Raw genomic sequence first — 142235 nt, 5'->3', positions numbered from 1 at the left:
CTCTAGGCTTCCCCCTTCCATGCAGGTGAGCACACAGTGCCCCAGTTACCTGGGGTATAACCTTTCCTCTCAATCTTGGCTGTAATGGAAACTGGGCCTCGATTGCAGTACCAGGCCCGGGCCATCTTCTCTTTCACACCTGCCTGAGGTGCCTGTGAAAGGACAAATTCAAAATAAACGAGATTCTTCATAGGGAGGCTGCACCTGCCAAACGTCTGCAAGGGCTTGGGTGGGCACCCTCTCCTTGTACTTGTTGGGGTCACAGCCTGGGTGCTAGGTCCGAGGAAACTGGCCCTACAGGCAATGAGCTTACATTCAATGGAGAGGACAAGCTCTTCCAATGCCCAAAGACTTGGCACAGAGTAGGTTCTGGCTTTCCCATGAGGAGTAAGGCCTGGAGTTGGGATTTCAATGGCATCAAAGGGTGGAGATTTCTCCTACCAGATGCAGGGTAGCACAGATTCTAGCCATAGAAAGCTGTCAGGGGCATCGATGGGTGAGGGGAATTGCCCAGAGTCAGTATGGGTCAGGGATAAGGGCCGAGCCCAGGCCCTCTTGGTCACTCCTTTTTACCCATACTCCCATACTACCCATACTCCACATAGAGCATGTTGCCTTGGGACTTTCCAGAAGTCCTCTGAAAATCTTTCCCAAAGCCCTGTTCTGCCACTCTCCCTAGCTCAGTTTTAATGAAGATTTCCTCCCAGATCAGACATTCTAGGTGCATCCCATAAGGCAGAGACAGAATCACTCTTTCTGGCAGGTGAGGAAACTGAGGCTAAAGAAGCTCAGTGTCATTCAGGGAGTTTCCTCTATTTCCTCCCAGTCCTTCCCCTTAAAGACCTCCCCTTACATAGTTGGCTTAGTGTGGGGGACTTGGTAGAGCCAAGGATAAGAGCTAGGAATGGGGAGACGCATTAGACTAGCCCCCAAAGCTGGCACTGGGAGAGCTGGATGCTCCATAGCCTCTCAGAGGGTGAGGAGGGGGGTCTAGCATCAGGGACATAAGTGCTTGGATGGGATTCCTCTAGGGTGTCCCTGCCACTTGCCCACTGACATACCAGCAGGGCAGGAGTATTGATGTCGATGGGCTCAATGACGGTGAACTCTTTTTTGGCCCGCTTGGCTGTGCCCCAGGGTCTATGGAGTTTAGCTTTCACACAGTATCGAACACTCCCATGCTTCCCTTCAAATGAGGTCACCAAAGTCCTGGCAGGCAAAGAGAGGCAGGTAAGAATCTGGGGGTGGAAGTGGGAAAGAGCTTATAGGAAATTCCCGGACTCTGATCTACACCTGGCCAAGCATGAATGTACATGTGGGCTCTTGGGAAGGGGGGAGATTGGGGGAGCAGGAAAGCAGAGAGGAGATGGGGAGAGGATACAGAATGAAAGATGGGAGAAGGCAGCTAGGGAGACCGAGGGGGGCTGCGAGTGTACAGAGAAAGGCAGGGACAGTGAAAAGGGGAGTGAAGGGATGGAGAAGAAAGAGGCAGACCGGGAGACAGAAAGAGGGGAACATGGGAGAATATTAGGTGGTACCACCCAGAGGCCCAGGGTATTTTTAGTACCCACAGGGCAGGTCAGAGCGTTAGTCCCCGGGTCCCATCAAGAGGTGCCCAGCTCAGACACTTACGTGGGCAACTGGAAGCTGAAGGGAAACTCGTGCCTCCCGGGCTGTAAGGTAGTAGTGTCCCCAGAGTCTGCAAGGCAGAAGAAATGGGGGGTGCGGTGAGGTTTGTGATGGGGGCAGGGCGGGGGAATGAAGAGCAGGCTGAGACCTTATTAGGACCAACTCTTCCCCAGACAACAAAACTGGCCAGGGAGTGGTCGGCTCAGACTGGCAGGATCATCTTCGTTCCCACTTGAGGGGGGGGAAGAGTACAGAAGGGGAGCTGGCAGGGGGCAGGCTGTTCGAAGTGACCACACGGCCGCCGCACCAGTGCTCTTAAGACACTGCACACCCCACCCCCCACAACATCCCCGAGGTTCCGGGCACCGGGGCGGGTGGGGGGCCGTACCTGGGGCCAGTAGCGTGTCGCGGTGGTTCACCAGCTCCACCTGCTCACTGTAGCTCTGTGTGTAGGCAGTGCTGGAGCCGGCGCTACGGGATTCGGTCCAGTGCACCCGGGCGCAGCCTAGGGCGCGGAGGTGCAGGGATCCCACCCGCGCCGCGGCGGCCAGCTCCAACAGCACCATTCCGGACACGGCCTGGCCACCGCTGAAGGCGGGCTCGGGCTCGGGCCCGTCTAGTAAGACGGCGAAACGCTTCACTTTGTCGAAAATCATCACGGCGATAAACGATCAACAAGAAAGGGGCGGAGGCGAGACTCCAGGAAAAGAGGCCGAACAGAGGAGAGCGTCCCACTAAAGGCTCTTCTACCCAAGAGCGCCCGCAGCAGCTTTTATAGGCCATGGGGAGGGCTGAAAAGAGGTCTCCGACCAATCGCCATGCCATACAGCGAGCCCCTGAGGAAGCGCAGCCAATGGCGCGACGGAGGAGGCGTGGCTAACGGCGGGGCGCGGCGCCGAAGAAAAACAAACACGTGGGAGACCCATACGCTCCCACTGCCGGAGGTAGTAGGCTGTTACAGCAAATCCGCCTTCCTGAACTGTTGGGCGGGGCTCCGAGACCGCCTGGTTCTGGTTCTGAGAGGGACTCGTCTGTCCCCTCATCCAGGACCTCTGGTCTCCAGTAGCCTCCCCACCCCGATCTACGTATACCCAAACCACGGAAAGGTTCTTTGCGCCCAGCCTGCCCCTCCTTTGGCTCTAGGGAGCGCTGCCCGGGCAAAGTCCGGCAGGTTGATCCCGGGAGCCCGGGGCTGGAATTACCGTCTCACCTAAGGCGTGCATCCCTCGCCCCAGCCCCAGTCCAAGAATAACGATGCCAACATACTGCTCTACAGCCCTTTAGGACACGTCTCAACGGCCTTGAACCTCGTGTCCATCCTGAGACTGGGCTCTTTCCCCATTTTACGGAAGGAAAGCCGAAACTCGGAGGTGCTCAAGGAAGCATATGGTTTCTAGACACACAGTAATAAAGGGTTGGAAGAAGAATTTGAACCCAGGACTTCTGACCATTCTGCCCCCCAAACCCTAACACTTCTAATTCAATGCCCTCTTATAGGGAAAAGGAGTCCGGGGAAGAATTAAACAAGGTCACGCAGGGAAGGACACGGCGACATTGGAACCCAGAAGTCCCGAATCTCGAGTCTCGGGACTTTTATGGCACTTTTCAGTTCAGGGCCCCAAGCTAAACGCCTTGCAAACCTCGGGGCTGAACTTCTTTGCCCCATTTAATAAACTAATAGGGGTGGGCGGAGGTGGAAAGCGCTTCAAACAAAAGACAAAAGGCTTTAGACAAGCTATTTTCCATCCCGGAGGATCAGTTTACCCATCTATAGCAATAGATTGAACAGTGGTCCCCTACTTCCTCCTAGCTCTACATAGATTGTGGTGTTCGGGCTCTGCCCGTCTGTGATGAGTCCTCTCGGCTATGCCGCTCTCTGATTCTCTGGGTGCTAACAGAGGTCCAGGAGTCCTCCTTCCGCTCTGACATTCTCTGTTCTAAGGAAGGATTGGCACATCTCACTCAGCTAGGGGATCTGCCATCGCTACTGGTCCGACACCAAGTTTTCCCTGGCCCGGAGCTGAGCGGGTGGGAGATGGAACAGTTGGGCAGGGTTGGGAATTTCCCCACAGCCTAGAGCAGGAAAGGAAATGGTCAGAGACTCCTCCAAACTCCCCCCCCCCAAAAAAAAGCCACGGAGGAGCTGGTTGGTTTATTAACAAAGTGACTTTAGCCACACTTTGCCCAGCTAGCCCCCCCCCCCATTCCTCTTAAGCCCCTTCATCCCCTCCCCACCCCCCTAGGTCCAAGAACTCCCAGAAACCTGCCCATCCTAAAGCCGGGTTTCTACCTGCGGGAAATGGGAGTTTTCCTGGGCCTGGGGGTGGACAGAGGAGGCAGAGATCTTAACAGAGTTATCCAAACATGTCCCTCCCCCCTTGATAAAGAGGAGATCTATGGGGATTTTCCCTCCTCCCTAAGGACCGGGGATTCCTCACTGGAAAGGAAAAAAGGCAGCCTGGTTTGGCACGGGGAACTTCCAATCCCAGCTCTGTTACTTATTACCTTGTGACATTGGGCAAGCAAGTCCTTTTCCTTTCTGGAGTCTGTTTCCTTAGCTGTCAAATGACAGGGCTGGGCTAGATAGGCTAAGAACACCTCTGGCCAGCTTCCTTAGGCTGCTCCTAGAGAAACAGTATCTAGCGTACTAAGCACAGAGATAAAGAAATAACTAACTAACTGTTTATTTATGCTAAGGAAAGGGAATTGGGAAGATCTGAGCCACACTATGGGGCAGGGAGAGCCAGGGCTGGGATTCTCTCTCTCTCACAGAGTCTGAGAAGGAAGAGACCTTGGAGGCAATCTAGTCTCATCCCTACCAGAACAAGAACCATCTTTCCAGCCTCCTCCACGCAAGGCCTTCTGGGAGGGGGAATCTGCCAGTGCCTTAGCGAAGAAAGCACACACTTCACTCTTAGAGGCAGTTGGACCTTAGGTAAATCACTTAAGGAGCCTGAGCCCCAGTTTCCCTATCTGTAAAATCAGGGAGATGGAGCTGAAGACCTTAGAAGTCCCTTCTTTCCAGCTCTTCATCAATGAGCCTGCAAGTCTTTCTGGACCTTCTTCATTTCATTTTTTTCCCTAAACTCTTATCTTCTGTCTTTTTTTTTTAACCCTCACCTTCCACTTTAGAATCAATACTACCTGTGGTTTCAAGACAGAAGAGCAGTAAGGGCTAGACAATAGGGGTCAAGTGACTTGCCCTAGGTCACGCAACTGAGATGTGTGTCTGAGTCCATATTTGAACCCAGGACCTCCCCGTCTCTCAATCCATTGAGCTACGCAGATGCCCTCTGTCTTAGAATCAAGACAAGTATCAGTTCCAAGGCAGAAAGGTAGTAAGGGCTAGGCAACTAGGGTTTAATGAGCTAGGAAGTGTCTAAATCTAAATTTGAACCCAGGTCCTTGGGACTCTAGATCTGGCACTCTAACCACTGAGCCGTCTGTCTAGCTGCCCTCATGGGTTTTGTTTTGTGAGATTAAAATTAATATCTGATCACCCCAAGTATTATATTTTATAAGATTTATTAATAATCACAAAGTAGAGGAAAATAAAAGAACAAAAGTAAAAGCCTGAGTAAAGCAAGTTTTCCCAGTCAGGACTGGGAGAAAAGAGAGGGGCAGGGTCACACACAAACTTTTGTCTCCAGAAAGTAAGGACATACCCTGAGAAAGGAAGTGGGATGCTGGGGGAGAGAGTCCTGGGGTTCAACTTCTAATTAGGCAATTTTAATGCCAAGGGTTAGCCTAAAGGACTCAGACCTCTCTGGTGTTCTTTGCTGTCTGTGTCTGGAGTTCCAGGCTTTCATAGAATCCTGGAACTTGAGAGTGGGAAGGGAGCTCAGCGGTCAGCTCATCCATCCCATGCCCAGAAGGAAGTCGTGCTGTAAAATACTGGACAAGCTGCTGTCCAGGCTCAGCTTGAAATCCTCTCTGGGCCAGTCATTCCTCTGGGGCTGGGGGGCAGCCCTAACTGTTAGGACATTTCACTGAGCCATCAAGTCCAATTTGGTCTCTCTGGGACTCCCACCCACTGCGGCCAGAGAACAAAACTACTTTCTCTTCCCCAGCACGGGTGGGAGTGGGTGCTTCTGTTCCCTGTCCTTCTCCCCAACATCAGGCTGTCTGGGAGCAGGGAAGGGGGGAAGGAGGGGACGGCATTGCCAGGGACACAGATGGAGGTCCCGGGTGTGAGGCCAGAGGGCAGGGAGGCTCCCATCCCCAGGGAGTGGGGGCCCCAGCTGCTAGATCAGCCCAAGCAAGGCCAGCACTGGAGATGCAGACTTCCACCCACCCATCTAGCAGAGCAGGGAGCAGAATGTTCCCATCTTTCTAGAAGACTGGCACAGCGTTGTTTAAAGCTGGGACCCAGGACGAAACTCCTGACCTTGGGGTCCCCACCCATTATGAGTGGGGGGGCGTTTGTGCATAGGAGGAATGACCTAATGTACTTGTGAGAATGAGTGTGTAAGAGGAGGAAAAGAATGAGGAAAAGTGAGCGGAAGGAGAGGACTATGGGTACGGAATTCTGCACACCCCGGTAGATAGCTCCTCTCTTTCTCCTGCCTCTTCTCTGCCTCCTGGCTTCCTTCAAATTCTAGCTAAAAGTTCACCTTATCCAGTTTCCCCCCCAATGGAGTGCCTTCCCTCAGCTGATTAAAAAGCCCTCCTGTATCTTCTGTCTGAGAATGCACATGAGGACCAGCTCTAAGGCAGAAGAGTGGTAAGGGCTAGGCAATGGGGGTCAAGTGACCTGCCAGGGTCACACAGCTGAGAAGTGTCTGAGGCCACATTCGAACCCAGGACCTCCTGACTCCAGTCTGGCTCTCTATCCACAGTGTTACCTAGTGTCCCAACGGCTAATTATTTACGGTTTCTCCTGCATGGAAGTTGACTGTACATAGAGAGTCATTTGCATCTTGTCTCCCCCATTAGACTGGGAGCTCCTTGAGGGCAGGGATTTGTCTTCTGGCTCTTTGCACCCCTAGAGCTTGGCACACAGTAGGCGCTTCATGAATGTTGACTGACAAATTGATGATCAGTTCTGGGAAGGGGAGGGAGGGGATCTTCCCTCTGGAGCAGAGGGAACACTTCTGTGGAAAATTGTAATGACGTGTAATTGGGAAAATAAAATCTCTTTACCCCAAACCCTAAAATTCTAAAAATGACAAAATTACAAAGAAATGCTGATGGGGGAAGGGTGCCCTGCGTTTTATTTTCATTCTTTCTCACAATGGCTGGTTGGGCGAGAGGCGAACGGATTTGGAAATCAAGATGATGTAAACGTGTGTGTACGTGCGTGTGTACAGAAAGACTAAAGACTGGGCATGAGAGGGAGGGAGAGAGAGAGAGAGAGAGAGAGAGAGAGAGAGAGAGAGAGAGAGAGAGAGAGAGAGAAGCTGAAAGGGTGGCTTGGAGTCATCAGAGGGCTCTGAGTTCAAAATCCCAGCTCTGGCAATGACTTCCTGTATGGTTTCAGCCCTGTCAGCAGGCTTGGCTTTGAGTAAGCACTTCTGCTCTCTGGGCTTCATTTCCTCATTTTGGGGGAGATAGCCTGGAGGTAAAGAGCCAGGCCTGGAGTCAGGGGACCTCCTTACTAGGATTTTGCCACCCATAACCTATGTGACAAATTCTCTGGCAACTTACTTTTCCTCTCTGCTGCACCTCAGTTATCTCATCTGTAAATTGGGAGGACTAAGTTAGATGGTCTTTGAGGTCCTTAGGCTAAGACCCACCTTTTATTATCCCTCACCTTCCATCTTAGAATCAATACTATGAATTGGGTCTAAGGCAGAAGAGTGGTAAGGGCTAGGCAATGGGGGTCAAATGACTTACCCAGGGTCATCCAGCTAGGAAGTATAGCTAAATTTGAACCCAGGACCTCCTGTGCCTAGGCCTGGCTCTCAATCCATTGAGACACACAGCTTTCAAAGAGCTGGAGTAAAGAAGACCTGAGTTTAAATGAGACACTAGCTGTGTGACTCTGGGCAAGTCACTTCACCTCTTTTGCCTCAGTTTCCTTCTCTGTAAGATGGAGATAATATAGTACTTCCCCCTTCAGGGGAGACCATATTTGCGGAGTACGTGGCACCTAGGAGGTGCTCTAGAAATGTTAGCTATAATAATGACGACAACGACAACGTTGAGGACGTCTCCCCTCTGAAGGGCTCTCTCTTGGGCTGGCAGTCTGGCATCTCTTTCTTCCAGAGGACCTGGAGGCTCCAAGCTAAGCTCCCTCCGAGATCTGAAGGCAGATGCTCCCTCCAAAGTTTGTCCAAAGAGGTCTCCCCCAGTAGCCTTTCCTCCTCGGGCATCCCTGCCCTCTGCGCCAGGAGGGGTCCAGGCACCAGTTTGGTGGGCTGTCTGGTGAGTGACCTGCCAGTCCCAGTGGCCCCTCTCTCCTCTGCCTCTCCTCAGGAAGCCGGCTGGAGGGTGGGCAGTGTTTAGGCTCAGCTGATCTCTTCCCCCAGAGCCAGAGCCAGAGCCAGCTCCTGCTGTGGGGGTGGCAGAGGGCCATGTCCTCTCCTGGAGGCTGGGGCCAGGCTTGACGGAGCAGGGGCCGGGGTGAGGGTGAGATCACACTGTACTTTCAGGGAACATGCGTGAAGGAGCTTCAAGTAATAAACATGCCCCAGGTCCAAGAGAGGCGGGGACCCCACTAGGACCTCCTTCCCAGGGGTTCTAGGAACGGCTAAGACTTCTCCCCCAGAGAGGATGGAGAAGGGGCAGCAGACTCGAATCTAGCTCCGACCTTCTCCCCCACCAGGGGCTCTCCTCATTCTACCAGCCTGTCTCTCTGTAGTGCCAGCAGTGCTGCGTTCTCATCACCCACAAAGCTAGCTTTCTTTCTCTGGACCTCAGCTTCCTTCTCTGTAAAATGGGCGAGGGGAGCACTCTCTGAATGCAATGATTTCTCTGGCCAGGGGTGAAGATTAGGGAGGGCTGGCCCCGACCAAGGGCCAAGGAAGGAAGGAGGCCGGGCCGGCATCTCCTGGGGGCGCTGGCCTGGGAGGGGCGGGTCCACTCTCAGAAAGGCGCCCAGAGCTCGCGCCCTGTTTCTGCGTTCTTGACTCCTGCCTGCCTGCCTGCCTGCCCGCCTGAGCTCTGGCCAGGCATCCCGGAGGTGCGGAAAAGTACAGCCCGGGCCGGTCCCTTCCCGACCCCACCCTTCCTCACACCGGGACACCTAGTCACAAGTTCAGGGCTGGCTCCTGCCCAGGACACTGAGGTCAGACGCGGACCTCCGCCGGCCGCCCTCCCCGACACCTGGAATAGATAGATTGTGCGTCTGCAGCGCCATCTAGTGGGCGAACAAGGAAGGGGCTGCGGGAAGCCCCCAGGATGGACTACAAAGTATACAGAGTTAATGAGCAATAGGCAAAGTGAATACAAAATAACCTGCTTAGTATGGACCGCTGCGCGGAACCTGGGGAATTCCGGGCAGCGTTTTAGGAAAGAAAGTGTCCCCCTCCTGGGAGCCGAGAAAACTCTCATCAGGCGAAGCCCCAGGGAGGAATCTAGTTCCCTGAAGGGGAAAGAAAGGCCCAAAGGGAAGGGGGTAATCAGGGAGGAGGTCTTCCTGGAGGAGGTAGAAATAGCACTGAGCTCCAATTTAAAGCGGAGTTTCTCAACTAGTGTGTGTGTGTGGGGGGGGGGGAGTGGGGGCTCAAGAGTGTGTTGGATCCCACTGGCAGTCTCAGAGGCCTCAGAAAGCCTCAGGATTCCTCTTCTAAATAATCTTGGCAACTGCATTAAAAAAAAATGAGTCCCCTGATTCAAAGGATGGTTAGGAATTCAATGGGAGAAGAGAGGAGTCACAGAATAGTGAAAGTGGAAGGGCTCTTAGAACCCAGAGTGTCAGAGCTGGAAGAGACCTTAGAACAGAGAATGTCAGATCTGGGAGGGAGCTTAGAACAGAGAATGTCAAAGCTTGGAAGGAGCTTAGAACAGGGAATGTCAGAGCTGGGAGGGAGCTTAGAACAGAGAATGTCAGAGCTGGGAGGGAGCTTAGAACAGGGAATGTCAGAGCTGGGAGGGAGCTTAGAACAGAGAATGTCAGAGCTGGGAGAGAGCTTAGAAGAATGTCAGAGCTGGGAGAGAGCTTAGAACAGAGTGTCAGAGTTGGGAGAGAGCTTAGAACAGAGAATGTCAGAGCTGGGAAGGATCTTAGAACAGAGAATGTCAGAGCTTGGAAGGAGCTTAGAACAGGGAATGTCAGAGCTGGGAGAGAGCTTAGAACAGAGAATGTCAGAGCTGGGAGGAATCTTAGAACAGATTGTCAGAGCTGGGAGGGATCTTAGAACAGAATGTCAGAGCTGGGAGGGCCCTTAGAACAGAGGATGTCAGAGATGGGAGAGACTTTAGATCACAGAGTGTCAGGGCTGGGAGGGCTCTTAAGGACACAGAATGTCTATGGAACCTCAGAAGCCCTCCATGCAGACATGCCCAAGAGGTTGCCCTAGGCCCCTTTCTTCCCTCTTCTCTTCCTAGATAATCTTTGTAGCTGAGCCCCAGGTCTCCCTGACCTCTCCAGCCGTTTCCACCTGGATGTCCTAGCATCCCAAAGCTGTAGCCTCAGGTGCCCAGCCAGTTATCCTTCCCCTCCATCTGCTCCCCTGTCACCAGTTCCCAGGACCTGGCTGATCTCCTTATCTGGAGCCCTCAGCAGCCTGCACTGGGTGACTTCCGGGAAGGAGGAGCTCAAGCCAGCTCCAGGCAGCTCATTTCCTTTCTGGGCAGAAAGGGCTCTTCTGTACCCCTTCCAGGGGTGCTTTGAGCTCTGCTGGCTGCGGTTGAGCAGGACAAGCGTGACATTTGTTCTCTCCATAGGAGAACCCTTCGGATGCTTCGGACCAGAGCTCATACTTCTTTGGCTAAACATGGGCTATTCCTCTAGCTGCACCCAGGGTCATTATGAGGATCAAATGAAATATTTGTAAACCGCTTAGCACAGTGCCCAGCACATAGTAGGTGCTTGTTTCCTTCCTCCCTTCCCCCTCCCAGGCTCATTGTGAGTCTTGTGAATAGGGAAGGGAATGAGCATTTGTGAAGCACCAACTATGCACTGTGTTCTTCGCAACTATCTCTTTTTGTATAAATGGAGATTTCGAGCCTTTGGACTCCATCCCCCAGAAGTCCCTTAGGCTCAGAATCTCCATTTATATAATTTGATTAATTCTCCCAACACAGGGGAGGTAGGTGCTATCATTAGCCCCATTTCACACTTGAGGAAACTGAGGCAAACAGGGTTAAGTGGCTTGCTTGTGCAGGGTCACACAGATAGTACCTTTCTAAGGCTAGATTTGAACTCAGGTCTTCCTGACTCCACAGTGTCATCTAGTCACCTTAATGAATATCCAGCAAACATTGTCTATAGTCTTCCAAATATTTAAGGGGGTTAGGGGGAATGGAATTGATCTGTGAGGCTGCCTCTAGTTCTGTCTACATACATTATGTTGCCTCTGCTCTGCATATAGGAGGTGCTTAATGAACACCTGATGAATGAACAAACAGACCTGCATCCCTCGAGGGGGAAGGAGCATCCCTGCGGGGACCTTTGAAGTGGAGCTGCCAGATCCCTGCCCTGGATACTCCATCCCTGGCCCACGCCTGGTCTGCTAGCTCCGGATAGGGCTGATAGGACAATGTTGAGAGCCACCCAGGTCAAGTTGCCCAGAGCTTCCTCCACAAAGGGTCCTCACCAGACCCAGCTGGTTTTAAAATGCTCTTGATGGGCAGCTGGGTGGCTCAGTGGCTAGAGCACCAAGTCTAGAGATAGGAGGACCCAGGTTCAAATCTGACCTCAGACACTTCCTAGCTGTGTGACCCTGGGCAAGTCACTTAACCCCCATTACCCTTACCCTTACCACTCTCCTGCCTTGGAACCAATAAACAGTATTGATCCCAAGACAGAAGGTAACAGTTTAAAAAGAAAAGAAAAAAGAGAAAAGGAAAGCAAAGACAAGAAAAGAAAAGCACCCCAGGAATTCTGTCCTTTCCCCCTGCCTGGGACTTCTCTGTCCTAAAAGCTTTGCCAGTTGTTTCCCACCTGCCTGGAACATTTGCTTCCATCCTTCCGAATTACAGGCAGTATAGAGGCGAGAAATTCCAGGCTGGAAGGGACATCAGGGGTCATCTACTTCAACCCTTTCATTTTACAGATGAGGAAACTGAAGCTAGACAGGGGAAGCTAACTCCTCAAGGTCTTACTGTAAGAAGTAGGGACAAGATTTGAACCCAGGTCTTCTGGTTCAGCATTCTTCCCTTGTGATGCTTCCTTCAGAAAGACTCTGGGAGAACAAACCTTGGGAGCTGGGATGGGGTAGGTGGGGCTGAAGGACCATGGAGACCCTCCACTTGAAAGCTTTCATTGTATGAGAGGGGAAGGGACTTGTCCAAGATCATACAGCCAGTCAGTTCACTGGCTTCCCCTGTCTATTTTATGAATCCAACCTCTTGCCTTTTCAGCAGGCAGGTCCCAAGCTGGCACAAACTCTGGGGTAAATATTTACCCATGGGCCAAAGCGCTCTATCTTCACACCTGGATGCCTGAGGCCTTTTCAGTTTGCTTTCCTGTGTGTAAATGGGTCCTGGGTGTACCAGCAGCCTCCCCATTATAGAAGGGCTTGGATGGGAGGGACACATGGAATGAGGAGGACAAGGCCTTCAACAGGGTTGAGGGAGTCGGTGTAGGGACAGTAGGACAGTCAGGATTAGGGCCAGAGGAGGTCCAGGATCATAGACTGACACTAGAAGGCACCTTAAGGGCTAGTTGGTCCAACTCCCTCATTTAATTTTATTTTTTAATTTTATTATTTATTCATTTTATATTTTATTTTAAGAACCCTCAGTTTCTGCCTTAGTAACAACTCTAAGATAAAAAGACAAGGGCTAGGCAAACTGGGTTAAGTGACTTGTCCAGGATCATACTGCTAGGAAGTGTCTGAGGTCAGATTTGAACCCAGGGCTTTCCCACTCCAGCAGGACTGACTGAGCCACTTAGATGCCCTCATTCCCTCATTTTACATAGGAGGAAACTGAGGCCTAGATCAGTTAAGGGACTAGTCCACATATAGAGCCAGGCCCTTTAGATTCTAAATCTAGATACTCTCTCCATTGCACCACATTGCCTTCCTTCTAACTGTAATCATTAGACTGGAAGCTCCTTAGGGACTGGAACTATCTTTTCTTTGTAGTCCAGCTCTTAGCACCATGCCTGGCACATCAAAAGTTTATAACAAATACTTAGAGATTCATTGTGGCAGCTGGCATTGTGACAGCACACAATTCTTTTCCTACTCTGACCTCAGTCTCCCTGTCTGTTGTAGAGCAGATGAAATCCTGGGTTTGGGATCAGAAGATCTGAATCTGCCAGTTTAGTTACATGACTTTGGAAAAGTAATTTTAAAGTCTCTGGTTCTCAGTTGGCTCATCTGCAAAAGAAGCAGGCTAGGGAGCAGCTAGATGACTCACAGGATGGAGTGCCAAGCCTAGGCTCAAATCTGAATTCAGCCACTTCCTAGCTGTGTGACCTTGGTCAAGTCACTTAACCCCCATTGCCTATCCCTTACTGCTCTTCTGTCTTGGAACCAATACTGTATTAATTCTAAGATACAAGGCAAGAGTTTAACAAATATAAATAAGTAAAATGTAACTATCTCTATTTTATTACATGTTTATTTATTTTGTTAAATGTTTCCCAGTTACTTTTAAATCTGGTTCTGGAGGGTTGTGGGCCTGTAGGCTGTGTGTTTACTACCCTGTTCGATGCCATAAATTATCCTGCATGTACTTATCTGTTTACATGTAAGCTCCTGGAGGACAGGGATCAGTTCATTTCCTTTCATCTTGGGATTCCCAGCATTTAACTGGTACAAATGTTTATAGGACCAGATTGGGGGCTCACTGCTTTTCTAAGTTTATCTCCAAGCCCTTCTCACCTTCATCCTTTCCTTTTCTCCTGGTCCTTCCCTTCTGCCTACAAATAACCCTAAGCTCCTCCTCCTCCAACAACAACCACAACAACCACCACCACCACAACCACAACAACCACTTTACTTGAACCAGTCCTAATACTCTCTAAGGCTATTGGGCCTTTTTACTCCTTTTCTGGCCAAAATCTTAGACAGTCATCTCATACTTACTCTTCCTAGCTGTGTGCCCTTGGGCAAGCCACTTAACCCTGTTTATCTCAGTTTCCCTCATCTGTCAAATGAGTTGAGAAAGGAACCTCTGCTCCCTGCTGGTCCTCCTCCTACTTGTCCTTTTCAGCTACCTCTAAGTCACTCTAACTGGAAATAGCATAGAATAAGAGAGGCTGGAAGGGGCAGTTGGGTGGCTCAGTGGACTGAGAGCCAGGCCTAGAGACAGGAGGTCCTGGGTTCAAATCTGATCTCAGACACTTCTCAGCTATGTGACCCTGGGCAAGTCACTTGACCCCCATTGCCTAGCGCTTACTGCTCTTCTGCCTTGGAACAGATACACAGTATGATTCTAAGGCAGAAGGTGAGGGCTTTAATAATAATACCAACAGGGAATGCTGGCTGACTCCCAAATCTAATGCTGATCTCTTCCCTCAGCTTCAGTTCTGGCTAACAGCTACCTGCTGCTCATTTCTATCTGGATATCCCATTAGCATATCAAACATACCATGTCTGAAATGAAATTTATTATCCTCCTTCCTAAACCTGTCCACTTCCCCAAACTGATATTTTTTGAGGCAGCCAAGAGGCTCAGTGGCTAGAGGGTTGAGCTTGGAATCAGGAAGACCTGAGTTCAAATCCAGTCTCAGGCACTTACTAGCTGTGTGACTCTGGCAAGTCACTTCACACTGTTTGCTTCTGTTTCCTCAACTGAAAATTGGGCACCTAGCTCCCAGGATTGTTGTAAAGATTAAATGAGATCGTTGTAAAGCTCTTAGTTCAGATCCTGGTATACAGGAGGTCCCTAATGAATGCTTATTCCTTGCCCCTTCCCCTCCCATTTCCTTTGTGGTCCTTGTTCAGTCTGACTCTTCCTGACCCCATTTGGGGTTTTCTGGGCAGAGATACCGGAGTGCTTGGCCATTTCCAGCACAATCTTCCCAGTTCTATAAATTCTGGCTGCCCAATAGCTGTCATTGGGATCTTCTCAACAGTCACAGCTCTTCTGCCATCATTTCTCAGGAGAAAGGGAGCAGCTAGCTCTACCAACTGCCCCAAAGAAGGCGGCCAGCCTCACCAGCCTCGCTGAAAGGCCAAGGCCCCTGAAGGAGGGCCAGGAGGCAGCCTGTGCCAAGCAGGACACTACCCCATGATCTCCATTCTCTTGGAGAGGATGCAGGACTCTGAGCCCAAGAACTTGGGGAACAGCAGAGCTCCCTCCCCCCAAACCATCATCATCATCAGCCCAATGTTTGCCCAGCCCCCACTGAGGTGGACACTGCTCATTGCAGAGCCCCCAAGAGCCAGCTTAGACAGAGAAGCCCCAAGACTGGCAGCACTCCCCAGACCACAAGTCCTGAAAGCCATCCAGGGAAGGATGATGGAGAAGGGAGCAGCCATTCCTAGCAAGGGCCACATAGTAGACACTTGATAAATAACAGTAAAAGCAAACTGAAAGGGAGGGTGGGCCAGCTGAGGTCTATTTCTCGGAAGAGAAGAGGAAGTGTATGAAACAAAACTAGGGAAACTGAGGCCCATTTTCAGAGGGCTGGCTTTCCTGCCCTGTACATAAAGTCAAACCACTACTACTACCACCTTGGCCATCAGCTCCCCCTGGGCCCTGATGGAGGCAGCCCAGGGCCCTGAGCCCAAGAACCTTGGCAAGAATGAGACTTCTAGCCCAGGGTCCAAGCCCCAGAAAAGAGAGATTTTTTGTCACCAAAGTTATCGATGCTTGTCCGATGGTTCGGCGTTGGAAACTGTTATGATTTCATCAGAGGAAATGACATTATAGTAGAAGCATCACCATCTCATTTGCTACTACACCCTGAGCATCATGGGACTTCTCCATTTGACTTGCAGCCCAAACTTTTCATATGTATCATCTCTGCCATTCAGATATGAAGGACACTGGTTTACTTTTCTATTTTTATTCCTGTAGCTTGGCAAAGCGCTTTCTACTTAATAAGCAATTAATGAATAAATACTTTATTCATTCACTCACAGAGCAACCTGGGTTGATGCCAGGCCACCTCACCAAGACTATACAGCAATAGTTTCCATGAGTCCTCTTGCCTCAGGTCTCTGGTCCACATAATAGCTGCCAATATGAGAAAGTAGGTACTAAATCTGACCTGTGTCACTCCCTGGCTCAACCATCTTCAGTGGCTCCCTACTACCCCTTTGTAAAAATATAAGAACGCTTGACTTTGACATTTAAAACCCTTTTCACACTGACTCAAGTCTACCTTTCCAGACTTGTTTCTTATTACTCCTTTTCCCCATACCCTAGGGTAAATGTTAGCTATTCTATTAATAGCTAATAATAGCTATTCAAAACTCCCAGAAAATTGGCTGCTTGCTGATTCCTCGACTCAGCATTCCGGGTTCAGACTAGATGCCTTAGGGCAGGCAATTCTCCATGCCTGAATGCACACATAGTAGACACTTGATAAATTACAGTAAAAGCACACTGAAAGGGAGGGTGAGCCAGCTGAGGCCCATTTCTAGGAAGGGAAGAGGAGGTGAATTTTCAGAAAAATGAAACAAACTAGGGAAACTGAGGCCCATTCTCAGAGATCTAGTTTCACAAACATGGGAGGATTAAGTCCATTTTGGGGGCCAAGAAGATGGAGACCTAGAACAGCCGTGCTTGCTTCCTCCAGCTAGGAGCCCTCAGTGTGGCTCGGGGCAGGGCTTACCTCGGGGAAGCAGCTGTCTTCGCCTTCGGAGGAAGCTCTGGTAGGCTGAGTAGTCGTGGTACACTGCGTTCACACCCACGCTGCGACTATCCAGCCAGTGCACGAAGGCGGCCCCCCTGGCGGCCACGTCCAGGCCCTTCACCCGCTGGGGTCGGCTCAGCTCCAGCACCAAGAGGCCTCTCAGCAGCTCCCCACCGTGATAGATGCCCGGCCTCAGCTCCAGCCGGAAGCTGCGGATTGCGCTGGGCCCCATGCCGAGGTGTCGTCGGAGGGCAGCCAGGGCGGGGAGCAGCGCCTCGCTGGCAGCCTGGCCTGGGAGCTGGGGGTGGGACGACTGCCGCTCTGGGCAGGGGCTGGGGGTGGGGGTGAGGTTGGAAGGGGGTTCCCTGTTCACGTCTGGGAGTCCTGAGCCCCAGGGGCAGGGAGGGATGGGGGAATGGAGGACCAACGGCTCCTCTGGGCCCTTGACTTGGCCTCTTGCTCAGCTTGGAGGGGCAGCCGCAGGGTGGCAGGGAGGTCCTGCTGGGAGGTTTGGGCTCCTGCTCTGGCTCTATAAGACGCCCGCAGCTCCCCTGCTAGAAGCAGAACTCTGCTGGGGCCCCTAAGTGGCCCGAGGCCACACCTTGTCGGCAAGCCCCGCCCAAGGGCATACACCCTCCCAGCCTCTGAGCCGGAAGGTTCCCACCCTCGGGGCTGGAAATTCCGCCCTGCTGGCCTTGGCCGTATGTGCCCTGAGGCTCTGGGAAGTGGGGATTCCCAGCTTTGGGAAAGGTGCCTTGTAACTGGCCAGGCCGTGGAAAATGAACTGCCAGGGAGAGCGTGTAGGCAGGAAGACCCACTTGGAGAACTGTCCAGGCAGGGGAAAGAGAGAAGAACACACTTGTTATAGCCCACGACGGGTTATGGCGTTCATCCATCCATCCATCCATCCATCCATCCATCCATCCATCCTTCCTTCCATTTATCTATGTCTAATTATCTACCTAGCTTCCTTACTTTCATTTTCTTCCTCTTTTCCACCCTCTTTTTCTCTCTCTCCTTTCCTTCCCTTCCTTTTCTTCCTTTTTTCTCTCTCCTTTCCCTTCCTTTCTCTCTCCTTTTTCTTTCTCTCCTTCCTTCCATTCCTTCTTTCTTCCTCCTCTTCTTTCTCTCCTTTCCTTTCTTGCTTTTTCTCTCTCCTTTCCCTTTCTTCCCTCCTTTTTCTCCTTCCTTTCTTTTTTTCTTCCTCTCCTTCCTTCCATTCCTTTTCTCTCTTCCTCCTTTCCTTTCTTCCTTTTTCTCCCTCCTTTCCCTTCCTTCCTCTCTCCTTTCCTTTTCTTTCCTTCCTTTTTTTCTTTCTTCCTCTCCTTCCATTCCTTCTTTCTCTCTTCCTTTTTCTTTCTCTACTTTCCTTTCTTCCTTGTTTTCTCTCCTTCCCCCTTTCCTTCCTCCCTTTCTTTTTCTCTTTCCTTCCTTGTTTTTTTCCCCTTTTTTCCTTCTCTCCTTTCCCTTTGTTTCCTTCTCTTCCTCCCAGTGTGAGGTCCTTGTCACTGGAGGTGTTTATAAACAAGAGACCCTTTGATCACTTGTCAACATGGAAATCTAGAGATCCCCAGTTTATTTAGTTTGAGTGTAGAAACCCCAGGTTTTGACCTTTTCACTGGAGAGGTTTCCCCCTGAGGGAAGGTCCCTTTTCACCAGACTTCCTGGTAGTTTGGGTGGGAATAGCTATTCCCACCCAATATAAAGCATCCCTTTTGTCCCAATGGTTTCTCCCCCTAGGCTAAGGTCCATTACCAAGGTGGCCCAGCCCTGGGTGTCCTTTTCTGTGTCTTTCCCTTTTGTGTCCTTTGTAGGGCCCCAGCCCCTCACTATTATTCCTGTCCGGAACTCCTTATTTTCCTTTCTCTCCATTGTAAAGTCAATCAACTGTCCCTCTAATCCTAAAGCCCCAGGTCACCTAGAGTGGTATATAGGTTCCCCAAGTTCTTTTGTTCCTCTGAGTCCATCCTGAGTCAGTGGCACTCCCAGGGGTCAGTGACCAGGGTGTCCAGACTCTGTGCAGTCATGGGAAGCAGCTCTGTTGTATGAGTAGCGCTAACCCCTTTTCCCTTGGTTAAAGAGTGATTTTGACCCTTTAATAGTTCTGCGTTTTTCCTAGTTGACACACTCAAGACTTGAGGGTGGGATGACAACAAGTATTAAATTTACACAGCGCCTCAGAATAGCTCCACCAGCAATTACAATGACCAAGTGGTCAGCTGAACAGATTCATTGAGGAGCAGGGAGATCAGAGACCTTGTTCTGGGTTCTGAGGTCCCTTCTACTCCGGACATTCTGTGTTCCAATGGGCCTCCCAGCTCTGACATTCTGTGTTCTAAGGGCTTTTCCAGTTATGCCTTTCCTTGCTCTAAGGCCTCTCTCAGCCCTGACATTCTGTATCCTAATGGTGCCCCCAGCTCTGACTTCCTGCCTTCTAAGTGTCCTCCCAGCTGACAGTTTGTGTTGTGAGGGTCCTTCTGGCTCTGACATTCTATGCTCAGTTTCCCTAGCAAGTCTTCACAGAATCCTTGTGGCCCAGACATAAGGTCAGTATCAGAGGATTCAGAGCTTGTTGACTGACCAGCTCCCAAAAGTTGTCATTGAAGGTGATGCCAACCTGGAGAGAGAGCTGGGAGCAACTTGATCAGGGCCATTTCCGTTCTTCTCGGGGCCTTGGATGGAGGTGCACATGGCCGGATCTGAAGAGAATAGCCAAGGGCTTCAAGTTTTCCAAAGCACTTCACCCACATTATTTCGTTTGAGCCTCACAACAACCCTGTGAGGTAGGTAGTACGGGTTCACAACTATGAAAACAGGCTTAAAAAGGGTACTTTGACTTGCCATGGTCACACAGCTATTGTCAGAAGCAGAGGGCAAACCCAGGCCTCCCTGATCCCGGGTCTACTGCTCTGGGCTTAGATAGTGGAGTTGGGGAAGATAGCCGCCTTGTTGAAGAAAGATCTCAAGTGACCAGAGCATTAAGCTACATCTAATTCAATTCAATAGATATTACCTTGGGTTAAAAAAAAAATTCAACTTCTCAAGTACAAGCTAAGGAAATTGTGGCTAGAGAAAAGTTTGCCTGAGAAAGATCTGGGGGTTTTAGTGGACCACAGGCTTTATACAAATAGTGTGACAGCAGTTAAAAAAAAAGCAAATGGGCAGCATGGAGTGTCATGTTCATAATGAAGGAGGTGATGGTCTTGTCTCTCCGCTTTGATCATATCATGTCTGGAATGCTGCATTCAGTTTGGGGTATCATTGTCATGGGCATTGTACCCCCAGAAATTCAGACAAACCATTATCAGGGAAATTCCTTTGCTCCCTTACACCCTCTGACTCCCAACCCAAAACATCTGATTTTGAGAGGATTATCCTCCTTTGATTGTCCCATGGATCCAAATCATGAGAACCACCCCCTGCCTTCAAGGAAAACTCTTCCCCAGCCCCTAGCCCCAGAGTTGTCTTCATTAAATATAAAAACCCCAGAACTGAGGCATTCTGGGAGCAACCTACTCATGCTGTCTTGCTTGCCAAAAATGCAACATTACTAATAAATCTCTCTTTACTTTTAAGCTAAATTTGGAGTCTTGCATTCTTGCAAAAGGTATCCTTCCTGAACCCCAGGGGTACACATCTACATCCCACAACATCATCTTTTAAGACTATGGAGCAAAATCAGGATAGTAAGGGCCATGGAGAACAGGCTATGCAATGATCAGATAAAGAAAATTGGGGATGTTTGTCCTGGGAAAGTGAAAACAAGTGGGTATATGATAGATGTCTTCAGGTCGGAACACTAGGGGCAGTTTTTGGTTCCATCTAGAAACTGTCTAATATTAAAGCTTAGAGTTCATCCCATGTTTGGACAGTTCTGATCATTGGGAAGTCATCCATTCCCCAGCCCCTACTCATACTTGTAGGAAACTTCCTCTTTGAGGGAGACTGGATGATCCTTTATTGGGGAAGTTGCAGAAGTGATTACTGGAACTGCATTGGTTGGACTAGATGACATCTGAGGTTCCCTTTGAGATTCTGATTCTATGTTCTAAAGTCCCTCCTGGACCTGGGATTATCTGCCCCAAGGTCCTTTTCCCCTCTTGGGTTCTGTGTTCTAGGATTCCTCTCAGCTTTGACCCATAGAATCTACAGTACACTATGGTCCTCAGCTATGATACCTAATGCTCCAAGGACCCTCTTGGGTTCTAATGGCCCTCTCTGACATTCTATGTTCTAAGATGTCCTCATTTTGTTATCCTGTGTTCTAAGGAATCTCTCAGTCCTAAACATTGTGTTCTAAAGGTTCTCCTAGCTGACACCCTATATTTTAAGGGTCCTCCCTGCTCTGACAGTCTGTGTTCTAAGGAGCCTCCCAGTCCTGATATCCTGTTCTAAGGAATCTCTCAGCCTTGACAGTCTGTGTTCTCAGGACCCTCTCAGCCCTGACCCTTCTCTATTCTAAGGACTCTCCCAGCTCTGGCATTCTGTTCTAAGGAGCCTCCCAGCTCTGATTGTCTGTGTTCCAAGGGTCATCCCAGCTCTGATGTTCCTTGTTCTATAGCCTTCTCTAAAAGTTCGTGTCTAAACCCATCTGGCTCAGGTCCTAGTAGGAGAGAAAATGACTGGCTGGATTGGCTTCTGAGGACCTGCTTGTAGCCTGAGGGGCCCAGGAATGAGGGCACAACATGTTTTTATTTCCAGTGGAAAGGAAAACAGGTCTTATCTGAGGTGCCCAGGCCTCCCTTTGACTTGTCAAGAGAAACTGTGGGCTCTGGGCTGATACAGGCTCAGACTTGTCTGGGGCCAGTGTGGTTGGTGTCTCTGATATCACCTCCTGGGGATTCTGACCCACGCCCCCTCCCTGAGCCCCCTGCAGCTGCAGAAGGCAAAATGGACAAGATTTAGAGCTAGCTCAGAAATGCCATCAGGGGCTCCTCAGCCTGGGGCCCGTGAATTTATTTCAGCTATTTCACCAGCTGTGTATGGGTCTCATGGGCTTCCTTTCTAACCCCGTATATTTCCTGTTCCTCATTTAAAAAGGGATCCCCAGGCTTTAGCTCATGGTCAAAGGGCTCCATGGCACAATAGAGGGTGGGAAGCTTTCAGGCAGCCCAACCCCTCATTTGGAAAGAAGGGCACTGAGGCTTGGGATGGCACCGTGATGGTGCCCAGACAAGAAAGTTCTGGAGCCAGGAGCCCCTCTCAGTAGTGACAGCACAGAGCTAAGGACTCCACGCCAACAAATGGATTCAAGACATTTATTAAGCACCTTCTGTGTGCCATACCTTCAACTTCTAAATGAGGGTTTAGGAAGGGAGGAGGTATTTGGATCTCCCTTTCCCACGTTTTTCAATTCTCCCCTTCTCTAGCCCTCTGACCACAAGTCTCGCTCTTTCCCTCCATCTGAATTCCAACAAGCATTTATTAAACCCCTATGGTGTGTAAGGATGCAGGAAGACAGGTGCCCCAATCCCTGCGCTCGGTGGGAGGAGATGGCAGGTAAGATGCACTGGAGACAAAGTGCCTTAGAAAATCAGAGGAGAAGAGCTCATGCTATGGGGGCCCGTGTGGGGAAACCAAGGCAGAATTCGGTCTGTGGACTCGAAGAGTGAGTTTTGGCTGGGGGCACAAACCCATTATTCCTAGAAGACTCAAGATAGGGGGCCACATCGCAGTCCCGTTGAGAGCCTGATGTCCCAGGTGGTTAATAGTTCCAGAATTCTCAGTCGGGCTTCAGACGCCCTCCTGCGGGCAACTCTGGAACTGCTGCCTATGAATATGGACTGTCAGGGATGCTGGGGCCCTAGAAATAAGCCAGTCGAATGCCCTGGTTTTATAGGTGGGTAAACTGAGACCTATGGAAGGTGAAGGGACCTAACAACGTTCCCTCCCTTGCCAGAGAGCCACTCCGTGACCTCTTGGCTGCCATGAGTGACTTTGTCAAGGTGTCATGGCCTGATGGCTCCCAGCACTCCCTCTTTTATTGTATGTAACTGGAAGCAAAAAGCCACCTGCCTTAGAGAGAACCCATTCGCCCTTTCCCACCACCCAACCCAGGCTCTAAGTGGCCCCTACTCAAAGGTACTTTCAGAACTCGATTCGACGATGTGCCTGGGCTCCAAATGAATGGAAAAGTCCCCTGGCCCTTGGCACAGTGTCTGGTAGACAGTAGACACTTAATAAATGCTTGTTGCCTTCACTTGACAAACGATACACATCCTCTAGGACAGCGAGTGATCCAGGGGGTCTGCAAGGTCAAAACTATTTTCATAATAATACTAATACTTTTAATTTCTAATACAGTAAATATCGATAGATATAACCCACTGAAACAAAAGCTCTTTAGGGAGTTCTCAGTAACGTTAAGAGTGCAAAGGGTCCTGAGACCCCAAAGTTTGAGAACTGGGGCTCTAAGGTATAGTTGAGGAGAACCGGCCACTCAAAGGAGGGTGGTTCCAGGTGGGCCGTCCCAGAACCACTCTGCGGCATTTGTGGCCGAGGCCTCGGTGTTTTGTGCTCCCAGGATGGGCCCCTGAGGACAAGCTGGACCATGCCCAAGGGGGCCCCAAGTCCCCACCACTCAAGGGTGGGCCTTCTCTGTTTGCTTTACTGAGAGGTAGGGCAAATTCCCACGTCGTGGTTCATATGCTGCCACATCCATTGTCTTCATCTAGAGTTTGAGCTGATTAAAAAGCAATGAGCTATGACCCTCCCAAGCACCATCGGAAACCCTTCAAAGGCCCTCCACAACATGGCGACACCTCGCCTTTCCAGGCTGATCTTCTGCCCAACTATCTCATCCGGCCTCCAGTGGGTGAGGAGGGGAGCATCCCTAAGCCAGGAATGAACCTGGCTCCTCTCTTGAAAAGCCCCAGTCCAGTAGCTCCTCCAGAAAGCTTCCCCTGCCCACTGCCATCTACAGAACATCTCTGCATCTCCATCACGCACTCTTGGGCTACTTATCTTCTGGACGGCCAGGGCAGACTCGCTCAGCTACCCTTCCTCCCTCCCCTGACTCCTGTGTGCCACGGACCCTTTGGGCAGCCCGGTGAAGCCCAGGGGCCCCTCGGCATCGTTTTTTTAATAACTGAAGGAACTTAGCCAAACTGAGGTGTCATTTTTCCTCTCTCCAAGTTCACGGACCCCTGAAATCTACCCGTGGGGCCACTGAAGAACCCTGGGTGTAACAGGAAGTTCTGCAGCCTGGATGCTTGGTGGTTGTTCAATGGATTGAAGATCAGTTACTCCAGGCAGGGACCCGGCCTCTGAGCCAGGGAAGAGGGGCCCAGAGGAGGGGATGGGATCCAGGCGGTCATCGGTGCCTCGTGGATCTCTAGCTAGCCATCCCTAGTGACAAAGGACAGCTTGGTGCTTCCTTCCTTCCCTTAGTCCCTACAAGGTCCAATGAGCCAGAGGAGGGTCGCCTGAAATGATGAACCAGAGAGGGGTCTGGGAGCCCGGGCCGGAGCTAATGGCAGTGAAACCTCCCCCACGCCACCCCTGGGCAGTTTGACCTCTGGCTAGCCAGCCTGGGTGGGTCAGAAAGGCATTAGGGGAGGAGGAAGAACTCTGAGGTGCCAGAGCTTTGCCTTTCAGTCCCTTTCTTCTCCTGACCGCCCCTCTGCCATCGACCACTCTGCTCTGGGCCAGGGCGGTCTCTCCCACGCCCTGCCTCACCCCCATGGAGATGGGACTCCAAGGAGGGGGAGCGAGGGCTCACCTCCTTTGCGAGTCCCACTGGATTGGAGCGGGCAAGCTCTTCCTCCACTGCCTCCTGGGCCATGGAAGGAGGGCTTGGGAAGAGAGTCCTCCTCTCTCAAGCCTTCCCCAACTCTCTAAGAAGGCGCCAGTCAGACCCAAAGTCGCCCCCTCAGAGCCTGACACCAGAAGCTGCCCGGCGGAAGGGGGCTCAGACTAACTCTTACACCGGCTCACGTTCGGGGCTTGGGAGAAGGAAGAGAGCTCGGCATCCGGAGCCCCCCAGTTTTCAAGGGGTGTCAGCGGCCGAGTCCCTGCCGCGAGGCTCCCTCCCCTCAGAGGGCGCACTGGGGTTCTGGAAGGGAAGGCAGGAGAGGCAGACTCGGGGAGCCGTCGCCCTCAGCCCTGGGGACCCCAGGGCAGGAGAAGAGGTGCCGCCAGGGGTCGGGGCCCCGGCTAAAGTAGGCTGAGCTCCACCACGGCGTCTTGAACTCCAAGAGAGATAACTGTACAGGGCTTTACAGAAAAAGCAAATGAGATCAGCCACACAATGGCTAAACATCGAAGGTCCGAGTTAAGTTCCCCTGCCCCAGCCACCCCAGGGTCACCCACTGTCCGGGGCCAGGGAGGCCAGGCGCCGGCGGGGGGGATCCCCAGGGCCCACGTCCCCAGCCACGGTCGGCACCTGGCGTATGGCTTGGGTGATGAGGCTGGGCAGAGCCTGGAGGGTGGCCCCCAGTGTATCCAGCTTGGTCTCCAGGGCTGTGATCCGCTTTTCCAGGTCCTCACTGCGCCCCTGGAGCTCAGCCACCATGTCGTACATGATGTTCTGGGTCTGAGGAGGACAGGCCAACGTTAGAGGGCCCGGCTCTGCGTCCCAGAATGCCCTTCTCCCCACGAGGAGGGGAGACTGGCCTGGAGGCCAAGTCCTGGGCCCAGACCTTGGCACAAATCTTGGCCTTCGTGGGGTCTCGGTTCCGCATTATTTTCTTATCCTTTAAGTATACCAGAAAGCCGGCTCTAAGGGCAAGGACCCTGCCCTGCTGCCAGGACCTGGCACAGGGCTTTGCCCACAGTCCTGGAGCTGGCTGGCACTGCAGAACTTGGAGAGAACCTCAGCGGGAAGCGTCCCCTGGCCCACCCCAAGCACAGGGATCTTCTCTAGGGACAGGATAAAGGCTTGCTGGGTGGGCTAGCTCAGCCTGTCCAGAAAACAAGGGTCTCCCCGCCTTCCCGCACGGGTCCTCCCACGGGGCCCTGCCCACCTTGGCAGTGCCAGCCTCACCTTAGCCAAGTCCACCATTGTGTTAGCCTGGTCACTCAACTTCCTCTGCTCCATCCTCACACTCCTCAGCCTATAGAGACAGGAGGTTGGGGGGGGAGAGGAATGAGGGGGTGAGACTCAGGGCCAGAGCTTGGGGTGGCCCCAGGGGCCTCGTCCCCTTCATGCAGGTTTTCCACCCCCAAGCCTTCCACCCAGCCCCAAGGGATATGCCCTGGACATGCAGCAGGAGGATGAGGTGGAAGGGGGCAGCCTGTAGAGCAATGGAGGGTTTCGGGGGGCTGTTTCCCCGGGCCCCTCATTTCCTCCACTCTTTCCGCTCCTAGTTGTGATCCACCTGGAGTCAGAAACGAAGCTGGCATCATGGTGCAGGGCATGGGGATAGAACGGTGAAGGAGTGCATGGCTTGCTGGTGGCTGCCCTCCCCTCCCTCCTCCCAGAGAGGTAGCACCTGGGAGGGACCCAAAGCCAGGCCAGTGGGGATGATGCCCAGATGTCTAAGGTGCAAGGTGATGGTGTCTGGCTATGCCACTGAGCCCCTTCTGTCCTGGACCAGCCCCAGGGTGCCCGGCCAGGGTTTGCTCCTTCCCCCAGGCCTGGGGCAAATGCCCTGGGCCTCATTGCAGACAGGCAGTGGCCTGTCCCTCACCACAGGAGGCCCATTTAGACCAGCTTGGTCTCTAGGCCCTACCCTTGGGGTGGGGGACTCTCCCTGGGGAGGGGGAAGAAGGGGCTGCCTGGTGGTTCTCATGGCCAAAGATGGGCTGAATTATGTCTTCCCCTGTCCCTCCCCTGATGCAGAACCATGCAGGTAGTGGTCAAGCAACTGACCCCCAAGGGGTGGGGGTGGGACTTACTTCTGAGCCCTGGTGGGACCAAGCAGAGCAAAGAAATCACAGTGTAGATTTTAATCAGCGCCTGCCCCAAGCATGGTGCCCATTAGCTCTGCCCACCTCCCCACCCTGACACCCACAGGGGACAGGCCCAAGCTGTGCTAGCCCTGGGGACCCTTTTCAAGAATCTATAATGCCTACCCAACCGGCTAGCATCCTTGGCCAGACAATGGCCTCACCACTTGGAGTCTTCAGAGGCCCACCTCTTCAGAGAACGAAGAGGGAATGGCTCTTGCCTTATCAGTGCAGAGCCCACCCCGCTGATCCCCCGGCACAGTTGGGGCTTTCACCCAATAAAGAAATACAGACAAAGGGCAGACGGTCAAGGCTTGGCAGACCATCTACATCCCCACGTCCTCAAAAACCCAACCTATCTGGGGCGCCAACCTCCGTGCTAGAACCTGGTGAAAAAGACAGACCCAGAGGTTGTAGGAACTCCAGAGTCCTTGCCACCCCTACCGTGGCAGAGGGGAGGCATCAGTCCCTGGGCCCCTCCTCCCAAGGCTCCAATGCCAAGCAATGGAGGGAGGCTGATGACTCGAGCCCTTATCATCTGGGGCTTTCAGGGCAAGCCTGGGGGAAGGGTCTTTCCTACCTTCTTAGTGGGGAGTGCCTCAGATTGGTCCCCTTCCCCATTCAAACAGAAGGACCCCAAACCCTGGGTCTTCTTCTCTCCTACCTGCTGGCACCTCCAGCTTCCTCACTTCACCTATTTTTGTCCTGTTCATCTTGCACACAGCCTGTGTTCAGTCTGGACTCCTGAGCCCTAGCCACTTCCTTGGTCCTTTCTCCCTCTGCCCAGCAGCCACCAGAGACCAAAGAACCCAGCTCTGCTTTCCAATCAGACCGAGCAAGATCTCGGCAGGGAGACAGGAGAGTCAGGAGACCCAAGTTCTATTCCCAGCTCCATCTCTGACTCATTGGCTGTGTGACCTTAGCCATTCTGAGAAAGCTGATCTTTCTCTCCACCCCAACTCCTGGCCTCCATGTGGGAGTCTTTGACATACATATTCATACTCTCTCAAAGACTAGGGCTTCCTGGTGCCTTGATCTGCTCAGCTTTCCTGCCCCATCATCTCCCTGCGCTCAGCTACACACCGGGACGGCCGGACCCTTGATCTTGCCCTCAGCCCCCTCTTCCTCTGCCTTACTCTGCCTCACTCTGTCCTTCACCCTCCCTGTGATCTCCACTCACTCCATCCCTTGGGATTTCCCAGGCCAGCCCCTTGCATGGACTCCACTGGCTTTCTTCCTGAGCTCTGTCCCCCGGTGAATCAGGTCCATTCTGGCCTATGCTCTCAGGCCAGTCCCTTGTTTCCAGGTCCCATTACCCATAAAACCATGGCTCACTTCCCCCATCAACTATCTTCCCTCCTATTCCCAGGTTGGAGCTGGAGAACTCAGCAAATGGAGGTGACCAGGTCCATTACAAATTTATGATACAAATCCGGAAGAGGGGAGGGAAAGAAAATGAAAAATGGAAACATGGAAAAATATTTTTAAAATAAAAAAAGGAAAAAAATTTGATACAAAATTTCAACCAGGTGCTCACTGTGTAAAAGCAATCCTTTTCACTTCCCTAACATAGTCCATCTCCTGCTTGCCACATTGACCATTCCAAACCTTTTCAGCCCTCCTCAACCATCCTCCACTATTCTCTCTCCACCCTCTTAGCTAAGAACCTCAATTCATACTTCACTGAAAAATGCCCAGAGCTCCCTCTTCTCCCGCCCCTACACTTCCCATCACTCACGTCTTCCTCAGCGATCTCTTCTTTTGCCCGTCTCACGTGAAGAGGTGACCTTTCTCTTTGCCAACCTCTCCATACATCCTTGAACCCGTCCCATTGTTTCTAGCAGATTGTCTCCTCTATATCCCCACTCTCCTTAGTCTTCCATCTCTCCCTGTATATTGGCTGCTTCTCTGTTACCTAAAAATCTGCCCCATCCTTAAAAAAAAAACAAAAACCAACCCTTCACTTGATCTTACCTTCCTAGCTGGCTAACATCCTCTTCCCCTTCTTGGCTAGACTCCTGGAGGAAGTCATCTACCCTTGGCGCCTCTCTCCTCTCTCATTCCACTCTACATTGTCTGCAATCTGGCTTCCAACCTCACCATTAGACTGAAAATTCCCTAAAATTGCCAATTATACCTTAATTGCCAAATCTAATGGTCTTTTCTCGGTTCTCATCTTTCTTGACCTCTCTAAGGCCTTTGACACTGTTAAGTCAACTACTTTGCCTGCATATTCTCATCTCTAGGATTTCAGGACACTGAAAACTCCAGGTTCTCCTACTATCCATCCAATGGCTCCTTCTCAGTTGTCCTTTACAGGATCTTCATCCGGGTTGTGCCCAGTGGTCATGGGGCTCTGTCCTGGGTCCTCTATTCTCCTTTCTACATATTAACTGGCTTAGTGACCTACCTTATCAGCTCCCATGGATTTCAGGATCATTTCTATGCAGATGGTTTCCAGATCTGACCAGTCCTAACTTCTCTGCTGTCCTTCAACTCCAACTCAAAACAGAACCTCCTATTTTTCCTAAGGAATCTTCTCCTTTTCCAAACTTCCTCATTCCTGTTGGGGGCCCCTCCATCCTACCAGTCACCAAGTCCACTTAGAGTCCTCCTCACTGACCCTCTCCAACCCACCCCCTACTCCTAGATTCCACATCTACCTTCACAAAATCTCTTGTCCCCACTCCATTCATGCAGTCACCATCTAGGCGCAGGCCCTGCTCACCTCAGGCCTAGATCACTAATAGAATCTGCTGGTAGGCCCTTCTGCCCATAGCAGATCTGACCGTGTCTCCCACCACATGTAACATCCTCCAGTTGAACCCTACTCACAGTAAACATCAAGGGTTCCCTGCTCCCTCTAGAACAAAATATAGAATCTCCTGGCTTTGTATACTCTTCCCAGGGTGGCCCTTTCCTCCCCATTGAATAGCTCACACACACCAGTCCAGCCACACTGGTCTCCTCACTGTTTCTTGTACAGGCCACTCCATCTCTTGACCCTATGTCTAGACCTCAGCCTCAGGGTTTCCTCAGCTTTCTTCAAGCCTCAGCTCAAATTCCACCTTCTGCTAGAGGTGTTTCCTGGTCCCTTCCTCAGCTGGGTGCTTTCCCTTTTTCCCTGCTCTGTCTATATCTCAAATACTCATACTTGTTAACATGTAGTCGCCCCCATTAGACTGTGAGCTCCCTGAGGGCAGGGCCTTCTTTGTGTCTCCAGCTCTTAGGACAGGGCCTGGCATTTAGTAAGTGACTGACTGAGAGCCAGATAAGTCTTAGAAAGCACCTTGTTAACTGAAAAGCTTTCTGTAAACATTTCCTTAAATATTTTTATCTATATATACATTCCTATTTATATTTTATATATATAAAATGTCCTCAAATTATTTCTATAAGCATTTCCTTTAATATTTTATCTATATATTTAATAAAAATATGTTCTAATTTACATATTATATATAAAATTTCCTCAAAATATTTTTATAAACAGTTCTTTAATATTTTTATCTACATACTTAATAAAAATATGTTCTTATTTGCATATTATATATGTAATTTCCTGAAATGTTTTAATCTATGTTTAATAAAAATATGTTCTAATTTACATATTATATATAAAATTTCCTCAAAATATTTTTATAAACAGTTCCTTAAATATTTTTATCTACATACTTAATAAAAATATGTTCTTATTTACATATCATATATGTAATTTCCTGAAACGTTTTTTTTTTTAAATAAAAAACCCTTACCTTCCGTCTTGGAGTCAATACTGTGTATTGGCTCCAAGGCAGAAGAGTGGTAAGGGCTAGGCAATGGGGGTCAAGTGACTTGCCCAGGGTCACACAGCTAGGAAGTGGCTGAAGCCAGATTTGAACCTAGGACCTCCCGTCTCTAGGACTGGTTCTCAATTGTAAACCTCAAAATTCCTTAGACTTATAAATGTTGGAAATTTCACCATTGGGATATTTCATACTTGGAAAATTTCTTACTGATAGTCTATTGGAATGGGAATCCCATTGGCATGGGAGGTTCCTTCTCTTCCCTTCTTAAGATTACTTTAGGACAGAAACCCTTTGCTGAACAATGGAAAGGACTTTGACCTATGCTTCAGCATAGAACAGGAATTTCTTTGAGTCTTGATTGATTTTAGAATTGATACAATGGAGATACTTGGAATAAATCTCCACCCTATTCAGTCCTAATAGGATTGAGTAAGGGCTGCAGCCTAGATCAAAATTTAATTATTCCAATCTCTACCCTACTCAAGTTAACAGGATTTAGAAAGGGCTGTAGCAAAGGATCAAAGATTTAATTATTTGAAAAATATGACCTTCAACAGACATGTGCAAAAGCCAGAAACCTCTGGGCAGTCCTGGGTTAAGCGAGAGCCTCCATTGACAGGGAAATTGATGAAGAGTGATTGGTAGATGTGAGGACTGAGGGGAGGCAACTTGGATGGTTTCCTTAAAGATAGGAGGGTCTGGAGACTCGAGGAGGGGGTTGAGAGTTTTTGGTCGGTGTGGTTCCTGGGCTCTGAGGAAGCTTGCTCTGAAGGAAGCTGAAGGTGGGGGCCTCTGAGACTGTTTCTCCATTTTGGACACGTGAGTAATAGGGACTGATCTCTTTTCTTTGCCCCAGCTATCTAAGGGCTTGGGCCTTTTGGCCCAGCCTAAACAGAAGGGGTATTTAAGCCCTATTCCCTTCTCTCCCCTTTCTCTCTCTATATATATCTCTAATTCCTTTCTTGCTCCTATTGTAATTAAACTCCAAAAAAGGCTGACGGCTGACTTGAGTTTTTCATTTAGGAATTACATAGCTGATTCCTTGTCGACCTTAAATTAATATATATCAGTCTTTTAAAGTGATTCCCTTGTAACACAATCCACTGAGCTACCCAGCTGCCCCCCTCCTGAAACGTTTTAATCTATATATTTAATAAAAATATGTTCTTATTTACATATTATATATAAAATTTCCTCAAAATATTTTTATAAACAGTTCTTTAATATTTTTATCTACATACTTAATAAAAATATGTTCTTATTTACATATTATATATATAATTTCCTAAAATGTTTTAATCTATATGTTTAATAAAAATATGTTCTTATTTACATACTATATACAAAATTTCCTCAAAATATTTTTATAAACAGTTCCTTAAATATTTTTATCTACATATTTAATAAAAATATGTTCTTATTTACATATTATATATGTAAAAATTCCTCAAAATTTTCTATAAATATTTCCTTAAAACCATACAGCACAGGGAATAAAATCCATCAAAATAACTTTTTAAAAAATTATAAAGTGTTTGTGCCACAAGGAGGCAGTACACAGCAGAGGAATGAGCCAGCTTTCTTGTAGACAGTCTCACTCGCTGAATGACCTTGGGCAAGTCCCAGACTGTCTAAAACTTAGTTCCCACTTGTATTCTCCATTTTCTGCTCACCCCCAGTAGGAGAAGGGGCATCTCCCAGGATCACCAGGGTCCTTCCTGGCCAGCCCTGGCTCTGCTCCCATGGACAGGGACTATCTCCTTGTTCCTCTATCAAAAATGCCTAGTACACAGCAGGTGCTTATTCATGCCTGCTGAATGAATGGAAGCATAGTTTGGCCTTGTCGTTAGGAGATCCAAGATCATGCTGCAGCTCCATCACTGGGCAGCTGACCCAACCAGCATTCACTAGACCTCCCAGTTTCCCCTTGTGTAAAATGGAGATGAGACGTGAGCTGCCTGAGTGGCAGGAGTTCTACATCGGACCCTCTCCTGAAGGAGGCCTTTGCTGGCACCCCCTTCTGCGAAATCCTCCTCTCTCGTCAGGTTTGCAGAGAGCACATAAATATGATGTCACTGGATCTCACAACCACTCTGAGAAGTAGGTTCGGTTCTAATTTCTATTTTACAAAAAAGGAAACTGAGGCAGAGGTGTCGAGTGACTTGCCCAGCACACAATCGGAGAGTGTCTAGGGCAGAATTTGAACATGGGCCTTCCTGACTCCAAATCTGAGGCTCTATCTACTGCACCCCCGAGCTGCCTGCTAACAATCTGATGTGACCATCCATGGATTCTGTATTCATTTTGTAGAGGTTCTGATTTAAATGTGTCTCCCCCATCAGAATGGAGGCTCCCCGAAGGCAGGGATAGAGCCATGGTCTTTCTTTGTGCCCTCGGTGCCTAATACGGTGCCCATAATGTCGGATAAAGGCATGACAGAGTTACCTGCAACGTGCAGGGACAGCGGATTGTCTTAGACTTTCCTGGGGCAAGTAAGAGGTTAAATGGCCCTTGCCCAGGGTCCCCCAGCCAGGATGAGGCAGGACTCCCAGTCTGTTTTTATTGCCCTGCTGGTCTGGGAGGGCTACACCGCATTCCTGCTTCGGGCCCACATCACCAGCCTGGCGTCAGCTGCCTCATTAAAAATACAGGAGCCGCACTCTCACATTCATCCTTGGAACACGCCGTCACAGCCCTCTCCCGGCACAGCTCCGTAGCTTGCAAAGCCCTTCCCTTGGAGCGGCCCCAGGAGGGCGGCATCATGAGCGCTATCTTCTCCATTTTCCAGATGAGCGAGCCGAGGCCCAGAGGCAGGAACTCGTCCTGGGTCACCCAGCGGGCCTCCATCACACTCATCTTCTGGAGCAAACGGACCCCCCCAACTATGGCTGAGGCCCTGATGTCTAGCATTAGTGGAACACGCGCTCACCAAACCACGGAAGGGGGAGCTCGGGGTCCTCTTAGCCCTTGCCCAGCTCGGACTGGACAGCCAGGCCAAGGCACCGGCTTGGCACCGCCCGCCCCCCTCCACTGCTCTGACCACTTCTCTGCAGGCCAGGGTTTGTGGGCGCCTCTCAGGCCCACCCCACTCTGACAACCCCGAACAGCTGGGAGTGCCTGGACCACATGTCTAACTGCTTCTGCGTGAAGTGACTCATGGTGCCAGGATGAGCTCGTTCTCTTCTGGTCCCCTATAGGGGCCAGAGGTGGCTCTGCACTGCCCATCCTCCAGGCTCCAAACCCCAGATCTCCCAGACTCATCCCTCCCTCTCTGTGGGCAGCCAAGCCTTATCACTCCCTCTTCCTTCCAAACATCTCTCCCATTCTTTTCTCTAAGCCGCCATTTTGACCGGAAGTCCCTCAACTCTCCCATTCTTTTCTATCTGGAAAGGCCCACAGCCTCATTCATCTCCTCTAGCTCGGATTACTGCCCCAGCCTTCTAGCCATTCCCTCCTTTGGCCTCTCTCCATCCCTCTTTCCAAAATGCAGCTCAAAATACCCTTCCATGGCTCCAAGGAGAAGGTCTCCACTCTCTAGCCTGCCATTCGAGGCCCTCTGCGGTCTGGTGTGGTCAAGGAAATGGCCCTGGCCTGGGAGCCAGAACAGATGGGCTCAGACTCAACACAACTCTGGCCACGTGACTTGCCCTTTCAGGGTCTCAGCCTTCCCTCTTCTGTACGATGAAGGGCTCAGGCTAGATGGTTTCTACGGCCCTTGGTGCCTCTTGTGGTACCACGAAGCCCTTTCCAACATGGCCCTAGACTGACTATGCATTACTCCCTCACACACACCAAGTCCCAACTCAACTGTCCTAGTTGTGGGAGGACGCTTCATCTCCCGTGCGTACCACCAAAGGCCTAGCATGCAGTAAATACCAGCGTGAAGCCAATGAACCTTTGCTCTGATCAATCAACGGACACTTCTCTACCCCCTCCTATGGAGCTTCTCCTATGGATGAGGCACCATATTGCTCAACACGGAGGTAAACAAATGTATGTCGGATTAATCTGAGTAATGTTCTTGGTCAGCAATTCAACTTCCCATGGCGGTAGAGTTCCCAACAGGAAAACATTGCCTGTTTTAAAGGTTCTGGGTCACCTGTTCCCGAGGGTTCAAGGCAGGAGAAACTAGGACCACAGAACGGCAGAGCTGGGAAGCCCCTTGGCCGAGCGGTCCCCGGCAGAGCAGGGGACCATATTTTTGTTCCTCCTCCTAGTAACCGAGGGACATACGGACGGACGGACGGATGGACAGAGGGCTGGGTGGTTTGTGTTTTCAGGAGGAAAGGACAGACCCGGTAACAGAAGCAGGGAAAGGTGTTGAACTTACTGATGGATGGCCTGAAGGAACTTACGCTGGTGTTTCCGAACTCTGGAGTAGTCGGGCTTCCTCACCAGCTTGGTGTGTTTGTAAATGAGCCACGTTTCCCTGAGTACGTTGGCGGCAGCATTTTTGACCTGGGCCGGGGGAGGCAGACAAAGGGACGGGTCAGCCAGGCACATGTCTGTGGTGCCCGTGTGCGTGGCTTCTCTCCCAGTCAGCCCTTCTTCCAGGAATCTGTAGGTCCAGAACCCTGCGCCCACTCCCCACGTCCCCTGACCCCCTAACGAGGGCGGGGAGGCCCATCCGGCAGCGCGTCTGTGCGCCTGGGACACCCCCACGGGCCAGAGCTTGGGCACTGGTAGACAGACAGGAAGAGCGGGCAGTGCCAGCGGGCAGGTGCCCAGGGAGGAGCACCCCAACACTCACCCGCTTGGTGAGCTGAGTGTCCATCATGAAGTTGTGAACGTGCTTCTCTGCCTTGGTGAGCTCCAGTTTCCGAGCCACGACAGCCACCACCAGGGCTGTGCAGCCAGCGCCCTGGGGAAGGGGGTTAGGGTGAGGCCCTAAAAGGGTGACCCCTTTTCTCTTCAGTCACTGCCCTGGCTTAGCCCCCCAGGCTCCAATCCTTCCTTCTGTTACCCTGTTAAATAGGGATGGGTGCGGGGTGGGGTGTGCTCCCTTAGAGGAGGCCTATGGGCACCAACATCTCCAGGACCCCAGGACTGAGGCCCCCCCAGATTTCCCTCAGGTAAGCAGGGTGCAGGCTCCTCCCAGGAGAAGCAGGGAAGGGGCAGGAGATGCCCTTCCCCAAAGCAGAGGCATCCCTTCTCCCCACCTAGGGTAGAGCCAACATTTCCTCCCACAGAGCCAGGGGGTGTCCAAAAACAGGGCCCCCTTACCATGATGCCCGTGAGGAGACACACGCCCTTCCCACAGTACGTGTGGGGCACCATATCCCCGTAGCCGATGGACAGGAACGTGATGGATATCAGCCACATGGCCCCCAGGAAGCTGCTGGTGACCTCCTGTTTATCGTGGTACCTGTAGGGAAGGGAAGGCTGACGTCAGGGCAGACCCGTGGCAGCTTCTTCCTGCCCTGCCAGCTGCCAAAACAGGAATTCCAGGCATGGGGTCTGCCCACTCTCCACAACCCCTGCCTGGAGGGGAGGAAGCTCTGACAAAGCCCAAAGCGGAGCAGCCTCAGACGGAGGGAGCTCCCAGGGGGGAGCTGGAAGGACTTCGGTCTGAGCTGGCCACAGCATTTCCCGGGGGTCAGAGCTCCCTCCCCACCCCCTGCCCACCCTGCTGCCTGCTGGGATGGGAGGGGGCTTTGACCACTCCCCCTCCCCAGCCCAGGAAGCAGAAAGAGACTGAAACACACAGCCAAGAGACAAACCGAGACACACAGACAGTCAGCCAGGGACGTTGTGGCGTGGCGGCAGCAGCAGGCATCAGAAGCTGCAGCAGGGGAGAGGAGATTCAGGCTGGACATGATTCCTGGTCAGTGGGGGCACTGCCAGGAATGACTGGAAACATGAGGGAGGTGGGGGGGATTACAGGGCTCAGTTAGTCTTGAGACTATTTGCAGTGTCCAACTATTCCCTCTACCCTCTGAGGAGACAGGGAGGGAGGGATTGATTATTACCCCCATTTTGTGGATGGGGAAACTGAGGCTCCTAGAGGGGCAAGGACTTGGCCATGTCATACAGTCAAAGGCAGAATTTGGCTCTCTCGATGCCTAGCCTACTTTGAGGGGGAAGGGTCCGGGAGAAAACCTGGGCTTTAATGATTTGGGGAAGGGGAGGAGGAGGCAGAGAACTGACCCAGGGATCTCAGAGTGATAAGGCTGGGGTAGGGAGGACATTCCCAGGATCTACCCTGGGTTCAAGCAGACCGTCTACTCTCGAACTCAAAGTTGGCCACAGGACCCCAGCGGGAATGGTGAGTGGTCCTGGCTTTCTTGAAAGTCCTTTCCTGTCTCCACCTCACACTGGCTCCTGTGAGCCAGACAGAGCAGATTCCCTCCGTGTCTCTGGCACCCCAATCCTGACGGCTCCACCCTGGCAGGTCCCCCCCAGTGGGGCTGGGAAGGAAGGCCAGGCCCCTGGAGCCTCAAGCACTAGCTGGCTGGGGTTGCTGGGCATGGTCTACACAGAAGGAACACCGAGTGCCAAGAAAGCCCCTGAGGAAGGGGACAGACACGGGGTCATGCGGGGCAGGGCGGGGGGCACGGGGCCAGAGGGACACAGAGGAGACAGGCAGCTCTAAGCAAGCCGGACTGAGAATTTAGGATTGGCCGCTTCTCCCCCTGCTCCCCAACATCCACTCATTTCCCAGGTTCCTTCCTCCTTCCCCAGGAGTCAGGGAGGCTGAGGCAGAAAGTGACCCTTGAAGGGAGCGGCTTGGAACCTCGGAACACGGGCAGCGAGGCCTGAGATCTCCGAGCTTGGCTCTGCTTTGGGCTGAAGAGGCAGCCTGGCCTTCGGACAAGGGCTCCAGCCTAGGGGCCTTCGGGCCCTTCCACCCCCAGAGGTCCGGGGGGTCTGGAGCTGGACACAGGGCCCTGCTGCCCTTCAACCCTGGGGCAGGGACGGACACCGCCCCAGGGAGCTCCGTGTGGAAGTGGTCCGTGCCGCTCTAACGGCTAGCAAGCTTTCCTTCTACGATGCCTCAGTTTCTCTGCAAATGCCACCTGCTAGGGCTGCCCTCTGAGGCCAAGCGGGACAAGGCCAGCAGGGCCTGGAGCTGCAGGGGAAGGAGAAAGGACTCTGGGAAGGTGATGGTGCCTGGACCCTCAGCTGAGCCTGCTCTTAGGCCCTCGGACACTCCTCGGACACCCTTCGAGGCCCAGCTAGAAGAGCCTCCAACTGTTCCCAGCCACACGTTTTGCTCCTGCACCCCGAGCTAGCTTAGGGTCTCTTGTCTTCAGATCTCTGACCTATTGCCGTCACGGGGCGCACAGAAGATGCTGCTCGGGAGCAGAAGGGGCAGAGAGAACTCCCTGACAGCCAGAGTTCTTCCATCAGGGGATGAGCTCCCCAGCCCTGGAGGTGTCCCAGCAGAGGGGATAGCTACTCGCAATGGAATTCTTGTCCTTGAAGATGGGCCGAGCTTCCTGGGAGACCTCTGTCCAGCTCTGTGGCTCTGGTATTCTAAGGCTGTAAAGACTCCTGTCCATGAATGCATTTTAAAGCAAGGCGGGTCCTTAAAAACGATCCACACTCAGCCCCTCGCTTTACAGAGGGGACCCCAAAAGACTTAAGGACCCGACCGAGCTAGGATTCAAATCTGGCCCTTCCACCTCGCAGCCTCACCAACCATTCCTCCCACGTAACTCTATCGTTCTGGTTTCCCCTCCCCGCTAGGCCTGACTTGGAGTTCTGTGGGGGGCTCTGGGACACTCTGGCCAGGAGGGTCGGAGCTCTGCCCCAGGACTAACGCCGTATGTCTGGCCAGGCCAGCGAGGGCCGGCACGAGGGCTCCCTGGCTCCCTTCTTCCTCTCGAGCTCAGGTTGCAGAAGGGATGCTGGGATGGAGATGGGGCTGCACGATGGGCCGGGCAGCAGGGTCCTGGACACGTCCCCCAGGGCGCCGGTTCCAACCTTTCAAGGTTCATATCCCCTGGCCTCCCTGCCTGCCCCCTCCTCCCTCGGCCCTCCCCCCTCCAGCCAGAGCAGCTAATCCTAAATTCTGACGGGCATGAGTCAGGGAGGGGAGGTGGCGAGCAGAACAGCTCTGTGCTAGGGAGGCGACTCACATTTTTTCCCTATCAGATGATGGAGCAAGGGGAGGGAAGAGGAGAGCTGGTTAAAAGAAGCACCTTCCTACCCTCGGGGAAGATGGAGAGGGGCGGGGAAGCCCGAGACCCACGCGGCCAAGGCTCCCTGCCCCGTGGAAGGCCTGGAGCTTTCAGCCACTCAGACCTGACTGAGCTGGGCTCCAGGGGGAGGACGGAGAGAAAAGAGGGTCCCTACCCGCAAGGGGCCCCTGGGGCTGCTTAGAAGGACGGTCAAGAGGAATGAGAAAGGGGAGGAAAGGAGAGGGAGCTCCTGGGCGTCAGAAGAGCTGGGTCTGGGGAAGGAGATCACGTCTATCCAGATTCCAGCAGGGACCTCGGGAGTCCCCAAAGAGGAGGTCCCTGAGAGTATTAAAGGGCAGCGAGGGGCTCACCCAAGAGGAGGGCTGGAGGGGAATCACGGAGGGCCCCAAGGAGCATAGTTAGAGAAGGGAAAACTAATGTCACGCACGGCATCTCCACGGTGCAGAGAAGAGGGCTGGGGCCATAGAGACCCGCTGCAGGATGGTAGAGTCGGGGGGTCACAGAGAACCCAGAGAGAAAAGGAAATAGGGCCTCCCTGAGAATGGAGGTGGGGGAGAAGAGCTTGAGGATCACAGAGGCCCCAGGGAAAGGAGTCAGAGCCCCATCAAGGACAAAAGGGCTAGAAAAAGAGCTGGGAGTCCAGAGGCCGTGTTTGAGGGGGGCTCTTGGGGAAGGGAGAGTGAGGGGTCATGCTAAGGGGTGGGGAAGAAGATCTGGGGAGCGAAGGTAGCATTAAGGACAGAAGGGGGAAAAGAGTTGGGGACTTTAGGTGGGTGGGGAAGGGCTGAAGTCAGACAGAAATTGGGGGTCACAGGGACTCTTGGGGGAGGGGAAGTCAGGGTTGCATGGAGAGAGGAGGTCCTGGAGATCCCTGGGTGGGTGGGGAAGAGCTGAGGTCAGAAGTCTGGTATGGTGGGGTTCATCCAGGGTCCCAGGGACCTCGGAAGGAAGAAAGAATTAAGGCCGCACTGACTTTGGAAAGGGAGAAACGTTGGGAGGCACAGAGGCGCTGGGCGCACCTCTCGCAGACTCGTACGGTCCAGGCAGCGATGATCCAGGAAGAGATGCTGAAGACGAGCAGAACCGTGCCGGGGCAGATGGTCATGAGGGTCTTCATGACAAAGCGGGTGTCGAAATGGATCTTGTTGAGGGCCCCGATGCTTCTGGACGAGGCGTCCGTGAAGAGCTTGCTGTGGAGCAGCATGACTCGGCCGATGAGGTAGAGGCGCAGGAACATGGGGATGGAGAGGATGACGTCCACGTCGGCATCCGCCACTGACGTGGTGTAGGTGAAGGCCAGGCGGGCCGTCCAGGTGAACAGGTACTGGCCGGGCACGGGATGCACCGCGCACACCGCCAGCTCCAGCGCGATGAAGAAGATCCGCTCATAGGTCATGGCGATGCGCCAGTCGTCAGCCCCATTGTCCACCATGAACAGCTGCAGAGGGAGGAAGAGAGAGACTCTGAGTGCTGTGGGGCAGACAGGGACCTGAGGCCTTGGCCACTACCAGATGCAGGTGGGGAGGTGGAGGAGAACAAGTATGTACAGAGGACCTACTATGTGCCAGGCACTGGAGATCTAAGTACAAAGAGTCATATAATAATAATAATACCTACTATGTGCCAGGCACTGGAGATCTAAGTACAAAGAGTTATATAATAATAATAATACCTACTATGTGCCAGGCACTGGAGATCTAAGTACAAAGAGTTATATAATAATAATAATAGTTAACATTTATATAATACCTACTATGTGCCAGGCCCTGGAGATATAAGTACAAAGAATTATGTATAATAATAACAGTTAACATTTATATAATACCTACTATGTGTCAGGCCCTAGAGATATAAGTACAAAGAATTATATAATAATAATAATAGTTAATATTTATATATCCCTATGTGCCAGGCACTGAAGATGTAAGTACAAAGAATAAAATAATATTACTTATCATGAACAAAGAATTATATAATAACAATAATAGTTAACATTTATATAATACCTACTATGTGCCAGGCACTGTGCTGGACACTGAACATATAAACACAAAGAGTAAAACAACAACAATAATAATAAACATTCATATAATACCTACTATGTGCCAGGCCCTAGAGGTAGAAGCACAAACAATATAATAATAATGTAGCATACCAGGCATGCTAATAATAGTCAACATGTATATAATACCTACTACTTGCCAGGCACTGGGCTAGATGCTGGAGATAGAAGTACAAAGTATAAAATAATAATAATAATAGTTAATATTTACCTAATACCTACTAAGTGCCAGGTGCTGTGCTAGGCTCTGGAGATGGAAGTACAAAAAATAAAATAATAATAATACTTAACATTTATATAATGCCTACTATGTGCTATGTGCTGTGCCAAGCCCTGGAGATATAAGTACAAAGAATGAAATAACAATATTTAACATTTGTATAATGCCTACTATGTGTTGGATGCTGTGCCAAGTCCTGGAAATATAAGTACAAAGAATGAAATAATAATAATACTTAACATTTATATAATACCTACTATATTCCAGGCACTGTGCTAGGCACTAGAGATATAAACACGAAGAATATCATAATAATTTAAGAGTTAACATTATCATAATACCCACCAGGTGGGAAGCACGTGCTGTAATTATGCCCATTTTACAGTGGAGGAAACTAAGGCAGAGGTTAAAGGACTTGACTAGAGTCTGGATTTAAAAATTCAGATCTTCCAGATTCCAAGCCCAGGACATTTTTATCCACATACCTTCTTGTTGTCTAGGTAAAGAAGGGTCCCTGAGACAAAAATGTCAGGGCCAAAAGAGCCTGTAAGGAACAGAAGGCTAGCAGAGCTGGGAAGGTGACCCAAACATCTGGGAAAATAGTTTGGAAAAAGATCATCAAACTAGTTTCCAAGTCAAACTGAACACTGACAAATCAATGGAAAGCAAGCAAGCAAGCAGCGAAGCTAGAAGCTGAGCACAACCAGGCGGGAATGACTATACTCCGGAGCAGACCAGACACAGTCTCTCCAGATGATGGTTTTGATGAATTGTCTTTGTCACCAGGGAGGGCTCATCCCGGCGGTGCTCTGGGAACTAACTGTGACAGGTGGACAAAAGGCATCAATAAAATGAACTGGGAAAAAAAACCCCCGACACAACATACACATCCTCTGACCCAGTGGGCTTCTCTCCTGGGCATACATCCCAAGGAAATCAAAGATGGCGGGAAAGGCCTACTTGCAAAAATTTCTCTAAGTAGCATCACTCTTTGTGGTCGTAAAGAATGGAAGCCACAGGAGTGCCCGTGGACTTGGGAATGGCTGAGCAAAGCCTGTGATGGGGGTACTGAGAAATGAGAAATACAAGAAATGATAAATATGAAGACTCCAGAGAAACATGGGAAGATTTAAGTGAAGGCTCCTGCCCCTGATTCCCACGTCTTTACTGAGCTTTGTTGGCTGTGTCCAATTCATCCTAAAAACAAGTACAGGAATACGATCGAGAGCGCGGCCCCATTTGTAGCCACAAAATGAGGTTGTGGTCTTCTCTAGATAACTTTGCCTGGAGAGAGAGTAAGTGAACCATTATTACGAGTCCACACTCATATAGATGTTTCTAATTGGGAAGAACAAAACGAGAACAATCTGACCAGAAAAGCAAGCCAAAATGTGAAAGGAAAGGAGAAGCTGAAGCTCAAATAACCCTTAAGGAAGTATCGCAGATTGAAAAAAGAAAGGGAGGAGAAGCAAGGATTTGGCTTTGATTCCTTTACGGCAGGAAATATTCCGCTTAGTTCACGTTATAAATCTACTGATATTGTGGATAAATTAAATGACTTAAATAGCTCAGTGCTAGAAGTGAAAAGTTTGCTCTCCAAGTCTGGAAGCCAAGAAAAATCAGAAAAAGGAAGAACAAATTTGGCTCAGTTAGAACCTTTGAACGGATTTCTGTGAGATAACCGGTTTGTAAGCAGTGGGGAAAGAAGACTTTCTCGTAGATGAGTTTGTTGCAAATTAAGAAAGGATGAACTAACCAAGAAGGAAAATAATTATACCAATTATTTGGGCAGGTTCTTTAGCAGGAAGGAAGATACTGACCTAGCAGAGGATGGTGAGTTTGGGGAAAGAGAAGGTGGGAAAGGTTTTCTTTTTTCTTAAACCCTCACCTTCTGTCTTTGAACCAATTCAAAGACAAAAGTGCTGCAGGGCTGGGCAATCCGGGTTAAGTGACTTGTTCATGGCCACATAGCTAGGAAATGACTTGGGCCAGAATTGAACCTAGGACCTCCCAACTTCAGGCCTGGTGCTCTATCCACTGAGCTGCTACCTAGCTACCCTGAGAAGAGCTTTCTTAACAAGAGTAGAGAGTTCTGCTAAAGTCTATAGGCATTCATGCCACGGTTTCATAGTCCAGTTGGTTCCCCACTTAAATCAATACAGGCCACATTTATGCCTTCTGCTTGGAATCTTCCCTCCTCTCAGATTCCCCACAAAACAGAGAGCAGCCTTCTGAAACAGCTAAACTAAAACTCGCAGTTCTTTTTCACAAAATGTGTTGTCTTTTTTTTATTACTAGTCTAAGTCATTTTTTCTTTAGTCAGATTAGTGTCATAGTATAGATTTCATTAGTTCATGGTTTTTAAAATCCAGAATTACTTTGGATACGTAAAATAGTTTTCATTTTAAACTGGCATCATGTTGTTTGCACACAAAATGAAAGGGGAGAGAAAAATAATGCAAGGCAGTAGGGGACAAAAGAAATGTACCAGGACAACTCAAAACATTCTTTGGGGATCTGATTTACATGGGGGAAAAACTTGCCTTGAAATTTACACAACAGAATTGTACCTAATTACCTGAAAAGAATTCTTTTTTTCTAATTAGTCAGCATTATATTAACTTCTTTTTTTTTTTAACCCTTACCTTCTGTTTTGGAATTGATCCTTAGTATAGATCCTAAGTGTGAAGATTGTATTTGGCTCTCTCCTAACAATGAAGGTATTTAGCTCTTCCTTGATTATGAAGATTAAATTGTAATTCCCTGTCTATTTTTAGATTTTAATCCCCAAAGTGTAAACACAGTACTTAAAGTTGAGTATGGCGATCTACCCATTTTGGATTTTAACCACAAAAGGTGTGAACATCCATTTCATACATTGAGTGGGAGGTCTGTGACCCACGTGTGAAAGAGTGGGCAGTCCTGGAGTGGAGTGTCAGCTGTGATTGGTAGATGTAAAATTTAGGGGAAGTGACACAAAAGAAAAAGGTTTTTAAAAGTGGAAACAGAGAAACAGAGGACAAACACTCAGACTTGGAGTGAAGACAGACTTGAAGGGAATCACTTGGAGTGAAGTCACTTGGAGTTGAGGCTGATAAAAGAATCTGCTGATTGAACTGACAACATGGTAAGTGTAAAGGCTGACTTCCTTCCTTGCCCTTCCTGGAGGACGCCTCCAGGAAAGGCCCATTGTCTTGAGACTCCTTTCCCCTGGCCGGGGCCTTAGAATTTCTACCTGGCTGAGAGGAAGTTGGAGCTCTCTCTCTTTCTCTCTCTCTTTCTCTCTGCCCCCCCCCTTTTCTCTCTTCCTTAATATCTTCTCTCTATTGTAAAAATAAACTCCCATAAATTACATTTTACTTTAGTAATTAATTTTGGGATTTAGAAATTAAATCCCTGATGACCAATTAAATATTCAGTCCAACCATAAAAAATAACATAAGGCAGAAGAGTAGTAATGGCTAAGCCATTGGGATTAAGTGACCTGCCCAGGGTCACAAAGCTATTTGCATGAATTTCTTAATCAGAATCAGTCACTGTTTATAAATGACCTGCTATGCATTCTAGATAGAGAAGTGTTGCTCCACTACATCGTAGTTATTGTAGCAAATCTGTATTTTTTTTATATTTAATCATAGAAAGTTAACTTTGTTTTTGAAGTTTAGTTGCAAACAATGCTTTTCCATTTAGCCCTGTGGTTTGTTGCCTGCTTAGCTAAATACTGTCAGACTTGTAACTGTACTTAAGTAACTTGTAACTGTAGTACTTGTAACTTAATTACTTGTAACTGTAAGGCTGTCCTTATACTCAGTTTATTTAAGTATTCATTTTAAGGAAAGCATCCACTGTGAGAGGAATTTGCTTTTTGGAGGTCCTTGATCTATATCTAAAGAAAAACTAGAAATTATGTCATTATAGAATGCTGCTGGGGGCGGGGCAGCTGGGTGGTTCAGTGGATGGAGAGGCAGGCCTAGAAATGGGAGGTTCTGGGTTTAAATTTGATCTCAGACATTGCCTTGCTGTGTGACCCTGGACAAGTCCCTTAACCCCCATTGCCTAGCCCTTACCACTCTTCTGCCTTGGAGCCAATACACAGAATTGATTTGAAGATGGAAGGTAAGGGTTTAAAAAAAAAAAGAAGAAGAGAAAAGGAAAGGCAAGGAAGGAAAGAAAGAAAAAGAAAAGAAAAGGGTACCCTAGGAATTCTGTCCTTTTCTCCTTACCCCCCATGGCCTAGCCCTCACTATTCTGCCCTGGAACCAATACATAGTATTGAAGGTAAGGGTTAACATAAAAATAAAAATAAAAAAAGGCTGCTAGAAAAAAATATTTTAAAATAAATCAATTAATTTAAAAAGTAAAGTACTGCTAAAAGTCTCAATTGCATTTATTTTTTTAATGGCAATATTAGATTTGTGGACATAATTAAGGCATGTCATTACTGTCAGTTAAAAGCTGTATATGGTAAGTTAATCTTTTATTTTTACTGAATGATCTGTTCTCCATCCCAAAGCAAGTGCTCATAAAATTGGGTTAAATGTAAAACAAAAAACAAAAACCACAGAATGTCAGCGCTGGGGGGCCCTTAGAGTACAAGATGTCAGACACAGAATGGCAGAGCTGGGAAGGCTTTAGAGACCATGGGGTCCACACGGCTCATTGGAGAGAAAGCCTTCATCTCCTTCCCTACCCCTGCCCCCCTGCCCTAATTACTTGTTTTTTCCTGAAGGACAGACTCTTCTAGAGGACAAGAATCGCCTCATTTTTGTCTTTATATGCACAGGGCTTTGTCCACAGTAAGCAAAGAATCTCTGTTGGCTGAGTGAATTGAATTGTACCCCTTTGGAAAACACAGAAGCCCCCTTCCCTTGGGTCAGCAGAGGCCTTTCTCCAAGGCTTCGGCCAGAAGAGGGGTGGGAGCCCATGGGCCAGGGCTTGGGGTGGGGGAGCACTTACTCACCTGGATCTCCCGGGCGTGGTACATGATGATGAGACCCAGCAGGATGACAGTGGAGAGGCTGATAAGGCATTTTAGTGTAAATGAATATGAAGACTCCTGGGAACAGAGAGAAATGAGTCCATGACAGTTTCAGGGTCTAGAGGGGTGGTCAGACCCTCCTGACATCAAAACATCAAAGGATTGTCCTTCAGACAGCACTGATTGATGTTAGTACCCTCATTTATGTATTATTTTTAAAAATTATTTAGTTAATTAATTTAGAATATTTTTCCATGGTTCTATGATTCATGTTCTTTCCCTCCCCTCCTTCCTCTCCCCTCCTTGAGCCGATGAGCAATTCCACTGGATAATACCCTTATTTTTAAAAGACCAAAGTCACACAGTGAATATTACAAGAGGCAGGATTCGAACCTAGAGCCTGACTCCAAATCCCATATTTTTTCCTAGATATAGGCCAAGCTCCCCAGCTTTTCCTTTGGGCAACAGGCTGGAGGGAGAACAGGGGAGGACAATGAGGAAAAAGGAGCAATTATTCATCAACAGGTCTGGAGCAGCAGGAAATTCTATCCTTGGGGCTTTGCACTTAGAAACTCATTCCATATTTGTGGAATGAATACCAGGAGATATACTGGTAAGAATTGTGAGTTGGGGGGGCAGCTGGGTAGCTCAGTGGATTGGGAGCCAGGCCTAGAGACAGGAAGTCCTAGGTTCAAATCTGGCCTCAGACACTTCCCAGCTGTGTGACCCTGGGCAAGTCACTTGACCCCCATTGCCTAGCCCTTACCACTCTTCTGCCTTGGAGCCAATACACAGTATTGACTCCAAGACGGAAGGTAAGGGGGTTTAAAAATAAAATAAAAAAAAGAATTGTGAGTTGGCAATCAGAGGCCTTTGGCCTCTCCTCTCAGGGTGGTTCTGTCCCTCATAGGCTAGGCCACCTCTCTGGATCTCCCCTTTCTTCAAGCCTCCTCAGTAGGTGATAATAAAGGACTTGGACACTTCTGGGGTTCGCCACTCTGTAACCAGGTGCTTTGATTACAACAAAGTGGCATTTTTATTTTTTAATTTATCTCTTTAACTAATTTAGAATAGTTTTTCACAGTTACTTGATTCATGTTCTTTCCCTCCCCTCTCCCAGAACCAACAATCAGTTCCACTGGGTTTTATACGTATCATTAGTGCAAGGGTAACCATCCCTTCTCTTTTTTCTTTTCTCATCTTTTTTTAAAACCCTTCTGTCTTGAAATCAATACTGTGTATTAGTTCCAAGGCAAAAGAGCGGTAAGGGCTAGGCAATGAGGTTACCCAGTTAGGAAGTGCCTGAGGCCAGATTTGAACCCAGGTCCTTCCCTCTCCCCCAGCCCTGACTCCTAATCCACTGAGCCACCCTGATATCCCTTCTTAAAGATAAAGACACTGCAGGCTTCGGAGAGGAAGACATTTGAGTGGAATCACATAGCTTGAAGCCTTAGAGTTGGAACTCCAATGAGGGTTTCCTAACTGAGGCTACAGGGCCCTGTGCAGCCCATACCACCCACATCTTCCAGGGTTAATTGAGGAAAAAGACTGGTGGGAAACGCAATAGATTAACAAAAGGCATCTCCTTTGCTGTCAATATTCTCATGTCCATTCTGCAAATGGGGAAATAAAATAACACATCCTCCTCCTGATGCCTGAGGGCTGCATCCCAGTCAGAGAAGCCATCTGAAGACCAGAGAGGGTAGGTGACTGGTCTGCAGTCACACATCCTGTAGGAAATCAGAGGACTGGGGCAAAGACCTAGATAATGTGAGAACTGGCTGAACAAACCTAAAGGAAAGCTTCTTTTCCCTCTTGATGTTGACCATCTAGAACCTTTCTTTCCCTTCTTCCTCTTCCTTAGCTCTTCCCTCTTAGGTTTTCCTGCTCCAGAGCCCAAAGGTTTACTGCCCTCCTTCCCTGTCTTTTGGCTCTTTTCTAGACACTCATTTATGGAGAAAAGGCTTCGGTAGGATAGCGTCCACCAAAGGCTCCTCCCTTGAGGACAAAGAAAAATAATGGCCAAGAGAAAAACTGGCCTCTCTCTCCTATCCTTAACTCAGAGACCAACTTAGAAGGAAGGTTACAGATCTAGAGCTGAGAAATACTGAAGGGTAGAGTCCTGTCCTCCCTTCTTCAATTGTGAAAACAGGCTCAAAAAGATGGTGACTTGCCCAAGGTCTCAGAGATAATAAAACATCAGACATGGGATTTGAACTCAAGTCCCCCAACTCCAAAACCAGCATGTTCTTTCCACTGCCACTCAGCAGCCCCTCATCCTCTAGCCCCAAAGTTCTTCATCTTTTATGCATCATGGAGCCCTCTGGCAGCTTTAGGAAGCCTGCAGACCTTTTCCTTCTCAGAATAAATTTTAAAATAATCCAGCCTTGCATAATGTAACCATTTTGGGGTCTGATATTTCATTTGGACTAACACAACTCACTCAAGTCATAGACTGAAAAGCATCATGCAATAAGACAAAAAAAATCAAAACTCTGTTTCTGTTAAAGGTCAGGGCTAATAAAGGGGCCAGTTTTTGGCCCAATCCAAGTTTAAGGATGTCCTGTCATTGGTCTATGGCCCTCCTGGGGGTTTGTGGGCCCCAGCTTTGGTGACATTCAAAGAGAAGGGATGGACGGACAACCAGGGCTCAGAGCCAGGAGCTGGAGGGAGGGGGGATAGGAGACAATACCAGAGGGGGAAACATCTGGGGAGCCTCCTGCTCTCCCCTCCCAGCCCGGCCCCTAGGAACTCTATCTCCCTGGAGACTGGCCAAAGGCTCCTGTTGGGAGGATCGGAGGGCAGGGGAGGGATTCTAGGAGAGAAAGTACTACCTTGGTGTAGACGCCCCAGGACAGTTCTGTCTCAGTCACCATAACCACTATGCCAAACATGCCAAAGATAAGGGCGTAGTCGCTGAGCCGTTTCCGCTTTTCAAAGAGGACCCGACGGCGCCCTAACCGGTAGCTGACATTCTGGGACTTCCTGGGGGTCCTCTGGGGAGTACGGATTCCCTCTTCTTCCTCCTCGTCCTCCTCTTCCACTCGGTCGTGCAGGCTGGCCGGAGACACCCGCACCTGCTCCCCTTTAGACACGACCACTTCCAGACTTGAGCTTCGACCCGGGCCCTCACCACCCAGGGCCTGCAAGGGCTGGCCCTCGGGCTCATGGACCGAGAAGCCAAGACCGCCTGGGGGTTGTCCCACACCCCCGTTGTACCTGTAGCTGTTCATGGCTCTCGGGACAAAGGGGTTGGGCTCGCTGCTTGCGGATCTTGAGATGGCATGGCTCGGCCTCCTGCTGTCGGGGCCAACCTGTGGGCAGCAAGGGGGAGGCTGTGAGTCAGGAGGGCCCCATCGATGATGCAAGGTATCAGTCATCGTCACCGGATGGCACAAGAGAGTCCATTTGTCTTGCACACCATAGAGGGGATTCCTAGTGGGGGGGAGGGGGTCTGTTCTGAGCTCCTGGTCAGCTCTAAAATACTACGGTCCTGTCTAATCCCTCCTTCTATGACTTTTGTAGGAATCTTGATGGAATGAAACTCTTTGATGCCAGTTTCTTTTTCTAGGGCTCTATAAGCATTACAAAGCATTTTCTTCAGAACAGCCCTGGGAGGGAGGTGGTCAAAGGACCATCATCTCCATTTAACAGATGTAAACACTGAGGATTAGGGGGGGGAAATATATATATATACATATATATATATATATGTATATATATATATATATAAATAAATATATATTTGCTAAGGGTGGGTCACATAATGGGTACAAGTCAGGATGTGAACGCTAAGGTTTCCTGGTCCCCCGTCCAATTCATTTTCCACAGATGCTTCGCTTCTAGCAGCTAGGAGAGCCAGTTGACAGTGGAATGGGATACCCCAGTGGGCAGAGACTTCCCCAACAATGGAAGTGGCCTAGTGGTCAGAGATGCTATTGTACAGTTTCCTACTCAGGCAGAAATGGAACTTTCTACACTTCGGAGCTCCTTGGAATCCTGTGAGTTCTAATTCTAAGATTCTAACTTCTCTCCACACAGGGACAAGAAGGAAGGACCGGAAGGGATCTAGGATTTAGAGCTGAATAAGGGATTCTGGAACTCATCTAAGCTGACACTCTCATTTTACATACAAGAAAACTGGACTCGTACAACATGCAAATTCCTTTTAAGCATGTTCCCCCAGCGTCTTTTGCTCCCTGATCAGGTTGGGCTCGTGCACAGGGAATGAGTCTCTGGTTCTTGAAATTCTGCACTCAGGCTGCTAAAAGAGAAGGCCTCGAGGAGCCAGAAGGTAGCCAGGTTAGGGGAGAACATTAGAAAACACCCAAACTTCAGCTCAGTACTCTGGCAATGTCTTTCAGGGTCTCTGAACCTTGGGATGCTCTTCTTAGGTTCCTGCTGCCCAAGGAAAGCCTCTTTATCTCCCCTGGCCTCAGTGGAGATGGATGGTTCAAACCAGGAATTACTTCCCTGTTCAGCACAGAACTTTCAGAACCAGCAGAGACCTTAGATATCCATTCTCCATTGGATACCTGAGGAACTAAGGCCAGATAGGAGTTCCTGGGATCATATGATCCTGATCACAGAGTTGAAAGGGAACTCTGGAGGCCCTTTAGCCCAGCCCCTTCATCCTGGTGTCCTTAGCTCCTGAGCCCTCTGGGTGACAGAGAGCCACAACAATCACCAGGTAACAAATAGCCATGAACAATACACAAGCCGAACCTATAAAAGCTTAGAGTTCTCAAGACAAAGCCGTCAAAACTGGTTAAGGTGAATCTGGGTGGCCTTCCTACAGGAGGGGGGTTTGGAACAGAGCTCTGCTGAGAGTCCCCAGCCTTGGATGGGCCAGAGGGAGGCCATCGGGGGTGGGCCAGGGAAGTGGTGGAAACTCAGGCTGCTAAAAGAGAAGGCCTCGAGGAGCCAGAAGGTAGCCAGGTTAGGGGAGAACATTAGAAAACACCCAAACTTCAGCTCAGTACTCTGGCAATGTCTTTCAGGGTCTCTGAACCTGAAGGTCAGGCCTGAACCTGAAGGGAGGCCATCGGGGGTGGGCCAGGGAAAGTCGTTGGAGAATAAGTCTTGGCATCATGGATGACTGCCTACTCCCAACATGGAAGGGATAAGATGCCTCTTACTCCAGGGCCTGACAATCGGAGGATAGGAAACCTTGGAAAACACCTACAAGGTAAGGGTAGCTTTCCACAGGCTGGAGTCAGGGGACGTGGGTTCCAGACCCCAGTCTGGGGCCACAGGCAATCGCTTCCCATTCTGCTTTTCAGTTTTCCCACCAGTAATTAGGGGATAACAAATTCATTACCACCTACCTTCCGGGGCTATTGTAGGAATCAAAAGAAAGAGAGTGGATTCTTCAGAATCACTTTGCAGAAGCACCTTGTAAACTATAAAGCCCGCCCGCCCGGTGCCTACATGAGAGACGATTACGGGCCTGCCCAGCTCCCACAGCCAAACAAAGGGCTAATTATTCCTTCACTCCCTAGTCTCAGAACGACCTGTTAAAAATACTCCCAAGGTGAACAGGCAGAGATGTTGTTTTGCCTGGAAAAGGAACCAAAAAGCCAGAGAACAGCTGGCAAGCCACGAGGAAAGAAGGACCACTTGTTACGAAGGATGAAACATGCTAGAACATCACAACTGGTAGAGATCAGGGAGACTCTCTGGTCCAAGCCCTTCATCTTACACATGGAGAAACTGAGGCTCAGGGAGCACAAGGGATCTGGTGCTCAAGGTCACACTGGGAGTTGGGCAGTGGCAAAAGCAAGGGGACTTGGTGAGGAAACAGCTTGATCCTCTTGATTCCTAATCCCACATTTACCATGGATCTGTTTTATTTATTCTTCACTTCATTCCATATTTTTTCTATGCCCCTTGGCTCACAGGTCCTTCTGGGTCTGGCCTAAGGGCCCTCTTAGCTCTGAAATCCCATGGTCTATTGGCCTTTGCTGGCTCTCTGCTGGGGAGTCTATGATTCTCTGTCACCCAGCAAATGCTGCGCCTTAAATCCACGCACAGGATAACTGTGGAATTCTCACCAGGGTTGTGGAGGTTGAAGGATATTAAAGGGGTTTAACCAGAAGGGAGGGGAGTGGGGTGGAGGGCTGGGAACAAATGACCTTCTAGAAATGTGTTGACGAGCTGCCATTTGGAAATCTGGCTCCTCGGCTGAGTGCCTCCGGACAGATACACAGTCTAGGGCCAACGGGAGCTCCTGCTGTGCTGTTTTTTGCCTTCTCCCCCTACCCCATTTGATCTGGTCCGAGTTCTAAAGAGTCCTGGTTGGTGGGGGGGCAATCTTAGGGAGCTGCCCAAGGTGATCATCACTCCACTGGGGTGACCAAAAGGTCCATCAGCAGATGTGTCCAGGATCCGAAGAAAGGCTTCAGGAAAGAAGCCCTCCTCCCTCATGCCTACTGGGTAAAAGGAGGCAGTCATGGTCACATCCCCTGATTCCTGTTAAGTAAGTCCTTTCTCCTCTCTGGGTTTCAGGTTCCTACTGAGTAAAATAAGGTGAGGAGGGTGAGGACAGGCTAAGGTTGGACTTGATGTCTGGGTTCCATGCAGAGCTGGCAGTCTAAGATTAGAGAGTAGAGGAAGCTGCCTCAGGTGGGACTGGGGGGAGATAAGAGAAGCCCCCCCCCCTCCCATATAGGTCCCTGCCTATATCATTTACCAGGCCCTGGGAAGTGCTAATATGGCTAGAGTTCCTAGGGACAACTAGTCATAGAACCTAGACTGTTGGAGTTGGGAGGGCCCTTAGAACACATCCTGAAAGCTGGGGAGAACATTAGAACAAAATATGACAGCTGGAAAGGACCTTGTGAGAGGTGGGAAGGACCTCAGAGTCCAGCTCCCTCATTGTACTTTCAAGAAGGAAGGGAAGGGGCTTGCTCAAGGTCAAACGTTGGACGGAGAGTCATGGAAGGGATCAGGTGGGAGTCCAAGTGCATGTCCCTCCCAAAGAATCAGAACAGAGAGGGCTCATCCAATGACTCAGAGGAGTGGCAGGGATAAAGACTAGCCTAGAGAAGGAGCTCTCCAAAGGAACTGGAAAAGATGGGGACGACAAGGGTCTGGGATCCTTTGAACTCTGCCCAGAAGTTTCCCCAGAGCCTCCCAATTTGGTGGCTCTAAAAGGAACTGATTTTTCCTGCTCCAACAAGATTCAGGTAGAACTGCCTTAGATCGACCCCAACATCCTACTCTCAATTTCAATATTTCCACCTCTTCTTGGGGAAGGGGGTTCAACTTTCCCAGAAGAAAACACCTGGCAAGAGTCCCCCTTAAGACCGACCCAAAACGCTCAGCTTTCTGCATCCCCTCCCATTGGGAAAGGGATTTCAACTTTCCCAGAAGAAAGCGCCAGGAGGACAGAGCACAGGCAAAATGGGGGCTCCCTTTCCACCAAGGCAGATGGACAGTACTAGTTGAAGGACAGAGGCAGCTTACCCAACCAGGGTCCTCCCCTTTCTTTCGGTTCACGGGCTCCATGCAAGGACCCTCCCCTCCCCTTGGGGCTGGATTCTTCACCAACCTGGGGTTCAGACTCTGACTCCCCTCTCCCTCCAGACAAAGGAGGAAGGTCTTTGCATTATGCAACGGCCCCGACTAATTGCCTGGTGCCTCTCTTAGCTCAAGCTAAGTGTCTCGGGCTTCGGGGCTCCTTCCCACATCTCCCCAGTGGCTACCCCATCAGCAGGGTGCAATTAGCGGAGGCTCTCCCGAGCCAGCCTGACGCCGCCACCGGGCGCCCTCCGTCTGTCTCTTTCCCGGTGCGGCATCAACACACGCACTCACCCCCGCCCCTGGTGCTGAGGTACTGGGGGGGCCCCTACCAGGCCCCGGGTGACTCCCTCCCGGGTTTCCTTCCTGGGAGACCCTGGACCCCTCCCCCCATCTTCCCGCCCAGATCTCAATCCAGCGTCCTGGCAGCGGGGCGACTGTCACCTCACCAGGCACAGGGCGGCCCCTGCCCTTCGAAGCCCCTTGCCCCCGGCTCCCGACTGTAGCCCCCCGCATCCCCATCGTGTTGCCTTCTCCAGGGGGTCCCCGGACCCTGGGTGTCCCGTCCCGTGCCAGCCGCCTACCTGCTGGAGTGGGGCTGGGCTCGGGCTCCAGGGGCCGCGGGCGGAGCAGCAGGAGGAGGAGGAGGGGGAGCGGGAGAAGTTTCCAAGGGGCGCTGGGGGCGGCGGAGGGGGCTGCAGGGGCGGCCGTGTCCTGGCCGCAGCCCCGGGTCCCGGCGGGCTCCCCCCCGGGGCCGCGGGCCGGGGCCGCGGCGGGGGCGGGCAGTGCCAATAGCCCGGCGGCGGGCCATGGCCCGGGGACTCCGGGGGGCAGCTGCGGGGCGGGCGCGGGCAGGGGGCTGCGGGGGGCGGCGGCGGCTGCTGGTGCATGCCCTGCCCTGGCCCGGCCGCCCCGCCCCGCGCCGGCAGCAGCCGCGCCGCCTCGCGCCGTCTCCACCTCCGCTGGGGGCTGCAGCCGCTGCAGCCGCTGCTGCCGCCCGCCCGACTGGGGCCCGCGCCCTCCCGGGGGCCAGGGACGTCCGTGCCGGCCCGCTGATTGGCGAGCTGGGCCGGGCGCGAGACCCTTGTGACGCTCTTGTCCCGCCTCTCAGGTTCCGCCCCCCGCTCCGCTTCGAAGCCCCGCCTCGAAGGCTCCGCCCCGCCTCCTTCCATCTCCGCTCCCCCTACGGGGTCCGAGGCTCGTGCAGAGTCGGGGAGCACAGGGCCCCGGGGAGCTCAGGGCAGCATCTCTAGCTGGTGCCATGCGCACCCGTCGCCCCCTTTGCAGGGAGCTCACCTGCTCTGCCACGAGAGTCCCTTTTCTCCCTGGAAGGAGATATGGGGTGCAGAAGGGTGGAGGGGGTCCCCATCCTGGAAGGGAAAGAAAGCCTGCCTCCAAGGGTATTCCGAGCTGTAAGGGACCTGCCTTTGGATGGCCGTTTCCTTCTTCTTTCTACGTGACCTTGGACCAGTCACACACCCCAGCCCAGCCTCAGGGTCCTCAGGTGTAAACCTAGCAGTGTAGACCTGCTGGTTTCTATGGGCCTTTGCAGCTCCAGCACCCTCATCCGGTCTGTGATACTGTTCTGAGGCTTCTTCCAGTTCTGACATACATCCTGTATGCTGAGTGTGTTATACAGCTCCTTCCAGCTCTGGCACCCCTTGTTCTAAGGTCCCTCCCAGCTCTGACATTTTTATAGCTTGGAGAGTTAGGGAAGGCATTTGGCCAAGTCACAGCACCAAAGGAATAGGTAGGACTAGAACTCGGGCCTCCCCTATTCCCACCCGGTATAGGGCTCTTTCCCATACACCAAAGCAGGCTCTGTGGGTATCCCTTCATCCATCAGCTTCCTTCTTGCTCCTGCCCTCTCTCACTGGCAGGTGCCAGTGCCAGGTTTAAGCGGGGAGGCTGAAGAGCTCTGGCTGAGGCCCTCTCTGATATAACCCTTCTCCCTTACCCAGTGGCCGAGAAGGGCCAGCAATTTGCCTCCACTCCTATGAGCTCCACGCTGGAGAGGCATGGTGGGCAGCTAGTCTGCCTCTCCTCCCTCACCAGTGGGCTGAGCTGTCAATCAGTACTGCTGGTGGCTGAACCCCAGACCTCTCTCTTAGGGTTTTCTTTCCTCAGATGAATGGTGGTTTGGGGGAGAACGGCCCCTCTATCTCACCTGTCCACAACCGGGCTATCTATGCTGGTGGCCCCTTGGCTGCCACTCTAGGGCGAGCTTTCTTCAAATCTCACAATGTTGGGTTCAAAAGCACCATTAGAACACAGAACAGAATGGCTGAGCTGGCAGGGCCCTTTGACTAAAGAGAATTTCTGAGGTGGAAGAGATCTTGGAAGATAGAACATAGAATTGGGAGAGTCTCAAACATGGAACATCAGAACAGAAATGGACCTTAGAACACAGAATATAGACTTGCTCCCACAGGACAAAACTAGGCAAAGCAGGGAGAGTTCCAGAGAAGCAGGTTTCAGTTGGATAGAAGGAAAAGTCCCTAACAGTGAGAGCTGTCCAAAAATGAAATAAATAGGCTGCCTTGGAAGGGAGGATTTCTCCCTTACTGGAAATTTTCAAGAGGCAGCTGAAGGAGTATTTGCCACAGACATAATAGAAAGAATTCCTAAACAGAGGCAGGTTGGGCTAGCTGACCTTTGAGGTCCCTTCCAAATCTGAGATTCTATGACTATAAGATGGTGTCAGAAGGGAACAGAGAATGCCAGAGCTGGGAGGGAGCTTAGAACAGAGAATGTCAGAGCTGGGAGGGAGCTTAGAACAGAGAATGTCAGAGCTGGGAGGGAGCTTAGAACAGAGAATGTCAGAGCTGGGAGGGAGCTTAGAACAGAGAATGTCAGAGCTGGGAGGGAGCTTAAAACAGAATGTCATCTGGGAGGGTCTTTAGAACAGAGAATGTCAGAGCTGGGAGGGAGCTTAGAACAGAGAATATCAGAGCTGGGAGAACCCTGAGGACAGAGGATGTCAGAGCTGGGAGGGAGCTTAGAACAGAGGATGTCAGAGCTGGGAGGGAGCTTAGAACAGAGGATGTCAGAGCTGGGAGGGAGCTTAGAACAGAGAATGTCAGAGCTGGGAGAGACCTTAGAACAGAGAATGTCAGAGCTGGGAGAGACCTTAGAACAGAGAATGTCAGAGCTTGGAGGGCCCTTAGAACAGGGAATGTCAGAGCTGGGAGAGATCTTAGAACAGAGAATGTCAGAGCTGGGAGAGTCCTTAGAACAGAGAATGTCAGAGCTGGGAAAAGATTTTAGAACACAGGATGTCAGAGCTTGGAGGGGGCACCTTAGAACATAATACCCTGCATCATAATAACTGCACAAAGCTGGCAGGAATGGCTAACACACTGGATTACAAACAATCTAAAAAGATCTTTCCTGGCTAGAATATGGAACTAATAAAGTTAATAAGATAAAATACAATAGGAATAAATGTCGCCTCACATCTAGGTTCAGAAATTGGACTTTACCGGTAGGAGATGAGGAAGGCATTGTTAGACAGTGGTTTGTCTGGGGAGAAAAAAAGACTTCAGTGCTTAGTGACCTACCAACAGGGTGAGAAGGCATCCAAACAAATTCTTGTGATCTTAGTGTGCCTTAGGAACGGCAGAGCTCCCAGGAGGGAAGAGGTGATGGTCCTGCTACACTGTGCGTGCCCTGGTCAGAACTCATCTGGAACAGCGAGACAAAGTGTGGCAGAATGGATGAGTGTCCGGCTTGGGGAAATCAAGGACGCCTCCAACGAGCTAATGCAAAACTCCATATAAATGTCAGTTGTTATTCGTGACTTCATCCACTCCCATGGATTCAATTAGCACCAGTAAAGATGACTCCCAAATCTCTGGGTACAGTTCTGAAGCTCGTCAGCAATTGAGTTCAAGGAACAGTTATTAAGTGCCTGCTTGGAGCCAGAGACTGTGCTGGGCATTGGGGAGACATAGACAGATTGGAGACATCCTCACCCTCATGGACCTTTCATCCGAATGACCGGGGAGACCACGGGAAAACAAATCAATGAACACTAAGGAATCTCCAAAGTGAAGGAGAAGCCGAGGCTGTGCTTGAAGGGAATCAGGGACTTTCCAGAGCAGAAATGAGGAGGACCTGCATTCCAGGGATGAGGGATGACTATACAAGGCCATCCAGGGGGGAGATGGGATATCACAGGGAGGAACAATTACAGGCTAGTCTGACTTTTGTTTTTTAATTCTTACCTAATGTCTGAGAATGGATATAAGTAATCAGTTCCAAAGCAAAAGAGCAATAAGGGCTACAGAACTGGGGTTCAGTGACTTGCCCAGCATCATACAGCTAGGAAGTGTCCGAGGTCAGATTTGAACCCAGGCTCTCCTGCCTCCAGGCCTACATTTCTATCCACTGAACTAACTAGCTGCCCTGCCAGTTTGACTTGAAAAGAGATGGCACAGAGGAGGAATATTATAAAACCAGACAGGAAAAGTAGGTGGGATGCACATTACAAAGGACTTTCAGTGCCAGATTGAAGAGTCTGTGTTTTGTCCCAGAGGCGAGAGGGATGCAATGGAGCTCTGTGAACAGGGGAGTATGTTAGACGAGGAGATCTATATTTTAGAAACATCAGTTTGGCAGCTGGGTAAAAGAGGGCTAGAGAAACATTAGAAGCAGGGAAAGTAATAAGAAGGCACTGAGTCTAGATGAGAGGTGATGAGGAGCTGAAATAGAGTCCATCAGGAAAGAAGGAGAAGAGATGGATGCTGGAGCTGGCAAGATTTGGCAAGCAAATGGATAAGGAGGATGAGGCGAAGAACAGTGGAAGATAATTAGAAAGTGCCAAGCCTTAGATGGGTTGAAACTGTAGTGGTGGCTTCAAGAGAAATAAAGAGGATTGAAGGATGGATGGGTTTGTGGGGAAATATAATAACGAGTTTTGTTTCAGACATGTTGAGTTTGATGGGACGTCTAGGTGGATAGTAGACTGGAGTTTGAGAGAGAGGTGAGGGCGGGATGTGGGAGTTTGCATGGAAACGAAACTCAAGTATACCCATGGGAACTGATGAGATCACCAAGGGAGAGAGATGAGGCCCCAGAATGGGGCCTTTCAGGACACCCACACTTAGTGAAATAGAGAAGGAAGATGACCTAGCAAAGTACAGTGAAGGTAAGTAATATCCCATAGGTAGGAGGAGAACCAAGACAGAGGTGGAGTCCCAGAAGCCAAGGGAGGAGACAGGCAGAAGGAGGTGGTTGACAGTGAGTGGCAAAGGCTACAGAGATGTCAAGTAGCATGAGGACTGAGAAAAGGTCAATGGTTTGAATAGTAAAGAAATTGATGGTGACTTTATTTTTTTCACTGTTCAAAACATATTTCTATGTTATTCATATTTGCAGTAGAGTGATCCTTCAACATCAAAACCCTAATCACATCCATATCTCACTACGTGATCAAGTATGCTTTTCTAATGCATTTCTGGTTCCACAGTTCTTTCTCTAGATGTGGATAGTGCTCTTTCTCCTAAGCTCCTCTGAATTGTCCTGGATCATTGCATTGCTGCTGGTAGAAAAGTCTATTACATTTGATTGTGCCACAGTGTATCAGTCTCTGTGTTCAATGTTCTCCCGGCTCTGCTCCTTTCACTCTGCATCACTTCCTGGAGGTCTTTCCAGTTCACATGGAATCCCTCCAGTTCCTTATTTCCTTTCAGCAAAATAGTATTCCATCACCAACACATATGATGGTGACTTTAAAGAGAGACTTTTCAGTCTAGTGGTAGCTTTGGAAATCAGATCTTAAGGGATTGAGAAGTGAGTGGCAGGTGAGGGAATCAAGATACTTAGTTCAGAAGACTTTTTCAGCTTATGTAAGAGAACAAATATCCTATAGGACAAGATCATGAGGGAATTGCAAGACCAAGTGGGTTTTTTTTAAGGATATGGGGAGATTTGGGCATATTTATGGCATCAAAGAAATCAGTGAATGAGGAGAGACTGGAAAGCTGAAAAAGAGAGGAAACGATCAAGGGACCAAATTCTTAGAGGAGACAGAAGGGAATGGGATTGAGGGCACAAGGAAAGTAGTTAGCCTTGGTAAGAAGGGTCACTCCTCCTTAGAGACTGGAGCACAGGAGGGAATGATGAATGATGAGATTTTGAGGTATGATCTAGATGAGGCAGCTGGTGGTGGATGGATGACTCCCCCTTCCCCCCAAGTAGAATAGCAGTTGGGGTCTCCTATGAGAGCTGAGGGGTCTGAGGACAGAAAACAAGGTCTGGAAGAGCTACTGTGGAAACTGTTATAGGTAGTCAGGGAAGAGTAAAAGCATTGTGTGCAACCTTAAAAGTCAAATTGACATCAGAGAACATAAATTTGTAGAGGACTCAATGAGCTGGATGACTTTCTTCAGCACTACTCACCCAAATATGTAGGAAGGGAAAAGGCAAATGGGAATGGTGGAGATGGAGCATTGTCTCTCAGTGATGACAACAACGGGCATGTCTACAGCTCTTTAAAGATTTCTAAGTACTTTATTATTGGAGCCCCCAAACAACTTTGCCTGCCTGCTTGGGCACTTCAGGCTCTGTTCATTATTCTCATGTTACAGATGGGGAAAGTGAGGCCGATGGACACAGAGCATCAGGGGGAGGGTTTGGACAAGAATGATTCCTGTTTTCTAGTGAGAGCAGAGCCCAGCTCTCTTTCCACCCTACCCTACTCTGCCTTTCTTACTGATGCCCCCCTACATTAGTAAAGCTTTCATTCCTGCCAGTGCCTTCTGTTCAGCACAAATGCCTCATAGGTGTTCCTGTCTCTACTCTGTCTCCCCTTTAGTGCCTCCTCGGGATCTCCCGTGGCCCGTTTGGACTCCTTTGCCTGGCACTCAAAGCTTTCCACAACCTGAGGCCAAGAGACCTTTTTGATCTTGCAATGCCTGCCCTCCATGAATGAGCCACTCGATTCCATGAACATTTTGGGCTGATTAGGCTACGGTTTGCCTGCCAAGTAAGCCACCGGCTTCCCTATCTCTGTGCTGTGGCTTATACTATCACATTTGTTCTTTATTCCAGGTCTGTCTTCTCCTTGTTCCATCCCACCCCAGCCCTTCCCCTTGAGATAACTGCGAGGATGGTTACACATGTGCAATCTGTATCCGATTGCTTACTGTCTCAGGGAGGGACAATCAGAAGGAGAGAGAGAATTTGGAACTCAAAACTTAAAAAAAATGTTTAAAAAATGGAGGAAATAAAAATTATTTTTTTAAAAAGAGAAATAACTGTGTGTAGAAACAATGGAAAGCTTGAAAGTACCACGTGCATGTCAGTAATTATATTTTTCTCATTATTTTGGTCCAGACTGATTATCTCATACCTGTAGGGGAGATGCTCAGTGTAGAAATATCCTTTTGTGATGAAAATTAGTGCCAAGCCTATACGTGATTCTGAGCAAGTCACAATTCTGCCTCAGTTTCCTCATCTATAAAATAAACTGGAGAAGGAAATGGCAAACCACTCCAGTATCTATGGCAAGAAAACCTCAATGGCTATCATGAAGAATTGGATGGGACTGAACAACAGAAACAACTAAAATACCTTTGGCACAGAGAATGCCCAGGTAACTTGCCCAGTATCACATAGATAATATCTGTGAGAGACAGGACTTGAATTCAGGTCTTTCTGACTTCAAGTCTGGCCCTCCCATTCACTACACCACACTGCTTCTTATCAGTTATTATTATTATTGGTAATAATAATAATAATAGCAGCTGCTAGTTAGCATAAAGGGTAAAGTACCAGGTTTGCAGTTGGGAGGATCTAGGCTCAGGTGCTTCCTAGCTGTGATTGCCCAGCCCTTGCCTTGTCTTAGAATTGATACCAAGACTAAAGGTAAGGGTTTAAAAGATAATAATATGAATAATAACTCTCATTGATATTAAGGTTTGCAAAGTTGCTATCTTCCCAACAATCCTGGATAGTAGGTACTATTATTGTCTTTATTTTACAGATGGGTAAATTGAGGCAGGCAGAGGTTAAGTGGTTTGCCCACGGTTTCACAGCTACTAAGTATCTGAAGCTGGAGAATAATGTTGTTGATGATGATGATGAATCCCTGTCCATCCTTTAAAGACCAACTCAAATGCCACCTCCTTCAGGAAGCCCTTCCTGGATGCCAATGACCTTCACACAAAGTTATGTCTTGAACACTCTTGACATGTAATGACCCTCCACTGGAGCTCAGGAACCTTGTTGGGTGTTGCCTAAACTTTGTATCTTGGATCCCCTTGTATGCCCACCCAGCTGAGGGTTTCTGCTTCAATGGGCTGGAACCTCCCTGATTGCCGGTCGACACCCCGTCCTGATCTGTAAAATGAGGGGTTTCTAAGGTCCCCCCCCCCCCCCCCCCCCCCCCCGGCAGTTCCGTGATTCATACTGTGGCTAACAAACCTGCAGGGAGGGAATTTAGTTCTGGTTTTGTTTCCTCTTGTTCATCTACCCTCAGAATGCCTGGGACCTCCTTTCTCTGCAATCGGAGGGTATAACCGGAGGGTATCCCGACTATTAACCCTTGATGGCTGGGTGGGGGACAGGCATTAGATGGCTGGGTGGAGGCCTCTCCTCGCCCCCATCTCCCCTCTCCCAGGCTGGCTGGGTAGCCCAGTGGTTGGCAGGGATGCCCCAGCACAAGGGGTTCCTGAGCCCCTGAATGGGGGACTTTTCTATCCCAATCCGACTCTCTCCTGGGCTGTCCCTTTCTCCTTTCCTCTCTCCTCCTTGTTCTAAAAATAGCACTGATGCTCTTCAGAGCCCTCCCCACTGCACTGGGCGAGCGTAGAAGAGCTGCAGTCATTGGAGAAGATTCTCCCCTTCCATCTTGACCGTGCAGCCCCCCCCCCCAAGGTGGGCTTCCTCCCTCCCAGCCCCTGCTCCCACTTCTCTGTCATCCTCCTCCCTCTCCCTTACTCCCACCTGGGGAGGTGAAGACAAAACAGCAGAAGGGAGGGAGGGAGGGAGATTTGGGAGGGCAATTTGTGAAAGAAAAATGAAAAGAAAGAAAGAAAGAAGAGAGAATGGGGCAGCATTTGTGGGAGCACACAAAGGGGTGTGTGTATGTGTGTGAGAGAGAACTCGGGGAACCATGAGAGAATGTGGGGGTGCCAGAGAGAGAGAGAAGAGAGAGAAGAGGGAGAGACAGAGGGGGGAGGAGAGGGGGAAGAGAGAGAGTGGGAGAGGGGGAAGAGAGAGAGTGGGAGAGGGGGAAGAGAGAGAGAGGAGGGAGAAGGGTATCAGTATGAAGATAAAGAGAATATGGGTGTGTCAGACAGTAAGAATATGAGGTAAGAGAGAACATGGAGCTATGTGTGAGAGAATGGGGGTATGTGAGGGTCAACATAAATGTGTAAGAGTATAAGAGTGTGCGTGTAAGAGAGAGAGTGAGTTTGTAAATGGGGGAGTGTCAGTGTGAGAGAGAAAGACAGAGAGGGAGGGAGAGGGGAGATGGAGGAGGGAGTGCAATGGTGTGTGTAAATGATAGAAAATAGGGCTGTGTGAGAGAGGGCATGGGGGTATGTGAGAGAAGGGGATGTGTGTGTGTGAAAAAGAACAATGGATATGTGAGACAGAATGAGGTAGAATGTAAGAGAGGGAACACAGGAGGATGCCACTGAGAGAACATGGGATAGGAGAGATCCATTCATGCTCTTTCTTTCACATATGCTTTTTTGTTCTTTCACACATATGTTCTCTTACGTTCATCTGTGTTCTGTCTCAGCACACATCTATGTTTTCTTTCTCCCTCTTTTCCTCCCTCCTCATCTCCTGTTTTCATTCTCACCTCTCTCTCCTGTCTGTTTTTTCTCTCCCTATCTCCTTCATCTGTCTTTCTCTTATCTCTCACACACCCTTGTGAGAAAGAATAAATGTGCATGTGTATGTTTGAGAGAGAGAGAGAAAGAGAGAGCAAAAGAGAGAACAAGAGGGGGAAAGAGAGTGGAGAGAGAAAGGTGTGGAAAAAGAGAAGGGGCAGGGGATAGGAAGAGGGAAAGGGAGAGCTAGAAAAAGAGGAGAACAAGGGGAATATGAGAAAGAAGTGGGCATCTGTATGAGAGAATATGGAGGTGTATAAGTGACAGTACACAGAGATTTCTGTGTGTGTGTGAGAGAGAGAATGAGTGTGTAAGAGAACACAAGTAGGCATGTGTGTGTGTCAAGAAAAAACGAGGGTGTTTAAGGAGAATATGAGAGTGTGAGAAAGAATATACAAGGGTAGGTGAAAGAGATAAGGGAAGTAACAAAAAAGAAACACAATTGTGTGTATGAGAGAACAAGACTTCGAGAGAACATGCTGGGAAAGAGATGGAAATCAGAGGGTGTAAAAGAGACAGCAGAATGGCATATGTGTGTGTGTGTGTGTGCGTGTGCACGTGAGAGAGACAGAGAGACAGAGAGAGAGAGAGCAGCACATGGGAGTGTGTGAGAAGATGCCAGTGAAAGAGAACACAGGGATGTGGGAGACAGAGAATACAAGGGTACTGAAGGAGAACATGAGGGTCGAGAGTGAGTGAGGGAGAGAGAGGGAGAGAGAGAGAGAAAGAGAGAGGGAGAGAGGGAGACAGAGAAAGGGAGAGAGAGAGAAACAGAGAGATGGAGGGAGAGAGAGACAGAGAGGGAAGGGAGGGAGGGAAAGAGAGACAGAGAGGAGAGAGAGAAACAGAGAGAGAGGGAGGGAGGGAAAGAGAGACAGAGAGGAGAGAGAGAAACAGAGAGAGAGAGGGAGGGAGGGAGAGAGAGAGAGAGAAGGAGGGAGAGAGAGAACAAACACGAGGCTGTGTGTAAGATGCCACCCGTGTGTATTTGAGTGGGTGCTGGGGAGAGCACCACATGAACAAAGCACAGCAGGCAGAAAGATGGGGAGAGGATGATGGGAGAGGGGCTGAGTTCTGTTCGGATTTCAATGCTGGCAAGGAAAGAGAGTAGGGAAAGATGCCAGGCACTCTGTGTGTTGGGATGCATGTGTGTTTGTGTGTGTGTGGAGGGCAGGTTCAAGAAAGAATGTGTGGTAAGAAGGTGACAGAGGGGTGTGTGTCTGTGTGTGCCACAAAGAGCAGGAGAGAGACAGAAGGGTCCTAGGAAGCAGCCAGTCCAGCTTTCCCATTTTGCAGCCCAAGAAAAACAGGCTAAGGGAGGGAAGGCACTTGTTCAAGGTCACAGAAATAGCAGTAGGATCCAGGTCTGCAGACTCCCAGCCCAGGGCGCTTCCCTTCCTCCCACTCCCCTCCTCCCTTCATCCTCCATATAGCCTCCCTCCCATCCCCACCCCACCCCCCTTTCTCTTGACAAGCTGGCTGTTGCCTTGGCTTCTACCAGCTTGGGGAGGGGCCTTTCTCCTGGAATCCCGATAGCTTCCACATCCTGGCTGATTGTGGCTTTATTTTCCTCACTGCCACCCCGCATAGTGCCCCCTCCCCCAATAACCCACCCCTAACACAGAACCACAGGACTCTCAGACCTCTGTCTGAAACAGACTCTATTTTATAACCTACCTGATCAGTGGTCATCCAGCCTTTGCTTGGAGATACCTAGTGACAGAGAACCCACTACCTCTGGAGGCAGCTTTCATTGTAGGAAGTTTTTTTTTTCTTAAATTAAACCCAAATCTACCCATTTGCAACTGACCCCATTCCTTCTGGCTCTGCCCTTTGGGGCCAAGCACCAGCCTGACGAACACTTGATGGCAGCTGTCAGGGCCCCCTTATCTCTCCTTTTCTTTAACTGATCCTTTGATAACAGGAACTCGAGGCTCTTCAGCACCCTCATTACCCTTCTCTGGTCAATCTCTATCCTGGTCTAATCACTTGCTAAAATTCGGCTCCTGCAATCTAAGAGATTCCCGTTGTGGTCTGACTAGGGAATGGGCAGTGGGACTAAGCGTCTCTCCCGTCCTGATCACTATTCCTCCACCCCACGTTTGGCATTGGCTTCTTGGGCTGCCGCCAAAGGCACCTTGAAGTCTATTAAAGACTCGGGCTTTTCAGATGAACTGCTGGGAGGGCTTAGCCTCTTCTATCCTGTAACGTTCCGGTTGATTCTTTGAACCCAAATGGAGGTCTTTACATTTGGTCCAGTCCCACCCATGACTTCATTATTAGTTTATCCTGTCCTGATCCGATTGAACTCAAGAACCGAGTATTCAGTGTGAGTCTGCACTGTGCACAGACCCCAGGCTGATCCTTTCGGGATTGTCTACACTTCCTATTTTTCCTCATTAAAAATCCCTCGGGAGCTCGTCACCCAGGGTCCAGACAAACATGCTGGGGGTGGGGCCGGGGCTTCCCATTTCTCTTGACGTATTAAGATGGCCAATGGAGAAATGGGCTGTTCCGAGGGCTATCCTAGACTCTCCCCGTTTAAGAGGAACAGCACATGTTGGCGCAAGCATTTATTTCTTTGATGACTTCCTCCTAGCCAGCGATTTTCCCCCTGTTTCTTCCTCTGGAGGCTGTTAACAGTCCATTCATGCCACCCCTCCAGAGTTCCATTACCGTTTCGAGGGTGGGAGAGGAGTAAGCTTCAATTTCAGTTATTAGACCCCATAAGAGCATGCAGAGGGCACAGCAAAGGTTAAACTATGGGCTTTGGTTTCGGGAAGAAGCTCGGGGATCCTTCAGCGCCTCAGCCTGTCTCTCTGGCCAGCTGCTCACCTCCAGCCTTCCATCCACGTGGCTGTCATTAACAGTACGTTCCTGGGGAATGCCCCACAGGAGACTTCGGACCAAGAGGTCCTCAACAATCCTAACTTTAGACTTAGGTACCCATTGTACCCCCGCCCCACCCCGCCCGGGTCCTTGCGCAGCCGTGGGGGGAGGGGGGCTCCGCAATCCCGGCTGCATCTTCAGCCACGCTCCCCGCCCCTCCTCCCGCACCTGCGGGTCCGCGCACGCAGGAAGGGAAGCCCCGGCTAGTGAGCCCTGGGCCCTCGCGCAAGCGCCGAGCGCGCCTGGCTTCCCCGGAGCAGCCGGGCAGCCGCCCCCGCAGCCAGTCAGCCGAGGCGCCAGGTCGTCATGACAACGGGCAGCCCCACCGGGATGAACCTCGGTGGGGAGGCGGGGATCTTAAAAGGAAAGAGAGAGAGCCCCCTCGCCCCTCCCCATCCCTTCTCCTGTTCCCTCGGTCTTCTCCTTTCAGCAAATCAATAATTTATCCCTGCTCCGGTTTAAGCTGGTTCCTTCCTCCCCCCCCTCCACTCCCTTCCCCCCCTCCCAGGACCGTCCGAATAGGGTAAGGAGGTGGGGTGGGGGAATTCCCCGGCCTGTGGGCGGCGCATGCGCGTGGGCCCGGGGATTCCGCGCGGAGGATGCCGCAGTGCGGGGGTGGGCTGGGGGGAGGGGCAGCTGGCGCTACTGCCGCGGAGGGTCCCTCCGGTTTGGGCTCTCCCAAAGTCCTTTCCCTTGCCAGACGTCCCCCGACGCACATGTAGGGCCATGAATCCTCGTGTCTCCCCCTCCTGCAAAGCTGGCCCCCCTGGAGCATCCCTATTCTCCTGATCCATTCTTAGGCCTCTCCCTCAAGTCTCCTGCTCCTCCATCCCTGGACCACCCTTCTGCATCCTTTTCTTTGTCCTTCTATCTCCTTCCTTCTTGTTTCCCTCTTCTCTGCTCCCAGTCTCCCTCTCCTCTCTTCATCCCGATGCTTATTCCACTCCAGTCTCGTATCTCCCCACGTCTCCGCCCACTCCCCGTTTCCTCCTCCGTTACTCTTTTCCCTTCAGCCCCAGGTACCCCCTTCCTAACCTTATGTGTGTGTGTGTGTGTCCCCCACCCTGCCCCGCGCTATGTCTCCCCTTCCTTTGTCCCTGGATCTCTCCCTCCTCTCTGTCTCCCCTCTCCCTGTTGGCCCTCGGAGCCCCGCAGTCCCCATCACGTCACTGCGGTCCCTCCCCGCCCATCCCCCCTCCCCGGTCAGCCCCGCACGAGGGGAAGCCCCGGCTTGTGAGCCGAACGCCTCGCGCAGGCGCCCTATGAGCCTGGCTTTCCCCGGCTGCAGCCGCCCCCGCTCGCCCAGCGGCGCCCCATCGTCATGGCAACGGGTAGGCCTGCAGAGACGAAAGGGGTTGCCTGGCTTTTCCTTAAGCTCACTTCGCAGCACCCCAACCCCCACCCACAGGGATCAATAATTCATCGTTGCTCTGGTTTGAGCCGGTTCCCCCAACCGCCTCCGCCGATGGACTGCGGAGAGGGGTGTGTGTGTAGGGATTCCCCAATTCGGGCGGCGCATGCGCGCCAGCCGGGGATTCCGCTCGAGGATGCCGCAGTGCGCGGGGAGGGGGCGGGGCAACTCGTGCTATTGCTGCTGCCATGAGCCTTCTCAGGACTCCCCCAAAAGCCTTTCCCGTAGCTTCCTCCGCCAACATGCGGTAAGGGTCGGGGTCGGAGAGACCTCGACTCCAATTAATGTCTCACTTTAATCTCACAACGACCCCTGGGGCAGGTGCTTTTATTATCCATCCCTATTTTATAATTAAGAAAGGGAGGCAGCACCAAAGGGACTTGCCCAGGGTCACCCAAATCATAAGTGTTTGAGGGCAGAAGTTGAACTTAGGTCATCCTTGATCTGTTTCCACAGTTCTATCCATTGCACCACCCTGATGTCTCCAAATCAATCTGCCATTCATTAGGTGCCTATTAAGGACCCTGAGGTACAAAGACAGTGAGGGAAGTATCTGCCTTCCTGCGAGCGGAAACCGAGTTTCAGAGAAGGTAAGAGAATAAATAGGCACTTACACAGCACCTATTATGATGTATTAATTCTGAAATAGAGGTGCCATTATCCCCCTTTTACAAGTGAGGAAACTGGGGCACAGCTAAGTGACTTTTAACTGGGGGCTTCTAGTAGTAAGACCCCATCACTCTATGCCCTGGACTGGCGTGCTGAGGGGGGCTGCTGTCCCCCCTCTTCACTGTGCCTCCAGAGGAAGCTCACATGCCCTGCCCAGCCGCCCAATGTGAGCACTTCTGTCTAGCCTAGAGTAATGCAGGAGGCTTACAGGCAGCCTAGGCACAGATCTCTAAAAAGTTCACCAAGGGCTGCCCTGGACCATCAGCTAGCTGCCTCTGGAACCGTCTTTTGCCCAAGGTCACAGAGGGATACACTAGAATCCACTCTATTACAGACATTAGGTCATCCTCCATGGCCCTCTATCACTGTGGATGAAAGCAAAAGCCATACACTCCCACCCCCACCCCCACCTCCCCAGTGGGAGTGGGAGATAGGATAGGCTGTATGTGTTGCTCTTGCAATTGCCTTGCCTGAAATCTGATGCTCACATCAGCTCTTGCAGAATCAAGACTTTTTAGGGGTTCAACTGTTATGCAACAGGTCAAAATGGGACACAGATAACCAGACACCTACACAAGTTAGAGAGACAAAGGTTGGGACCCAGTTCTGTTTATTTAATGAATGGATTGAACACTGAGTGCCTACTGTGTGCAGGGACCTGCTCTGGGAAGGCAGAGACGGGTGGAATATCACTGGGAACTCTCAGGGGAGCTCACAAACTAGCTGGGGAAAGACAGGGTCTTGGAATAACTATAATAACAGAGGGCAGAATAAGAATCACAAGATGGGCAGACGTGATGCTGTGGATGTAGTTTACTTCTTCCTGGGGTATAGGGTAGAGAACTTGCGGGGGGGTGGCCCTTGCACACTGGATAGGATTTCCTCAAGGAAAGGACAAGAAATATTCTGGGTATGAAGAAGACTCCCCTCATCTTTCCCTTCATGGAGGCTCAGAGCTTCCCCTGGGGACCCTCTAGTTCCTTCCTCAATCTGGGAAGCAGAATGTTTGCTCCAAATTCTCCAATTCTTTCCGGGTTAAGCCCTCATACCCCAAATCTCCCAAACAGCTTAAGTTCTTCCCAGGGTGAGCCAACAGGGAACTTTCCTGCTACCAAGGTGGAGAGGCTTCAGCCTTGTCCTTTAGTGGTATTTAATATCTGCAAGTTAACCCCCCCCCCCCCCCCAATACACATTTCTGTACCTAAGATGAGGGGAAGAAAATGGGCACAGAAAGAGGCAACATGGAGCCTGGGGGGGGGGTATGCATAGTGTTTGTCACCCTATCTTTACTGTTTGCTCAGTGCCCTAGTGTCCTTCCATGGCCAGGGCTAGAGGTGACCTTGCACAAGGGTCCCTAGGGAAAGAAGGGCGAGACTCTGATGCTTCCCTCCCTGAAAAACTCTCCGGTCAAAAAGTGCAAATGCTTTTTAGAGGCAGCAGCCATGAGTGATATACACTTCTACAGCCTCAAATATACACACCAAGCCCTTGAGTAAGGAGAAAGCCCTTGATGGGAGCAGGCTGGTACCTAGAGCATATCTAGAAAGAGAAAGCAGGACAAGACAATTAGAGGCTTGGCTATCCCAAGGAGCCTTGCTAGTGGTGGCCATTTGGCTATACCCAGGACCATGCCCCTTAGGTTTTAGTGGGGAGATGGGAGGGAAAAGGGAAAAGTAGTCAGTGAGCCCTGTGCTTCTAAGAACCAGGAACTGAAGGAGTTCTGTATCTCTAGGATTTTCAGCCTCTGGCTACTGATATTGGAGTGGGAGTTAAATGAAGTTAAAATCACTGATTAAAAAAATAAATAAAAATACCACCTGCAAATCTTTTATTGGCTAGAGTAGTTCAGGTTTGTTGGCCACAACCCCCAGTGGGTATAAACAAATCCCACAATGAAGCCAGTTACCCTAGCTCCTTGGAGGCCACCTCACCTGCTACTAAACCTACTCAGAAGGAATTGGGCACATGAGAAAGTTGGCAGAAACCCTGTGGAAAGCAGATGACTAGAGTGAAGGGGACATGGGGCGTGCTGGTAACTGGTTCATCCAGCTAGCTTGGAGGGGTCTCATAAGGGGAAGCAGGTGTTCAACTGACAATGCTGTGGTGACTACTCAGTTCTCAAGACAGAAAAAGCAAAAGAGGAGGGGAGGCCAGTGATAAATGCCTAAGTCTCTAGGCCCCTTAGCCCCTTCAGCAGGAAGTTCAAAGATGAAGTAGGGAGAGGGAGAACTAGGATCCACCCCCCAATTCAGGGAGAGATTCTCCTTAAGATGATTACCTGGGATAGGTGCATCCTTCTTGTTTACTTTGGGGAAGAGAGGAAGATGGGCCCCTGCCTGGCCTTGTTAAAGGCAGTGAGGCCTAAGAAATTGATGCAAAGTTTTGGAACCCATTGGATAAAAGGAAAAGCCATATACTCCCACCCACCCCCCAAAAATGGGGGGTGGGTGGGCTGGAAAGAGAAAGGCAAAGAGAGGGAGGGAAGAAGGGAGAGAGACACAGAAAGACAGAAAAGAATTGACCAGTGCTGCCATGCTGGCTCAGGTTAGCTGGGATGGGGACCCTTCTTCCCTGAAGTTAGAGAAGGGCAGGGCCTTGTTCCCAGGGAGGCAGCAGGAAAGGTCAGAGAGTAGGAACCTTGGCCAGGTGGTGACTCCTCTTTTAATCAGTAGTGCTGAGAACAGGGGAGGGAAATGGGTTTTTAAAAAATCCCACCGGTTCTCTCTGGGGCTCTTCTCCCCACCACCCCCCCCAACCCTGATTTCAGGGCCTGAGACCCAGTGGTCCAGACTAATATGGGTCCCCTCTCCTCCCCTGCCTGTCTCCATTTCCCAAGTTCTATTTCTGGGCATTGTAGGCCATGGTCCGCTGGTTCATAGGGTTGTCAGGGGACCTCATCCACTCCTTCTTCAGCAGCTGTTTTAGCTGGGATAAGCGCATGTTGGGGTTCTCCTTCTTCAGTCTTGGCAGGTGCAGCTCCTCAAAGGCAGTAAAAGCAGCTTTCATGCGGCGCTCAGGATGCCGGTCAGAGTCATCATTAACACTGGAAGGGAGATGTGGCAGGAGATAGGAGGTGAGAACCTAGGAGTCCAGGAGGAAGGGGCCCCACCAGCTCCATCCTCCCAAGCACTGTAGGGAGTCAGCCAAGTGCAGGCAGCCATTTCCCACCAGTCCTTGGAAACAAGAAAGTAACTTCTATCCCACCCTTATACACTGCTCCGCCTCTGTACCCCCTCCCTTCCCCATGCCCCATGGAAGCCAACTGGGCACCTGAGGACAGCTATGGCATCCTCGATCGTTCTGGCTTCTACGCTCCCATCCTCGGGGACTCGGCGGTTGACATTCTCCTCCAAGGGTACTTCAAGGTGACTTTTTGGTTTCTCCACTGTCAGGAAGAATGGATGGAGAGAGAGAATTTCAGTGGGGGGAAACAAGAGGAGAACTGCATTGTGGGGGTGGGCATGTGGACCAGAATGTCCCCATAGCAGTGAGGCTGGAAGATCTTAGGCTAAGCCTGGGAACACAGGATGGGTCTTTTCCAAAGCCCTTGGTTGTTGGTGCTCCGCCACCCCTCTGAGCTCCAAGGATGTCAGGGACATGGCCTCAGGTCCTAGCACAGTACTTGGCATGAGATACACACTTAAATGCTTGCTGAGCTGAAATAAAAGTGACTAAGCTGTGTCCCTCTCCAAGAGGTGGGTGTATGAGAGACTTGGATTTGAAGCTAAGTGCACTTAATCTGCAAGGCTCTCTGCCCGCATTGACCACCTTCCCTTCTGGGACCCTGGCCTTGCCAGTCTCAGTGCTGGAGGCAGTGCTGCCCTGGAAGCCAGCATCAGAGCTATAGGAACAGCTTGTCCCAAGCCAAGCAGCCTGTATTCCAGGCAAGGTTCAGGCAGAGATTTGGACTTTCTAGTGGGCCAGGTGGGGAGGAAAGCTGCTCTGGTGGCCCACATCAGGTATGTTAGAGCCTGTTAGGGGCCTGGGACACTTAGGATCTGTTGCTGCCCAATCTCTAGAGGGGCAGCTGTACAAGTTTCTGTGGCCTGGCTCTTCTGGGAAAACTTTGCAGCCAGAACCCTTGATGGTCCTATGGCTTCTAGGATAGGGAAGCAGTCTGGTTCAGTGGAAGGAGAAATGAATTTGGAATCAGCAAAAGAACCTGGTTCAGATCAGGCTCTGCAGCTTCCTAGCTGCATGACTTTGGGCAAACCCTCTCCCTCTCTAGGTCTTAGTTTCCTTTTCTATCAAATGATAGAGCTGGCTAGACTCTGAATTGCTTATGACTTTATGAACTCCTCATTCTGTGTTAGTTTGTGTCTCCCAGGAGCCAGCCCAGTTTGGACATGCCCCTTGTGATTCTGGGATCCAGTGACCCTGGACACTTGGCGGTGCCTTGAATGCGACCCTCTATCTCCTGATTCTGGGCATTTGCACTGGCTGCTCCCATCCCTGGAATATTCTCCCTCCTCTGCCTCCTGGCTTCAAGTCCTAGCTTATAGGAAGAAAGCCTTTCCGATCTCACCCTTCATGCCAGTGCCTTCCCTCTGTGGATTATCTCCAATTTGTCTGGTCTCTAGCTTGTTTATACATGGTTGTTCACATGCTGTCTCACCCATCAGGCTGGGAGCTAAAGCTGGAGAGCAGGGACAGTCTAATTTTTCTTTGTATCCCCAGCATTTAACACAGCACCAGTACATAGTAGGTGCTTTAAAAAATGCATGTTGACTGAATGATTTGCCCAACATGGGGGCAATGGGCCCAGGAAGATCATGTCCCAACCAAAACATGGGCTTGAGGAGGAGATAAGAGGGAGAGGGAGACTCTCCTTTGCTTTCTCCCAGGAGACCCAAGAACCCACCTGTTTCCTCATTCTCCTTCTGCTGTTGATCTCTGCGGAGTGTCTCCTCTATCTGGGCCCGAGTCACTTTGCCTGGGGTCAGGGGCTTGGGGGACTTTCCCTTCAGCTTGGAGTCTTCTTCTTCTAGCAGCCTTTGCAACTCTTTCTTTCGTTCCAGTTGCTCCAGACGGCGTTTCTCCTTCTCCTCCTGTGGGAAGAGAAAGAGAGGCCTGGTTATTCCCAGGATGCTTGATTGCTACCAGACCACGCCTAGTGTCCTAAGCTCAGACTTACTAGGTGAGGCATTTTAGAAAGGCCAGTGACCAGTTAGAGAATGTACAGAGGGACATGGAAAACCATGGCACGGGAGCATCAGGTCAAGGAAGAGGATGTGGGTGGGGTCCAGAGACTATGTGAAGTGTGTTGTCATGGGGAAGTGGAATGTACTGGCCTGGAGGTTAGAACTAGGATTAGTGGGTAGCAGACTTGGGAACAATGGAAATAAGAAAACTTTCTAACTATTAAGGCCATCCAAGATGACAATGCTATCACTCTGTAACACTAAGGGGTCTAATATCCCAAAGAGATCACAGAAGGAGGAAAGGACCTGCAGGGATAAAAAATACTTAGAGTAGCTCTTTTTTTGGGTGGTAAAGAATTAAAGACTGAGTGGAGCCTGGGGCTAGGGAGGGCTGCACAAACTAGGATATGTGAATGCAACTATGTAACAGTGCTGTGCTTTTAGAGAGGGAAGGAGGGAATTGTTTCAGAGAAACCAAGTCAGTGTTCTATTCACTGATACAGAATGAAGCTGGAGCAAAACCAGAACAATTTCTATAACAACACAATTGTCTTGCAAATACAATTTTGAAAAATTTAAGAAGTTTGATGCCATGACCAGCCGTGACTTCTGAGGAGTCATAATGCTACCCACCCCCTGAAAGAGAGCTGATGGAGTCGGAATACAGATAGACATCATTAATGCAGGAATTTGTTTCACTTGACTTTGCATGATTGTTAAATGGGTTCTTTGTGCTGTGTGTGTGTGTGTGTGTGTGTGTGTGTGTGTGTGTGTGTGTGTGAGTGAGTGAGTGAGTGAGTGTGAGGGGGGGAAGAGACAGAGAGAGAGAGAGAGAAAGAGAGAGAGAGAGGAAGACAGAGACAGAGGGGGGGGGAGAGAGGGAGGGGGAGAGGGAGAGAGAGCAAGCATGTAAACTGATTGTTAATTAAAATAAATTGAAGAGAGAGGCAATAGGTTCCCCATCACTGCAAGTGTTCAAGCAAAGGAAGGAAAAACACATTGGAGGTTGATCAGTCAATAAGTAAGCATCAAGTGACTACAATGTGCCAGTTTCCGGCACTGGTGATACAAGTACAATGAATGAAACAATCCCTACTCAAACTCCCAAGGAACTTACATTCTAGTGAGATGGAATGTAAATATAATACAAAAATATATTAAATAATTAAAACATATAGAACTTAGTTATATACTAGAAAAGAAATTTGGGTTAGGGAGGGCAGGTATTATCAGCTGGGAGACATTAGGAAAGGTAGAAGTCATTCTTCATTTCCATGGCTGGGATAGATGGCCTCTGAGTTACCTACCAACTCTGAAATTCTGAGCTTGAGAGAGGGTCCTGGGGGATAGCCAACCTAGCAAGTCAGTGTCAGGAGATGAAAAATGGAGTCTAATATTACCCTCTTCTCATGAAGTAACATGAGGAACAGGTGAGGGAATGGGATGAAGAAGAAAGAAACAAACAGAAAATGTAGGCAATTTGAGGGATGATGCTGTACTCATCTCTGTGTCACAAAAGCTTGTACATTGTAAGCATCCTAGAATAATCTGTTAAATGAAAAATAAATGTTTGATCTAGGATCCCGCCCCCCCCCCCCCCCCCTTCCCTACCCGACAGACGAGGCTTGGTTTGATTAGATTTGGGACTGAGAACTCTTCTAGGACCAATAGGAAGAAGTTATGAAGAAAAGTTTCAAATAAATTTATGACATAAATTTCTAGTCCATAAAATTATTTAAGAATTAGAACATGGGGGGCAGCTGGATAGCTCAGTGGATTTGAGAGCCAGGCCTAGAGACAGGAGGTCCTGGGTTCAAATCTGGCCTCAGATACTTCCCAGCTGTGTGACCCTGGGCAAGTCACTTGACCCCCATTGCCTAGCCCTTACCACTCTTCTGCCTTGGAGCCAATACACAGTATTGAGGGAAGGTAAGGGTTTTAAAATTAAAAAAAAAAAAAAAAGAATTGGAACATGCTGCTACCAATTATTTTTTTTAAACAAGAGAGGGTCAAAAAATGTTTTTCTTCCTTTTTGGGACCATCTGACTTCAAATCCACCACTTTCTATTTGTATTTCTATTTGTCTCTAGGCCTGACACTCAATCCACCGAACCACCCAGTTGCCCCTAGTGCTTTTGCTTTTATAAAGCACTTTTGCAATTATATCTCATTTGATCTTCACAACATGAGGGACTAGGTGCTATTGCTATGCCCATTTTGCAACTGAAATTAGGTGATCTGCTCAGGGTCACACAGCAAGTTAAGTGAGGCTGGATTTGAACATAGGTCTTTCAGATTCTGGCTTCAGAGCTTTATATTCACTGTGTCCCCCAGCTGCCTTATATAGTAGCTAGATTTTCATAGTCTGGCTTTAAGGTTTGCAAAGTGCTTTACAAATATTATCTAATTTGAGCCTTACAACATTCTTAGGAGGTAGGTGCCATTATTATCCCAATTTTACTGATGAGACAATTGAAGCAGATAGGCATTGGGTAACTTGTCCAAAGTCATACAGCTACTAAAGTCATACAGTCTGAAGCTGGACAGGAGATAGGTTTAGAAAGGGAAAGGAGGTTAAAATCAGGAAAGGCTTCAGTGATAATTGGAAGGGGCCATGAGCAGGGGTCAAGCAAAGGAGAGATGATCAGAGCTGGATTTGGGGGGGGGAAGCCTGCCGAGGAAGGACTCAAAGTGGGAAGATTAGGGAGACATTGCAGCAGTTGTTTTTTTTTTAATTTTTATTTAATTAGATGATTTAGAATAATTTTCCATGGTTACAAGACTTATGTTCCTTCTATCCCGTCCCTTATCTGATGCGCAATTCCACTGGGTTTAATATGTGCTATTGATCAAGACCCATTTCCTTATTATTAATATTTTGTTGCAGCAGTTCTAAGCATAAATACACTTAGTTTTCAGTATGCATTCTGAGAATAGTAAAGTAGGATCCTGGGCCTAGAATCAGATCTAGAGATGACCTCGGAGGTCTTCTGATTTAGTTAAGTGACTTGTCTAAGGCAGTGACAGGATTTGAATTCAGACCCTCTGAGTACAGAGGTAATGTTACTACCATTGCACCATCCTTTCTAAACCCATTGGACTTTCCTGCCCTTCTCTCTAATGAGGTTCACCCCTAGTCATGACCAAAGCCTTTTAGGAGAAAATGCTGCAGCTAACTTATAAAGCCAAGATTTGTGATTGGCCTTAAGCCTGGGAGTCTGTGGCGCCACTCAGAGCCAAGGGAGAGCTCCGTCTTTGCCAGCCACCTTCAGCTCCTCTCACAGACTTTGCCAGTTGGTAAGTGATCTCAAGAGCAGATTTGTCAAAACAAGCAGACCAGAGTGGCTGAGGCCCCCCTATTTTGCCTGGGACACATCAGGCATGAGGGCCTCAGACCTGTCTGCCCACTCTCTAAGCTTGTTCTCATGCTTGGGAGATAAGGCCCAGAAAGGAACAGTCCACCTGGAAGGCAGTGATTAAAGCTAAATGATTACTGTTCCACAGAGACTCTCAATTGTTTTTTCTCAGGGCTATTTGGAAGAGAATGGAGCCTCTTCCTCTCTCAACTTCCTCTGCTATACGGACTCTTGCTTACCAGGAGGGTGGTCAGGGCCTACAGCATTTTTGGGGGTGGAGTAGAACTGACACTCCAGAGAGCAGAAATCGGTTCATTTTTTTGTCCTTATATGTCCAGATCGTAGAAGCAAATGGCTCTTAGTGGTTGTTTAATGAATGCTTGATGACTGATCTGATGACCATACTTAGGGAGCAGTGGATAACTTTCACGCACCCTTGCAAACAAGATGAAGAGAAATCGGCTCGAAGATCGATGTGAAATCAGTAAGCACCTATTAATGCCCACCATGGCCGCTAAGCACTAGGGATACAAAGAAAGCCAAGAGTCCCTGTCCTCAAGGGGCTCACAGTCCAGTGAGGGAGACAGCATGCAAACAAGATCTTAAAGGGGAAACCAGAGGTGGAAACCTCTCGGGGCAGGTACAAGAGTTAGCTAGGGCTTGAAGAAAGCAAGGGAAGTCAAGACGAAGAGACGAGAAGGCATGCCTGATGACAACACCTGGAGTCAGGAGACAAGTGTATTGAACAAGGAACAAGATGATCAGTGTAGCAGATGGTGGAGTTATGAGGAGGGAAGGTAGAAGCCTGGAACGGTAGGAAGGGGTCAAGTAGAGGAAGGCTTGAAAAGCTTTATTTTGATCCTGGAGGCCTGAGAGTTGATTGAATGGAGAGAAGTGATGTTCAGACATGCATTGTGGATCACTTTGACAGCTGAATTGAAAATGGACTGGAGTAGGAAGACACAGGGACACTACCCAGGAAGCTACTGTGATGGTCTAGGTGAGAGGTAATGAGTGCCTGAAACAAGGTGGGTAGGCAGGAGGCAAAGAGGGAAGGAAGGAGGAGCAGTGTGAAATTTACCCTTACAGCAGTGAGGATGACCACTAGGTTGCCCATTCACAACTAGTTAAATGACCAAAGAATGACCAATGCTTAGTGACTCAGCTTGCATGGAGATCTCTGGTGGAGTGGTTCTGGAGTCCATTCAACACTGAAGTCACAGATGCCCATGTCTGCTAGGTCTGCAGATGACACAGAGTGTTGGGAGACAATCACACCTCAATGAGGTCCTGACAGACTAAAACAGTAGGCCAGATCTGCTATGATGGAATTTAATAGGGTTAAATGTGAACTTCTACATGAGCTTATAAAATGAGTATCACAGATAAAAGATGGGAGAGGTATGGTCAGACAACAGATTAGGGGGTTTTTGGTGGACAGTAGGCTCAATCTGGGTCAAAAGTAGAACAAAGCAGCCAAAAACACTTATGTTCCTTAGAATCCATGAGTTACAGATGAATAGTGCCCAGGACTAGGGAGATGATAGTCCTACTCTCCCTGCCTTGGTCTAACCACATTTTAGGAAGGATGCAGATATGCTGAAAAGTTTCCTCAAGAAGGTGTTCAGGATGGCCACCGGCTGAAGGAAATAAGGAAACTTAGCCTGAGGAAGAGAATTATAATAATAATAATGATGCTGATAATTAATAATAATAATAATAGTTAGGATTTATTTAGAACTTTAAGATTTGCAAAGTATTTTATATCCCCCCCCTCAAATAAACTCTTACTTTCTGTCTTAAAATTGATACTAAGTATTGATTCCAAGACAGATTGGTAAGGGCTAGGTAATGGGGGTAAAGTGACTTGTCCAGGGTCACACAGCTAGGAAGTATCTGAGGCCAAATTTGAGCACAGGACCTCTTATCCCCATGCCTGGTTCCCTATTCACTGAGTCACCTAACTGCCCCTTACTATTTACATCTTTTGTCATTTGATCCTCACAACTACCCTTAGGGGAAGTGCCTTCATTGCTTGTATTTTACAGATGAGAAAACCAAGACAGAGATGAATTGATTTGCCCAGAGGCATGCAGCAAGGAAGTGCCTGATGCTGGATCTGAATTCAGGTCTTCCTGATTCCAGGTCCAGGGGGAAAAGGGAAAAGGAGGCAATAGCTAGCTTGACTATTTTAAATGCTATTTACTAAGAAGGTTACATGTAGTGTCCTGGTACACTAAGATTACAAGCTTGGGTAACTGGAAGATGATGGCACCATGAGCAGAAACAAAAGCCATGGAAAAGAATCAAGTTGTCTTCTGAGTCAACAACATTGGAGTCTTATAAGACTAGTCCATGACTAAGCACCTCACTTCCCCACATGTCAAAAAGGAGGCAGCATGAGAACATGGGAAAGGGTTCTGGACCAGGAGCCAGGAGGCTGAGGCCTGAATCCTAACCATGTGACCTTGGGCAAGTAATCAGCCCTGTGAGGCTTAGTCTCTCCATCTGTCAAATGAAGAGGTTGCTTCAACACTAAGATATGCAGTCAGCCTAAACCCCTCAATCTCCTCCCAGAAACCACTGAGCAGGAAACAAAGGCAGAGGGCTCTCCTTTGTTACAGGAAGAACAAAATAAGCATGTCCATCCTTTGAAACTAGCCTCAATCTTTGGAGAAGAGAAGGACCTAAGATTTGCAGAAAAGCAGACCATGTGTTTACAATGACTTCTTTTTTAAGCCTCCCACCTCCCCAACCCAGCCTCACCCAACCATCTGTTCAAGAGCTGTTTCCCCAAGGACACTCATTGTTTATTTACAAAGACACCAGGGAAGCAAGACATCAAGGCTTCTTTGCCAGCACAGAATGAGCTGGATCTCATTTCCTGGCCCAGGCTACTGCCTGACACCTGCCCTGATCACAACACATGCTTGCTCTTTCTCACAGGGAATGAAAGGGGCCCTTCCGGGCTGACTTGTCCACTCAGTTAACAACGTCGAGATCTTCTGTTCTTCATTCTTCATCAGCACTAAAGGTCATAGTCCCCAAGGTTCAAATCTGAAAGGCAGGAATGCTCTTTTCTGAACCTTTTTGCAATAAGAGTCAGTATTGTACAATGTTAAGAACCCTGGTATGGAAGCCACGAGCCATGAGACCTAACCTCATGTCATTAAACTCAGTATGACCTTGGGCAAATCACTTCCTTGGCCTGGGCATGGCTTTCTTCATCTACAAAACAAGGGGAATACATGACATGAAGCAGAAGGTTCCTGCTAATACAGTAACTCCTTGCATCTAGGGTCTGTCTTCTTCATTGTGTCCCCAGTGCCTTCAGATAGTGGGGGCTTCATGAACACTTGTAGAGGCAGTGGTAGTAAGAGTTCAGCCTTGGAGCACAGAAAATTGAATTCAAATCCTGCCTCACTTCCTAGCTGTGTGATCCTGGGCAAATCACTTAATCTTTGCCTCAGTTTCCTCATTGGTAAAATGGGACGCATACTTCATGTGATTGATTTCAGCTCTGCTATTCCATGTTCTAGGTACTAATGAATTACAGGATGCTAGAGTGAAGAGGGATCTCGGAGGACATCTAGACCAACCTCATCTTTTTACAGATGAGGGAAATAAGTGAAGTTCAGGGGGGCCTGTTCCAAGGCACAATGATGGGGAAAGTTAGAAGGGATATTTGAACCCATGTCTTGGGGTTCCAGAGTCTGTGCTCCAGTTGTACTCCATTATCCCTATCTATGAATCCATAAGGGTGGAGATGAAGATTTTTACTCTGTGCAAATAATTTAAGTCTTGGACAGCCAGAGGCCTTCCAATGATTTTCCGACACCCGACCTTGGCTTCGTCTCAGGTGACTGAACCACAGGGTGGGCTTGGAGGATTTGGGTGCATATCAGCCAATGGTGCTCTAAGGAAAGCATGTAACCCTGTAAATATGGTGTCCAACAGCTGATAACAGACATGGCAGAATCACAGCTCCTAATGAGAATATTTCAATGGAAACCACATAGCCCTTTGGAAGAAAAAGCACATGGGAGAGAAGCCCTTCCTTTCTGGCTGAACATTCTTAGCACTGTTCTAGGTGGCTCTTTGCAAGGCCAGCACTTGGGTTATTGCATCAGGCCTTCCCAGGAGAGCAGCCACAGAAAATGCCTGCTGATGGAGACTGGCAAGGGAAGAGGGTACTGCATCTGTGGACAGGCAGGCAGCCAGGAATGGAGTAAGGGAGCAAAGAGAGAATTCTGAGCTGGATCCCTGGAGAACAAAAGGGAGCTGCAAGAAAACTTTTTTTTTTAAACAACAGAACAATCAACTGAGTGGAGAGCTCCCTGATTGGCTCACTCTGGGTATCCACAGAATAAAGGTTACAGGGGAACTAAGTTTCTTACACATTGACTACATGTTTGAGCATCTAGCCATTTATGCTTTGGCTAAACAGGAGGTCAATGGGGACAGCAGTGCAGGTTTCATTCTCCTACCCTAAGCTGAAGTATTAGAAAAGAAATGGGCCTAATCATTGGCATAAGGACAGCAGAAAGAAAGGAAATTCCCTTCCTATTTCCTATTAAGGATCCTTTTTTTTCCCCCTTCTAATGTCTGAATTTTTACATGAACTATGTATATCCTATAAAAATTTCACCAACCTTGAGAAAGAGCATAAATTGATTCCTTGCTCATTCTTCACATACCCTCCTGTATCTCTTGAATGAAAAAAAGCTGAAAAGTAGAACTATAAAACTAGCTTATCACAGATCCCTGCTCATCATATGGGATGATATATCCTATTAAGAAAGAAGGGATTTAATTCCCAAACATGATAAAAACCAAAAAGAAAGGAGGATAACATGTAAGGGCTGGGAGGGCTTTTAGAACCTAGAAAGTCAGAGCTGGGAGAGACCTTAGAACACAGAATATCAGAGTTGGGGGTGGGGGGTGGGGGAAGAAGTGGCTTTAGGACACCAGATGTCAAGAGCATGGACAGTTTTGTAGATGGGAAAACTGAAGACCAGAGAGAAGGGGCTTGACCGAATGACCAGGTAAGTCAGTGACAAAGCCAGGAAGACACCCAAGATCTCCCTGTCTTTCCACTCCACCTTGCAAAGCACAGTCAAGGTTGTTTTCATCTTGAGGGCCAGTTCTTTTGATAGGTGGACTATATGCAGGACTACTTGAAACTAGCTTAGCCTGTGGTAGAGCCAAGCTCTCTGGGTTCTGAGGTACTGGGGTGCCCAAAGAGGATGGGAGCTCTGATAGAGACAAGAGTCATGAGCATCACTAGGGAAAAGTCAAATCTATAACTTCTAACGAAATGGGCCTTGGCTGCTCAACGTGAGTCAGGCTGAGCTTTGCCGTAGCACAGGCAGGATTTGCATCCCCCTATTTAGGCTGTAAATCATCTATTCCCCCCCCCCCCCCCCACTCCCAACAGGGCAAGCAGCAAAGTCACTGACTTATTTATAGTGTACTTATTGTGTTTGCTGAGAATAAATCAGAAAGGGCCTCCTGCACTTCCTCCCCAGCCCCAAAGCCATCATCTCTTTCCACCCCCCACCCCCCACATTAACAGCTCAGCAATTCCATTTCCAACCAGTGCATTTGAGAGGGTCATAATTCCATTTTATGGGCAGGCTGTTGAATGAACAAAAAAGGCATTCCCTCCTCTGAGAATTTCCTGGGCAGGATGGCCTGATGGTTTTAAATATATCTGACAGCAACAGATTCACAGCAACATCATCAGCTCAGAGAGAAAAGCAAAATGAGTGTCACTTCTGCTCAGCAGGGAGGGAGGCGACCTGGTTTAATTTAACCTTCTGCCTGAGTTTTCTTCAGGCTCTGAAGGAGAAGCACGACATCACCCTGACTAAGTTAGCCAACTCTCTGGAGCCATGTGCCCCAGCATTAGCAGGGAGAATCTTCTATAATATCTACATTGTGGTGACATGAATCTCAAAGCACCTTTATATGTGGCATGGCCAGTGGCTGACCACCAGAACAGTCCCAGAGGCCAGGTTTCTAGCTGTAGCTTCTCATCAACTACCAGTTATTCAGTGGATGAATTTCTCCATCTATGAAATGGGAAGATCAGTAGCTAGCAGCACTGGAATTCAGACTACAAGAGCCATTTGGGTATAAAGGTTAGACTCACACAATATTATGGTTGGGAGAAACCAAAGAATGCAAAAAGCTATATAGCAGAGAGGGACTTGAGGATACAGACTATAAAGATTTGGAAGGGCCCTTAGAATACAAAATATCAGAACTGGGAGGGAGTCCTTAAGAACATGAAGCCAAATCTCCTCATTTTATGAGGAAACTATGCCCAAAGAAGGGAAAGGCCTTGCCCAAGGTCACAAAGTATGTTTCCCTTGTGGTACTGTTATTTTTTAAAATCTAGAAGTCTGCTCTTTAATCATAACTCTTCTGTTTGAGAAGCAGTAGAAGACAGAGGACAGTTAGTCTATAGAACCTCCACTTTTTACTCCAACACTCCAGTTCTTCTAACCCCCTGCCCCCACCCCAAAGTTAACGGCACATTAGTTGGAGTGGCCTCTTGGGGAGGGTTTACATGAATGGGAACAGCTGCCTGGCATAACCACACCATGCGTGTGCCTAATTTTTCAGATGGACTAAGAAAATAGGAGTCTAGACACTATTGGAAGCAGTGAGAGTAGCTGGTCTTGCCAGTCTCTGGGTTGCTAGGACCCAAGTGACCAAACCCCAGAAAAGTCCTAGGGCTCAGGTATTTTCTTAGTCCCCTGAAGTTGTAGTCATAATTGCATGGCAGGTTTCTTGTTGGGAGATGGGAAGTGAATATACAAATACTGACACTCAAGTCCAGTAAACCATAGCTATTCAGATAGCAGATCAACACCAAACCTGAGGACAGGAAACCTTCCTTCCAATCCCAGCTCTGCCACAAACTCAACTTCATGTGTGACTTTGGTCAATTCAACAGTTAGTAAATAACCTACTGTAAGCAAGTTCCTTTTCTCTAGCCTGCTTTTCCTTCTTTGGAAGGAGGTTGCTCAGATCCAAACAGGAAATAAAGGTAGAGAGGGCTTTATAAACTTTATCACACTATATAGATGTTTTATTATTATTATATTTTAGAACAGGGATTTGTAACCTCTTTTGTGCCATGGATCCCTTATGGCAATATGATGAAGCTTGTAGACCTCTTTTTCAGAATAATATGTTTAAATGCATAGAATAAAATATATAGGATTACAAAGGAAACCAATTACATTGAAATATAGTTACCAAAACATTAATAAAACCAAAACACAACAGAGATTCATGAACTTGGCCCAGGTTAAGAACTTCTGTTTTCAGAAATTACAGACAATTCTTATTCCCTCCCCATCCTCTAGTCCCACCCAAAGGCAGACAAATAAAGAATTCACCTCAGTGTGGTCATTTTAGATGATCTTAAAAATTCTTGAACAACTGTAAGATTAAAAACTATGAAAGGGGTCAATGATGATAGATTTAAAACTGAGTGCCTGAGATTATCAACAAAACTAGCACAGCAAGATTTAACAATAACAAAAGAGATAAAGACCTAGGAGCAATGTTCACACAGGAAAGGATAAGAAGAAAGTAAAAAAGGAGAAAGAAAAGGGGCTGAAATAATCAACATCTGTTTTTGCCATAAGACCCAATCATGAATCTCAGAGCTGGGAGGCTGCTTGTTGCAGAAATCAATGATGACAGACTGAGAGCTGGGTGAGGCCTTAGAGAGCATCCAGGAATTCTGAAGGACCTGAGGTCAAAGATTCAGTTCTGCCACTATTTGGCAACAGGAGCCCACTCCCCTTGTGTACAAAATGAGAGGGTTGAACCAGACCATCTTAAGGCCCCTTCTAGCCCTAAAATTGACAAATCTCTAAACTACTTTATGCTCCAGAAAGGCCCCAAGGCCCAAGGTCACTCAGATGACAAATGGCTGAAATGGGATTTGAAAGGTCATCTAATTTCCAATTCAGTGCTTGCTGCCCTTCAAATGGTCAGCTAGCTTCTTCTGACTAACTGTAATAGCAATCTCCTCCTTCCATTACTCAATAGCTCTGGCTGGTAGAAAGGTTACAGAACTGTAGTGTAAGAAGGGACCTTAGAGATCAGAGGTCACAGCCTCTGAAGAAATCTTCTCCATATCCAAAATCACATAAACGTCTGTCCTGTGTTTCTCAATTGCGCAAGCTCCTGATAGCAGGATGGTCTTGCTCCATCAGCGTCTATCAAGTCCAAGGACTTTCAGAGGAAAGAAGTAACAGCATAGTCAGGCCAGGGAAAGGCTGCTCAGACCCTTAGACACTCCCCTTTCAAGGGGGCAAAAAAAAAAGGGTTAGGGAGATACCAAATGGGCTCTGTGGCTTCTAGAACAGGAGCAAGAGAAGTCCTCTCTCTGGCCTGGTCATTCTGCATGGTTGGATGCCCTAGCATGCTTGTGCAGAGCTTTGTCCTTGCCCAGTGACTGGGGTATTGACTCATTAACATTCTTGAAGCTTGGCTGCCTCTGCCTCTCTTCCTTCCTTCCCTTCCCCTAGAGGCCTCTGGCCAGAGCCAGGCTGCTGCTCCATCACACTCAAGCTCAGGTGAGACCCCTTCCCCCCACCTCAACTGCAAACCTTAGCAGTCTCCAGTGGGAAGGGAAGGGAGGCTCCAAGCTTCTGGGCAGAATGCAAAGATTTCACACTATCATAGCATAGGGAATGGAATATAGCCTATTATTGACTTGTCTTGAGACCTGGGATCTAGTGCTGGTTCTGCCAATTACTGGATGTGTGATCTTGGGCAAATAATTTTACCCCCAAGACTCCTCTTTCTCCTCTGTAAAACAGGGAGCTGACTACTTGACCAGGCACACCAAGGTCAGTGACAGAAAGAGAGGTTGTGTATATGCCACAGTAGTTACAGCAGCAATTGTGGTAGCCAAGAGCTAGAAACAAGGTAAATGATCATTAGTTGGAGAATGGCTAAACAAATGGCAACATGGATTTAACAGAATATTCCTGGGCTGTAAGAATATGATGAATACAGAGAAGCAAGAATAGCGATGAACAGATACAGAGTGATATCAATAAAAAAACCAACTACCACAAAACAATCAGAATGGAAGGTTGCAAAATGACAAAGAATATACCTGGTCCCAAAGAAAAGCAATGAGAAGACACTTCCCTTCCACTTCTTTGCAGAGGTGGGGGTTCACAATGCATGTAATGTCAGAATATTTTAAATGTGTTTTATCACTTTTGATGACATTTTTTTCCTTCTTCCTCTAAAAAAAATTCTTTCTTTTTAAGAGGTGGCTTTCTGGGAGAGAGAAAGAAGAGGGATACTGAGAGACGATCAAACAAGGTACAAACAAAAGAAGTTTATTTGCAAGTGGCATGCAATTTATCCCAGGAAATGCATGACTGGAGAAGGAGGTAGGGTGGTTTTGTGGTGACAGCTGACAGATGGCTAGCCAGCATGCTACACTGGTACCCAAGAAAAAGTGAAGGACTGAGAGGTGCTATCCTCTCAGGGAAATCTTTCCTAATTAGTCATGAGCATTCTCCTTTTCCCTCAAATTATCCTGAATTTATTTATTAGTAAGTATAATAGCTAGCACTGATGTAGCACTTTATGTATGATGTCTAAATTAAACCTCACAATAACCCTGAAAGGGAGGTAAGATTATTCTCTAGCTGAGGAAGCTTAGGCTGAGAATTGGCTGGTGACTTGCCCAAGGTCACCCAGTCAATAAATGCAGTTTGAACTTGGCTCTTTCCAACTATAAGTCCCATACTCTCTCTGCTTCAAAGAGTAAGTCACTCTCTTTTTATAGGTTACATCTCCAAGGCAAACTGTCCAAGTGCCCAGGTAAAGGCCTCTCACAGAGCTGGTGCATAATAAGAGATGGTTGAAATGAAGCAATAACTCCAATGTAGGCACAGATGGCAGATCTGATCAGGTCTGTAGATGACACAAAACAGGATGGAAAACCTGGCAGCCAAGAAGACAGAATCAGGACTCTAAAAGATCTAAGGCTAAGACTCAATTAATGTTACATTTATCCCTTTAAACTTCAAGTCTTACACTTGGGTTCAAAAAAATGACCTCTGACACAAGATGGGAGTGAGTCAGCAGTCTGTAAAAGGGTCAAAGATAGACTGTGAGGAAGCTCAGTGTTGAACAGCGGTGGGATGTGACTGATAGCCTTTAGGTGATTGAGCACAACATGGTTTCCAGGAAAAAGGAAGAGAGTTTCCTTCTCCTTTACCTATAGTCTAATTGTCTAATTTTAGGGAGGGCAGTGATAAGCTGGACCACCTGGTAAGAAGGGGGATCAGGATGGTGAAAGACCAAATGCTAATCTGGTCATAATTTAGTCTGGATGAGAGAAGGGCTGCCAGAGGAATGGACTACCTTGGGAAGGTAGTGAGTTACCCCTCACTGGAGGAGCACTTGTCAGGTCTGTTGTGGAGTTATTTTGTAGCTGTGGGCTAGATTAATCATTGAGACTCCCTCCAACTTGGAAACTCAGGGATTCCATGAATTACATAGCAAGCTTTCAGGATTATGTGGGAAGGCATGGACATTGTGCTCTGCAACGATGGAAGGAAAATCTGCACCAATGACATCACAGATCCAGGAAAGTATTGATTACTAAGCCAATCTCACCTTCCCTACCCTACCCTGCAACTCCTCTCCTCCTCTCCAAGAGACCATAAGCTGCTTCCACTCTAGGGAAGGCAACTAGGATAGAGAAGAAGGTCTCAAAATCATGCCATATAATGACTGGCTGAAGGAATTGGGGACTGTTGAATCTGAATAAGAGATGATGGTTAGAGGAGGAGTTTCTTAATTGTGAGAAACTTCTTCCCTAGACTCTTGGTCTTTGAAGACACCTAATTTCAGATATCTGAAGAACTTTATAATCTAGAAAGGTGGCCTGGGTCTATGTGGCCTCGAGGGCAGAATGAAGATTTATTAGAGGAGGTAGAGAGAAGTTACAAGGAGGCAGATTTGAACTAACATAAGAAAAAACTTCCTAACAAATAAAACTGTACAAAACTGAGGAGTTCTTACATAGAACACCCTTCCTGGTGCTTATCCTATGTTCTATATTCTGAGATCCTCTCTGATATCCTATAGGTAGAATGTAGAAAGAGTAGAACAGAAATTGATATGGGGTATCGAGTGAACTCCCCACTACCAGCAGTATCCAGGCAATAGCTGACCTGGATGATCTCTCTAAAGTCCCTTCTAAGATCTCTGGTTCTTGGATTCTAAGCTGGAACTATTTTAAAAGAAATGTAGACTCTGATAAGTTAAAGCAGCAACATTTAAGGTCTTAGGGATTCTTAACTTGGGGGATCAATGGACAGATTTTGGACCATGGAAGGGAAGAGAAATTACTTTTTAATTTTCACTAATCTTAATCCTAGTATGTTATGCATTTAAAAACCTTATTCTGAGAAGTGGTCCAAAACTTTGACCAGACTGCCAAAGGGATCCACAATACAAAAAATTTAAGAATCCCTGCCCTAAGAGTAATCATGCTTTTCTAAAAATAGACTCTCTTTTGGGGAAATCAGATGTCTATGCCTTCCTACTTGGTTCTATTTAAGAGTATCTGAAAACTGAAGGCCAGGAAGTCTGGCTCTGTTTCTAAATCAACATACCTATGAGGAGAGGGTGGTGGTGGTGGTGGTGGTGGTGGTGGTGGTGGTAGGAGATCAGAAACCAAAGGTTCTTGACTTCTGATTCTGGATGAATGTTGTCATCACTGACCCTGTCACTGTCATCACCACCACCACCATCAGCTTTGTAATTCAGTGGTCAAAGATATTTCTTGAGTCTGTTCTTTCATGAACCATGCCAGTGTTAAGTTATCCTCAGCTGGATGACCTGAAATTTAAAAGGCATCAAGGCACCTGTGGTCCTAAGAAGCCCCCAAAGAGTATCAAGTTTCATTCCCTCATTTAACATTTATTGAATGCCTTGAGCAAAGGTGTGGAGGTGAGAAAACTTGGGTGGCACATTTAGAGAAGAATGAATTGTCTTTTAGTTAAAGCATTAGGTGTCTGAAAAAAGCTGGGGTGTGTGAGTACAGAGTAGGAAAAAGTGGTTGGTACCAAGAGCCCTGAGGGGCCTGTGTAGTGTGAACACTCTTGTGGACAATGGAGAGCCTTTCTAAACAGGGCAAGAGACTTCACTCTGGTAGCCTTAGCAGAAATAACTGGAGGGGAAAAGACTGAATAGAGAGACCAGTTAGTAAAGCTAACCAATAGACCAAGTCAGAGAGGATGGATTCTGGTCTCACTATTATCCTTCTCTCTCCCCTCCAAACAATCCAACAGACTTGAGCTAGAGCAGGGGTTCTTATTTTTTCTTCTTCTGTCATCTGACTCTTTTGGCATTCTGGTGAAATCTATAGATCCCTTTCTAGAAAAAGGTTCTTAAATGTGTATGACAAAATGCATAGGATTATAAAGGAAACCACTTATAGTGATGCATTTATCAAGAAATTAAAAAACTAAGTTCATGGATCTCTGGTTAAGAGCCCCTCAGATAGGGGAAATGTTTCTAATGTCTAAGCTCTCAACTCAGAACCCTTTGATGGCTCTCTATTAGCTATGGAAAATGTGGAAACTCCTTAACTTAATATATAAGGGGGACAGCTAGAGGTTCTGTGGATTGAAAGCCAGGTCTAGAGAAGGGAGGTCCTGGGTTCAAATCTGCCCTTAAACACTTAATAGCTGTGTGACCCTGGGCAAAGATCATGCAACTGCCTAATCCTTGCCACTCTTTTGCCTTCGAACCAATACCTAGTATTGATTCTAGGACAAGATAGCAAGAGTTCTTAATAAATAAGGCTTGCCATATTCTCAGATGAACCTACATTTATTTAGTTATTTTTTTAAACCCTTACCTTCCGTCTTATAGTAAATACCATATTGGCTCCAAGGCAGAAGAGTGGTAAGGGCTAGGCAATGGGGTGTAAAGTGACTTGCCCAGGGTCACACAGCTGGGAAGTGGCTGAGGCCAGATTTGAATCTAGGACCTCCTGTCTCTAGGCCTGGCTCTCAATCAACTGAGCTACCCAGCTGCCCCCTGAACCTACATTTAAAGGATCACATAATTTAAAGTTGTAAGAGACCTTAGAGCTCATTGAATTCAACACCCTCATTTTACAGATAAAGAAACAGATGGGGGAAGGGCAGGGGGTGATGATTCATTAAAGTTCCCATAGGCAGCAAGGAGCAGAACTAGGATTCAAATCCTGGAACCCTGTCACATGCTGCCTCTTTCATCCTTTCTCACATCACTATTGCCCCTTCACCCACTCCACACTCCCATTAAACCATAATCCTTGGGTCTTACCAAATATTTGGAGCTAGGCAGGACTGAATAATCAACCCTCCCATTTGAGAGACAAGAAAAAAAGAGGCCCTGAGACGTAAAAAGGCCCTTGCTTGAAGTGACACAGAGCATAGTTTCAAAACCAAGTATTAGAAATCCCCTGAATCTATTCTGTCTCTTCCTACCTTAGTGCCTTGGTTTAGGTCATACACCCTCATAACCAGAATACCTTCTCCCCTAATATGTCTATCTTTAAATCTTATCCACCCCTCAAGGCTTGGGTAAAATACTCAGTTGTGGGGAAAGGAATCAAGTCTGGAGTATTGTTCATCCCTGCTCTTATTCTAGAGATCCTGAAATGAATGTCTGATTTCCTTGGACTCAGAGTCAGAGACCTTAGTTCAGAGCAATGCCAGGGCTGGAAGGAACCACAGAACAGAATGTTTTCCAGGAAGTTTTCTCAGATCTCCAAGCCATAAGCAACCTCTTCCTTCTTTGAACCCTCCGAACATATCCATCCCTCTGCTGCTCTTATATCTGACCCTGGAGTATAGTAGTAGTATTCCTAGAGATTCTCCCTTATTTTCTCTGCTAGATTATAAGTTTCTAGCAAGAAGCTAAAGACTAAAAAGCTCTAGAACATTCATTCCCTCTGATTCTGATGTTCTATGTTCCTGTTTTAAGGTCCGATCTAGATTGATATTAATATCTAAATAGGATATAGATTATAATATAAAAATGAAGAGGGGTTTAGAATGTCATGTTAGTTCAAAAGATGTGCATGTAGCTCTCCAAGGAAATCAGACATTCATTTGAGGGCTTCCAAAATGAGAGCAGAAATAAGTGCCAAATAAACAGCAATGTCTCAGTGACAGGAATCAGTCCATTAACTCTCCACTGTATTGCCTTCAGGCATTAACTTCCCAATCTCTAAGACTTCATCCTTATCATGTGCTGTTTGTCTCATAATGCAGAAGTTGAGCCCACCCGCCTGCACTGTGCTAAGCTCCACCGAACCCTAAAATGATTTTCCTCAAGTGGGGAAGTGAGAGCTGGGCTGGTCCATCAATGTCAATGTCATATGGGCCAATGTCACACATCAGAATAGAAAGGAGAATTGGTGGCAGCTTCCTTCCCCCAGAGACACAACAGTCAAATTTAGTGCCAAGTAGGGGACCCACATTAGTCCTCTCCTGCCATCTTCTGGCCAAAGTTCGAAATTGTCTGAGAAGAATCCAGAAACTGTCAAAGGGGAGACTTGGGAGAGTCTTTATGTATCTGAAAGGATGTTCTATCGATAAAAGATTTAATTTGTCATATTTGTTCCAAAAGAGCAGAAAATGAGGAATAATAAGCAGATTTTGGACTGTCAGAAAAGACCATCCTAACCTTCAGAGTTATTCCAATGTATTCCTGTTAATTTCAGGATTCAGGGGGTTCCCCATGGCGAGGATAGATGATCAATTGGTCTTAATTCTATCATAGGCTTGAGAGAGAGTGTGTGTGAGAATGATTTTGGACCAGAGGGAATTAAACAAATTCAAAAAATATTTATTAAGAATTTACTACACGTAAAACACTGTACTCTGGGGATACAAAGACAGAAACTAAATAGTTCCTGTGCTCAAGGAGATCTCATTCTCCTGGAGATGTGATGGGCAATGAAGAAGCTGTACTAGACCTTAAGAGCCATCCAATTTTAATAATCTATGTTTTTAGTATATAGGGTTTATTTCTAATATCCCATGTTCCGAAATCTCTTTCTCACTCTGATACTTATATGTGTATATGTATTACATATATATTACATACACACAAGATATAATTTGAAAGTAGAAGATGGTTAAAATATTGTTAGTGCAGATGAGAAAGGCCACTTCACATTGGAAGAGATCTGGAAAGACATGGAGCAAGTGTGATGACACTGATCTATCTATCTATCTATCTATCTATCTATCTATCTATCTATCTATCTATCTATCTATCTATCTATCTTCTCTATCCTGTCTTCCCAGCTAGAATGGACCCCTACCCTAATCCCTGACTGCTGGTTCCAGGGAACTTTCTACCATTTTTATATCCTCAGCCACTGGTAAACAATAATGCTTCAAGACTATTGACTGATGAGGTGGGAAATAAAATTTTTGATAGCTGGAGAAGAGAGAATGAAAGAAGCAGTCCCTTCTATGGCAAATAAGGCCATTTTAAAGAGTTTGTAGTTTAGGGAGTATCAGATCTGAAGCACAAATACCATCTACAACATTCTCAGAAAGGAGCCATCTGGCTTTTTCTTGTCATAGGGATTTCATTCACTCTGGGGGCAGCTCAATCCAGTGCTAGACAGTTCTGATGGTTAGAAAGTTCTTCCTTATACCCAACAGCAATCTGACTTTGTTATTCCTTGTCCTCTTCCTAGTTCTGCACTTTGAAGTCCAAAGCAAAGAACTCTATTCCCTCTGTTCCAAGACACCTATTCAGAAATGTCATCAGTGATCACATCTGGCCTATATCTTCTCTTCATCAGACTAAATATCCCCAATTCCTTTAACCAAAATCAGACTACAGATGGGATGGGGTTTAGGGAAGATAAACAACACCAGAAAGTGCAAGGTTTGAATATGGTCATTATCTCCTTCATCACAGACCTTCCTCTGCTCCTTCCTCATGACGTGTTTGTCATCATCCTTCCAATAGGCATCCTCCAGTTCCTGCTGCCGCTTGGCATCAGCTGCTGCTTTGGCCTCAGCCTTTCTTGCTCGGGCAGCGGCCGACTTGGTGTTCTCGCCCTGGAACTTCTTGGGCATCCCTCAGCATGGACTTCAGGAAAAGAAGAACAAAGGTCAGGATTGTATGGAAGCTCCAGGGCTGTGCATTCCCCTCAGTTCACAGAGACTAAGCATCCAGTGCGGACACCCACAGCATAGCTCCAGGACGAATACATCAGGGCCTCAGTCATTGGCAAAGTAAGGGGGCTGGTCCAGAGGCCTTCTAAGGAACCTCTCAGGACTGATGTTCTGTGTCCTAAGGACCCTTCCAAAACTGAGCAGCAATACAGTAGCAAGTAGATGATGGAAGATAAAGTTGCTAAGGGAAGGCTTTGTAGAGGAAGACAGGCTTTGGCTAACTCATGGGAACAACTCTGATCACAGCATGGGACCTGCCTTCCATAGGCTGAAAGGTCCTAAAAGAGCTTCTTTACAGCCTACCTGAGTTTGACTTTAAAATTGTTTCATGTGTGGGTGAAATGAAACCTATTATAGGCCAAATTGGCAATCTATTAGTCAACCTTTCTCCACCTGGTTCCTGATCATACCTGCCAGATTCCTGGGGAGAAACTGGCCAACCATCCAGTTCCCACAGCTTTTCAAACAGACCTCAAAATAATTCTGGCAATAGTTTTGCTATTTCAAATAAAAATTTAAAATATTTTAAAACTCCAATCATCCTTGACCCTTATTACATGAGGGTATAGAAACTTGAGACTTTCAGATAATTGAAGGTTTATACATACACACAGACACAGACACCCCTTCTTTAACAGCAGCAGAATCAAGTGTTTTGATGATTTAGAGTTATCATTATAAACATCAAGGGTACACTGGAAAGAATTCTGAATTGGGGAGTCAGGAGAACTGGGTTCTAAAGCCCAGGCTGTAGCCCTGGCCTAGAATCTCAGAACAATCTGTTTTGGAAGGGACTGTAGAGATTGTTTATTTAATTCAACCTCCTCATTTTATAGAGGAAATTGAATGCCAGAGATTGCATGTATATTCTTTATCAGCAACAAAAAAGGAAGAAAAGAAACCAAGCTTAGCAAAAGAAAGGGCAAAACATGGCTGTAGGCAAATTGGGTGGATTTCTCCCCATTTCCACAATAGGCCAAGGGCTTGAATTGTTGAATTGCCTTTCCTATAACTAGGGAGGTAACTTAAGTAAAGCATTTACAATTTATCACACAGCCCATTGCAAAATAATTGTGATTGATGGACCAGTATAACTGACAGACAAGGAAATGTTTACAAGGCCCAATGACTTGGGCAAGGAGAAATATCAAAAAATAGAGAACAGTAAGCACGCTCCCCCTCCCCCCATGGGAAGCAGCAATGCCAGCAACTGCACATGGCATAGGAATTGCAGTTTGGAAAATATCAAATGGAAGGACAAAGGTGGATTTATTGTATGCAAGTAGTGTTATTATTGTAGTCCTGATAACCAAATCCCATGACTTCTTCCTGTGGCAACTAGAGAAGGTGCCTTTAGGGGCCCCTGGACCAATCAGCCCTAAGAATGACCCAGGGGAGCCCTAGCTGTGGTGAGGCTGGCTTCAAGCTGTCTACAGTCACCAAAGCAAAGCAAAACAGCCCTAGGATTCTCCAGGGAAAGGCATATTGCAGTTTCCGGAGAGTGAGGAACTGCAGCCCTTCATTTGGTCTGGGGATATTCTCTGGATGGGGGGATAGCTGTATTCTGCCCCCAGGGAGTCAGTCATTGACAAGACTGTCATGCCTGTCACATATCTGGTCCCATATGGAACCTGGCAGATGTTTCTCCTTCAATTCAATCTTATTTCAAGTGTCCAGATATCACCATGCACCAGTCATGACAGAGAAGTCCTTTGCTGCAAGGTGGGGAAATATACTCTTATGGTTGGTTTAAAAGGTTTACACAGTGTTGGATATTTCAATACAATATGTATTAAGCACATACTATAAGCAAGAAGGCATCATGCTTTACAACCAGTATATAATAAAGATCTTGTATAATCAAATGGTGGGTGGGAGAAAGAAAAGGATAAGTAAACAAATGATACAAAGAATTGTGGGACATGAAAAAAGGAGGGCTAAGCAAGGTGAGCAGTGATGAATATTCCACTGGAGAGGGACTTCGTATTTATCTAGAGTACCCATTCACTCATTCATTCTTTCTTTCTTTTTTTAAAACCCTTACCTTCTGTTTTAGAATCAATACTGTTTATTGGTTCCAAGGCAGAAGAGTGGTAAGGGCTAGGCAATGGGGGTCAAGTGACTTGCCCAGGGTCACACAACTTGGAAGTGTCTGAGGCCAGATTTGAACCCAGGATCTCCTGTCTCTAGGCCTGGCAAGACTCTTAATTAACTGAGCCACCCAGCTGTCCCCTATAGAATATTTCTGTATGTCAAATGCTCTCTGCTAGACTGAACTCCTCAAAGGTAGGAAATGATGTTTACTGAATTCAACAAACACTTTTGAATGTCTCCTAAATGCAAGGTAGTGGGGATATAGACACAAACCCCAAAGCCTCTGCCTACAGAGAGCTTCTATTACTGGGATCTCTTCTAGCCTAAGCTACTCATATTACATACAGCAGGCCCTTATCATGCCACAGACTTTGATTGTCCCACTGTGCTCTGCCTTCTTCAGATTCCATTCTCTCCATTACTCCAAAATTGGGGTATTGTGTCCTGTTCTGGGAAGTCCACTTTAAAAAGGGCATTTACCAGTTGGATCCACATGCAAAAAAATGTGCAGCCAGGACAGGGAAGCAACTAGGTCATGTCCTAAGGGGAGCAACTGAAAGAAGTGGGGATATTTAGCTTGAGAAGGGAGGACTGGCAGGGCAGGAGGTGGAGCTAATTGCTGTCTTCACATATTTAAAGGGTTGTTATTTGGTAGAGAGGATTGTATTGTGACCTCAAGGCTAAAATAGTACCAAATAGTAAGTAACAGGGAGGTAGATTTCAACTGAAGAGTATTCTAGCCAGCAAGGCTGTCCAATGATGGAACCGGCTGTGTAGGAGGGAAGTGAGTTTCTCTTCCTCATTTGTGGAAGCAATCAGGTGGAGGCTGGCCACTGCTAGTGAGAGATATTATGAGGTGGTTCATAAGAGTTTGGTTTTGAGGGCCTTCAAGGTCTCAAACTTAGGCAAGTTCTATATGATTATGGTAATTTGTGTTACATTATATTAATATATTGTTCTATAGCTTGAAAATAATGTGGTGCTATCTAAAGCAGTTGTGATCTGTATTTTTTTTTCCTTATGCAGTTCTTTAAAACTTAGCTCATCCCACCCTCCCAATAGTCCTGGGAGTGACACCGACATTCTTATCCCCATTCTTACCCCTGTTCTGTGACTTGCTTCGGTTGACAGAATGGAGCCAGTGGCCTGGGCTCAAGGCAGGTCTCTTGTATCTGACCTTCCAATTCTGAGATTCTAGGATTTCTAAGAGGCAGATGGAGGTTGAGAATCTAGGAATGAAGAATGGCATTGCCTCTTTAATGTCCATATGCCAGGAAAGCATACATAAAAGGCTTCCTCCAATGTTTCATCATGGCCCAGTGGGAACCAAGGTTTTCAATGGTTGTGCCAATGGAAGGCAAGCTGGAAAGGTATTGAACGACAGGCTTGGCCGGTATGGTCAGCCTGTTGTACAAGTGTCAACCCAGCTAAATGTTAAGAAGTTCACTAGTACTGGGCTGGCCACCTTATGACAAAACTTTTTAGCCATAAAAGCACCACTGAGGTATAGAGGGATTTTAACTTGGATCAGTGGAAGGAGAATCCATCAATGAAATGATGGATCACTGAAGTGTACATGCCAATAGCTAGTTTGACTTGATGGGTTATGATCCTAGTAATTACTCCAGCTAAGTGGCCCAGTAGATAGAGTGCTAGGCCTAGAATCAGGAAGACCTGAGATCAATTGAGCCTCAGATATTTAATAGCTGTATGACCTTTGGGCCAGCCACTTAACTTGTTTGCCTTTAATTATAAGGCAATTATAATAATTAATTATAAGGTTTCTTTAATTATAAAATGGGGATAACAATAGCACCCACCTCCCAGTATTGTGAAAATAAAATGAAGAAATATTTGTAAAGTGCTTAAGCACAGTGCCTGGCACATATCAGGTCTTATATAAATGCTAGCTATTATTATTATTAGGCTGTAATCCTGACTGATGATGCTGTGGTCTAAGAAGTCTAAGACGAGAGGTGATGTGATCAAAGGCTATGAGAATGAACTCCAATCTCTCTTCTGAGTGCTGCTTCTGCATCTCCAACTAGCCAACGCACAGCTATCTTTTAGCCATCTATCCACACCTCAAATTAATCTTTTCCAAAATCCAATATATATGTTGCCTATGAAACCCAATCCTCCTTTAGGTTTTCTAATTTCTATTAATGGTACCATGATCCTCTCTGACAGGTAGGCATCTCTGCCTGACTCTTCCTTGTCCTTGGGGCTCATAAGATACTGAATTCTGGGGATTCTACCTTTAAAATACATATTGCCCCCTCCTTTCCATCTCTGGCTTTATTCACTCTCACCTGTACATTTTTTTTAAAGGCAATTTTATTTTTAATTCCATAGCCAAGTACAAGCATTCAAGTACATGAACAAGAAAAAATGAACACAAAAACCAAATTATTGCACAACTGCAGAAAGTTCCCTGGTTCACTGACTGTGTATATAACAAGGGTGTGTGTGTGCTGACTCTCCCAAAGAGTAAGCAATTTTCCTGCTTGTTTCTGTGATCCCTTATGAACTTTTTTCCTGTCGTTTGAACAAGGATTTGTTGCTGTTGGTGATGTCTTTCCCTAGTTACATGGGCAGGGAGGCACTAGGCATGCTGTCCTTTGGGTTCTGTTTTCTTCATTTCACCTGCAATATCTCAGGAGCCTCCTAACCATAGGCTGCCAGGATAGCTTGACATGACCATGACACTCCCATGCTTTGTCCATAGGAAAAAACATCAGTTATCAGGGTCAGAAGCCTGAAGTTCAAGGCTTGGCTCTTAGATGAACTAGCTGTAGATGCTGGACTTCACCTTATTGAACCAAAGTTTCAAAATCTATCAAATGGGAATTATATTACTTATATTAACTAGTTCACAGGGTTGTGATGGAGATGTTGCTTCATAAACTTTAATGCACTATAAGAAATGTATGTAACTATTATTTAAGAACCTCTAATGGCTCCCCACTGCACACATGATAAAGTTCAGGAGTTATTCAAGGCTCTCCATGATCCAGCCCGGGAAGCTACTTTTCCAACTTGATCTTCCAATATTCCCTAGCATATATTCTGTGCTCCAATTAAACTGAATAACAGCAGTCAAATATGCCTATGATTTCTGCTTCCACAACTCTGCTCACACTCCTGAGTCTTACTGAAATGCCCTTTCCTAGAATATCTTTTTCAACTCCATTTTCTCTGGCCAAGCAGAGAGCAAATACTCAACAGTTACTTGCTGAACTGATCAAAAGAGAATAAGGTGAATACTAATCTGTCCAACAAATCTGGATACCTGAGAACTGAGGGTGCCCCATTTGGAGATTTTTTTTTTTTTAAAAAAGGTTCTACAATTCGGAGGGACTTATGAGAAAGAACACTATAGACATTCAGAGGAAAAATTGTGGGATTAGAAACACAGAAGAAAAACAACTGCTTGATCACATGGGTCGATGGGGATATGATTGGGGATGTAGACTCTGAATGATCACCCTGGTGCAAACATCGATAATATGGAAATAGGCTTTGATCAAGGACACATGTAAAACCCAGTGAAACTGCTCGCTGACTACAGGAGGGGGTGGGGAGAAGGGAGGGAAAGAACATGATTCTTGTAACCAAGGAAAAATATTCTAAATTGACTAATTAAATAAAATTTAAAATAAAATAAAAGAAGGGTTCTAGGGGGGCAGCTAGGTGGCAAAATGGATAGAGCACCAGGACTAGAGACTAAAGATCCTGGGTTCAAATCTGGTTTCAGATATGTCCTAGCTGTGTGATGCTGGGCAAGTCACAACCCCAATTGCCTAGCCTTTGCTACTCTTCTGCCTTGAAACTTGTACATATCATATGTACATATGTACATATGTACAAACAATGTACATATACATTATCCCATACCTATCATGGGAGTTCTGTTCCAGACACCAGATAGGTGAAAACCTGTGAAGTAGTGGGAGAGCAAACAGACCAATGCTACAGTCACACTAAGCCAATCAGCTTCCAGTATACAGAACACATCACTGGTGAGGGGCACCCATAGGTCCCCTGCTGTTGGTTAGGAGCTAGTTCACCCCCTACCCATGCCATCTCTGTCTCAAGTCAGCTTGGCCTTCCCAGGGGGGACGGAAGGGGTGGCCTGAGGCCAAAGGGACGGAGCTGGCCAGTTGGCCAGCATGAAAGGGGTAGTCAGGGTGGCCAAGCCTCTCTGTCTCCTGGCTAGCTGGGCACAAAAGGGAAGGGCCCCTCTGTCCCTGGGTCCCATTTCTAGGGGTCCTTCCCAGCATCCCCAATGTCCTTGAAAGTGTCCTGCCAATGAGTGTGTGTGTCTTCAAGAATTCATTGGCTTCTGCCCCAGCCATTCTGCTCTAGCTTGCTCTCTCCTCTTCATTTGGTGTGACTCCCTATGCACAAGCCCTGTTCTCTCTGGCTTCTCTGCTCCCCAAACTTCTGGCTCACCCACATTCCGACCTAGTCCTACCTTCCCCAGGCCCCCACCCCAGCACCTGTTCCTTCCCCTTCTTCTTCCTCTGTAGGCAATCTCTCAGGTTGGGCGAGCCCCTGATAGGATCCCTCTACCCTTTGTTTTTGCCCAAGCCTGTGTGTCTACAGACCTCATTTCTCTTCATGGCAAACACATATCTGAGCCCTAGCTTCTCCCTCTCCCACTCCAAAGATGGGGAGATTGAACTCCAAGTGCTAGGGCTATGGGCCTCGGTCCTTTAGTCAGTGTTCTGTCCACTGAGACCCCCTTCCTTCTCCCGAGCTCGTCCCCAACCCAGAGATTTGGACAGAAAGGCGTTCTCCCTTCTTAGCCCACCTGTGCCCCTGGGTCCTGTTACTCAGTCTTGCTGTCCAAAGCACGTTTCCTAGCTCAGCTGCTCTCTTGGTTGAGCTGTGGATGGGGGTGGGAGTTGTTGTTGGATTTTTCATTCAATAAACTGGTTTCTTACCCCTCCTCCCCATATAGCAAAAACTTCACAATACCAAAATAGAGGGTAAGGGTTAAGAAAAAGGAGAATTATAATGCAATGAGGTCTAATTTGGAAAGAGCAGTGAACTTGGAAATCAGAGGACCTGGGTTCAAATCTAGACTCTGCTTACTCATAGTGGAATTTTTTGTTTTCAGACATTATCTTTAAAAACAAAGACAATCAATGAGTATGAAGAATTCAGAGAATGAATAAAAAGTAAAGCAAATACTTATATAGTGCCTACCATATGTGGGAATGGTGCTAAGTGCTTAACAAATGTATCATTTGTTATTTGTATCATTTGTTAGCCTCAGAAGAATCCTGGAAAGTAGGTGCTATTATTACCCTGATTGTATAGGGGGAAACTGAGGCAAACAGAGGTTTAAGTTACTTGACTAGGATTCCCAGCTAGGCTGGAAGGCTGTGGCCAAATTGAACTCAGGTCTTTCTGACTCCAGGCCCAGCAGGCTGTGTACTATGGTACCACCACCTGATGGAGACTTAAATATATAAAATCAGGAAAATCAGACAGAATGACCACAAAAGAAAAAATGGGAAGAACAAAGAAACCTAAAAGCACCTGTGTGATTTTGGTGCCCAGACCTGTAAGAATTGTGCCTCCTATTTGCCTCCCTCCCTTCTTCCCTGGGTGGGGAGCAATGAAAGTGCTTATCTTTGGTCACTCGTACTATGTCCCAGGAAAAATTCACTGGAGGGGGGAATGAGAATATTCAGAAAAGAAAGTGCTTAAAAAAATTCCAAGATATGAATAAGCAATTAAAAGAAAGAGAAAGGGGTCCATGATATTGTGATTAGCTCCAAGACCTTGGATCCTAGGATAATACTTTACATATCTGGAATCCCACCAAAAAGTTGGGAAGGCTAAAAAACATACAAACATATACAAGAGGGGCTAAGGTAAATTCACAGAGGGCAACTCCAACATAAATGAAGGGGAACACTAGAAAGAAGATTGGAAGACTATGATTCTAGCTTGTAAATTCTAAGTATGTAACATACAAGTTCTGTGACCTGAAGTCAGTAGTTTCTGAGCTTAGTTTCCTCATCTGCCAAGAATTCAATATTTTAAGAATCAGTCATTTCTACCTGATGAAAAACAAACTCTGAAAAACTTTAGAACTCTAATAGACTCAATGATAAGCCCCATATCCAAAAGAATGAAGTTAAAACAAGCATGTCCCTCAGCTCCTGACAAGGACATAATCCACTTAAAATGGAGAAAAGTCACATATTTTCAGACATGGCTAATGGGAGAATTTGTTTTGTCTATGTGGAGGTTATTGAGAGAGTTTTAGAAAAAAACTGGTCAGTGGGGGTTGGGGGAATGTAGAAGACACAAATTAACCAAAAAAAAATACTTAACTTGAAAAATAAAGAGAATGCTCTAATGTCCTTAGTAGGGCATACTTGATGAAAACAAAAATAGGCAGGCTTCTACTTTCTATGGGTTTGAATTATGGTACTGACAATTTGAGAAGAGCAGAGAATCTCAAAATGTATGCCATAGTTAGTATATTTGGTGTTTTGCGAGGAATGTTGCAAAATTTTATGTTATTCCAGATGACATTTTATTCACAAAATAAACAAAACTTGACTATTAGACATATGCTACAACCTCAAAACACATCAGATCATGAACTTGAAAAAGCAAAGAACAAAAATGTCTGCTCTTATTGAAAGGAAAATGTGCACAAATGAGTTCCAACTCTCCCAGAGTGCTAACAATTTAAACATGCAGTGCTGAGTTTCCTCATGACAAATAATAATGTGCTGAGAACAAAAATGTCTGAAATCCACTCAAGTAGAAAGGAGTTGGATATTAGAGACATGGAAAAAGAAGGGACAACATTTTCAGTTGCAGAAATATTGTAGATAATTTTTTTAAAAATTAAGAGATTCCAGCAGTATGGGCCACTCAAAAAGGTCACAGCCCTTCATGACCTAAGCAGACATTTGCAATTATCAGCCAATAGGCAGCCAAGTTTTGGTGATGAGTATCTGAGCACAGCTCAGTGGCTGGTTCTGGAACACATCAGCCCTGGACTCATTTTCAGACTGGATGAACCTGCCAGAGCTTGTGCTCTTTGGCACAGCCTTTGAGATCCCAGGGTGACCTTCACACTCCAATAACAATATGTCAAATGGGGAGATTAAGCCTAGTCCTTCTCCCTCCCTGGACTGATTTGAGGATCAGATGAAATAATGTATGGGAAAGCACCAATATGAGGTAGATCTCATCGTTATAAACATGAGAGATTAGTGTTTACTTTGCTGTGCACTCAGAACCTTTGAGAACCCGGAACCTTTGAGGTCAACTTCATAAAAGAAAACTACCAAGCCCCTACCAAAAAATGCAGTCCGGGGCCCCAGGGGGGCCAATGCTACATCCTTTAAAGCCTCATAGCATCTCTGTAATGAAATTGAAACATAAAAGATTCAGAAAATCACAGGAAGGGCATATGAAATGATGCAAGTCAGCAGAACCAGGAAAACAAGATAGAGGGAAACAAAATAGCTACATAAATAGAAAGAATCACTAGGAGATGCTGTATCATTGTAATGGCTATTGTGGGTTTAGAAAAAGGGACCTCTCGACTCTTTGAGCAGAGGTAAGGGAACATAGTTATGGAATGTAGCATAATCTATATTGTCAACAATGACTGATCTGTTTATTAAGTTTTAATTAACTGCTTTTCCCTTTAAAAAAATCTTGGTTGATTAACAGGATGGCTTCTAAGATGTGAAAAGGTAGAGAGATAAAGATCTGAAAATCTAGACATAAGAAGATATCAATAAAAATAAGATTTTAAAAATACAAAGAAAATGTTCCCTTTTATTGGAGAGGTAGCTGGGGGGTAGGGGTAAGAAGGGTACAAGTGTGGCTATATCAAATGTGATGTAACCTATTGCAGATAACAGGTTTGATGACCTGTTTGGATTTCCTTTTAAATTCTAGCTATATGGAAGATTTGCTGAAGACTTTGTGGGGGAGGGAGGCAAATGGGGGGAGGAAGGAGAGGAATGGTGAATATGGTGTACAAGTAAAAAACTATGTGACTAAAAATAAGACAAAGGAAAAATAATGTTTTCCTCTCTTTTCCTTGTATTATAGACTCTGTAGAGCAGAGAACCCAATAGTGTTGTCAAGTCAACAGCCCTAACACTCTTATTTCTGTAAAACTGGTCTTCTTTTTTAAGGCCTTAAGTGGGCTCTTGTTTGCCATGGTGGGTGGCCTGGTGGTTCGAAGCTAGGGAGTGACTTCTTGGTTTACCCCAGGTATCTATCAGGAAGCCCCAGGAGTCCCCCACCCCTAGGGGCAGCCTGTCTGACCACTTTGGCAGTGCATTAGGTATTAAGCAACTCAATATGGAATTAGGTTATACTTGTCTGAGGGACAAGAAAGATTAATGGGCTGGGCTTCATCTCTAAAACAGGGCTGGACCTTTAGAGGCATTCAGATATCAAAGGCTAAAGATCGACTGGAAGTTCTGTGTAATAGAAGGAAAGGAAGTGATAAATTTAAAAGTCAGTCTTAAGGGGCTAGGTGGCTCAGTGGATTGATAGCCAGTCCTAGAGTTGAGAGGTTCTGAATTAAAATCTGGCCTCAGACACTTCCTACCTGTGTGACCTTGGGCAAGTCACTTAACCGTGTTTGACTAGCCCTTGCCCTTCTGTCGTAGAGTTGTTCCTAAAAAATAAAAAATTTTTAAAGCCAATCTTAAATTTAAGCCAAGGATGATAAGCTTCTTAGAGAAGGAATCTTACTTGGCATACAGAACAACAAAGGTGGGATGGACCTAGGAAACAAAACTGAAGCTCTAAGAGGTTAAATGATCAAGGTCACAAGAAATAGTGGCAGAATCTAGATTAAAATCAGTACAGAGAAGACCATGAGCTTTAGATCTAGAAGGGATTTCAAACAAGTGCCTACTGTGTGCCAGGCACTGTATGCTAGGGATACAGAGATAAAATATTCTGGTGGGTAGACAGAATATATCCAAATATAGAGACCATACAAAATATACAAAAGGTAATTAAGTCCAAGAGGGATGGTGCCACCAACTCTTAGGATCAGGAGAGGCTTCGTGTAGAAGGAAGTAGTGTTTGAGTTAAGGCTAGAAAGAAATAAGGGATTCCAGGATGGGGGTGGGGTGGGGATGGGGGGAGGCAAAAGGCAGAAGAGAACATTCTAGGCAAGGAAGACAGGAGATAGAAAGTTATTCATAGGCAACATCAAGAAGAGAGTAATGTATAATCCCGCTTGAAGTAAGGGCTAGAGCCATGCTGTGCAAGGCCTTAGGGAATTTTATGTTGAATCTTCAAGGCAACAGGGAGCCCCTGTAGTTTCTTCAGCAGTGACATTCCTAAAGAATACCACTTTGGCAGCAGGTGTGATGGATGGAATAGAGGGGAAGATACTTAAGGCAAGATGAAGCAGGAGGTGAGAAGGGTCTGAACTATGGTGTTGGTAATTTGAGAAGAGCAGAGGATCTCAAAAGATGTCCTGTATATTTGGATTTTTACTAGGTGTGCTGCAAAATTCTGTAAAATGTTTTACTCACAAAATAAAGAAAACTTGCCACTAGACTTATCCATAACCTCAAAATACATCAGATCATGAACTTGAAAAAAAGAATGAAAATGTCTGCTTTTATTCAAAGGAAAATGTGCATAAATAAGTTTCCCAACTCTCTGAGGGTGCTGCCAATTTAAACATATACTGGGTTGCTGCAATTCCTTGTGACAAATAATACTGTGCTGAGAGCAAAAATGTCTGGGATCCACTCAAGTAGAAAGGACTTGGATATTAGAGATGTGTAGAAAGAAAGGACTTTTGGGAGATGAATGGCTATTAAAAGTAAGGGAGGGTTTTCAAAGAAAATGCCAAAGTTGCAAGCCAGGGAACAGGGGAGGGAGGGTGGAAATTGCCTCTGACAGAAATAAGGGAATTTTGAAGAACGGATTTGCCAGGAAAGATGAGTTTTGTTTTGGTCATGCTGAGCTTGAGACGTCTGTCTTAAACTGGGACATTCAATTTGAAATGTCAAATAGGATGTAGGTGATGTGAGAATAGCGCTCAGGAGACTAGTGCTAGATATAGAGATTTAGGAGTCCTCTAAAAAGAAATGATAGTTAAACTCTTGGAAGCTAATGAGATGACTAAATAAGACAGTGTAGAGAGAAAAGGGCCCAAGATAATGCCTTATGGCAGAAGTGTCAAATTCCCAGCTGATACCAGTGGGACCAGAACCAGATTAAAACAGGGAAATCAATAAACTTAAAAAAAAAAATCCTTACCTTCTGTCTTAGAATCAATGCTAAATATTTGTTCTAAGGTAGAAGAAAGGCAAAGGCTGGGCAAATGGGGTTAAGTGACTTGTCCAGGGTCACATAGCTAGGAAGTATCTGAGGCCAGATATGAACCCAGATCCTCCCAGGAATCTCCAGGCCTAGCACTTTATCTACTGAACTACTTGGCTGCCTCTTCAATCAATAAACATTTAATAAATTCCTGTTTTGTTCCAGGCACTATGCTAAGCACTGGAGATGCTAAAAGAAGCAAAAGATCATTCTTGTCCCCAAGAGGCTTACAATCTAATAGGAGAGACAATATGTAAAGAAGCATATGCAAAGCAAATAGTAAGTCATAAACATACAGAAGGTATTAAAATTAAAAGTGATTAAAAATGGTTTCCTATAAGATAGGATTTTAAGTTAGGTTTAAAGGAAACCAGAGAAGTCAGTAGGTATAATTGAGGAAGGACAGCTTTCCAGGCAAGGAGGAACAGTCAGAGAAAATGTCAAGAGATTAGACAGAGTCATCTTGGTGGAACAGCCTAGAGGCCAGTGTCACTAGTTTTAAGAGTATGTATTAGGGAGTAAGGTCTAAAAAGAATGGAAAGATGGGATGGAGTCAGGTTATGAAGAACTCTGAATGTTAAACAGAGCATTTTGTGAATCTGGAGGCAATTTACTGGGGAGGAGGGAGGAGTAACATAAGCAGGTCTGAATTTTAGAAAAATCATCTCAGTGGCTGAATGGATGTGAGATTGAAGTAGGGAAGAGACTTGTGGTAGGGGCGACCAACCAGTAGGCTATTTCAATAGTCCAGATGTTTGATGATGAGACCCCAGATCAAGGTTTGGCCAGTGTCAGAGGAAAAGAGGAGGGCATATTGGAGAGATATTACAAAGGTAAAATTGATAGGTCTTGACAAAAATTGGAGGGGGGGGTGCGATTGATAGATAGTGAAGAGTCCAATATGATGTCTGGGTGATTGAGAGAATGATGTTGCTTTCTACAGAAACAGGGAAGGTAGGCATTGGGGAGGGCTTAATGGGGAAGATAATGAATTTTGTTCTTAAATATCCATTGAATGTCCAGTTGGAGATGTCTGAAAGGCAGATGGGAGATTAGAGGTCAGTAGAGAATTGGAACAGGAAAGATATTAGTTCAGAATTGTTAGCATGGAGATGATAATTAAATCTATGGGAACCGATGAGATCACCAAGTGAATCAGTATAAAGGGAGAAGAGAAGGCAGCCCAGGACAGTACCCTGAGGGACACCTATGATTTAGAGGGCCTGATCTGAAGGAGACTCCAGCAAAGAAGACTGAGGAGCAGTCAGAAAGACAGGAAGAGAAATAGAAGAGAGTAGTGTCCTAAAAAGCCTACAGAGATAAGAGTATCAAGGAGGAGAGTGAATCAGTGTCAAAAGCTACCAAAAGAATAGAGTTTGGCAAGAAGAATAAAATTTGTCAACTAAGAGATCATTGGTAACTTTGGAGACAGAATGATGAGTTCAGAAGTCAGACTGTAAGGTTTTAAAAAAAAAGAGGGGAGAGAAAGTGGAAGTATTGCTTTCTTAAGGAGGTTGGTTACAAAGGGTAGAAGAAATATAGGCTGTTAGCAGGGATGAAAGAATCAAGTGATGATTTTTTCAGGATGGGGAAGACATGAACATATTTATATACAGCAGGGAATAAGCCAGCATATGGGAGATTCAAAATAAATTAAAGAATTGGGATGACAGAATGGGCAATCTTCTGGAGAAGATAGGATGGGATGGGACCTCTTGGACAAGTAGAAGGGTATGCCTTGCTAGGGACTAAGAAACTTCATCATGTGAGACAGGGGTGAATGAGAAAAAAAGGGGCACCTAAGTGATAGATGAGGAAGAGAGAGCTCATAGTAAATGGCTATGGAAATTTTTTTTTCTATAAAATAAAATGGTTCTTAGCTGAAAAGATAGAGGGAAAGCAGCCACAGGAGGTTTAAAAAGGGATGAAAAGATTGGGAAGAGCTGCTAACAAGCTGAAGGAGGAATAGCAAGACTGTCTAGCAGCAGTGGGAGCCTGATTGGGTGTGTAACATAAAAATTTGTAAGCAGACTGACAATGGTTGTGTGATTTTTCTCCAGGCACAAAGGTGACAAATAGGGGAATCCTGATTGAGTGTAATCAGTGATATGATAAAGAGGCTAGGAAAGAGAGGAGGATAGGGTAGAGTTGAATTGGTTCACTCTCAAGGGCCAAGATTGGGAGAAAAGGAGAGAGTGGCTAATTCTAACTAACTCTGCCTTAACCCTAATCCTAACCTTGGTGGAGATAGACTAGGAAAGAACTGAGGGGACCAAAGAATCGGAGGTCATAGTTGACAAAGAATAGGGTTTGGTAATCAAAGGCACAGGAGAAATGAAAAGCTGGTAACTTATGGTCACCAAATAGGATTTTGGAATTCTTAAGGCAGTGCATTAGTGGGTGATGATCAAGTGTATGGCTGAGGTAGGACGTCTCTCGGGAAGTGAGCAGGTTGAAGAAACAAGTAGTTAAAGTGATTGAGGAAGAATTAACATGTTGAAGTCTTCTAATACAAGGGCAGGAATGAAAAACTGAAAGCCAGGTATTGAACTCATTGAGGAAAAAGGGGAGTAACCTGGAAAGGTCTGTAGAAAACATCTAACTGATTGGATAGTAGATATGAACAGCATGGAATTTAAAGGAGGCCAGATTCTAGAGTGGTGAATGGGAGAGAACTTGGAAATGGCAATGAAGAACAAGGAATATTCTAATCTTTCTTCTCAAAACAGTGAGCTAAGGAGAATGAGTAAAGGTGCAGGTGGAAAAGAGCGTCCAGGAAGGATATATCATCTTGGGAAGTCAGATTTCAGTAAGGGCTAATGGGAGAGAAAAAGGTTAAGGTTGAAGGGAACTTTGTTGTCTCTAGAATGGGCATTCTAGAGAGCACAGTAGAAAGGGGGGTGGAGGAGAGTTGGTTAAAACTTTGGGGTGGGAGGGTTGAAGGGGATGAGAACAAAGAATCAGATAATAGAAGTGTAGAATGGAGTTTAGAAAATGATCTACAGGGGGGCAGCTGGGTAGCTCAGTGAATTGAGAACCAAGCCTAGAGACGGGAGGTGCTAGGTTCAAATCTGACCTCAGCGACTTCCTAGCTGTGTGACCCTGGGCAAGTCACTTAACCCCCATTGCCTAGCCCTTACCACCTTTCTGCCTTGGAACCAATACACAATATTGACTCCAAGATGGAAGGTAAGGGTTAAAAAAAAAAAAAGAAAATGATCTACAGGGTTTCAGAATCTCTAGGTTCCAAAGGTCATTACCAGGTAAGAAAATGTTCATCATCTTCCCTCTGAAGAACGGAGATTAGGCAGGAAAAGGGCACAGCAGAAGATACAGGTTAAAATGTATAACAAAATAAGTAAAAATATAATACAAGGGGGCAGCTGGGTAGCTCAGTGGATTGAGAGCCAGGCCTAGAGACAAGAAGTCCTAGGTTCAAATCTGGCCTCAGACACTTCCCAGCTGTGTGACCCTGGGCAAGTCACTAGACCCCCATTGCCTAGCCCTTAACACTCTTCTGCCCTGGAACCAATACACAGTATTGATTCCAAGATGGAAGGTAAGGGTTTAAAAAAAAATACAATACAACATAGGTAATATTAATTTGTGGTTTTCCTGAGTCAACATAGGGACCCTTTTTTGTCTGACACTACTACCTGAGGCTATGCTGTGCTATGTCCATAGTTAGAGAATATGGATATGGATAAAGAATCAACAATGGAGACTGAGAAGGAGCAATCAGATGGGTAAAAGAACAGAGTCAAGTCATTAAAACCCAGAGAAGGGTAACCAGGAGAATACAGTAGTCAATAATGTGAACTGTTATGAAGTGAAGAAAGGTGAATACTGAGAAAAGATCATGTGATCTGGCAATTAAAAGAACATCTTAAACTTTGGAGACAGCAGTTTCAATTGAGTGTTATGGATGGAAACCAGACTGCTGAGAGTGAGAGTAGAAACCGAGACAAACACAGAGAGCTTTTTGGGTAGAGTTTGGCTGTGAAAAGAAGAGAAGAGAATGATAGGCTGAGAGGATGGTAGAGTCTAGTGAGGTTTTTTCATGATAGAGGAGACTTAGGGATGTTTTTGGCATTAGGAATAGGGAGAGTAGGTAAAGTGACTCTACCTCCTTTCAAACTGTGAGGTAATAAAAGCAAAAAGTAGAAGGCTATACTCCACAAGCAGGACCACTTCTCAAAGAGTGGATTCTAGAGGGAAATCTCAGAAAGCCAGGCATTTACCTTTCCTGACAAGAAGTAAAATAGCTCCCAGAATTTATGACAAGAGCAGTTCGGGCCATCAGCCCCTTTATTGTATATGTTTGTTATTGAGGGGAACTGAGGCAGTTCAAGGAAAGAATTAATACCTAACAGAAGTACTAAAATAAAGAATTCCATCTAAAATTCTAGCCCACAACTTGTAAGAGCTAGAAAAGATCTTATAAATCATTTAATCAAATTTTCTGATTTTATAGATGATTAAATAGGTTCTGAGAAGGGTAGTGGCCATCTAAGGTTAGACAGTGAATCAGTGGCAGGCTCTTGACTCACACCAGACTCTGTGTTAGTCCACATTAATGGCCACTTTCCCCAGGAAGCTGGAGGTCTGACAATAGGAGTTAGAAGGGGATGCAAAGGATACCTAAAGTAGTCCAACCAACTTCAAAATAGCAATCCCTTCAACAATACTCTTGAGTGCTAAGCAGTCAAGGAGTATCCATTATATCTCTTGAGGCAGCCAATCCTGCCACAGGCCAATTCTAATTGGGAGGTTTTCCCTTATAATCTTCCTCCTTCCCATTCCAATTTCTCCTTACTGGTCCTTGTTATACTCTTTAAAGAAAAGCAGAATGACTCGAATCCGGACTTTCTTAAAATAGCCCTTCACAAACTTAAAAGTAATTTGTCTTGGAGACAAGGTGGTTGGTGGTATTTATTGCACTCCAGCCCAGAGAGTGGGTAGGAAATGCAAAGTTAATATCCTGGTTCTGAATAGTCATTAGGCTGAGGAAAGAACTTGAAGGCCCCTGGGAGAGAAGGCCTCAGGTCTAAGGAAAGTCATGGTCTCCAGCTCTTTCTCCTAGCCTTCAAGCATAACTCAAACACCACCTCTCTTAGAAGTCTTCTGTATCTTCCAACCCTCAGCAAAAGATGAGCTTTCCCTCCCTGAAAATCTCCACAGCCAATGTCTTTTCCTCTCCTATGATCCTCTCTTCAATTTGGTATAGTGGTAAGAGCACTAGCCTCGGGAGTTGGACAATACCTCAAATGCAGCTTCTGATACCTACTAGTTAGTATTTCTTTTAGAGATATAAACAGATTCACACACACTGCATATTTATTCACACACATGCTTTATCACCTCATAAAATGAAAGCTCCTTGAGGGTAGTTCCTTTTTTTATTCCTATCTATATCCTTTGACCCTCATTTGTAAAATGGAGTTAATAAATGAGTACATAACTCACAGTTCTTATTTCATTTTTATCTCTAACCCCAGCACTGAGCCTCAATTTCTTCATTTGTAAAATGGAGTTAATACTTAAGTATTAAGTATTAATTAACTGACAGCATGGTTGTGAGGATCAAAAGAATGTGTCAAGGGATTTGTCACCCTTAAAGTACACATCAGCACTACAGAGTCAGCACTAAATGTCAACTATTAAAGGAAGTCACTTTTGTAGAGTCCTGATAAGCAGGTCTACAAAGAAGGGGTTCTTCCTTTGTGATGGGGACCAGAGGAGAGGCAGGGAGTCTGGGAACCAGGGTGAAGAATGACAGACACAGACAAATCAGTGTTTAAATAGGGCAGGCAAACCACTATGATGTTCTCCTTGTTAGGAAAATATAAGAATTATGGAACACGAGGTAGAGGAGATTAAGGTAGAGAATGCAAGCCAAGAAGGGCCATGGCCTCAGAAGAGGAGAAGGTTTACAGATAGAGACAGGAGATTCCTAGAGCAGATTGAAGATCCAAGAGGAAGTTTGTGGGGGCCGCCTCTGGCCTATGTCTTTATTCCAGAGTGATTAGGGTGGCTAATCACTGGAGAGTGGTTCTCAAGCACGTAGCATGGACAATTCCGATTGGATGGTGAGGTAAGAGTAACACCTTTTTGGGCGTGTAGATTTCAACCCGCGGTTTCTCAATGGAATGCGACTCCCAGCCAAAATGTTAATGAGTTTGTCTTTAGGCAATAGGCCGCATGGCCAGGTCAAGATTTCATTCACAAACATCCGAGTATACAATCATTTATATTTCATAGATGTGAATATGCTTGGAATGCTACAACTTTAATCTCTTGAGGCCAGCCTTTTCATTTAAAGAATAAATGAAAAGTCTTTATTAAGTGTTTCCTCCAAAGTAAAAATGGTCCCTGCCCTCATGGAGCTTACATTCTAATAAATGAAGGACTTATAACCTTTTGGGGGTCAAGGGCTCCAAAGGCAATTGGGTGAAATCAGAACAATTTTAAGTTCATAAAACACACAGGATTACAAAGGAAACCAATTATATTGAAAAAGTTAGGAAAGATTTTTTTTTAAGTTCACTAAAGAACTCCTATTATAAAGGGAGACAGCTAGGTGACAAGGTGGATAGGCCTTGGATTTGGAGTCAGGAAAGCCTCTTCATCCTGACACTAGCTACCCTGTTACTAGGGCAAGTGACTAAGTCTTTCTTGGCTTCAGTTTTCTCATTTGTAAAATGGGGCTAATTACAGCACCTCCCTCAAAGGGGTGTTGTGAGGATCAAATGAGATAATACATGTAACATTTTCACAAAACTTAAAGCACATTAATTCAATTATTATGAACAATAACATTCTGAGGATAAAGATGGTGAGGGAAGGGCACTTTGGTATAGAAAGTAACTAGATGAGCCTGTTTGATCATAGGTTTCAGAATAGGGGAGGAGTATATCATACAAATATGTTATTATTAGATAAATTAAATGCCTTCTCTGGGCCTGGTTTCCTAGTCAATTAAGGTTAGGAACTGAATCTGTGATTTCATTGGAAAATATAAGGAAGCACAAGAAACTCTCAGATGAGGAAATGTTCTTTACCTACCTACTTTTCTCTGACAATACCTTTTAAAGACCAAGTACCAAACTTCAACCCTCAGGCTGCATATGAACCACCATCTCCCCCCCCCTACTCCAGACAGGGGAGAGAGGAAGTGCTTCCACTGGGCTGCCAGGCAGAGGGGCCAATGATGGGAAAAATGTCCTCAAGCACCCGTGGAGAAGAGGAAGGGAACAGCATCCTCCAGTATGTGTGCCATAGGTTTGCCAACATGGCCCTAGAGTATAGGTCCTAAATCACCTCATGGTTGGGCTACTTGCAGTTGACTGCTGGTTGGACTCCCTGCCACAAATTTTTCCTTACTTCAGTCCATCCTAAATGATTTTCTGATCATGTCACCCCCCCTTCTTGTTATAGTGGTTTCCCACCACTGCCAGGATCTACTGACATTCAAAGCCCTTTATAATTTGCCCCTTCCCACCTTTTCCATTTTATATTACCCTTGCCTCCCAATATTCTACTATCCAGCGACATTATTGTCCTTGCCATTTTTCAGATAGGCATTCTACCTTGAGACATTTTCACTGACAGTCCCCTATGCCTGGCATGTTCTTCCGCCCCTTTAGATTACCTGGTTTCCTTCAAAGTTCTGATAAAATTCCCCCTTCCAAAGGAACCTATCTCAATCTTTCTTAATTCTGGTGCTTTCCTTCTGTTGATCATCACCAGTTCATCCTGTACATAACCTATTTGTACATACTTGTTTGAATGATGTCTCTCCCATTAAATTTCTAATTCCTTGAAAGCAAGGATTGTATTTATTTTAAACTTTTACTTTTAATTTTAGAATCAATACTATGTATTAGTTCTAAAGCAGAAGAACAGTAAGGGCTAGGCAATGGGGGTTACATGACTTGCTTAAGGTCACACAACTAGGAATCATCTGAGGTCAAATTTAAACCCAGGACTTCCTGTCTCTTCAGTCTGGCTCTCAATCCACTGAGCAGATTAGTTTAATGAATGGCCAGTTGCTGGTTAGGTGACTTGTCCAGAGTCTCTGGGTCAGCATGTGTCAGGGGCACGACACCTACTAGCTTCCAGGACCCACTGCTCCACAATGTCCTGGGAACCCTACTTCATGCTATGAAAAGTCAGCAGTTATTACTAAGCGGGTCCCAGGTTCGAAGGCCCCCGACTGGACTAAGGGCTCCCCCGTGTCTTGTCCAGCGGGATCCCTCCTATCCCAGACGTAAAGCAAGCCTGACAAATGCGTGAGTGAATGAATGAATGAATGAATGAATGAATGAATGCACGAATAAGCCGCGGCCTTCCTTCGCCCACCACGCTCTCCAGCTTCAGGCCTGCCCCGGAGAACGTACTTTTCCCACTTTCTTCACCCTCACCAATTCCCTGAGACCTCCTCTCCCATTCCACCCCAGTTCAGCACCCCAGGCAGACACCCATCGCTTCCACGTCATAAAGCACCCCCTCTTCGTCCTGGCCCCGCCCCGCCCCGGTCCCCCCCAGCCCCCACCCCCAAGCCCGGACGCCGTCGCCGCCTCTTCCTACCTCCTTCCCCCGAGCTCAGGACCGCGTCGCGCTCAGGTTCCGTCACTGGCGACGAGAGAGAGGGGACGGGGGCGGCGTCGGCGCCTTCCGTATACGTCAAGACGCCACTGGGCGGGGCTGAACTAGAGCGATTGGCCCAACTATCGCGAGGTTTGTACAGGCTTCCTTAGACTCCCCGCATCGGGGCTTGAAAATGGCGACTCTACGCTTCTTGTCTTTTTTTTTTGAGAGGGTGGCGGCTAGTTCCAAAATGGTTGCAGAAGCGTCACGCCGGCCGCTGCTTTTCCCTACCTCCCACTCCTTCCTTCCTGGGCTACGGCCGACGGTCATAGTGTGCCTCTTTCACTCCTAAGGCGTCCAAAGTGGACAAACTAGTTAACTTTTTTTTATAAGTGTTTCCTCGTCAATTCTGAGGCAGTCTTGGTAGCGAAGCCCGGCAGGGGTAAATCTCTCCCTTCACAGACGGGGAGACTGAAGCCCAAAGATGGGGCACACAGTGTGACCCAGAACTAGAACTCATACACCCTGGTGTTAACCGTGTCTTGATAGTTAGTGTTGGAGAGTTGAGCTGGCCGAAATTTCATCACGGAGCCAACCCAGTGATGAGCCTTTTCTTACTTGAGCTAGTTTGGCTCTGCAGAGAAACCGTTGCAATTAAATTTTCACATGAGCAACACTCAAAACTTTCAGCTTGGTATAAGATTGTCAAAGCCACGGAAATAACAGGGTCTTGGGAGAGAACAATAGAAACAATGATTATAAGAGGTTTTAATGTTGCTCTCTCAGAGGTAGACATCCAACAAAGATAAACAAAAGGAAAAACATATGCCCACCTTTTGACCCAACCCACAGAGGGCAGTGGCTGGAAAGACTTGGGTGAGGGAACTGGTGTGATTTCTAGGAAGTTTTACCCAAACTTTTCCAGGTTTAAGGGATCAGCCCGGCCTGGTTTGTGAAAAGGAAGACATAAGAAAGTCATAACAAGTATGAGCTGGAAGGAGCTATGATGCCACAATACAACTGATTTGTGTTGCTGGCTAATATGAAGGATGAGAGGGTGACCCTCTCCTAATTCTTTTCTTTATGGAATAACAAATTCTCCTGCTTCTAGTAAAGAACCCATTCATTTCTCATTTTGTCCCTTGTCTGCCCTTTAAGGCAGATGTATCAAACACGGTGAACTGAAGGGTCCATGTAGTCCATAATTCTCCCAAATGCCACTACATGGGATTAAGATGTAAGTAGTAAATATTTAATCAAATCAAAATACAATAAAATAATATAAAAAAGCAAAAATAATAAATGTCATCTTTGTATCAAAATATAATAATTGTGTTAATAGCATACAAAGAAAAAATACAGATTTAGATGAAGAATTAATAATATCCAAAGTACTAAGTGAGTCAAAAAACATATCATAAAACAGGCCATAGTTGTGGAAAGAATTATGATGAACAATAAATCTAAATTAACCTTAGTTAAGTCAATATATGGCCTGCAGGGATTCTCTCATGCACAGTTTAGTATCTCTATTTCTCTTTGAATTTGATACCACTGCTCTTAGGAGGCTTGACAAGCCTCCTAAGTAAAGGTTGGGAAGGGTTTTCAATTTTTAAAAATTGTTTTACTTTCATTGTGTTAAAATACATGGTAAATACTAATGGCCAAAAATACTGATTTTGTTTGGTTTTGCATAGTTTGTAAAAAAGAAAGAAAATATTTTCCTTTTCAAAGATGAGAAGTATTTTGTTCAGCAAAACTAATAAACTGGGTGAGAGATACTCAGGAATATAATGAGAGCTGGTGTTATCATTCATGAGACTTACAAAAGATATCCCTAAAGGAGAAGGCAGGTGTCTCAGTGGATTGAGAGCCAGATCTAGAGATGGGAGGTCCTAGGTTAAAATCTGACATTAGAAACTTCCTAGCTGTGTGATCCAGGGTAAGTCACTTAACTCTAATAGCCTAGCCTTTATTGCTCCTGTGCCTTGGAACCAATATACAGTTATTGATTCTAAGTCAGAAGGTAAGAGTAAAAAAATTAATAAATAAATAAAGATATCCCCAAACCTGTTTTTTCACCCTTTGGTAAAAAAGGCAAATGAGCAAGAAAATCAACGAGCCAAAAAAGCTGCTGCCATTTTAGTCATATAGACTGAGTGGTAGAGCTTTTCATGCCACATTTCAAAAGCTAACATAGGGGAATAAGCTAGGTGGTATAGTGTATTGAGAGCCAGGCCTAGAGACAGGAGGTCCTGGATTCATATCTAGCCTCAGACACTTTCCAGCTTTGTGACCTTGGTTAAGTCACTTAACCCCTGATTCCTTAGGCTTTACTCTTCTTTTGCCTTGGAACCAATACACAACATTGATTCTATTATCTAAGGTAAGGATTAAAAGAAGAAAAAAAAAGCTAACATAAAATGAAGGATCTCCGATTATGTAGTAGCTTAATTGAAGAATTTAGCCTGTCTAAATTGTAAACCTTAAAATTTCTTAGACTTATGAATGTTGGAAATTTCCCCATTTCCAACATTAGGTAGGGAAGGTCCTTCTTCTCCCTACCTGAGATTACTTTAGGACAGAAACCTTTTGCTGAACAATGGAAAGGGCTTTGACCTATGCTTAAGCATAGAACAGGAAGTTCTTTGAGTCATGATTGATTTTAGAATTAATACAATAGAGATACTTGGAATGACAGAACCCTACTCAGTCCTAACAGGATTTAGGAAGGGCTGCAGCATAGATCAAGATTTAATTATTTGAGAATATGACCTTCAACAGACATGTGCAAAGCCACAGACCTCTGGGCGGTCCTGGGTTAAGGTAGAGCCACCATTGGCACAGGGAAGACATGGACAGTGATTGGTAGATGTGAGAACTGAGGGGAGGGAACTTGGATGGTTTCCTTAAAGATAGCGGGGTCTGAGGACTAGAGGTGGTTGGTTGGAGAGGTTTTTGCTCTGAGAGGTTGTGCTCTGAGAAGCTTGCTCTGAAGGAAGCTGGAGGTGGAGGCCCCTGAGACTGTTTCTCCATTTTGGTCAGGTGAGTGATAGGGACTGATCTCTTTTCTTTGCCTCAGCTATCTAAGGGCTTGGGCCTTTTGGCCCAGCCTAAAGAGAGGGGGTATTTAAGCCCTATTCCCTTCTCTCTCCTTTCTCTCTCCCTCTCTCTCTCTCTCTCTATCTCTAATACCTTTCTTCCTCCTGTTTGTAATTAAACTCCATAAAAGGTTGACTGCTGACTTGAGTTTTCATTTAGGAATTACATAGCTGAATTCCTTGGTGACCTTAAATTAATATATATCAGTCTTTTAAAGTGATTTCCTTGTCACAAAATGTGGTTACCATAGTGACACTACCATAGTAACGTAACTGTCCATCAGTGCCCAACTCATTTAGGAACTATCTGCCTCATTAGATATATAACTGAAGGAATTATTGGAGGAGGAGATAGAGCCTTTTTCTGTATTTTAAAAAATATATATATGTTCAACTGTTATATTGTTTAATAGGGTTTGAGAATTGACCTTTTTGATATTTTTTCTTTTTTGTTTTGATAGTTTTAAATATGATTTTTTAAACTTGAGTTTATTGAATTATACCTGATACTTGGTATTGAATAATCAATTTACAATATTTAACAGCCCTGACAACATTGCATACTTCAAAGCTTAAACTATTGGAGCTTGCCATTGATAATTAAATCTTATGGGACTATAACTGATGTTTGACTCTGTTTCCAGAAAAAACACAAAGGGACTGCTAATAAATCCCTGAGAAGTGCTCCTAAGCCAATGTTTATGGATGATGTTAATAACCTCAGTAGAGGGGATATATGTCAGTGCCAAGGTGATGAGAGCTGTCTCAGGGAAGGGTTGAAAGAATAACTGTTTAGCAAAGTCTGAGGTAGAATTCTTCTGACTTAACCTGTAAGATATGAAAATATCACTACTTGGCTCTGACTCTGGACTGCTATCCCTATGACTCTTGTATAGAGTAGAAGTCAAACTAGGGGGAATCACATTTCCCCTTTTGTTAGGCTTCTGTCCCTCTTTTTCCTTTGGTATGGCAACTTTCTTTAGTGGTGGCATGTATATATACAACAATATTAGATGTATAATTCACCTTTCCAAAAATAAGAGGAAAATATGTATGTGTGTGTGTGTGTGTGCTCTTATTTTTGGAAAGGTGAATCATACATCTAATATTGTTGTTGTAAAAGAATATGCACTATGTTGGAACATTATTTTGTGTTACCATCAGGTTATGTATGTGTTTGTGTGTATGTGGGAAATATTTCATCCTCCTAAGGGGGGAAGTTGTGAACTTATCCCTAAAGGTTCATAGACTCAGATCCTTTTTTTTTTCCATTTGAATAAGTTTATTTAGTCAATTTAGAACATTATTCCTTGCTTACAATAATGACATTATTTCCCTCCCTGCCCTCCACCCACTCTTCCCACAGCCAACACGAAATTTCATTGGGTATTACTGGTGTCCTTGATCAGAACCTGTTTCCATGTTGTTGTTTATACTAGGATATTCATTTAGAGTCTACATCCCTAACCATATCCCTTTGACCCATGTATTCAAGCAGTTGTTTTTCTTCGGTGTTTTTACTCCCGCAGTGTTTCCTCTGGATGTGGATACTGGTTTTCCTCCTAGGTTCCTCCGAGTTGTTCAGGATCACTGCATTGCCACTAGTGGAGAAGCCCGTTACATTCGATTGTACACAATGTATCAGTCTCTGTGTACAATATTTTCCTGGTTCTGCTCCTCTCACTCTGCATCAGTTCCTGGAGGTTGTTCCAGTTCACATGGAATCCCTCCACTTTATTTATTTATTTTTTATTTTTATTTTTAAACATTATTTTATTTGTTCGTTTCCATACATTATTCACTGGAAACAAAGATCATTTTCTTTTCCTCTCCCCCCCCCCCCCCCCCCCGCCCTTTCCCTCTCCCATAGCCGACGCACGATTCCACTGGTTATCACATGTGTTCTTGACTCGAACCCATTTCCCTGTTGTTGGAATTTGCATTATAGTGTTCATTTAGAGTCTCTCCTCAGTCTTATCCCCTCCAACCCTGTAGTCAAGCAGTTGCTTTTCATCTGTGTTTTTACTCCCACAGTTTATCCTCTGCTTGTGGGTAGTATTTTTTAGATCCCTGCAGATTGTTCAGGGACATTGCATTGATACTAATGGAGAAGTCCATCACCTTCGATTGTACCACAATGTATCAGTCTCTGTGTACAATGTTTTTTTGGTTCTGCTCCTTTCGCTCTGCATCACTTCCTGGAGGTTGTTCCAGTCTCCATGGAATCCCTCCACTTTATTATTCCTTTTAGCACAATAGTATTCCATCACCAACATATACCACAATTTGTTCAGCCATTCCCCAATTGAAGGACATCCCCTTATTTTCCAATTTTTTGCCACCACAAAGAGTGCTGCTATGAATATTCTTGTACAAGTCTTTTCCCTTATTATCTCTTTGGGGTACAAACCCAGCAGTGCTATGGCTGGATCAAAGGGCAGACAGTCTTTTATCGCCCTATGGGTATAGTTCCATATTGCCCTTCAGATCCTTTTAAAGCAGTTTTAGGGAAAGATATCACCAATAACCTGGACCAGGAAAGCAGATCTTCTGGAGAAAATGCTGTGAGGACAATTATGCGTCCAGATGGACTTGACAGATGACAACAACAGAGGATGTTCCTAGAAATCAGATGCTACATCATGAGACTCTGAGTGAGTCTTTGGATATAATGAACTAAACAGTGGGGGGTTGGACCCTCTATCCACTTCTATCCTTCACATGTGCTGATTGTAATCTCCAGAGAATTTTAATCATGATAAACTTGAATCTCTACCTGGTACTTTCAATAATTAAACAGAAAGGTAGTTTTCTTCTCTGCAAACCTAACTGATCATAGTCTCCCTCTCATATGTATTTAATACTTCAGAGATAGACACAATATTTTTTGAAAACACATTACAAAAGCAGAAAATGAACTCAAATAAATTCATCTCAGGAATATAGGCACAGTAAGAGAGTCAGATTGATGTAAGGAAATAGAAATGTCAAAGTTTTTGTTTCCAGACCTGAACTGCTACAACCATTTTCCCTCTTCTGAGTGTCTTCTACTTAGATTGACTGTAATGATTTTTGTCTCCTTCCTGGTCAGGGCAGTTGCAGTCATAGTATAAGTTTCTATGGAATTGAGTGTCCTCTCCCAATATTATCAAGAGGGACTTTGTGTCCTCCCTTAAATATACTTACTCATTTTTGTCTTGAGATTTTAGTACTATCCTTTTTTTAGAGAGAATAAGACTGCCTTTTCATGCACAGGCATGGTCTTTAACAGTCTAGTCAGAATACACTGAAAATTGCAAACATCTATCTCAGGTATATACCAACTCTTTGGGGAAAGGGATGATATATTTACATGTGTGCAGGTGGTCTTTCTCCCCACATTAGAATATTCTTGAAAGCAGGGATTTTTTCATTTATGTCTTTGTCTTTAGAACATAGTAGGTACCTAATAAATGATTGTTGATTGATTAGTAGTCAGAGATTATTCAAGAATGGAATGGGCTGCTGAGGAGGAAATGGATTCTCCTTTATTAATGGTCTTAAAGAATTTGTTGAGGGGGTAGCTGGGTAGCTCAGTGGATTGAGATCCAGGCCTAGAGACGGGAGGTCCTAGGTTCAAATCTGGCCTCAGACACTTCCCAGCTGTGTGACCCTGGGCAAGTCACTTGACCCCCATTGCCTAGCCCTTACCACTCTTCTGCCTTGGAGCCAATACACAGTATTGACTCCAAGATGGAAGGTAAGGGTTTAAAAAAAAAAAAAGAATTTGTTGAACTGAATGTGACTTCAATCACTTGTGAGGTATGCTGCAGAGATCTTTGTTCAGGTATGGGTTGGGCTTGTGGTCTCTGAATTCTTTTCCATTTGAGATTCTGTGACTCTTTGACTCCTTGTTACATGGTAAAGGAATTAGTATTTCAGAATCTCAGGTCTGATATAAACTATGTTTCTCTTTTCTTCTTCCTCCCCATTATATTCAACATTGATAATAATTCTGATTATTCTTTTATTGTCTTCTACAATTAAATGTTCTTTCTTTGTTCTCTCATTGCCTTCAGACAAGGTGAGACTTCTAAAAAAATATTACTTTGTCTCTTCCTTTGCTTCTCCCATTACCCCATCCCCATCTCTCCTACTATTGCTATGAGTCACCCTCATCTAGAACAATTCCAAGAAAAAATACTTCACTTCTTCTTAGCTCTCCCTCAGCCTTGGCTACTTTCTTTTGCCTTTCATACATAAATATTCTCTTTCGTCTCCCAATGATCTTGCCTCCTTGGTGAAGCATGAGCACTTTTACTAATTTCTTGGAATGTGGTAACATAGAAGAAAGTCATTCAGAACTAGAGATGAGGAGATGAGAAGATACATTCATATCTGGCCAGAGCAAAGGAGGAGATAAGACAATTCCCTTTTTCTCATCTTATCTGAAAGTCATTAAAAGGAAAAGGAAAGCATATTTAGGGAAATGGAAGTTCCCACATTAAATCCAGGTTCATGTTACTGTTGAATTGGACATTTATCAAATTCATAGCTTTGAGGCTCCATTAATGTGTCTCTTAATGCCAGGCCAAGCAAGATGGCACATTAACTCAATAAAAAAGCATTTAATGGGATAGCATAGCAAAGTAATAACAAGAAATTGAACCAGGTGTTAAATACTCCTGCTGGCACTACCATGAGTTCCCAACAAACCTCTTATTCTCTTTAATGCAGGAGAAAAGTGACAAGTCAGTTCATTCACAGTCAGAGACTAGTGAAACTCGCCCCAGTGGCAGACTTGGAATCACTAATTTCTTGGCATAGCAACCAAAGAGTGTTCTAGAGATTGTTGTTGGCTTCTCTTAATATAGCAGTTGTAATCTAGGGCAGGGGTTAGCAAACTTTTTCTGTAAAGGGCCAGATAGTAAATATTTTAAGCTTTGTAGGCTGAGAGGCAAAATTATGTATGTTACACAGGGACTTACATAACAAGAAAGAAAACAAGTTTCCACAAATTTTCATTGAAAATCCTCGAAGTATAATAACACCAGAGTATAATTTTTGTAATACAGAACGACTAATGAGAGGAATGGAATTCTTTCTTGGGTGGGATAACTTTTCACTTAATTGGAACTCAAAGATAGTGTTTTTTATTGTCAACCTGAAAAAAACAAAGAACTACCAAAGCAAGTATAGTAGAACCCATCTTTAATCAGGACAAGGACGACAATGCTTTTATGGCTACCACATAGGGCCACCATCCATCATACAGAACCACCACTCTGGATTCTGGGAATACTGTCTCTGGGAAAAACATCAATAATGGGAATATTCACTGAACTATAGAACTCAGGATCTTATATATGCTTTAGGGAGTATAGGAAAGGACAGACAAGTGACTGGCTTACAAAGAGGCCAGGAAAAGAGGATGTAGCTAGAGCCTAGGCTACCTGGGAATAGCCTAGATATGAGAGAAACAAAGAAGACAAAAAGGTACCTAAGATTTTATTATATCTGCTAATTCTAATAGAGTGATCAATGGGTATTTAAAGGTTTATTTTTCAGTCTGGAACAAACCTACTATTTCTCTCTGGAACAATCAAGGGGTGTTTGAGGGTTTCATAAAGCAGGTTGTCACTATCACCAAAACTGACTGCAAATGTTCATGTTAATGCTGATCTATAATGAGATTTTGGGCAGCTTGGTGGCATAGCGGAGAGAGTGCTAGGTCTAGAGTTAGAAAGATTCCTGTTGGGAAAACTAGGTGGCTCAGTGGATTGAGAGCCAGGTCTAGAGACAGGATGTCCTGGTTCAAATCTGGCCTCAGACATGTCCTCACTGTGTGAAGGGTCACTTGACCCCCATTGCCTAGCCCTTACCACTCATCTGCCTTAGAACCAATATGCAGTATTGAGTCTAAGACAAAAGAGAGGGTTAAAAAAAAAGACTCCTCTTCCTGAGTTCAAATCTGGCCTCAAACACTTACTAGTTGCTTGATCCTTGGCAAGTCACCATTTGCCTCAGTTACTTCATCTGTCAAATGAGTTGGAGAAAGAAATGGCAAAACACTCCAGTATCATTGCCAAGAAAATGGCAAATAGGGTCATGAAGAGTCAGATATGACTAAAACAACAACAGTGTCCTTGCCTAATCATTACAATGCTTTAGAATCTAATTCGATGACAAAAGAATCCATGTATCCCTTGGTCCCTAAAATATAACATTTGAAATTCAAAGTCCATTTTTCATTTCTTGTGTTGACATTACAGTAATGCATTAGTAACAAAAAAGAATGTCACAAAATATGTAGTGCATGGGACACTTGAATTATAACTGCATCACTTCAATTTGTAGTGAGCCTTTAAGCCTCAATGGGAAGCAATGAATGAGCCGCTCTAAGTTCTCAGCTCTGACTTTGTTGTTTGAAAGTAGCTATTGACAATACACTGTATAATTAGAAATCTGTTACCCTAAAAACTATATTTTCCTGGAGCCCACTGACTTCCTGTCATTATGTACTTCCTGTAGGCAGAGGGTATTAGGCAATGGGGTTGCTGGTCCCAGCCTCTTTACTTCCTGTCAGCGACTGAGGTGGTAAGCCGGGATTTTAAAGAGCCTGATTTGCCATGGGCATGTGGTTTTTTATTTTGTTACCTTTTTATTCCTTTACTTCTAATGATCATTAATAAATCTCTAAAAATATAATATTTTTATTATTTGAGATTAATTTTAATTTTTATAACATGAATGAATGAGCATCTTTGTGTTCCAATAAGACTTTATGGACACTGAAATTTAAATTTCATATAATTTTCATGTGAGAGGGATTGTGGGTAGCTAAGATGGTAGAACAAAAAATACTTAGAGCTTGCCAGTCATTCTCTAGATATCCATCACAAAACAAAAACACCTCAAAAGGAATCCTGAAATGACAGAACCAGCAGAAGGCTGCAAATGGTATCTGGATGGAAACCTCCTCACAACAGGCCAAGTAGGCTACCTCTGTGGAGTGCTTGGTCTAGACTGAGACAGCAAAGCTGATCCCAAGTAGTGGAATAGAACATAGTACAAGCTTGAAACAATACTCCCTTCAACTCAGAAATGGGGCTAAGCTTCAACATATAGGCAAAGTCAGAAGGGAAAAAGTCCATAGGTGAGCAAAAGACAGAGGAAAACTATTTTAGCAGCAAAGATGACCAAAATACAAGTTTTTAAGAGGACGGCAATACAAAACTGAAAATGTGTCATGCCTCAAATAAAAATGTGTAAGGATTTCAAGCCCCAAATGAGCTAGAAGAGCTTCAAGAGAGGATTAAAGAGAGAGAGAGAGAGAGAGAGAGAGAGAGAGAGAGAGAGAGAGAGAGAGAGTTAGAAGAAAAAAAGAAAAGAAAACAATGAAGAAAAAATAAACAGTTTGGAAAAAAATCAACTCACTGAAAAAAACAACTCCCTAAAAAGGAAATTAGGAAATTCAAAACCTCAAACAAGAAAATAACTCCCTAAAAAGGAGTTTTTTCTTTGATAAGAAGAAAATGGTTTCCTAAAAATTAGAATTGGAAAAATGGAAGTTCATGATTTCAGAAGTCATCAGGAAACAATAAAACATTCAAAAGACTGAGAAAATAGAAGAAAATCTGAAATATCTCACTGACGAAACAATTCATCCAGAAAATAGATCTAGGAGAGATAACCCAAGTATTTTTGGACTGCCTGAAAGCCATGGCAAAAAAAAAAAAGAGAGAGAGAGCCTGAACACCATATTGCAAGAAATTATCAAGAACTGTCCTTGATGTCCTTGAACAAGAGGAGAAAATAGAAATTGAAAGCATCTACGTATTACCTCTTGAAGGAGATCTCAAATTTAAAAATCCCAGGACTATTATTGTCACATTCCAGAACTCTGAGGCCAAGGGGAAGATATAATTTTCATGTGGCATGAATATTATTAAAATTTCTTTTCAATCATCTCAAAATGTAAAAACACTCTTTGCTTATAGTTTGTGCAAAAGTAAGCAATAGGATAGACTTGTTCTTTAAGCCATAGTTTGCTAACCTTTGGTCTAGAGTGAGTTACTCTCTTTTAGAGATGCATGTTGGTATGTGCTGATCTCCTTCAGTGCTACAGTCACCTCTGCTGTCCTCAATAGTCCTGGCATGGTCTAGATGTAGATGTCATATTTTCTCATTCCTCTTAACTGTGTTGCCAGTCCCATGCCATTCTATTTTTCCAGACTCCCCATCCTTTTAAAATGCACATATTGGGGGTAGCTGGGTGGCTCAGTGGATTGAGAGCCAGACCTAGAGACAGGAGGTCCTAGGTTCAAATCTGGCCTCAGACACTTCCCAGCTGTGTGACCCTGGGCAAGTCACTTAACCCCCCATTGCCTAGCCCTTACCACTCTTCTGCCTTGGAGCCAATACACAGTATTGACTCCAAGATGGAAGGTAAGGGTTTATTTTTTTAAAATGCACATATTGATAGTACACTTAACCAAAGTGCATGCTATATTATGTTGCCATGCTAAGAAGCACATCCCACAGTCAGTTCTTATTATTTAATAAATAATTATAAATTACTATACAATCTCCAGAGAATTTTAATCATAATAATACAATATATACACAACAGTGAGGGTAGTAGATAGTACTGTCTCTATCAATCAACATCTTGGAATCTTAAACAGGTAGGAAGAATCTCTAACACATGTCAGAGAGAGGACTTTTCCTTTCCAAAAGGTGAAAAAGGAAAGTCAAGAATTCCTTTCTGTAGTGGTCACACAATTGCTATATTTGTTACTGCTTTGTGGCATTCAGTTTAGAATTTGTGTGTTTTCCTTCTATTTATATTGCTCTCCTCATCTTGTGTATAGTTTCCCTGACCACTTAATTTATTTTGCATCAGTTCATCTAAGTCTTTCCATATTTTTCTGTATTCTGACCTCAAATTTCTTCTTTTACTAGATGTCTTTTCCAACTATTCTTAATTCTAGCTTCTTCCATCTGTGAATTATTTCCTATTTATTTTGAATATAGCTTGCTTTATATATATTTGCTTGTATGTTGTCTTCCCTATTAGATTATAAGTTTCTTGTGGGCAGGGACTGTCTTTTGCCCCTTTTTCTATCTCCAATATTTAGTATCTTGCCTGATACACAATAGGTGCTTAAGAAATGCCTGTTGATTGATTGATCTTTGTTTTCTACAGCATAATGATATTCCTTTTTTCTTTTTACTTAAAGATTTTTTTTTCAATTACAGGTAGAAACAATTTTTGACATTTTGCAAATCAGATTCTCTTCCTCCTTCCCTTCTTTCACACAAGGTGGTAGTTTCCTATGTAACCGTGAAAATGTGGTTTGCCAAGACTGTGAATTGCCAAAACTGTAAAGGTTTCGGCCAAACTGTAAAGATAATTTTTAGTGTCTTGATTTAAAATCTAAAATTAAGTGGTCGCCATGGGAAAATTCCCAAATATGAAAATACCCAAGTCAGCTGGGTTTTATGGAGATTTTAATTAATACAAATGAAGAAATTAAGAGAGAGAGAGAAAGAGAAAATAGTAGAAAGGGCCAAGGCCAAAGGGCCTAGGCCAAATGGCTTAGGCCTGAGCCTAAGGGAGAGAGAGTCAGTCTTTATCACTCACCACAAGATCATCTCAAGCAAGCTCCAGTCCTCCAGTGAACTCCTTAACTGTGTTCAGAGTCCCAACTGAATTCAATTGACCTCCTTTTAAAGAGAATTTTCTCTTATGTCACCTCCCCTAAATTTTCACATCTACCAATCATAGTAGACGCTTTTTCCCAGGACTGCCCATTCTTAGTTCTCATCTTCTTTGGTTCTCACCTTCTCTGGTTAGATTAAATCTTCACACCTCTTTTGTTAAGCTTGCCTTTTGTAAGTTGCTTGACCTTTTAGGTACGAATTTAACCTTTATAGGTACTTAGCATCCTTTTGTATTAGATCTAAAAATAAACCTAGCTTTACTATGAGTTAGGGACTTTTGATTGTTCAGTAAGGAGTTTGCAACTTTGTCTTCCCCTAAGGCACTGTCTGAGTAGGGTGGAGTAATTTTAAAAGTTCTCAATACATTCCTGATCAAATACCTCCATTGTTAAAAATGGGGAATAGCTTAATCAAATCTTCTGAAGTAGAGTCTGAGCAGTTTTAAGATTCACATCTATTTACCTATAGAGGTAAATGTAGTTTTTAATATTTCTAAATAGGTTACATCAGTACTTTCATAGCATAACAATATTCTAAAAATATTAATGAACCATAATTTGTTTAGCCATTCTCTGATCAATGGGTATTTACTTTGTTTCTAGTTCTATGCTAACACAAAAAGATTTGCTATAAGTTTTTTGGTGTGTTTGGAGCCTTTATTTTTGTCAGTGATGGCCTTGGAGTTCCAATCTAATTTTTAGACTGTTTTTGCTTGGCTGAGCTAGGAAGGCAGAGCTAGGATCAATAGTTGGGAGTTATGAGGAATATTTTATCTCACTGAAGAGCATAAATTTAGAACTGGAAGAAGCGCTCCTTGAAGTTTTTTCCCTATTCCAATCCATCTTCTAAACAGTGACCAAAGTGATTTCCCTAAAGTACAGGTCTCACTATATCACTCCCTTACTCAATAAACTCCAGTAGCTCTCTAGAGTAAAATATAACAACAACTAGCATTTTATATAGTGCCCCCTCCTTTCTTTTCAGAAGACTTCTACCTACTCCCCAACACAATTCAGTGACACTGATCTTTTGGCTTCACCATGAACAAGACACTCCATCTGTTGACTCCCAGCTTTTTCTTCCATTGTCTCCCATTCCTGGGATTCTCTTTCTTCTCACTTCCATTTACCAACTTCCTTGAAGTATTAATTAAAAGCTCATCATTTATTGGAAGCCTACACTAACCCACCCTTAATTCTAGTGCCTTCCCTCTGTTAATTATTTCCTATTTATACTCTTTGTGGCTTGCTTGTACATTATTTGTTCACATGTTTCTCTCCCATTAGATTATAAATCCCTTCAGGGCAGCGCAATAAATATAGATTGATTGAAAGGGCCAGACCTTGTGCTAAACATTTTAAAATTTTTAACTGATTTGATCATCATAATAACCCTTGGAGGTAGGTGCTATTATTATTTTACAGTTGAAGAAACTGAGGTAGACAGAGATTAAGTTATTTTCCCAAGCTCACACAACTAGAGTGTCTCACGCTATATTTGAACTATCTATCTGTCTTTCTGTCTATCATCCATCCATCTATCCATCCATCCATTCATCCATCTATCCATCCATCCATCTATCCATCATCTATCTATCTATCTATCTATCTATCTATCTATCTATCTATCTATCTGTCTATTATCCATCCATCTATCCATCCATCTATCTATCTGTCTGTCTATTATCTGTCCATCTACCTATCCATCCATTCTATCTATCTATCCCAGATTTTCCTATCCTAGGATATATATATATATATATATATATATATATATATATATGTGTGTGTGTATATATATATATATATATATATATATAAAATCTCAGATCTTCCTGACTTCATAGAGCTAGATGACTAAGTGAATAGAGCTGCTGGACTTGGAGTCAGGAAGGCCTGGGTTCCAAACTGGACTCAGAACATACTAGATGTGTAACACTGAGCAAGTCACTTGAGCCCGTTTGCCTCAATTTCCTCATATGCAAAATGAGCTAGAGAAGAAAATGGCAAACCACTCCAGTGTATTTACCAGGAAAATCCCCCAAAGCGTGAAGAACTGAACAACTTGAGTCCCGGACCAGACCTTCATTCACTGCCAACCACCTGCCACAAGGGGGAGACATCATAGGACTTATCCTTTAGAACTCGGATATGTACTCTATAAAGTGTGAGAGCATATTTTTAAAAATCTCATTTTTATTTAATCAATCAGTTAATCAACAAGCGTTTATTAAGTGTCCATGATGTGTTAGGCACAGTGCTAAGTGTTGGGTACACGAAAAGAAGGAAAAGACAGTCTTGATCCTCAAGGAACTCACAGTCTAATGGGGAAGACAACATGCCAACAAATAATGTACAATAAAGCCATGCAGAGGATAAATAGGAAATAATTAACAGAGACAAGGCACTAGAATTAAGAAAGGTTAATTGAATTATAGTAGAAGATGGGCTTTTAATTGGTACTTAATGGAAGCTAAGGAAGACAGTAGGTAGGGATGAGGAAGGAGAACATCTAGAGAAGATGCCATGAGCCAAGTGATGGAGTGTTGTTGAGGAACATCCAAGAGATCAGTAAAAAGTAAAGGTGGGGAGTGGGGGTTGACATGATTGGAATAATCATGGATAATCACTTTGGTAGTTGAATGGAAGATGGATTGGAGCTAGGAGAGCCTAGAGGCAGGCAGACCTACCAGCAAGCTACTATAATAGTCCAAGTGTAAGGTGATGAAGGTCAGCACCAGGGTGGGTGGCAGAGAAGAGAAATAATATACTTCCAGCCTAAAATTCTTTTTAGACATTTTTTTCCTGTTTCAAAGTATACTTCAGAGAAGACCAAGAATTGAAGCCATTTCTTTGGGAGAATAATTTAAGGTTGATAATTAAATCTAGCTTTAGTCTGCACTAGATCCCCTGTCTGCCTCAACCCTAGAAGTGATAGCCCTGTGACCCACCTACTGGCACCTCTTTTGGTTATTTAGAAAAGACTAAGACATTGATCAGAAGGAAGAGATCCTCTAATTATTCCAAAACCCTCTAGTGAGTGGTCTAGGAAGGAAAGGAGGAGTGACTATTGTTCTGGAATATTAACCCTCAACACCCTGTGTTAAATTATTCTCTCCTTAGTCAAAATTCTTATAATTCTCTTGTGGTCTGAGAGTTATGTCCAAGAGCAGGTGTAGAATGAAGGATGGTGGAATGGGGAGTGAAGACTATGCCAGTTTGAGCCTTTCTTTTTCTCTTTCCCTCCTTTCCTTCCTTCCTCCCTCACCTTCCATCTTGGAATCATTACTGTGTATTGGTTCCAAAGGAGAAGAGAGGTAAGATCTAGGCAATGGGGGTGAAGTGATTTGTCCAGGGTCACACAGCTAGGACATATCTGAGATCTGATTTGAACCCAGGACATCCCACCTCTAGGCCTGGCTCTCAATTCACTAAGTCACCCAGTTGCCCCTATTAGTAATTTCTTACAACACCATCTCAGTAACTGCTTTTGTTTTGAGCTAATTGTATCTATTGGTTATTTATAAAGGCATTGGTAGGGGCAGAGGTAGTCACCCCTTCAGGAATCAGCCAGGGATTTGTAAGTTGGGGGTGAGGGGAAGGCATGGCTACACAGATTTTGCATATACCTATGTATGTGTACATGTTCTATCTTATTGTGGAATTTCTTCCGCATGGGTTCCTGGAGGACCCAGAGAGAACCTTCCCACCAGCTGGATCTGCTGATGGTTGGGAAGGTTAAATAACTAAAGTAGTTAAAATGAAAAGAAAAAGAATTCTTAGACCTTTTCAGAGCTGCCAATCTCAGAGACCTGACTTTCTGGCACACCCCACCCATCATTGCTTAACCTGCAAAAATGTCTGCTAGCAGCTTCAACATTTTAGGAGATAGATTGGGGTTTGATAGATTCTTAGACTCAGCTGATTAGCTGCCTTCTAAGACAGAAAAGGGAGCGAGGGAGGGAAGTATAAAAGGCTCTGAGTTGATAGAAGTGATAAAAATCAGTTGGGATCTTCTTGTAAGATCACAAATGTCTCATGGTTAATGCTCTTTAGAATGTAATAACTTTGGATAGAGGAGACCTTCCTTGAGATTCAAGAATCAGTCTGATTCATCTTGTTGCCAGTAAGGAAGCAAAGAAAATAAAATCTGAGGGTTTCTATTGACATAATCCTGTAGTTCCATTTCTTTGACCCTAGAGGTGGAGAAAAGCACTTTTCTTAAAATTCACAGTATCTGTGGTCATTCTCCTCCACTCTCCCTGACAGGAGGGAAACTCCTTAAGATCAGGGACAGTTTTATAAATCTTGGTATGCCTAGTGGTTAGAACATAGTAGACCCTTAATAAAGGCTTGTTTCCTTGATAAATTCCAGCCCTCTTTTTTTTTATAAGTGAGGAAACTTAAACCTAGAGAGTATAAGTGACTTCCTCAAAGACACACAGTTAATAAGTTTAGAGTATGATTTGAACCCGGGCTTCTCTAAATGTAGTGTGCTTTTCATATACCGTGCTAAACTTTCTAATATTTTGAACTATCCCAAAGTGGAAAGGATGGCTTCAGAAGAGGATTTAGCACCCCTGCTCCATTATAGAGGTCTTAAGTTGCAGTCTGGGTCATCCCTTCTAGAGGATGCTATGGAGGGGTTCACTGCTCAGGTATGAGCTGTACTTGATGTCCTCTGAGGTCCTTTCAGGACTGATTTCTTCTGAGGCTATGATTTTAGGGCAGAGTCAAACTTAGTTTCATGACCTCTCCCATCTTAATGCCTTCTTGGGTGTTTCTTCCTGGTGAAGTTGGGAGTTCTTGTTTGCCATAGTGCCCTCACCTCAACTATGTCCTCAAACCAGGGAAAAGTTTGCAGGACTTGGGGGTTTATCAACAAGGAAACTTCTCTGGTCATTAGGATTGGCTCCTGGGCTGAGCCTGGTGTTTCTAGCTAGTGTTAATGTATAACTGCCCTCTGATTATAGGACTCAGACTGACCAGTGCTAATAGAAAGTGAAAAATTAAGTATTTGCCTTGTCTTGGACTTATTATCAGGGTGTGATACAAAATTATCAGGAGATTGTCTTAATCTTCCTAATATTTTGCATTCTGGTATTGATTTTACCTTTTGCCCATATATTTTCTAATAAATTTCTAATCATGGTTTCCTCCTATTCAAACATGAGTTCCCATCAGCTGGCTGACTGAGACCTTGGATGATCTTACTCAATCTCATAGCTCAACTTGAGTCTTGGGCTTCCCCTGATCTGAGATGTTGGCAACATAGGTTGGAACAAAAAGTACAGGGGATATAACCGGGTCACAGGAGCAACAAGAAATAGACCTTTGATTCCCCATGACTTCTCAAACCTGTCCAAAATAGAAATTATGTGCCAAAGATAAAGCAACTTCAGCTGTTTCCATAGTTTACAACACCTAAAATCCAGAAAAAGATTGAAAAATACTCAGGAATTAATGCTTCCTGACTCTGATATCACTCAGCATCTTTCCCCCACTTTTTAGGTACTGGGACTACCCTGGTAGATCCAGGGACCCAATTCAAATTTACATCAAACACCTCCATAGGCACCTAGGTTTCCTCTCCTATCTAAAGTGGTTGAGGACTATAAAATTTATCCTTCAGTAGTAAAACCCTTATGGGGGCTGCCACCCTGTAAAGCCAGAGATGTGAAGTTCTGTCATTACCAGAGCAGATAATACTAGTGTGACAATTTTGCAGATACTGGGTCAGAGAACTTAGAAACAGAGGGGAAATGATAAGACACCAGGATAGGACGTTGTGTATGTGGGTGTGCTATAGGGCCGTAAGCCTGAAGGAAAAAGCACAAAATCTAGCTACGGTCAGTTATGACCACCCAAAAGTCAGTAAGGGGCAGAAACTAAAACTAGTGAACCATAAATTGTCTAGCATGGGTGGAGATTGAAATGCTTTGAGATTCAACCTCAAGGAAACCACCAATAGAGGGGACAGAATTAGAAAGTGAATAGGGGAAATTCAAGGGGGGAAAAGACTGAAATGATCAAATATCTCAGGAAGAATAAAACACAGAGACGTTGAATATAAGCAGATAAATCAATAGGGAAAACAATAACAACAGAAGGAAATATGGCTTCCAGATCCATTTGTAAACTAGTTCAGATGTCTGAATAAATACTGAAAAATGAAGGAAAATCACCCAAAACTTGATGAGGCAAAACTGTGAAAATTGAGGAGCACATGAAACCACAACATACTGAGAATTTGGTTTCAAAGAAAAATGAGAATGATGAGAGTAGAACTTATGCCCTGCAGAGAAAAAAATAATAGACAAAATAAAACAACTGGAATCTGTGATTGTAAGTCTTTTTTTTTTCTTTTAAAACCCTTACCTTCCATCTTGGAATCAATACTGTGTATTGATTCCAAGGCAGAAGAGTGGTAAGGGCTAGACAATGGGGATTAAGTGACTTGCCCAGGTCACACAGCTTGGAAGTGTCTGAGGCCAGATTTGAACCTAGGACCTCCCATCTCTAGGCCTGGTTCTCAATCCACTTAGCTACCCAGGTGCCTCCTGTGATGGTAAGTCTTACAAAAGAAATAAAAGAAAGAACAATAAATTGGGAATACATATACAAAGAAGTGAAGGGCAGTCTAAAGGAAGTAATAAACAATAACATTTTAAAATATGTTCATTATGCAAGCAAAGCATGCTGATCTTGAACACAGAATGTATAGAGACTACTGAAGAATGAGAGGTCTCCTAGAAGAACATGACAGGACAAAAAACCTTAATGCTATAACATAGAAAATAACAGAAGAGAACTTCCCTGAAGTTATGAGCATAGAAAACAAAATACCAATAGAAAGAATTCACAGCTCACCTACAGAAAGAAACCCATGACTCCAAGAAATATAGTGGTTAAACATAACAATTCAATTCAGAAACAACAACTTCTGTAAGCCAATAGGGGAAATGCCTTCAAATACAAAGGAAAGGACATTTGAATAAAACAAAACTATTCCGTGCTCACCAAAAGAAGTAAGAGGAAAAGGAATAATGTGTTCTAAAGAGTAATGGAGTTTAGCATATAGCCCAGCATGACCTACGTTGAAAATCTGAGCTTGATCATGCTTGAGTAAAGATAGATATTCTATCCTAAAAAGCTATTTAAAACATTTTAAAGAGGAAGGGAAATAAATTTGGTCATATAACTTAAGAAAATTTGTGTGGAAATTTGTTATTACATATAATTGGTAAAAAAAAAAAGTATATATATATACCATAGTAACAGGAGACATCATTCTATCTCTCTATTTTAGATATCTAACAGAAAGATAAAGAAAAGGACTCATGACATCTTCTAAAAGGGACAGCAAAAAAAAAACCCACAAAAACTTCCTCAATACCACATGGGATTTTACAAAAACTAAGCCATATGAAAGGGCACAGAAATACCTAAATCTTGAACAACAAGTGATTTATTGGGGTTCAAATAGGGAAGAGGTGTCACAGGTATCAAATAAGAAAGTGGATAAACAGGGAAGCCCTACAGTTACCCCCTCTGGCAAATTGGCCCTCCACAGTCTAGGGGTTCAAGGCTTCTCAGCCTTGATCCCTCTTTCTTGCCAAGTGCCTTTAGTCCCTAATCTTAAACTGACTAAACTTGAATATAAGAGTCCAGGGACAGGTAAGGGAGAGAGAGAGACAGAGAGAGAAATCCTTGGACAGGATTTGTGGATGGCTTTCTTCAAAAAGTCCCAATCCACAACCCCACTGAGGACTTTAGACTGCTGTCATGAAGGGTTTGGTTGGAGGGTTCAGGAAGGACAGTTGATCTCTAAAGGAATATATATCTTCTGAGCTTCTGGGAATCCACTTCACTTCTCTCCTTCCCCAAGCCAGAAGTGACTTGTTTGTTGAGTCTCCAACTCTCAGTTCCTTCCTTAGTACTCTCAGTTTCTTCTTCCCTTCCTCAGCTCTTCCTTCAGCAGGTCACTTCAAGAGATGATCTCTTGTCCATGTAAACTCTCTCTTCTCTTATCTTACAATCTTTACTATTCTTCTGCTTTGGAACCAATACACAGTATTGATTCTAAGATGAAATGTAAGGGTTTAAAAAAAGATAGAAGAGAAACAGATCATATGCCTCTCATAGTTATACAGAATGAATTCTTAAAAATTAAAAAAAAATTTCAGTTGCATGTAGAAACAATTTTTGACAATTAATTTCTGACATTTTAGGATTCAGATTGTCTCTCTCTCCTTTCCCTTCTGCCCTCTTCCCAAGGCAAGAAATAGTTTGATACAGGTTATAGCAGTGCCTTCATGCAATACATATTTCCATATTGTTCCTGTAGTGATAGAAGACACATATCACATATGCCATAGAAATCTCATGAAGGAAATACAGTGGAAGATGATGTACTTTGATGGGTAATCACACTCTACCAGTTCCTTCTTTGGCTGTGAATAGAATTTTTCATCATGGATCTCTTGTGATTATCTTGAAAACTTGCTTTGCTGATAATGATTTAGCAGGATGTATTTTTTAAAGTTTATTTGTTTAATTAATTAAATTAGACTCTTTTCCCATGGTTCCATGATTCATGTTCTTTCCCTCCCCTCCTCCCATCTGGTTATGATGGGATTTGAGGTGAGGAAAAAACAAGAAGGAACATATAAATAAATTCAAATTTATTGAATGGGAAGGGTAGGAAGGTACAAGGGTTTAGGAGTAAACTATACTTATCTTAAAAGCTAATATCTATAAACTATCTAAACTATCTTATTAAGTTAAGTATTAACTTTCCAATATCCAAGTCTCACACCAGGAGTCCAATCAAATGGGCCAGGATCTTCAGTTGGTTGATATTGTAATATTTATTGGGAAAGGAAATGGGGAATTGGAAAACGGGGGTAATGTGAGGTTTGTAAGCAGGGTATGGAGAGTTGAGGGGAGAGAGGGAATATTGCTTAGTGAGTCAAAGGAGGGAGATGCCCCCTGCTGAGAGAAAGCAGCAGGGGTCCGATAAAGACTGTTTGTCTTGAATGCCTGAACTGATGCGCAACTCCCTCTATGCACAGAAAAGATAGTCCACTTATCTGACTGCGAGTTCAAATAATATAAAGTTTAATAACCAGTTGGGATTGGAGTTTTTTCTCAGCTTCAGAGCGGAGGCCAGGCCCAGAGGCTGGCAGAGGGTTTCTCCCACTCCTGTCTACTCTATATCAGTCCTCGATTTGTCTAATTTAGAATCTTAACAGTAGACAGAAAGCAAACAAGAACAGTTCTAACCTTTAGAAGCCTGTGTCTTCGGGCTGAACCAAGAAGAGCATGCCGCTCCGGACTGGGCTGAATGAGCTCCTCCCTCCTCCAACACCAGGAATCAAGTCAAACCCCACAGGAAGGAAGTGCTAGTCACAAGACCCAACTGCCACTCCAAGTTTCCCCTTCCCCCACCAACTGTCAGTCTTGTTTCCTTTCCACAATCGTCCCCTTTTTTGTTGTGACCTTCCCAAGGTCAGTTATTTATATTATAGTTACCAATTTACTAAATCTACTCTAAGGAATTTTTTTCAGGAAAGTTTAGGTAAGGGTAGTTTGGGGGTTTTACAATGAATTCAGTACAATAAATGTTTGAACAAACTATTACAAGAAATTTGAATCTTAGTGCTAATACTACTTACTCTAAGTTAACTAAAACTAATACATTATTTATAGAAATTATTTACATATAATACAACAATATACATTGTTCCACATCATGATGTCAGTCAAATAGAAATATCTATTGATCTTTCTATTTGCCTAAGACCTTATGGAACAAACTATATACATATTTATATTTTGCATAAATACAATTTCAGACACTTGTTTATATAAACAAGGTCTTTCAATATGTCAGTTTGTGATTTTCTGTTTTGTGTCTAATAGTGTTATGTTGAATTAATACTTATCAAGTTTCTTCAGATTTCCACTTCTCATGTTGACTGATGGATCTCTTTTTTCTTCCAAGTTATGTAGTGATGCATGCAATTTCCCTAATATGTGAAATTACTTTTGTTTTATTATTTCAACACACAGTCTTACATATAAGTATCATTTTTGATCTGTCCTCTTCTTATATAAACAAATTTACAAAGTTCAAAGTCTTAGCTGTCCATTTCAGCTTTTTTTTCTTTGTTTCATTTCTCTAGTCGCTATTAAACAAATTTACAAAGTTCAAAGTCTTAGCTGTCCATTTCAGCTTTTCCTCTTTGTTTCTTGGCTCTAGCATCTTTTCTTGATGCTTTTACTCTGGGCTGGTTTAAAATCTTTTCCTCTGGGATGCTTTTCCTTTAGGATGCTTTTCCTCTGGGTTGCTTTTCCTCTGGGCTGGAAAGTTGTCTCGAACATTATGTGTCACTATTATTTCTTTGTGGTGTACTTTTTATGTTAATCAGTTTTTTGTTTTCATTTCTCAGCACTATCTGTTGTCTAATTATCTTCTATGTCTGTTACAGTGATTTTGAACTTTTTCTGGTTTCACGTGGGAACAGTGAAACCATGAGTCTTTCCCTGCAACTTTTATAGCTGTTGGGGAAGTAAGCAATACTTCATGTGGTCCAGTCCATTTTATGTCTGTAGCCAATTTTCTATTGAAAATTTTTGAGTATGCTATATCTCCTGGTTTGATGTTGTGCAAATTGTAATCCAGGGGTACTGTTTGTTGTATCAAGCCCATTTCATGCAATTCTGCTATTCTTGTCTGTAAAGCTTGTATATATTTTGTTAATTGACAGTCTCCACCTATCATTGCAATGTAAGCTGGTTTACAAGTCCTTCCTTGCCAAATTACATGTCTATATAGCATCTCAAATGGAGAGATGTGCAAATCTCCACTAGTTCATATTCTAAGATGGAACAGAACTAATGGCAGAATGTTTGTCCATTTTTGGTGTGTCTCTGCATAAAATTTTCCTATCAATGTTTTAATGTCTTTATTTAATCTCTCCACTTGCCCTGAACTTTGGGGATGATAGGGTGGTATGTTGCTTGTATTCCTAGATTTTTATAAATTTCATTTAATATTGACTGAGTAAAGTGACTTCCACGGTCTGAGTCCAATTTTGAGGGAATCCCAAATCTAGGTGTGATTTCTTTTAATAGGATTTTGACCATAAATGCTGCATTGTTCTTTTTGACAGGAAAAACTTCTGGCCATCTAGTCAGTCTGTCTATGATGACAAGGCAATACTTAAACCCTTTGTCTTTTGGGATACTGATAAAATCTATCTGTATGCATTCAAATGGAATATATGCTAAGGGATGACCTCCTAACCCTTTGGTCTTATAAACTCCCTGATTGAACTGCATACAAATTTTACATTTTTGATAAACTCTTATGGCATATGAGGATATTCCTGGTGCAGTCCAAAATTGTCTCACTGAATCGATCACAGTTTGGGTTCTACAGTGTCCTTGTGCATGTATTGTATTGCACACGTGATAAAATAAATTTGTTTCCTTTCCTCAATATCCAAGCAGGTCCAGAGATCTTCTTATTGATGCTGCCAGCAGCCAAATCCAGAAACCTCTTTCCTCTGTTGGTCTCAGGAGAAAATCTCTTCCAAGTCTTATACTCAGATCCTTCTAGGAGAGAGGTCAGTTGGGCATAGAATCTTTCTTCAGATCTCTAGCCTCAGGCTCCCATGTGACCCTTAGTCACATGCTCCTGTCAATCACTTTGCATCTCTCAGTTTTTGCAAACCTTTCATCCTTTATCACATATCCCACTCCCGTAGCCAATGAGCAATTCCACTGGGTTTTACATTTGTCATTGATTAAGACCCATTTCCACATTATTGATATTTGCACTAGGGTGATCCTTTAGGGTCTATATCCCCAATCATATTCCCATTGACCCATGTGATTATGGGGTTGAAAAGATTTTTTTTTTTTGGAAGGATTGGATTCGATTGTTTAAAAGTATGGTTGTCAGGAATTTTAATTAATTCCAAAGAGATTTATTTACAAATTGTAGAAAGAGTAAAGTAAGAAATCAGAGAGGACAAGGTAAGATATCTAGCCTAAAGCACTAAGTAATTTATCTCCAGTCCCCTGGCTCAACCCAGGCAGGGGAATTTAGTCCTCAACTGGATAGGCCTCGGCCCTTGTAACCCAGGACCTGGGGAAGTCTCTTGAGAAAAACCCAGCAGTTAAGAGACACCTTTTCACTCACCATGTGTCAGTCTAAGGAACAGGTTCTCAGGTCCAGTTTGCAGATCCTTCTGCCCCTCTTCACCAGCCTCAACTTGAAAGCATGAAGAATAGAATTCCTTCAGGAAGTCATCACTTCCTTTTAAAGACATTTTCTCTTGTGTCACTTCCTGTGTTTTCCCCTAATTTTAAGTCTACCAATCACAGTTGACCCTCTGCTCTCAGACTTCCCAGAAGGCAGTCAGTCGATACTGATTCATCATCCATTATTGAACACATGGGTCACAGACCTCCCACTCAGTGATTAAGTGGGATGTTGACACCTTTTCTGATTAAATCTAAAAAATGGGCAGATCTCCATACTTAACTTTTAAGTATGGTGTTTACACTTTTGGTGATTACAATTTAAAAATAGGCAGGGGTTACAATTTAATCTTCACAATCAGGGGAGAGTTAAATTTAATCTTCACATGATCAAGCAGTTGTTTCTACTGCCATAGTTCTTTCTCTAGATGTGGATAGTGTTCTTTCTCATAAGTCCCTCTGAATTGTCCTAGATTGTTGCATTGCTGCTAGTAGAGAAGTCCATTAGTTTGATTGTGCCACAGTATATCTGTTTCTGTGTATAATGTTCTCCTGGTTCTGTTCCTTTAACTCTAGCAAAATGTATTCTTAACTAAACAATTGATAGAAGCAATTATAAAATATAAAACAAGTAACTGGGATTACTTGAAACAGAAATGCTTCTACCCAGATAAGATTAATGAATATTATTTAGGAAGGGAAGTGGTTGAATGGGGTGGGGGAGAATCTTTGTATCAAATTTCTCTGACAAGGATTTGGGATTTAAGATATACAAATATGTAAAAGACTGACAACCTGAGCAAAGAAACTACAGTACTCTCTTACCCTTCAAATCCAATCTGTTGCCAGGACCTGTCAATTTCACTTTTGCAACATCTCTCTAGTGTCCCAGTCTTTCTTCTTTCACTTGTATAATTGGAAATCTGTTACCCTAAAAACTGCATTTTCCAGAAGCCCACTGACTTCCTGACATTATGTGGTATGTAGATAGAGAGATATATTGAGTGGGGTTCCTGGTCACAGTCTTTTTGCTTCCTGGGTTGCCAAATGTTTTAATAGGTAATCTGTTTGTAACTATTTCTGGTAGTGGTAACTGGTGTGTACTCTGGCTGTGACTAGAGAGAGCTGCTGCTAGTATGGGGACATACCTGAAGGTACTTAGTTACAATGGAGATAGAGATACTACTTCAGAGATAGAACTAGAGCGAGATGCTGTTACAGAGATAGAGCGATGCTGCTGCAGGGATACTGCTAAAGAGGAATGTTCTGGGGTCTGTCTACTGATCTCTATTGATGGCTAGTGGATCAATCTATTTCCTAACCTTCTCCTACCCTCTTCCTCCCTCATTCCTTCCCTTAACCACCCACTTCTGGAAGCCTTTTGGCTTTCTCCCTCCCCCCTGAGTGGACTATAAAGATATTCTTTTTCCTTTCTCAGGTAAGGGGTTTATTGGGAACAAACAGGATGGGGATTGAGGTGAAGGGGATGAGGATGTCCCTAATCTAAAATAAAGATTATGAAGGTCTGTGAAGTCACAACTGCGACAGAGGGACAGTCAGAGGTGGAGGACAACAATTAAAATCTTTCTTCTTCACAAAGCCACCAAGGTCTCTCAGCCTAATTACAGAAGCCCCCCACCCAGTCTGGGACAGAATCTATCAATATCAGTTCAGGACTTCTCTCCTTCAGCCAGCCACCAAGAAAAGTCTCTCCTTCAGCCTGGCTTTCCTCCAACTCTTGGTCAGTCAAATCTCAAAGAAAGAGCAGAGGTTTTTCCTTTGGTCAGAGAGCCCAAAGCCAAGGCAGCCCTACAAGTGTCCTTCACCCATGGATAGAAGCTAATAGGGATCAGTTCTTAGCTTCTTCCCCCTTCAGTCAGGCTCAATTGCCTCTCCTCTTGGGAACATTCTGTTTAGAACCTTCTCCTTTGATTGACAGACAGGTCCCAGCCTTGGTTCTTGCATCTTGGCTTGTCCTGCAAAACCTCTCTCTCTTCAAGTCTCTACCACATGTGGTGGTAAGCAGGGTTTTTGAACAGGTAGAATAGCCATGGGCACATGGTTTTATTTTGTTACTTTTTTATTCCTTTATTCCTAATGATCATTAATACATCTCTTAAAATATAATATTTTAAATTATTGTACATCAATTTTAATTTTTACACACTGCCACCACTCTGGAGGGGGCATCCTTATCCCCTCATACCTTGAATCTACTGGTGAGTCTACTTGCCTCAAGCCTCTCCTTATGCCAGTTTATCTTCCACTCTGTTGTGGAAGATGATTTACCTAAAGTACAATTCTGACCATATCACCTTCCCTATTTAATAAATTTCAGTGGCTCCCTATAACCTCCAGGGTCAAATATAAAATCCTCTCTGGCGTATAAAGCCCATTTTCTTACCTTTCTAATCTTCTTACATATTATACTCCCCAAACCCCACAAAGTGTATGATTCAATGACATTGGCCTCTTTGTTGTTCCTGAAACAAGGTACACCATCCCTGGCTTCCTTCATTTCCAAGCCTGCACTGAGGGAGTGACAGTGTCAAAGGAGACAAGCAGGCATGTGTGAGAGATATGAAGGTAAAAAGAAAGGGCTTTTCAATAGATTGGATATGGATGTTGGGAGAGAGAATGAGGAATGGAAGAGTACTCCTAGTTTGGGAGCCTGGGAGCCTGGGAAGATAGAGATACCCCCCGACAATAATAGGGAACTTAGCTTGGGAAAGGGGGAGGGAGACAATTTGGATTTTATAACTTCAGAAAACGTATGTGGAAAATTATTATTACGTGTAATTGAGAAAATAAAATATATTTAAAAAATAATAGAGAAGGTAGGAAGTGGGGAAAGAAAATTAGTTTGATTTTAGATGTGTTGAGTTAAAGATGTTTGTTCAAGCTCTCCAATAAACAGTTGGAGATGTGAGGGTTGGATAAACAGATCTGAAAATCATCAGCATAGAGATAATAATTAAATCCATGAGGACTGATGAGCAAAATAGTAGAGATGAAGAAGGAAAATAGAAGAGGAGAAGAAAAAGGTCCCAAAATGGAATGTTGGCAGACACCCAGGGTTAGTGGGGGTGACCTTGATGAAGAGGCATGTAAGGGGAAAAAGGGGTTATTTATTATATAAAAGAGTTGAACTGGATTATATTTAAAGTAGGGTCACCAGGAATTTATATTAATTCCAAAGAGATTTATTTCTAATTTATTTACAAAGTTTAGAAAGAGTGAAGTAAGAAAATCAGAGAGAGGATAAGGTAAGATATCTAGCCTAAAGCACTAAGTAATTTCCTCCCAGCCCCTGGCTCAAACCGGGCAGGGAGAGTTAATTTAGCTGGAGAGACCTAGGCAAAGCCGAGGACCTGGGGAAGTCTCTCTCAAGAGGTAGGTCTCTCCTGAGGATAGTTTCATCAGAAAATATCTAGGAGGGGGAAGCTGGGTAGTAT

General features: G+C 45.7%; 3 protein-coding genes and 1 long non-coding RNA gene across 8 annotated transcripts in view; 1 reads left to right on the top strand and 3 right to left on the bottom strand.

Annotated features, from left to right (window-relative positions):
• Positions 1–17097, bottom strand: part of ARRDC2 (arrestin domain containing 2) — a 20221-nt gene extending 3124 nt beyond the window's left edge. The window contains exons 1-4 of one of the 2 annotated variants that reach the window (XM_056822114.1): positions 16472–17097; positions 1633–1699; positions 1062–1209; positions 50–152 (exon numbers count right to left, since the gene is read on the bottom strand). In XM_056822114.1, the coding sequence (XP_056678092.1) occupies positions 50–152; positions 1062–1209; positions 1633–1699; positions 16472–16724 (571 nt within the window). In that variant the 5' untranslated portion in view covers positions 16725–17097. Of the gene's footprint in view, positions 1–49; positions 153–1061; positions 1210–1632; positions 1700–2017; positions 2393–16471 lie in introns of those variants that run through there. The other variant, XM_001362365.4, reaches the window with a different exon arrangement.
• Positions 17098–24693: 7596 nt separating this feature from the next.
• KCNN1 (potassium calcium-activated channel subfamily N member 1) lies at positions 24694–54139 on the bottom strand. 2 transcript variants are annotated; one of them, XM_056822113.1, is made up of 9 exons: positions 53678–54100; positions 48407–48886; positions 45555–45650; positions 39332–39750; positions 35392–35533; positions 34919–35029; positions 34499–34626; positions 25476–25545; positions 24694–25025 (listed from the first exon to the last, which is right to left on the bottom strand). In XM_056822113.1, the coding sequence occupies exons 1-9, from the start codon at positions 53981–53983 to the stop codon at positions 24795–24797; spliced, it is 1983 nt and encodes a 660-aa protein (XP_056678091.1). In that variant the 5' UTR covers positions 53984–54100; the 3' UTR covers positions 24694–24794. The 2 variants fall into 2 exon arrangements, 1 of the variants encoding a protein (XP_056678091.1); XR_008917357.1 differs by having other exon boundaries at positions 24956–25025; positions 34524–34626; positions 53678–54139.
• An 11912-nt stretch (positions 54140–66051) lies between these two features.
• On the top strand, positions 66052–93197 carry LOC103098434 (uncharacterized). 3 transcript variants are annotated; one of them, XR_465920.3, is made up of 4 exons: positions 66052–66350; positions 67695–67828; positions 85716–85770; positions 92180–93197. It is a non-coding gene; the product is annotated as an uncharacterized LOC103098434 (long non-coding RNA). The 3 variants fall into 3 exon arrangements; XR_001629390.2 differs by lacking the exon at positions 66052–66350 and adding an exon at positions 67067–67158; XR_001629389.2 differs by lacking the exon at positions 66052–66350 and adding an exon at positions 67170–67309.
• CCDC124 (coiled-coil domain containing 124) lies at positions 68501–92567 on the bottom strand. Its single transcript, XM_001364510.4, has 4 exons — positions 92409–92567; positions 72769–72955; positions 71178–71292; positions 68501–70950 (listed from the first exon to the last, which is right to left on the bottom strand). The coding sequence occupies exons 1-4, from the start codon at positions 92565–92567 to the stop codon at positions 70746–70748; spliced, it is 666 nt and encodes a 221-aa protein (XP_001364547.2). The 3' UTR covers positions 68501–70745.
• Positions 93198–142235: the final 49038 nt, after the last annotated feature.

The sequence above is a fragment of the Monodelphis domestica genome, chromosome 3, assembly GCF_027887165.1.
Source record: "Monodelphis domestica isolate mMonDom1 chromosome 3, mMonDom1.pri, whole genome shotgun sequence".
In the NCBI taxonomy this organism is placed as follows: Eukaryota; Metazoa; Chordata; class Mammalia; order Didelphimorphia; family Didelphidae; genus Monodelphis; species Monodelphis domestica.
Note: the sequence above shows the minus strand (reverse complement) of the source record. Positions and strands in the feature narration are given on the sequence as shown.

What these genes read in the sequence shown, in the direction of transcription:
- KCNN1 (XM_056822113.1), bottom strand. Translation starts at nt 53,983, where the DNA reads ATGCACCAGCAGCCGCCGCCGCCCCCCGCAGCCCCCTGCCCGCGCCCG. An exon ending in CCTGGGGCGTCTACACCAAG is followed by an intron (nt 45,651 to 48,406) that starts GTAGTACTTTCT and finishes CTCTGTTCCCAG; the next exon opens with GAGTCTTCATATTCATTTAC. An exon ending in ACCGTACGAGTCTGCGAGAG is followed by an intron (nt 35,534 to 39,331) that starts GTGCGCCCAGCG and finishes CCTTCCCTACAG; the next exon opens with GTACCACGATAAACAGGAGG.
- CCDC124 (XM_001364510.4), bottom strand. Translation starts at nt 92,567, where the DNA reads ATGCCCAAGAAGTTCCAGGGCGAGAACACCAAGTCGGCCGCTGCCCGA. An exon ending in TGAGGAAGGAGCAGAGGAAG is followed by an intron (nt 72,956 to 92,408) that starts GTCTGTGATGAA and finishes CTCTTCCCACAG; the next exon opens with GAGGAGAAGGAGAAACGCCG. An exon ending in GAAGGAGAATGAGGAAACAG is followed by an intron (nt 71,293 to 72,768) that starts GTGGGTTCTTGG and finishes TCTTCCTGACAG; the next exon opens with TGGAGAAACCAAAAAGTCAC.